Raw genomic sequence first — 128708 nt, 5'->3', positions numbered from 1 at the left:
AACCTTACAAGCAAAAATAGCCAAAACTATTTGACTTCTGCCTTCTTCCACTTCTCAAATCTCATGCAAGTGCACTTACTTGCTGGAGCCCCTGAAAGGAAACATTGTAGCTTTCCTGCATGTATTGCACAGGAAGGCACATAAACAGAGGGAATGGATGTTGTTTGCCGTCTGACCATATCCAGCCCAGCCAGCGTGGCTACAACACACAGAGGCAGAGGGAGATGGTAGTACCAAGGCAGGCTGGAGACCTTAGTGGAGCTGGTCAGCCATGTTTAGGATTTTTTTTTTTTTAAGAAGTAATGAGCCAGCTGGGCTGCACGGCATCAGGGAACAAGTTACAAAGGCAAAAGAAGGGCCCTTGGAGCTTAGAAGAAAGAGGCAAGGAAGCATCTGGGGAAAGGTTGCCCGCCCTTGAGCTTGATTTTGGATGTGTTGAATTTGTCTCCGTAGAGGTTGTCTAAGGAAAGAATAGGTGATTCAATGTGCACAGTCTTGAATTCTAAGGAGAGTTCTGGGCTTGAGAAATAAACATATGAGCCCTGTAGCCAGAGCTTTCACACTCCATCCACAACCCACATAAGATGTACACTTTACATTGCAGCCATCCAACATGTACACACACATGTGTATTTATATGCAAAAAACAAATCTATGACATATAACATTAACCCTGTGGGTAGTGCCCTGATATTTTTATTCTATTGCTTCATTGTTTTATAAATGCGTACATGACCCATTAAATGATTTTACAATATCCTGACGGGTCACGAGAGAAAACAGAGAGGAGAAAAATTACAGCAAATTGGATCGTACCTTAAGCAACTCTGTGAGAGTTTTTCCTGTTGGAAAAGTATATCATGACAAGTTAGTAAGGGACAGCCAGGAAGAGAGAAGGAAAACAAGAGTGTGGAGACATAAACTGAGGAGGAGAGTTGCAAGTGGCAGGGATTAACAAGTGTATTGAGTGCTGCAAGAGATAAAGTAAAATTGACTTTCAGAAATGTCAAGGAATTGAAGAGTACCTATTGGATTGAGTAACGTGGAGGTTACTGGTGGGAGCCTTTCAGAGCAGAATGATGGGGGCAGGAGACGGACTAAGGAAAAATAAACTTAAAATGCCAATCCAGCCCTGGCTGGTGTGGTTCAGTGGTTTAATGTCAGCCTGGTAATCAAAGGATCACCAGTTCTGTCCCCAGTCAGGGCACATGCCTGGGTTGCAGGCCAGGCCCCCCCCCCCAGTAGGGGGCGCTTGAGAGTGAAACACGATGTTTCTCTCCCTCCCTCCCTCCCCCTCTCTAAAATAAATAAAATCTTTTTTAAAAAAATGCCAATCCAACTCCTTCAGCAGGAGACTCCTGGGCTCCTTTGGGACTTGACACTCAGCCAGAATGCCCATTACTTCTCTTCATGTCACCTTAGGCGTGGCGCCGACGGGAGGAGTTCATTATGGTGGAGTGGTGCAAGAGGAAGCTGGAGATGAGCAGGGGTCTGATCATACCAAGTCGAAAGTGGAGTTCCGCGAAGAGGGTACCAGACATGCGCAAAGCCAATGGATACACACAGACCACTTGCTGGCTTGTCAGTGTGACTAAAAATTTGGAGAGGACAGGTTTCATCAAAATACACACAGTTATATTATAGAAAAGAATGGAAATTTTGCAGCATTTTAAAATACAGTGTGGAATAACATCTTTGGAAAGCAGTTTGTTTGACATTGACTTTTAACATTTAGAATTCACGTGTCCTTTAACATGCAGTCATTTATAGGAAATGAATCTCTACCTAAACTTGGACATGATCACAAATATGAATGTACCAGGATGAGTTCACTGAAGCCTTACTTGGGGCACCAAGGACTGGAAACAAGCTGATTGTCTATCAGTAGGGGACTGGTTAGACAGTCTATGGCACATCCAAATAGTAGAGCACTATGTGGCTGCCAAAGGAACGGTTCCGTATACGCTAATATGGAACAACCTCTAAGGCACATTTTAAAGTGAACAAAGCAAGATATGGTATGCTGTTTACATTTCAGTTTTACTTTTTCAGCTCTACTGAGGTGTAATTGACAAAATCATCAGATGTACATGTTTGATGTGATCTATGTATGTACCACAATTTTAAATGATGGAATAAATATATGTGCTTATTTATGTACAGAATGACTCTGGAAGGATATTACTGAAATTGGTAACTGTTGTAGCTTCTGAGAAGAACGAGATATTAGAGGTTTGGGATGGAAGGAAAACATTTTTTGGGGGGGGTGTTTTTATTTTGCTTTTGTTTTGACTATTTCATGTATTATCTCTGGCCAAAAACTAATAACAAAAATCAGTGCAAAACAGAAGACTTCAAAGAAGTTCCTGTAGACTCTGCAAAGGCAGGAGTCCATTTCCTGTATGTTGAAAAATAAGCAGCTTCAATGGGAAAATTCAACACTCTACAGCAACCAAATCTGGTCTCCCTGCTTCCAAGCTTGGTCTCCTTCAATGCAAAAAAAAAAAAAAAAAAAAAAAAGTCCTCAAAATGAAATTTGAGCTTAAAGACCTTCAAAGACTCTGTGTTCTCCCTGGGGCCCATAGGCCCTGCCTCCTCTGGGCCTCACCCCTCACCCTGGCTGGGCTGCTGCTAGACATTCCAGGAATTCACCCTCCCCGGACATGGTTAACCCTTCCCTTCCCCGCACTCAGCGCTGATTCCATTTCCTAGTTCTGCCTTCCCCGGCCTTCTAGACAGGACCCTCTCTCTTACATTCTCCTCTCCTTCCAACAGTTGCTGCCGGTACAGTGACACGTTTATTTACGCCATGGTTTGATTGATGCCGGCCTCTGTCTCTCAGTTTTGAGCTCCGAGGGGACAGGGACCATGGCTTTTTTGCTCTTGGCTATAGCTCCAGCCTTTAGCACTGTGCCTGGAACACAGTAACAGCCTGGTAAGTATTTATGGCATGAATGATCTAGAAACTTGGCTGAGGTTACAGTTCAGGACATGTGTATACTCGTCCCTATTTAACGATACCCTGAAGCACAACCATCACTGACTCTATACTGGAGAAGGACTTATCCCTTCATCTTTAAGAAGGTAATTCACTCCAGTCTTCTCACATTTGGTGAGGCCTGCCTTCTTTCTGCCTGGGAGGTCAGGCCCATGCTCCCTGTTTCTCTGAGGCGATCTCACTGAAACGTGGCCTGGCACGGAGGAGGGCACCAGGCTCCTGGATTCCCAATGTCTGGCTCCAACACTCCCTCACGCCCAGTCGGAGGAGCCCCTGCCCTGAGCCCCCACTGCCTCTCCTCAGGGGACAGGGTGAGGATTCTGTAGGCACTGGAGGAACTTCCTACCCACAGTCTTTGCCCTCCCTGTTTTTTTTTTCTTGTTTTGCTTTGTTTTGAATACTCACCGAGGGCATATTTTCATTGCTTTTAGAGAGACAGGAAGGGAGGGGGAGAGAGAGAGAGACAAAGACAGAGACAAAGAGAGACACATGGATCAGTTGCCTTCTGAACCCACCCCAGCTGGGAACCGAACCGCAACCTAGGAATGTGCCCTAACTGGGGATGGAACCGCGATGTTTTGGTTTATAGGACTGCCCTCCCTTTCTAGAACATTCTCTGAGCCCCCAGCATTCACTTCCAAAATATCCATAAGCTTTTTTACAGAGCCTTCCCAGGCCTCATCCCTGGGTCCCTCTCAGCTGAGGGCTAATTGCACTGTCTGGTGCACCTTTATAGACCTCAGGCTTAGGTCTCAGAGTAGCTCTTTGCAAGGCAGCTTGGATATGGCATCGGACATGGCACATCTCACGACAGAAGGGACAGCAGCTGGACAAAGGCTGGAGGCAGGATCCAGGGGGTAGCTCTTTCTGGGCCAACACATCTGGCCCAGAACTCTGAGGCTCTTGGAATTTTAATTTGAACCTGGCCTTCCAGTTGGTTGTGAAGGTAAGGAGAACAGAACAGATTTCATTTAACACACTACTGTAGATTGATGTATAACTTCTACGCAGAGGCATGCGATCTATGGGACTCCAGTTGTACTCTTGTCCTGGGCTGTACAAATGCCCGCTTGGTTGTGTCATTTCTTAGCTACGCAACCCTTCCAGGGCTGTTTCCTTACCAGAAAAATGGGTTTAATGGCATCTGCCTGACCAGCGCTGGTGAAAAAATGAAGTGAAACAATTCATGTAAAGGTTTGGCAGAGAGCCAGGCCCTCAGTAAACAGTAATTATCACTGCTATTTTTTCCTTTTTGCCCTCTGGCTACCATCTTCCATGCTTTTCTGTACGACACAGAAACCGGTCTCACCTGGAGGATTTCCACACAGTTCCTCCCTTCTTACCCACACCAGTAATGACAGATAACCTCCCTATTCTCTCCACCTAGTCAAATCCTACCCCTTCTTCAATCACGGTAATAGCTACTGGCGAGGGCAGTTTACTGTCTCGGTCATTGTATTAATAACTTGACATGTATTATCTCAGTTCAGTTCTGATACCAACTCAGAGAAGCAGGTGCTGTATCTTTCTCCCCAAACACACAGACCCTGGGATCCGGAGAGCTGAAGCGCTGGCGGCTGGTAAGTGGCAGAGCCAGCGGGATTGGGAACCCAGGCCGTCTTAGGGCAAAGTCAGGATTCTGTTTGCGGCTGCCTCCCTCCTCGCAGTGCGCTGACGACCCCTCTATCCTTCAAGCCCCCGTGGCCAAGACCGTCATACACTGTCAGTTCTTGGGGCCTGTCTGTGGACTTTCCGCCCAAGAGGGCGGGCACTTTGTCTCACGCCACGTTGCCCACATCCTGGATCCTCCCTCCCTCCCTCCTCTTCCTTTCTTTCTCCCTCCCGTGGAGTGCTCGGCTCCTACCCTGTGTCAGGCTTTGTGTTCGTTCACATGTGAATGTTAACAGTGCAGAAATTAGTGCAGGGTGGAATTACATGTCATTTTCCTCTTTCTTCTTTATGCCTTTTTAGTTGGTTGATTTTTTTCCCCAGTGACCTTGCAGGCCAGGTTCCTCGCACCCAGTTCAAACGTCGCTTGGCTAGGTTGGTCCGAAGAAGGCCCTGTCTCCTTAACTCCCAGCCCCCACACCTCCTCCAACGGCCCTCAAATCCAGGCCGCCCTGCCCCCTCCGGAAGGGGGAGTTGGGGGCGAATGCCGAAATCTGAGTGGTTCTTTCAAGCCTCCGTTGCCGTAGAAACGGGCTACATAGGCCTTGGCGGTCCATTACACCATCCTCCAGCGACACAGCCAATGGGCTCCGAGCTCCATCCTGGACTCCGAGCTCCATCCCAGGCACCCCCGCCCCACAGCTGCCCGGCAGCCCACCAATGGACAGGTCCCTTAGCTTAGAGCCCGCCCTCAGCCCAGGGACACTACTAATGAACTTCGACTCTCCTTTCCCTCTAGATTCAAAGTAGCAGCAGACTCGATTTTCAAGAAAGGAAAAAAAAAAAGGAATTCTCCAAATTAGAAGGAATTAACAGTAAGGCCTCTGACAGTTGTACCTTGAGTAATCTTTGGCTGGTATTTTATTTAAGGAGAACAAACTTCAAGTACACAAGATATGTCATTCACTACTGAATTGTAGGCAATGAAAATTTAGACAATGGGGTTGAAATCTCCTCGAAGTGGATTTCTTTCATTGCAGGTATTTTCATTTAATTTAAAATGACCAAGGAACTAGTCATCTTTCCTTGTTTGTATTTCCAATACAATACATGCAAATTAAAGGTGCTGAGTTGTTGCTGTTGAGTTCCTGAGACACTGACCTAAGTAACTGGTAGCTGATTTCTATCAGACGATTTAACTCCTGGATTCAAAACATATAAAAACTGTAGGATAAATTAATATTTCTCTTAATCCATTGAAGAAGTTCCATTTTGAAGTTCAGCTGTGTAATGGCTTTGATGCTCTAAAGTCTAGATAAACGAATTGTCTTTTTAAAACCTAGTGCCATTTTTTAAAAATGCACTTTATTTTCTAGAACATTTTTGATTTATAGAAACATTGAAAATGCAAAGTGTTTTTTCTCCCATCCATCCTGTTTCCTCCATCATTGGCATCTTATCTTTATATGGCACGTGTGTACAACCAGTAAACCAAAATTGATATTGTTATTAACTGAAGTTCATAGTTAATTCACATTTCCTTAGTTTTCACATAACGGCCTTTTTTCTACCCCAGGATCCCATCCAGATTCCACGTTGCATTTAGCTCCTGTCTCCTTAGGTCACTTGTGGCTGCGGCAGTTTCTCAGACATCAACAAGACTTCTCCCTGTTGGCATTGACGTTGATCGCTGAGCTGAGACACTGTTTGTCAGGTTTCTCCAGGGTAAAGTCACTCGTCTTCTACCCCTTTCCCTGCCATCCTCTTGGGAAGGAAGTGAAGGTAAGGCTTAGCCCACACTTAAGAAGTGGGGGGTTATGCCCCTCCCCCTCTGGGGTGGGGTTCCTACATAAATTATTTGGAATTTTTCTGCATTGAAGATTTGTCTCCTTACCTCTGTTTTTCTTTTAATTCAGTTATTTACTTATATCACTGTGGACTCATAGCTATTTATTTCATACTTCAGGTTGTAATCTAGTACTCAGTTGTGTTACTGAAATTGTTCCAGAGTTAGCCTTTGCGACTGACTTAGCTCCCGTGTCCCTTCCACATGCCCGCATCTTTGCCTTTCCTTTTAGTTGCTGTTCTTGAGCACCTCCTTACTTTCTGGAACTATGTGATGCCCCAGGCTCATCTTATAGATTCCCGGCTCCAGTCCTAGAATCAGCCATTTCTCAGAGGAACTCAGCCCTGATTGCCCCTATTGAGAATGATATTAGAAACCAAGCTCCGGGCACTGAGCGTGCTCATTTCTGGGGCATTTTTTCTTTGAAGCCCTCTCAACTAACAGGGCAAAGAAATATATGCATCTATACTAACCCGTGTTTATCGCATATCTATAAACATTTCTGTATGGAACCATCTGTATCTATATTAAGCTAAACATGAGTTCCTATTTACATTTCCGACTCTCATCCATTACCACATGAATCATTCCAGCCTCCTTCTCTCCTTACCTATAAATCCTTTCTCACTCTGACAGTGAGAAACCTGGCTCCCACCACCCACCACCCGTCCTCGATCGTTCAGCTCCAGCACACACGTACAGCAGCGTGGGCACTGCTCACCCACACCCCCGTGGGAAACTTCATCAACTAGAGTGTAGAACGTCAGTACACTTTCTTATGCTTGCAGTTTCATAGACTCCACTCATTTCTCAAGTTACTGAAGTCGGCACCCTTTTCCCCACCCACTTCAATGACATTGTTGCATACATTTGTATAGAATTGATTGTTTTGTCACATGCTACATTTTATCTTGGGATTCTCCAGAAGATGTTCTAAGTGATTTTCTAAAATTTCATGCATTAAGGTTCTTTGTGTTGTACAGTTCCATAGGTTTTGACAAATGTATAATGTACTGTATCCACTCCTGCAGGGTCATACAGAAAAGTTACGCTTCTCTGTTTCACCTATTCAGCCCTCTCCCCACCAAACCCCGACAACCACAGATCTTTATACTGTCTCTAGAGTTTTGCCTTTTAGCTTTTTTTTTTAATAGAAGACACAGAGTATTTTTGTTGTTGCTCTTGTTATAGCTACCACTCATTGAACCTTCCCCATGTCCCCTGTCCTGAACTATTAGGCTCTTCCAATGTTGCAGATGATGAAACTGAGGCAAATGAGATAAAATAACTCCCTAAAGACTCAACATCAAACAAAATTTGACTTATTATCCTGGGTCTGTGACTGGTTAAAGCCCCAGTATTTCCATGTTTGACTTCAGAGAATTATGGGAATCCACTGTAATTTAGCCAATAAGATGAGGATGACTTGGGACTTCCCAGTTCACCTAGGCAGTCTGTTTATTTCTGTTTTTCCAGCAGAATCATTAATAGTATCCCCTTTAATGATAAATTATACAGTCACCCCAAAGAGAAAAGCCTACTGAATTCAGAGTCAGCTGAGATAAGGACTGTATTCCAGGAGATGTAGAGATGGTCCCACGGGGTGTGATTTCAGAATCACCAGAGGAGACCCACTATCCAGATAAAATCCTCTCTCCCAACTAGTCACTCCCCTTCCTGCTCCCAATCTCGTTATTCCCCATTGCCACCAATTGTGCTGCTGCTGCTGCTGTTGAAAAGACTCTGACTCTGTCCCCTCCTCACTGTGACCATGCCCCCAGTTCTGATGTCTCCTCTCTGCCTTGCGCTTCTCTGAGATTCAAACTACATCTCATGGGTTGGCAGTGCAGCATTCCGTCGGGGTTTTTAATACTTTGGAATTTCACAGAGAAGTTAAAAAAATAATCTCCCCCAAAAGAGAACATATTTTAAAGTTTGGGAATGGGCAAAAAGATGACCAACTTTTTTATTTTGCAGGTAAAGACCAGAAAAACCTCCATCTTCTATATTCACACTGTCTATTAGAAATATTGGCTATAAAGGAAACTGGAAAAAAATACAATAAAAAAATGTTTTAAATATAAAGCAAGCTGTAAGTGAAATTTTAAATTTTCCAAAAGCCACATTTAAAAAGGTAAAAGAGAAACAAAAGAAAATAGTGAAATTAGTTTTAACATATTTTATTTAACCCAATATGTCCAAATAGTATAATCTGCACATGTAACCAATAGAAAAAACATTAATGTGGTATTTTACATTTTTATGCTGCCTTTGAAAGTTGTGAGAGTTTTGTGTAATACCTTTCAATTGGCATTAGCCATATTTAATGGTCAAGGGCCATGTGCCCAGTTCTATACTGTTATGCAGTAAAAGCAAGCGCCCGAAGTGCACACACATGATCATAATCTCTCAATTTTTTTAAAGATTTTATTTATTTATTTTTAGAGAGGGAAGGGAAAGAGAGAGAGAGAGAGAGAGAAACATCAATGTGCAGTTGCTGGGGGTTATGGCCTGCAACCCAGGCATGTACCTTGGCTGGGAATCGAACCTGTGACACTTTGGTTCGCAGCCCACGCTCAATCCACTGAGCTACTCCAGCCAGGGCCCTAATCTCTGAATTTTTTAAGAAGACATTTAGATGAATCACAAAATGACTTGCCTTGGCCAGGTGGCTCAGCTGACTGGAGTGTTGTACTATGCACCAGAAGATTGCAGGTTCAATTCCTGGTTGGGGAGCAGATGGGAGGCAACCAATCCATGTCTCTCCTCCTCTCGCTCTAAAATTAATAGAAACATACCTTCAGGTGAGGACTTTTTTTTTAAATGACTGACTTACCTTGCTCTTAATGTTCTCACTGTTGATTATGAATGTTCTTAAGGATCATGCCCGTTTTCAGACTGAGGCTTTGGAGCTGTACAGTTGGGGTTGGTGGAGTTGCTTGATGGTGCCTGGGACAGCCACGCCCATCTGAGTGGTTCCTTCCTCCCTTCATTGAACAGATCTTCAGTCTACCTTGTGCCAAACTCGGCTCGGTGTTGGGGTAAAAAGGTGAGGGTGGGAATCAGGTGGGTCCTCCAATCTCACGGAGCTTCTCCGCTGCCATGATGTACCAAGTAGGGCTGTGTCTGCAGAGAATTTAAGACAATAATAAAACTGACTGAGAGGCAATCTGCATTTTATTATCGCCATGTGCTCATAATTCTAAACCATGTCACTGATAAAATTCCACTCCCTAAAGATCAAGTTGAGTCTAACTTGAGTCTAAGTAATGTATTTGTAAGCTTCAAATCAGCATATTTTAATTCCTTATACACTGATAAACATTATGGTATACAAGGAAGTCAATTCAGAGCCCTCCCAGCTACACACTCAGCCCCCTCCACACGCCAAGCCAGACCCAGCCACACACATTAGTCTGAGAGTAAGTCCCTAACAGTCTGGAATTGTTCAAGCTCGTTTCCTGAGCACTTGTGTCTCCAGCCCCGTTGGCACAACATATGTCTGTGTTTAAACAATAGATGCAAGATAAACAACGATAGCACAGTGATGATGCAGCTGAAGAACCAGAACTTGAGTTGCTTCAATTCTCTCATTTCACGTGACCACTTAAAGCTTTTGCCCTGCAAACTTACACCAGTAAAACAAAGAGTAAACTATAAAGTGTGGTAACTGCAAATTTTATTATTCGGTAAAATTGTATTATTATTATTTAGTAAAATTGTTTTACAGATTCTTATGTTTAAAGTGCTTTGTTTTTAAATTGTAATGTAATTAATGTAGTTATTACAATGGACTGCTATAGTGGTATGTTTTTTTTCAAAGAAATGTATTAATGTAATTGAAAATCACTGATTCGATACTCTTTTCCTTTTTTGTATTGTACTATTTATTTTCACTGACAGTTACACATACAAAGTTCAATAAAAGAACATTTTCACTGTCTGCATTTCTTTTCTCACCATTATCATTAGTATTTCTTGTATTTCATGACTGTTATTGAAAATAATGTCATTTAGAGGAGGGCAGTATTTAAAAATGATCTGTCCCAAGTGACAAGTGAGCTAGGTAAGCCACGGGTGCAAGGAAGAAAAGAAATACGGAGTTGGGGGGGCTCTAAGGAGGCAGTTAGGTGAAAGTGTTAGCAAGGGCGGGAGAAGGGGTGTTATAACACCCTGTGTGGGGACTCAGCAGGCCTGATTGACTGGGAGCTGGCTCAAAACAGAGAAAGTGGGAGAGGAGGTTAAATAAGCGAGCAAGGGTCAGACCAAGCTTAACCTGGTGAGCCAGGTGTCTGTTGTTTATCTTGAGAGTAATGGCGAAACCACTGGAGAGTGCTAAGAAGGGAAGAGGCACAAGGATCTGTGCCTGAAAGACCCCATCACTCTGTCTTCAGGGAGGAGAGTGGAATGGAAGGGGACCCTGTAGCTGTAGGGACCATAAAGGATGCTGGGGAGGTGCCCAGATGAGAGATGATGGTGGCCTGGGCTGGTGGGGTAGTGGGGGTCAGCTGCTCTCCAAGAACCTCACTGCCTACCTACTGCAGTCCGGACCGAACAGCTCAACGGTGAGCCGACACTTGCACTCCTAGCGCCTGTAAGGCCTAGACCCTGGGGTTCCATCTGAAAGGACTTAGGGTAAGTAGTCTGTGGGTACTGGTAACTACCACATCTCAGTGCAGACTGGAGTTTGCAGTATTGTTCTCCGAAATTTTACTTCCTTCTTCAGGCTTCCCTAGGAATTTTAGTGCACTCATCATAGAGCACTGACTTGGACTCATTCAATTAATACTTATTGACCACCTACCGTATGCCAGGCAATCTGCTAGGGATAAAGCAGTAAACAAAGACAAACATCTCTGCCTCTTGAAGCTGACCTTCTAGTGTAGATGAGATGCTGAAAACCAAGTGAAGAAATAAAATAGCTGCAGATGTGGGAGGTACTACGAAGAAGACAGGGAAGGTGATGGAAGAGAATGCAACCAAAACAAAGACACCTGATGATACCAAACTCAGGACAGGAAATGGGTGCACAGGGTCGCTTGTATTTGTTGGTGGAAAAGTAAATTAGTACAACTTGGAAGTTTGGCATCACCTCATAAAAGTTAGCAATCACATGTCCTCAGATGCACACTCATGCCTTCCGTGAGGTACTTGGGAGACCTTCCTGCTCTGAGCACCAGGGACACATCTTGAGCAACAGTAACATTTTTCATAAGAGCAAAATCCTGGCAATGATCCCAATGTCCACGGACAGAACTGACGGGAAGGAAAAGTATGTATATCCCACAGAAGAAAATGAATGGTACTGCCCCACACAGGGGCAAGAATTCAGATGAATTTTAGCACTATAATGTTGAAAGAGAAAGTAAATACCAGAAAAATGTATACAGTATCATACCTTGATAAAGCTAAAGAAAATATATTTTTTATTTAGAGAAAATATTTTAAAAAGCAGAGCAGAGAAACTGAAATCCTCATACACTGCTGGTAGGAATGTAAAATGGTGCAGCAAATCCACAGAGACAGAAAGACTAATGGTCGCCTAGAGCTGAGGGTGAGAACAAAGGGGAGTAGTTTCTTTTGGGCATGATGAATATATTCTAAAAGTGGTTGCAGTGATGGCTGCACAACTCTGAATGTACCATTGATTTGTACACTTTAAATGGGTGAATAGTATGGTATGTGAATTCTATCTCAATAAAGCTTTTTTTTTTTAACACAAGGGAAGGTTCAGGATAGACATTACATCAGGTGTAGAAAGGCAAGGGATGGAAACCGAAAGTTCACAGGGAAGGTAGGTTATTATCAATTTTCCAGTTCTCATGTTAGGTTGCTGATTTCACTGGTTTTCCTTACTTATAAATGAATACATACAAACACAGAGTGAGCCTGTCACAGACAATGATGAAAACGTGTTACAGACGAGTAATTCTGTGCACCTGAGATGTGCAGGACCAGTCAAATCAGCAACAGAAGAGAGTGGACAAGGCAGCCTCTCGGGACAGTCCCCTCTCAGCTGAGGCTAGAATGAAGTGGGCCATCCATGTGAGGGTGGGGGTGAAGAGTTTTCCAGGCAGAGGAGACAGCGTGTACCAAGGCCATGAGATGGGCCCAAATCTTCTGTCTTTGAGGAACATCCGGGAGGCCAACATGTAAACAACAACAACAATAGCAGCAGCAGTTACAGGGCCAGAGTAAGACCTTTGAGAGGCCCTAAGCATTTAAAAGATGGCGGTGTCCATGCGATTTAAAGCAAAACAAATAATAGAAAAAGTAGGAGTGTTAGAAAAAATGTGAAAGCTTTTATTTTCCCCATGATTACTCTTTGATACCTTTACTAGACGTCAGGGATGTGTTTACATCCATTATCCCATTTAATTTGTGAAACAACCATATGAGAGAAAAACTGATTTTTCTCCATTTTAAGATGAGCAAAGCAGGCACCGGGATATGAATACAGTAATTCTGAACCCATCGAGCACTGAGACTACCAGGCTGCCATGGTGAATGTTTAAACTCGGGGATAGCATCTAGTGAGGCAGGGAAGGAAGCATTTGGTAGGGAACAGGACCTTCCCTTTCTGAAAGTCCTGTGCCTTTAAGAGTCATCCCCTCCCGCCCGCGATGCTCCAATTTCCCTCTAGGGCACCCAGAGCATCACCCCGCCCCCACCCTGCTACTGCGGAGCTTCACCTCATCCCATCCCCCACTCCCTACACCCTCCGGCTAGGCTCTCAGCCTCCACCCGCCGAGTGGAGGTAAGGTATACCGCCAGAGATAAGTTACGTCCGCCTCCGCCAGTGCCCACCCACTACGCCCCAGCAGAATGCCATTTTAAAGCCCCTAATTCCGACCCTTTCCAGCAACTGACTTCGAGGGACTAGGCCTCAGCGCCCCCTCTCATTGCCCAGGTCCTGGTCTCAGTGAAGGTGACTTCTCCTGGGGTTAGCACATAACCCGCAGTGCCCGTGCAGGTTCACACGTGGTGAGAAGGGAGCGCGCAGCCCCTCCCCACCATGAGCCTTGAGCGTGCGTCGCCGACACGCCCCTTGACCAGGCTCCGCCCCGCGCACGCCCGTCTCATCCCGGACGGGCGTCGCGCCCTAGTCCCGCAGCAGACCCGTTGCAGTAGGTGATGGGACCTGGTTATGGGGCATCTACACATTCTCGAATCTCGCCCTAGGACTGTGAAAAGCAGAACGTCCGTTTTGCTCAGGACTTGGTTGGTGGCGATATGTCCCGACCCCTTATGCGCTGATCAGGGAAGAGAGCCTAGGATTCGAGCCCGAGTCCATACGTCCTCGGTGTTTCGTACTTTGGTTGTGAGCGTAATATTCTCTTCTTTCTCAGAGAATTCTACTGGCGCCTCAAACGAGATACTAAATGAAAGAGCTCATTGGATCCAAAAGCATTATCGAGCCCCTGTGTGGATGGACCCTGTCTGTGTTAGGCAGGAACTACATCTGAGTCGATGAGTCGGTCCCCTTAATGAGCTTTCCTGAGCCTGGGTCCCCCAAATTCTTTTCTGGGACGGTCCAAAAAGACGCCCCGAAAGAGGAGGGGGACAGGTCTTACCTGACGGCAGGTGTCACCGAATAATCTAAAATTTCAAAGGCAATGCGGGGCGGGGACAAGCTTTCGGAACCAGATGGGAAGCAATATTGGTGCCCACCCCCCTCCAGTCCCCAACCTAAGAAAAGAAACCGATCTCATCCGACACCCCCAATCCCAGACGCGAAACCGCGCAGCCCCGCCCCGTCCCGGCAGTCAGCGATTGGGAGATGCAAATACCGGGTTCTCTGCCCAGCAACGGGTGACGCGCCACTCGAGCGCGAGGCGTGGCCCGGCCGCAGCCCAAGCGGGCACCTCGGTGTTTACTCGGGGCGGCCCCGCGCGCGCCGCAGCGGCCCGCAGACGGCGAGGGGGAGGGGTGGTGCGCGCGCCGGCGGGGCCGCGCGGGGAGAAAGACACTGGAAGGCAACCGGGCGGGGAGAGGCGCGCGCGGGCCGCGGCTGAGCAGGAGGCTACTAGGAGAGCCCGCGGGGGTCCGGGGGTGCGATTCCTCCGCCCCCGCAAAACAATGTGTAGCGTGCAGCGGGGCGCAACTTGCGGGAGGCGGCGGGGACGCGCCGAACCCGCCTGAGACCGAGCCGCTGACCTCCCCCCGCCGTCCGTTGGGCCCGAGCGCCTTGCTCCCCAGCTCTCGGGGGCCGGGCCGAGCTACGGGGCGGGGCCGCCCCTCCGTCGCTGCTGCCTCCTCCCCCACCCCCAGCCGCGGAGGATGCGGACGGCCCCCGGCGGCGTCTAGCGGCCCCGGGCCCAGGCGCGATGGTGCAGCAGCGGGGCACGCGGGCCAAGCGGGACGGCGGGCCGCCGCCCCCGGGGCCGGGGCCGGCCGAGGAGGGGGCGCGTGAGCCCGGCTGGTGCAAGACCCCGAGCGGCCACATTAAGAGACCGATGAACGCGTTCATGGTGTGGTCACAGCACGAACGGCGAAAGATCATGGACCAGTGGCCCGACATGCACAACGCCGAGATCTCCAAGCGCCTGGGCCGCCGCTGGCAGCTGCTGCAGGACTCGGAGAAGATCCCGTTCGTGCGGGAGGCGGAGCGGCTGCGCCTCAAGCACATGGCGGATTACCCGGACTACAAGTACCGGCCGCGCAAAAAGAGCAAGGGGGCGCCAGCCAAGGCGCGGCCCCGCCCCCCCGGCGGTGGCGGCGGCGGTGGCAGCCGGCTCAAGCCTGGGTCGCAGCTGCCTAGCCGCGGGGGCCGCCGAGCGGCAGGAGGGCCTTTGGGGGGCAGCGCGGCGGCTCCCGAGGACGACGATGAGGACGACGACGAGGAGCTGCTAGAAGTGCGCCTAGTCGAGACCCCCGGGCGGGAGCTGTGGAAGATGGTCCCGGCAGGGCGGGCTGCCCGGGGACCAGCGGAGCGCGCTCAGGGGCCGTCGGGCGAGGGAGCGGCTGTCACCACTGCCTCCCCTACTCCGTCGGAGGACGAGGAGCCTGAGGAAGAGGAGGAGGAGGCAGCAGCGGTGGAGGAAGGCGAAGAGGAGACGGTGGCGTCGGGAGAGGAGCCGCTGGGCTTTCTATCCAAACTGCCCCCGGGCCCAGCCGGCCTGGACTGCAGCGCCCTGGACCGCGACCCTGACCTGCAGCCTCCGTCAGGCACGTCGCACTTCGAGTTCCCGGACTACTGCACCCCAGAGGTTACCGAGATGATCGCGGGGGACTGGCGCCCGTCTAGCATCGCCGACCTGGTTTTCACCTACTGAGCCCACCGTCAGCGGGGCGCGCAAGCCCCCAAACCAGCTGTTTACATACAGGAATCAGGTATTGGGGCCCCTCGGAGGCCGAGGCTGGCACCCCATCTCCCACGCAGCCTCCCCCCTCCTAGACGTGCCCATCCCCCCTCGAATCCAGACATGCCCCTCCCCCGCAGACACACCCCAAGGCAGCCCAACCCCCACCCTTTCCCTGACATCCAAGCTCCTCCCTGTCCTGCCCCCTTCTGCACAGCCACCAGCAGCCAGCCCCCCTCCGGTACACCTCCCGTCCTTTCCTACAGACCTGTGCCCCTCCCCCACTATGCACTTGCCCCTCCTCGAGGCCGGAGGACACGCCCCTGCCCTTGCTCCGGAATCCCTCCGCCTTTGCCTAGCCCCCCTCCTCTCTCGTTTAAGGGGGCGCTGGGGCCCGGAGGCCCCGCGCACTCCTCCCAGGCCCCTCCCCCCCAAACGGGGGGAGGGGAGGGGCGCGCTTCTTTTACTCTGGGAACGCAGGGACCCGCCCCCTTTTTGCGCATGCTTAATGCTTCTTGGGAGGAGGGGGCTGGTCCCTCTGGCCAGCACTGGGCAGAAGTGGGGTGGGTACAGAGCTATCCTGAGAAATATTTTGATCCGGGAGCTGCGGCTTCCTTTCAACCCGACGGGGCGTCACTGCCTTAATGGGAGGAGCACTCAAAAGGGGGAGAAAGGGACTAACTAGCCGGTCCGGAAGGGTTGGTTTGGAACTTGAAAATGTCCCAAGTGGCGTAACCTCCTTTCACTTAATGGGGTCGCGCAGACCCACCGGTACCCCCCACACACACACACCAACTACCTGAATGCCTCTGCGGCCTATCTTGGTCCCCAGAAACCTCTCTTTCATTCCTCACCCTGGGAATTGGGGGTAGGGTCTTTCTCTGGAAATTCACCATGAGAGGAAGGGATGACCAAAAAACTCAGAACTGAGACACGTAACAGTGTGTTTGGGGGACAGTGTTCTGCCGCTTCCCCCCTCCCCCGGAAGTGCCCTGTCAGTTCAGGGCACACTCTCGAGCCTGGGCTCCTGAAGCCCACAACCTCTTCCTATCACTCAAGCCTCCCTGTGCCCCCAGTGATAGTATTCAGTGGGAGAAGCGGCGCACGTTGTTACTAGGGGCTTGAGACTGAAGCACGATAGCAGATGGAGTGTCAAGAAGAGCCTCATTTTTAAGAGCCTTGTTTTTGAGCAGCTGACTTGAGACCATCGATTGGACCAGTGAGACTGAAAGGCTGTCAGAGCAGTGGAGGTGTGCCCTGCGCCTATTTTTCCACGTGAAAAAATAGGGATAGCGATGTTGTAGGAGGAAGCTGTGTCCAGTTCGGGGTGCCTTAGGGACCCTGCCCCTGATGTTACCCCTCTAACTCCCAATTCCCCGCTCAGGCCCCGCCCCTCCGGCCTCCCCCACCCCCACCTCCCTTGCCCTCACTACCTGTATCTCACCGGCGTGTGTTCACCCCCCCGGGTGTGCACACACTCTCATTCACACACACAAATCTCAGGAACAAACGGTCCCAGAGTCCTCCGGGACCCCTGCCCAGGGTCTCTGCTGGCCTCTGCCCCACGCGTTCCCATCGCTGACAAAGCCACCAGCTGCCTCCTTTACGCTTGGTGCTCCGGCTCTGGGCCTTTCTTGCGCTCTTTCTCTCTCTCTCTCTTTCTCTTTCTCTCTCTTTTTTAAGTAAAACAACAACAAAAAGACAATGAAAAAAACCCCAGAAAACGTCATGTGAGTGAAGAGATGTCATTGTCTGTGGTCTTGAAGAACTAGTCTAGTAGCTGAGGGGAGGGATCCCTCCCATCTGGGGCACTGGCACCCACAGCAGGACTTCCGCCAGTCTGATGCCAGGACTGAATAAAGTGTATTTGCCCCTACCTCGCCCTGTGGTTCTACATGTCTGTGCCTTTCCTCAACCCTTCCCAAACAGTTTGCCAGGTTCAAGTCTCTTGATTTAGCGCTGTACAGGAAGAGCTGGGAATTCCAGGACGAGGCACCTGGCTCCTCCAGGCCTCTGCCTCCCTCTATCTCAGGACTCCCTGGTCTTCACTGAGGGTGCCAAGCTCATTCCTGCAGGGGCCAGGCAGGTAGCATAAATGAATGAGAGTCTGGGTGGACACTGGCTTCATGACCCACTTCAAGGTAGGGACAACTGCTCACCTCCTGCCAGTTGTGACCCTGTGGGATTGTCACCCACAGTGTCCAAGTGGCTAGGTTTTTTAAGAGAAAGTGGAATCTGGGTATTTCTGAACATCTCCATGTCAAAATGAAAGCTGACTTTTGAATCTTTGTGAACCAAATGAAATGTATAGGCATACCTGGGTGGGGGGGCGGTTTGACCCTTATCTTAATGAGAAGTGAAATGTAGGGTTGGGCCACATTGTCTGGGCTCCAAGCCTAGCTCCGTCCACCATTACCTGCATGACCTTGAGCAAGTTCACCCTGACTGCAATATGTGTAACATGGGAACTGATAGTACCTGCTGCTTAGGGGGAAATGAAGTTTGAGGTGAGAAGCATTTAACTTGGTGCTCCATGAACTGTCTTATTCCCTGGTCAAGAGGAGGAAACGGGGTCAGAGTGGTGGTGCAACTTGCAGGAAGACCTGCAAGCAGCCAAGGTCAGAGACAGATCGGCTCCAAATCTCCAACCGGTCTGTGTATTCCTTAAGGGCACTACCTCTCCCTGCTTGCAACTGCAGCTGGTGTAAGACTAGCTCAGGGCCTGGAGTGGTGGTGTTGGTCCCAGTGCCTGGCACATAACCGGCCCAAAATATATTTTTATTGAATGAGTAAAGAAAAGCACCGAATTACCATTCCTGCCCTTGAGATTCTCACCAGTGTGTTTTGGAAACCGAGACCAAGGCTTTTCAAAATCCTTTTGTTCCCCCGGGGCCCCCTCACCCTAGTTTTCACTCTACCAGAACTTGTGAATTATTCCTAAGGTTGGACAAAGCCATTTCCCCAATAAGAACCAAGGCCAAGTGTGCGGACCTCATCCAGAGAGGGTATTTGGGGACTGGGATGCCTACAGATGACTTAAAGGGGAACTAGAGCAAGTCTGGGAGGGCTGAGCTCATACAGAAAGGTGGCCTGGGGCAGTGTAGAAATTCCAGTGCCCGCTTCTCAGTCTCTTAATTGGAAGCAAGGCAACCAGAAAACAAAGAAGTCCTACAAGGATGGAGGAGGTGTGGCAGATGTGTGTGTCACCCAGAACCCCTCCTAGAAAGGACTTCCCCAGCTGTGGGAAGTAGGGTCAGCAGAGAGCCCCAGCTGTCGGCGCTCCGCCGGTCTGTCTGCCCCGGCTGCAGAGAGCCACTCAGCCAAGGCAGCTTGTGTCTGGTGTCAGAGCAGAATCGGGTGTGACTGCCTGGCCATCTCACTTCAGTGTGGGTCAGACACTGGCAGGCAGTACTTGCACCGCCCTCCCCCCATCCTCACCCGGGGCCCCTCCAGGGTGAGGGGGGCTTTGCCAGGCCTGTGCCACTGATTGACTTCCTATACCCAGTCCTGCCTCCCCCTCCCTTTTCTCTTCGTAGGTGTTTATCCCTAATAAATATTTTGCACCCCAAATTCAGTCTCTGTGTCTGCTTCTGGAGAACCCAGTCTGCAATGGAAGGTTCAGGTGCTGGACCAAGGGCGGGGCTCATGGCTCAGCAACCATAACCCGTAACTCGGCACCTCTGATTGCCGCCCCCCACCCCCAGGAGTTGCTTCTGAGGGGGTGTCAGGAGGAGCCTCTTCCATTCACCACCAACACTGCCCCAAACTGGAGGTTGTACCCTTCCCAGTAGACATCACAGACGCCAGCTTCATCCCCTGGGGCACTCCAGAGCCCTCTGCTGATGTCATTCTCCTTCGCAGCCCTTTTCCTGGTAAATCTTCAGAGCCAGCATCAGCCTGTTTGCCCTTCAGGATGAATCCCCAGGGTGGAGGCAGGGCAGAGACGGGGGAGGGTAGAGTGCCTGTCGGTTTACAGTGCTAGAGCGCTGGGGGACTTTGGGGGCAGGCCCTTCCCTCTCGCAGGCCTTCGTTTCCTTGTATGTAAAGTGGAGGAGGTGGAACAGGAATAGAAGAGACACCATTTACTATTTGGTTCCTTCCATTTCAGAAGGAAATGGATTCTGACCTGAGAAAGGTGGGGAGATCTGTTTGTGTGGACTCTGGGGACACCTAGTGGCCGAAAGTAGGAAGCAGTTGGGGCTGGGGTGGGGTGTGTCCCGCAGCATTCCTGCAGTCTGGCTTAGTCGTCAGGCAGGTCCCTTGCCTGGGTTATTTGAGCCATCTTGGTTCCAGGAATTTAAAGACGCTTCCACGCTAATGTGTTGATTATCTGTTGCTGCATAACAAATTGCCAGAAACTCAGCAGCTTAAAACAGCCTGTGTGTATTATTTCACAGGAGTCCAGGTGTGCCTTCGCTGGGCTCTCCGCTCCAGGTCTCACAAGGCTGCAGTCCAGGTGTTGGCTGGGCTGCATTCCTCTCTGGAGCCCAGCACCTGCTTCCCAATTCACACGGCGGTGGGCAGAATTCAGTTCCTGTGGTTAAGGACAGGGTTCCTGCCTTCTCCCTGACCGTCACCTGGTGCCATGCTTGGTTCCTCGGAGCCAGCTGCTCACGGTTTCTCTCTTCAGAGGCCATCTCACTGCGTGGCAGCTTATTTTGTCAAGGCCAGCAGGCGACTCTCAGCTTCCGGTCTTTTGACTCAAGCAAAGCTCTCTTTTAAAGGACGTGCTTGACTCAATCAGGTCCGCCCAGAAAAGTCTCCTTTTAGATTAACTAAAATTCAACTAATTTGGGACATGAGCCACACCTGAAAAATCCCTTCACCTTTGCCATATAATGTAACCGAATCACAGGAGTGCCATCCATTATGCTCACTGGTCTTGCTCACAGTGGAGAGGGCTTATGTCTGGCAGGCACGCCAGGAGGTGGTAATCTTGGAAGCAATGTTAGAAATTCTGCTTATCTGCCCTGGCTGGTGTGGCTCAGTGGATTGAGTGCCAGCCTTCCTGCGAACCAAAGGGTTGCAGTTTCAATTCCCAGTCAGGGCATATGCCTGGGTTGCAGGCCAGGTCCCCAGTAGGGGGCGCCTGAGAGACAACCACACATTGATGTTTCTCTCCCTCTCTTTCTCCCTCCACCTCTCTAAAAGTAAAATAAATACAATTAAAAAAAGAAGAATTCCACTCATCCTAACTATGGATTCTCAGGACTATAGCTCCATTCCAATATTGCCAGACTTGTATGCTAGCTGCCTTCTTGTCATGTCCACTGGGATATCTAATTGGTACCCCACACTTGGGGTGTCTAAAAATGAAGTCTTGTTTCCACAAAGCTCCCAAGCCTGCTCCCTTACCTCACCTACATCTTCCCTACCAGTAAAAGGCCAAAACCTCTCGTCATTTTGGCTCCTCTTTCTTCCACAGCTTCAGATTCCTTGGCTCTGCCTTCAAAATGTGTCCCGTGTTCTGTCACTTCTCACCTCTTTTGGGGCCACTCTGCTGGGCGTGGCCCCCATCATCTCTTGCCTGGATCCTGTACCAACCTCTTCACTAGACTCCTTTGTCCTTCGCCCTACTCACAGTCTTAAATTGCCTACACATCAGCTAGAGGGGTCTGGTTCATCTATAAATCAGACTGTGACTTCCACCCCCTGCTCAGAACTCTCCAGGGGTCTCCATCTCATTCAGACTCAAAGCCAAACAAAGGCTGAGGCTCACCTGGGTACCCATCTCCAACGGCTTTTCCTTTGCTTGCCATGCTCTAGCCATCTTGGCTTCCTTGCTGTTCCTCAAAGCTGCTAAGCACACAGCCACCTCAGGCCCTTTGCACATACTATTCACCCTGCTTGACATGCTCGTCTCCCAGATATTTACGCCCCCACGTCCCAGCTCCAATGTCACTGCCGCAGAAAGGCCTTCCCCAGCTATTTACATAAAGTATCACCACCACCCCCTTATACTATCTCCTTTGCTTTATTTTTACTTATGTGTTTTTATTTTTTTTTTAAGATTTTACTTACTTATTTTTAGAGAGAGGGGGAGGGAAGGAGAACAAGAAGGAGCGAAACATTGATGTGTGAGAGACACATCAATCAGTTTCCTCTTGCTCACCTCCAACTGGGGACCTGGCCCACAACCCAGGCGTGTGCCCTGACGGGGAATCAAACTGGTGACCCTTCTGTTTGTAGGCTGGCACCCAACCCTCTTAGCCACACCAGCCAGGGCTGTTTGATTTTTCTTAATAGTATTTGGCACATATAGTTTTTATTTTTATCTGTATTTCCAATGAATATGTAAGCTTCATGAGGAAGACTTCATACCTTAGGTTAATCAATGTCTCATTCACTCACCCATTCAACAGAAAAACCCTTATTTATTAAGGGTTTGCTAATGCCAGACTCTGGGCAGACAAAGGTGAAAAGGACGGACATGCTCCGTTCCCACTGAGTCCACAGATCTGAGAAGGAGAGAGATACATAAACAGGTAGAAACGCACTGATGGAGATGAGCAGCGGGGCTGGGAACACAGGGGAGGCACTCAGTCCAGGCTTGGGGCAGGGTGCCCTCCAGAAGGCGGTGATTTTAAGCTGTGAGACCTCAGCAGGTGGCTGTGGTTGTAGAACATGGCTTCCAGTTCTTTGACATTGCTTCCATAAATATCCTTCCCCTTGAATCTGGGCTGGCCTTTGTGATCCACTTGTAACGGATAGGATACAGCAGATTGACGCTGTGCGGTTCCAAGGTTAGGCCACGCTGAACCACCAGGGAAGAAGTCCAACAGCCCTAAGACCATCACGTGGTAAAGAGCTCAAAACACACGGAGAGACCACGGGTAGGTGCTCCGGCATGCAGGCACCTGCTGGGGCCAGGAGTGTAGGCAAAGGAGCCTCCAGGGAATTCCGGCCCCGCCATTCAAGTCACTCCAGTTCTCGCAGCGCCCTCCCAGCCGAGATCCGGCCCTCACGGAGCAGAGACAAGCCACCTCCTCTTGCCCTGTCTTAATTCCTGACCCGTAGTGTCTGTGAGCCTAATGAAATGGTGGTTATTCACACTTCTGAGTTGGAGGACAGCAATTTTAACTAGAACAACAGGACGGAGCTTTCAGACGCCAGTAAAGGCGAGCGGAAAGGCTCGGGAGGCTGACGTGGAGAGGGGTCGGCTGTGGCTGGAAGCGTGGTGGGCGAGAGGAGCAGACTAGCAAGGGTGCAAAGGGGCTTGGAGGCAGCTGGACTTTCTCCCAAGTCTCCACACTGCAGCCCACGGGGTCTTCTGGAAACAGCAGTCTGACCACTATGGAAAACCTCTCAGCGGCTCCGCACTATATCCACAATAAAGTCAAAGTTCTCGACCTCGCATTCAAGGCCTTTTGCAATGGGCTTCTTTACTGTTTTACACTCTTCTTCAGCTACCAGGTATGCCCTGGTACTGCCTCAGCCAAGCCAGGCCACTCTTGACAGTGGCCTCCCATGCCTTTTGTCTTTGTTCTCTTTGAGAAGTTGGAGCAACTTTGGGCTAATCTCAGGACCTTTTAATGCCTCAGTGTTCCCCTCTGTTCAGTGAGGTGGTTGGACTAGAGGTCAGTAAGAACACACCCCGCCTGGCATTGCAGGAGCCTATGAAAAGGTGGGAGAAAGGTGCTTATAGCCAAACCTGCCTGGCTGGCTTCTTCCAGGTTGCCTAGCAATAGATTCTAACCCTCTCCCCAATCCTCAGAGGTCTCTTAGCAACAGGATTTCCTGTTAAGTAAATGAATGTCAAGTTCTGCTTCTTCTATCTTAAAAAGCAATCTCCCACCAAGGATCTCTTTAGAGACCTGGATACCAACCCAGAATGGAAGGAGGACCGAGTTTGAAGTCACTGGAGGGTTTGCCGAGTGACTTAGAGAAGCTTCCCGGCCTCTCTGCTTGTAATGCAGATTACGGGTACCTGTCAGGCGCTCCTGAAGGCTTTCTCCCTTCTCACGTCTGTGTTTTATCTGACTGCTAAACTGATTCACTTTTTTATTGTATTTTTTTTTTCATCACCAGTAATCCCCCTTAAACTCCCACCGCCCGGCAATCACCACCACACGGTTGTCCATGCCCATGAGCCCTTTATCCTTTTTGCCAGATCCCCCTACCCCCCAACTCCCCGCCCCCCATAGCTGTCATCTGCTCTCTGTCTATGAGTCTGCCTCTCTTTTGCTTGTTAGTTCAATTTGTTCATTAGATTCCCCATATGAGTGAAATCATATGATATTTGTCTTCCTCTGGCTGGCTTATTTCACTTAGCATACTGTTCTCAAGGTCCATCCATGCTGCCGCAAAGGGTGAAAGTTTTCTTTTTTTACAACCACATAGTATTCCATCATGCGACTGTCCCATAGTTATTTTATCCACTCATCTACTGATGGACACTTGGGTTACTTTCCTATCTTGGCGATTGTAAATAACGCTGCAATGAATATAGAGGTGCTTCTGTTCTTTCAAATTAGTGTTTTGGGTTTCTTCGGATATATTCCCAGTAGTGGGATTTAGTCACTCTTTCAACAGATGTTTACTGAGTGCCTACTCTGAGCCGGGCAATGTCTTAAGGATTGGGAATTCTGCAGTGAGCAAAACAGACAGTCCCTGCCTTCATGAAGTTCACACTCTAGCGGATGGGAACACGCAATAAATCAACACTTAAATAGATATAACAATAATGACATGTGGTGATGGGGTTGAAGTGTGAGAAGGGGTCACTGTTTCAGATGGAGTGGTCGTATCAGTCAGAGTGGGCTAGAGAAGCAGAGGAGACAGAGCAGAAAAAATGGGGCTTCTCCCTTGCTCCTGCCAGTCTCCAGTCCTGCCTTTCCCTCTTGGCCGAGCTCAGCTGCATGCCAGCTGACAGTGGTGGCTGGGAAACGCAGCCTGGGCAGGGCCAGAGCGAGGGACGGACTGGAGGGCAACCAGACCCACAGCTGCCTGGGATTCTGGGGCGGCCCAAGCATTTTCCTTCTGCTTCCTGCCTGCAGACTTTGGGAACTCTGGGATGATCTCCTCCTCCTCCTCTTCCTGCTCCTTCTTCTAACACTTTGATACTTAACAAGAATTGTGGTAGATACACATAACATAAACTTTACCATCTTAACCACTTTTAGGTGTACGGATGAGTGGCATTAAGCAGTCCCATTGTTGAGCACCACCACCACCATCCATCTGCAGAACTCTGTTCATCTTACAGAACTGGAACACTACACCCATCAAATAACTCCTCCTTCCCCCTGCCCGCAGGCCCTGGCAAAAATCATTCTACTTTCTCTCTCTGATTTGACTACTCTAGGTACCTCATATAAGCAGAATTTACATTACTAGTCTTTTTGTGACTATCTTTTTGTGACTATCTTCACATAATACTCTCAGGGTACATCCATGTTATGGCATGTGTCAGAATTTCCTTCCTGCTCTGGCTTGTGTGGCTCAGTGGATTGAGTGCCTGTCTGCAAACCAAAGGATCGCCGGTTCGATTCCCAGGGTGGGCACATGCCTGGGTTGTAGCTGGGCCCCCGCTTGGGGACCATGCAAGAGGCAACCACACATTGATATTTCTCTACCTCCTTCCCTCCCTTTCCCTCTCTCTAAAAATATATAAATAAAATATTTTAAAAATAAAAAATGTAAAAATAAGAATTTTCTTTCTTTTTAAGGCTAAACAATATTTCACCATATGTGTATATTACATTTCGTTTATCCATTCATCCATAAATGGACACTTGGTCGCTTCCACATTAACCACTGTGAATAATGCTACTATAAACTTGGTGTACAAACACCTCTTCCAGATATCCTGCTTTTAGTTCTTTTAAGTGGAACTGCTGGATCATTTGGTAATCCTATTTTTTTATTTTTCAAGGAACTACCATAGTGTTTCCCATAGCAGCTACACCATTGTCTCACCAACATGATGCCAGGATTCCTACGTCTCCACATCCTCACCAACACTTGTTGTGTATTTTCTGTTACTGTCGTTTTTTACAGTGGCCGTGACAACAGGCGTAGGTACCTGGATCATTTTGTGATTCAAACCATCATGGGCTTTTTATCCCAGGTTCGTGATGTTTTTTTGGCAGCAGAGTTCCCTCAAAAATTTAGTCATCTTATCTCTTTGACTCCAGCCAGTGCCGTGCACCAAAACCACACCCCTAGTATGTTTCAGTGCATAGTGCTCAGGCTTGCGTTGTTTCTTTGCCTTCTTACCCCATGAGGTCTCTTCCGGTGATGGCAGCTCTCGGGAGTAACAGGTGGTGAAGCCACACCCTTAACACAATCTCGGCCCTGAATCATTTTACCCATCTGAGTGTATTTTCTATCCAATAGCTTTAAAAATCCAATCTCCTATTTTAATTGACTTTATTTAGCCTGAGGTACTTGAATCAATTGAGAAGTTTTTTCAATGAGTGTGAAGGCCATATTCTTAACCCAGAGACTCTCAACCATTTTCATCTCATGGCACACATAAACTAACTACTGAAATTTATGGCACACTGGAAAATATATTTTTGCCAATCTGATAAAAAAAAAGTAGGTGTAATTTTGATTCATTCACACTGGATGGCTATTGTTGTGTTGGCTGTTGTCAATTTTTATTTGACAATCTAAGGGAAAAAGAGGTCAGTGCACCCCACCTCCGCCCCACTAAATACTCAGGTATTGCATGTTTTAAAAATTCCTGCAGCGTGATGGTTGGAAACTGCTGCCTTAACCTAATCTTTGCCTTGGAACGTTTTAAGAATTTATTGGTTTTACTGTGCTCAGCACCTTTGAAAAGCTCATTTCTTTCTATCTGGGCTCAAGAAGCATTAGACTGTGCCACATCTGCGAGGACCTAAACTTCTGAACTCTATTTCCTTTTATTTCTGTTTGCAAACGAGACAGTTCCTCCGGAGTCCATCTCTCTCTTCAACATTTGGACAAAAGCTATCCAAGGTGCCTTTAGAGCCTGCTTCCCAAGTTACTGCAGTGAAGGTTTTACTGAACGTTTTCCCTTTGTATAACACGGATTGCCCGCCCTCTTTCCTGCTGTGCCAGCCACTAAGGTGTTGCCACCTATTTTAGTTTTGGTTACATAAGTAACCCAAAAAACCTACTTCTGGTACCAATTTCTTTGTGAGTCAAGATAGGCTGGATTGTGACCCAGTTAACACACGATGGGAAATATCAGTGGACTGGCACAGTAAAGGTTTATTTCTTTTCTTAGAAACATATTTTATTTATTTACTTTTAGAGAGAGGGAAAGGGAAGGAGAAAGAGAGGGAGAGAAACATCAATGTGGGGTTGCCTCTCACGCACCTCTGACTGGGGACCTGGCCCGCAACCCAGATATGTGTCCTGACTGGGAATCAAACCAGCGACCTTTTGGTTTGCAGGCCTGTGTTCAATCCACTGAGCCACACCAGCCAGGGCTAAAGGCTTATTTCTTATTGAAACATATTCCAGTGCTGTGACTCTCTGGAGCAGCTGTCCTCCCCTCACAGGGTCAGCAACCCAGCCCACTTCTGTTCACTGACACTACCGACTTCTCTGACCCGACCGTGCCAACACGCAGTCTCTGCAACAGTTGTGAGAGGAGAAAAGAAAACTGGAGGGTCACGCACCAGCTCTGAAATGCCCTAGCTTTTCTAAAACGTAGCCCCCAAATTATTTGACAATGCTTCTACAGAGAGTTGGGGGGGTATATTTTTGCCCCTTGAATCTGACCTCTGGGACCAACAGAATGGGGTAGAAGTGACACTGTGCCAGTTTGCAGACTCTGGCTTTAAGAACTGTACGGCTCTCATCTCCCCTTCCCTGGGATACTCGTCCTTGGGAACCAGCCACTGGGCTGCAAGGAAGCTCGATAAACTGTGGAGACCCACTCAGAGGAGGCCCCTGGCCCTCAGCCCCAGCTGAGAGCACAAGGCAGAAACGAACAAGTGCAGAGGCTCCAAGCCTTGAGGTAGGAGTTTGCCGGATGTGCTCAGCTCATCCTGGGAACACCATGGAGGCCAGCATAGCTGGAGAACAGTGAGGGAGGGAGTGAAAGAAGACGAGATGAGGAGGCAAGTAAGGTTCTGGGGGAGGTGCAATTATAGGCCATAGTAAGGACTAGTTGGAGCTATCTGTTGTTGCAAGATCATCTCACAATTTTGTAGCTTAAAACATCACTTTATTATGTCTCAAGATTCGGTGGGTTTACAGAATCACTGGCATGGTTCTTCTGCTCGTGTGACGTCATCTGAGGGCTCAAGTGGGCAGCAGCATCCAAGATGACTCACTCACATGTCCGACGCATGAGCGGGTCCTAGCCATGGGCTGGAAGTTTGGCTGCGGCCGTCAACTGGAGCACCTCCACGTGGTTTGGGCCCCTTCAGGATGGGGACTGGGGTCCAAGAGGGAGCAATCCACAGATGAGTGTTCCAGGAGGGGGAAGAGAATGCCAGTCCTCTTGAAAGCCTTGTCCAGAGCTGGCACAGCATCACTACTTTCACCACAGTCCATTGGTTAAAGCGGTTGCCAGCCAGTTCAGATTCCAGGGGAGGAGGAGCCAATTCCACCTCTGGAAGGGCAGGGGGACCAAGAGTCTGTGGCCATCTTTTTTTTTTATTTTGAGAGAGAGAGAAGATACCTTTAAAAAAAGATTTTATTTATTTATTTTTAGAGAGGGAAGGGAGAAAGAGAGAGAGAAACATCAATGTGTGGTTGCTGGGGGTCATGGCCTGCAACCCAGGCATGTACCCTGACTGGGAATCGAACCTCGACACTTTGGTTCACAGCCCGCACTCAGTCCACTGAGCTACGCCAGCCAGGGCTGAGTCTGTGGCCATCTTTAATCCACCACATCTTTTCCTTTTACCCCGAGTAAGTTAAGGTGTCATCAGGGGGCTCTGAGCAGGCGACTCACGCTTTAAAGGATCGCTGTGGCTGCAGTGTGGAGAAGAGACCGCTCAGGGCAGGTGAAAGCACTGAGTGAGTGAGTGGGGAGGGACGGGGGTCTGAGATGGCAGTCTGCGGGTCCAAAGCAGGGCCCTGACAGCGAGGCTTGTCCCCCTGACCCTGGACTGTCCAATATGGTGGCTACTAACTGCACTGGGCTGAACTTAAATTTAAAGTAATTAAAATTAAATACGATGTAGAGTTTAGGTTCTTACTCATACTGGCCACATTTCAAAGGCTTCAGAGCCAAACGTGGCCAGTGGCTCCTGTGGAGGCAGCACAGATGTAGAACATCCCCATCTTCGCAGAAACTCCTACTGGATGGCGCTGGCTTAGACCTTCTCATCTGTGACAAGCACTACATCTAAAACCTTGAACTACAGGGTCCCACACTGTGACCCCAGGCTCTCTTCCTTCCCATCCAGCTGTTTGTTTGTTTGTTTGTTTGTTTTGGACTTCCTTGAGCTCCTCAGTCTAGAATCCCTGCATCTTCTCTAGACCCATCTGCTCCTCTCCTGGGCTGCCTGGGCACCCTTCCTCCCTGAGCCAGGATCCTCCTGAGATTCACTGTGGGATTTGCTCTCTCCCCGGCTCTCTGCATCCCCATTACTTCCTCCTTCTGCACCCACCCCCACCCTGTCCAGGAGAACCTCACTCAACCCAGGAGCTGGGGTATCGGCGGTCTTCTTCATTCCCATTTCTCCTGACACTGCCGAAGAAAGCAACAGCCATGCGGGCCCTGTCTCCACAGATCATGGCCTCAGAGCCATCAGAGCCAGTTCAGAGTCCGCCACGTTGTGACTGAATGACCTCAGGCGAGTGATGCACCCTCCCCAAACCCAGGGTTGATCATCTGCAAAATTGGAATTATCACAGCTTCTATCTCTGGAGGTTATTTAAAAGATAAATTATCCAGGCACATATCCAGTTATTGAGTAAATACTCAATAACATTTATTGCTGCTGTCATCATTATTACCGATTGTTCTGGATCTTCTCCACCTTTTCTAAGAAAGTGTGGTAAGATATACATAACATAAACCTTATCATTAGTGAAATTAAGTTTATTCACAATGTTGGCCAACTAACACCACTATGTAGTTCTAGAATATTCTTATCACCCTAAAAAAGTACATTCGGGCAGGACTCCCCATTCTCTCCTGCCCCCAGCTGCTAGAACCACTCATCTGTTTTCTACCTCTACGGATTTTCTGACTGGATATTTCCTGTACATAACCACACCAAAATCACACCAAATGTGGCCTTTGTGTCTGCTTCACCGCCCTTTTCAGGCCTCCTGTTAAACTAAAACCTTTCTCTTTCTTTATAGATAATGGGTCTCGTTTCTCTCAAGAGCATTCCATTTATCAGGTGTCACGTCGCTCAACTTCCCACCCGTAAACTAACGTAACACGAACAGTAGTAACAACACGTTCCAGGTACTTTGCTAGGTGTCTTAGAGGAACATCTCATTTCAGTCTTTCTAACCCTCTGAGAGGCAACCACTAATACTACCTCTACTCCACAGTCAGGGCGACTGAGGCTCGGAGCAGCTGCATCACACAAGTAGCAAGCGGCAGAACCGAGATTCCAACCTGAATCTGTTTGACACCAGAGTTCAGCTCACAACCAGCACCCTCTGTCTCTTCCCTCCCCAGGATCCGGCTAGTTTGTTATGGAGCAGGGGACACTGGATTCTTCTGTACTCATTCAAGCCTATCCCATCTTCCCATGACTTTAACCTCACCCCTCCCCAACTCCTCCAGAGCCTCATCCATCCCCTCTCTGATATCATCAGAACCACAGCTGATTCAAATGGCAGTGTGCTGAAATCATCTAGTTGCTGCTTCATTCGCTTGTCTGATGACTGAACTAGGATGACTCAAAGGCCGAGTGCAGCTAAGACTGTGGTGCCTTCATGTGGGCCCTCCATGTGGCGTTGGCTTCCTCACCCCACAGCAGCCTCCCCGTAGACAGACTTCTTGCATGAAGCCTTGGGCCTCCAAGAACTGGAACTCCCTGGGAAGTGCACACCCTCCCATGTCTTATCCTTGGCAGTTGGGGCATAGTGCCCACCACACTCTAGTGGTTGAAGCAGCTGCCAGCTCACTCAAGACACACAGAGAGGGCACTCCAGAAGACAAGTGCTAAAGAACTTGCAGCTGTGTTTTACAGGATCACAGGTTGTCTCCAATGTGTTGCCATCTCTTTAGTTCATTTTGGCCCTTAACATCTCTTGAATCCATTTCTCTGCAAGCTCGCTGGGCAAGGCATCATCATCTGTGGACGGGAGTCTCCTTGCTGGTCTCTCTGCTGCCACTCTTGAGCTTTCTATCATGTTCCCCGAAGGGATCAGCAACCAGAGGGATCTTCTTATTCTTATTTTTTTAAATCCTCACCCAGGGATATATTTTTTATTGGTTTTTAGAGAGAGAGGAAGGAAGGGAGAGAGAGAAAGAGAGAAACATTGATTGGTTACCTCCCATACTTGCCCTGGCTGGGCATCAAACCTGCACCCAAGGTATGTACCCTGACCAGGAATTGAACCCACAACATTTTGGTGTACTGGACGACACTCCAACGCATTGAGCAAACCAGCCAGGGCCAGAGGGAGCTTTTGAGTGCAAATTAGATCACATCCCTGCCCTCTTTAGAACCTTTCCATGGATCTCCACTTCTCTTGGGTTGAAGTCCAAACTCATTATGAGGCCCTGAAGGATCTCACATAGCTTGTAGCCTCACATAGCTATAAGCCTCTCCACTCAAGGCTTATGGTTTGAGCTCCATCTCTCTCTCACCCATTCTCTCCCTCTCTCTCGGTTAAATGAGTAAGTAGTACATATAAAGCACTTAGACAAGCCTCTGCACATAGTGAGCATCACATAGGGTGGAGCAAAAGTAGGTTTATGAAACACAGAGCTTATTCTTTTTTTTAAGATTTTATTTATTTATTTTTAGAGAGGGAAGGGAGGGAGGGAGGGAGAGACAGACAGACAGACAGACAGAGACATCAATGTACGGTTGCTGGGGGTTATGGCCTACAACCCAGGAATGTACCCTGGCTGGGAATCGAACCTGGGACACTTTGGTTCCCAGCCCGCGCTCAATCCACTGAGCTACGCCACCCAGGGCTTATTCTTGTATTATTATTTATTAATTGTATTTTTCCATACAAGCATTTGTCAATGTACTTTTGCCCCATTCTGTATATTTGATATTATTATTAATCTGTGTTCGGAAAATATTTATTGAGCTGCCTACTCAATGCCAAGCCCTATGTGAGGCTCGGTATACAACGATGAACAAAGAGGATGTGCAGAGCTCATTCATCCCCATGTCCCAGCCCCTAGCAGGAAGGGGGGCAGAATGGATGGTCAAGACGTGAAGACATGTTTGTGCAGGGGCACCTGAGGAAGCCCAGAGAGGTGCACTGACTTCCCCAAGGCCACACAGCAAACGTGGGACAAAACCAAGGTTGTAGGCACCTGACAAGGACTCTCCAACGAGAGGGACCATAGGCACACATCGCCCAGGGTGGAACCAGGGGTAGGTTGGGAGAGACACCAAGGGAGCCTGTCTCATCCGCTCCTTCCTGAGGGAAGAAATCTTCTATTCCAACACCTCCACCCCAATCCCAACTCCCTTCTCAAGATGGGGGAGGGGGCTGATCCTTAGCAAGGGGTAGAGGCTCAAAGAGGAAAAAAGAATGGAGAGAGGATGGGGGATTCAATGAGAGGGTGGGGTCCTCAGTAAGAGATAAGGGCCCTTGTAGGGACTCAGTGAGATAGGTGAGGCTCAGTGATGGGTGGGGGCCCAGAGAGAAGGTGGGGATGAAGTCTATGAAGAGGGTGGGGGCTCAGGAGGAGATGGACATTTGTATACTGGGGTGAGGGCTCCATGAGGGGAATGAGACCTGGAGGGGGGCGCGGAGGGTACAGTGAGGAGATGAAGGCTCCCTGAGGGAAGGGTCTTCAGTGAGAGGGAGTGCTTCGAGATTCGGGTGAGGAGTTTGAGGGGGCTGCATGAGGCCTGTGGTCCAGGGAGGTTGTGGGGTCTGTGCGAGGGGCCTGGAGACTCAGACAGAGAACGGAACTCTGGAAGGGGACAGGGCTCGCGATCCTGCAGGGGTCCGCAATCTGCAGAGCTACTCCTTGGGGGGGCCCTTCCACTCCCGACTGCGGCGCAGGCGCGACCGAACCGGCTTTTGCTCTGCTCGCGCTCCTGCTCCCGCTCAGCTGAGACCGCAGGCGGAGAGGTGAGTTTAACCCCGCTCCACGCGCTGCCCGACCCCTGCCCGAACCCCCACCCCTGCCCGAATCCCCAGCTCAGGCTGCGTCCCGCCTCCCTCTGGCAGGACTGCAGCGCCCGAGCCCTGGGGTGCCTCGAGCTTTGGGAGGTGGGCTCTCGGTGAAGTGGCGAGGGGCGGCGATCGCACCAGCCATCGCCCCAGACATCCCTGGGATGATGGGCTGCGAGGAGGCTTCTCAGGACAAGACCGGCGCCCACCTCTCCACTAAAAAGCCATTACCCCACCCACCCCGACTTAGTTTACCTCTAGGGGAAAGGACGCAGTTACTGTCGACCAGAGAACCGAGGCTGGGTCAGAAACATTGGTGTGGTGGGGGGCAGGGGAGTTGGCCTGATTCCTCCGTCCTGGCCCCCAGGAGGGCGCCCCTTCTCCGGGCCTGGGCAGTGTAGGGCGCTGGAGTGGGCGGGTCTGGGGCTCAGGGAAGGAGAACTGATTGAGGCGGTGCAAAGAGGCGCGATTCCATCCGTCTCCAGGCCCTCGCGCCGGTCATCCTCCCGCGCGCCTTCCCCCGAGCGCCAGCTCGGCCGCAGTGCCCCCTCTCGGAAGCTGGGCCCCCTCCTCTTCCCGCTCGCTTCCCAACCAGCTCCTCCCCGCTCCCGCCTCTGGGCACCTCCCCAGTGTTCCCGCGGCAAGCCTCGTCCCGGGTACTCGCGCGGGGTCTTCAGCATCCTCTCCCTCCCTCCTCCCGACCGCCAGACGGCCTCCTAGCAACTGGAGAAGGGGAGGGGGAGGGGCCAGGCCGAGGGGGAGGCAGCGTCAAGGTCACCTTCCTTCTTCCTTGCCAGCAGGATTGAGTGATTATGTATATTTGGGGAAGGTCAGTGAGTTGCAGGGGAGGAGCTAACCCAGGCCAGCCATCCCCGAACCCTTTCCCTGCTGTCTTCCGTAGGGCCTTTAAGAAATGGTGTCTGCCCTAACTCCGGCTGTTCCGCCGGCCCCATTCATTTTCCTACCCCGCTCCACTGCTCCTCAGCCCGGGGCGGTCCCGCACTGGCCACGCCTCCTCGGAGCTCCGCCCCGCCCGCCTTCTCTAGCCCTCTGGTCCTTTTTCTCCTCCTTTGCTTTTAGTCTCGGCCTTTTCCCTGTCAATTTTCTCTCTTTCTTCCTTTTTCTCCTCTTTTTCGCCTGAATTGCAGGGGAGGGCTGTGAGGAGCTGTGCTTTATAGGCAGGTCTTAGCTACGGCACGCCTGTGACACACATGGATCGCGGGGGGGCTCCAAGAATCACCCCGACGAACACTGGCTGTGCGTGTGCCTGCATGTGCCTGCGTGTGTCTGTTCATGCATGTTTGTATGTGTTTGCTTCTCTGTGCTGTGCGTGTTTATCTGCATGTGTCTTTGTGCAGTGGAATATGTGTGGCTGTCTGGCGTGTCTCTCCGGGGCGTTTGTGTGTCTGTGTTGGTGTGTGTCTCAGTGGTGCGTGTGTGCCCATGTCCATCTGTGTATGTTTCTGTTTGTGTGTGGGGGGGAGTTGCTGGTGAGTCTCTCTCTGCAAGGGTTTGAGGGCCACATCTGATTGGGAGTGAGAGGGGGCTGGAAATTCATCTTCCCCTTCGGTGTAAACTCCTTTATTTTGTCTGAGGGCCATCACTGAGGTGGGAGGGGCAGGAGCCTAGTCCTCCCCCAGCACCGCCCCACTCCCCGGCTTTGATTCTAGTCCTACCTGTGTGTGGTTACACAAGTACCTTTCATTTCTGACATCTGTGGTTCCGTGCTTGAGGAGAGGGGACCTTAGATAGGCTTCTCTAGAAATCTAACGCCCTTGACCCTAAGGGCCCCTAATCCCAAGGGCTCCTGACTTTCACTTCCTGTGGAATCAAGATTCCCTGGGACTTGGAGGTTGTCACCTTTCCAGTGGCAGCCCTGGGAAAAGACCCTTTCGGGCCTTGCAGCTTGGGGAGCTCTGCCTGATTGGACAAGCATCAGCCAGGACAGTTACACTGAAGGGCAGGGAGATTTTCAGAGGAGATGGAGATGAGGACCTCTCACTCCAGACATGGGACTCGAAAAGTACAGGATAAAAATAATAATGAAGAAATTACCATCATAATAATCATCACAACAGCTACCATTGCTTTTGGCACCAGAAGACACAATAACTATACAAAGGAAGGTGTGATCATTAGCCCTGATTTACAGATGAGGAAACTGAGGCTTAAGGAGGTAGAAGCACTTGTCTAAGGCCACACGGTCAGGAAGTAGTGGGTCTGGGATTGCAGTCCAGACAGCAAGGCTCCAGAGCCCACCGTCCCAGCCACTGAGTGGCCTCCTGAGCAAACACACACCTTTACTGACATCTACGATTGCCAGGCACTGGGCGAAGCACTTCAGTGCACTGGCCCATTCACAGTACACCAGGGAAAGCCAGGCCAGGATTCCAGGAGGCCAGGCTGTGCCATGAGTGTGGGGTGTCTGAAACAGAAGTGGATGGCACACAAAGATTCAGGAGCCTGGAACGGTGTCCTTGGGCAGCTCTCACTGACCCTTCCCTCTGTTGGCTGAACCTTCCCTGCCCCGCAGGAATCCAAGATGCCAAGCTATGACCGTTCCTGTGGATGTAGCCGGGGCCCCAACGTGGAAGACGGCAAGTGGTATGGGGTCCGTTCCTATTTGCACCTCTTCTACGAGGACTGTGCAGGTACCGCCCTCAGCGATGACCCCGAGGGGCCTCCTGTTCTGTGTCCCCGTCGACCCTGGCCCTCACTGTGCTGGAAGGTAAGGCCGGAGGAGGAGCAACTCTGATGATTTCCTGTGGCTTCAAGGAAGAGGTGGACTCAGTGGAGAGAAAGAAATGGGATGGTGCAGCGGTTAGGAGTCTTGCACATTCAAGCAATAGAAAACACGACTCAGATGGGTTTACACAATGAAGGGAAAATATCGCTTATTTTACAGAAGAGGCCAGAGGTTGTGGGCTTTCGGGCAAGGTTTGAGTCAGCAGTTCAGACCCTCACACTGAGGACTCAAGATTTCTCTTAGTCTTCAGGCTTCCCACGGGGCTCCCTCCCTGCAGCCCCTGTTAGCTTTGGGTTCTTCCCACATGTTCCCCAGCCGGCTGCTGCTTTGCTGACCCTCAGTCTTCCACTCTGCACCACCCAAGGGAAACCCTGAAATATTTCCTTCAGAAAAGAAACATTGCTTTTTATTTCTGGAAGTCCTGGCAAGTATTGCATTGGCTCTGATTGGCTCATTGCCCAGCCCTGAACTAATTTCTGTGGCCAGGGGGATAGTTTATGCTGACTGGCAGGGATGGGGGTTCATCCCACTTAAACATTACTGTGCTTTCCAGTGACTTATTGGGGTACTGCTGTCAGGGCAGTGGAAGGTGCGAGAGAAACCATCGATGTTCACATCAGCCTGGGACAGTGGCCAGCTAGGGTGCACCGTGTGGGTAAAAGTGTGGAGGTGGCAGCGAGCCCAGTCCCTGCGGTGGGCATGGCTCTTTGATAAACTGTGCAGGGTGAGCCCGAAACCTCAGGCCAAGTGTGCAGAGGATGCCGGGAGAAGAAATGCTCTCGGTGCTCCCTGGGGTGATCAGGGAAGACTTCCAGGAGAAGGTCAATGAGTATTTGATTTTTTAAAGATTTTATTTATTTGTTTTTAGAGAGGGGAAGGGAGGGGCAGAGGAAGAGAAACATCAATGTGTGGTTGCCTCTCACGTACCCCCTACTGGGGACCTGGCCTGCAACCCAGGACTGTGCCCTGACTGGGAATCGCAACTGTGACCCTTTGGTTCACATCTGGTGCTCAGTCCATTGAGTACACCAGCCAGGGAGTATTTGACATTTTTAAAGCCAGGCCATGTGCTAGGCTCTTGGGGATACAGAATTGAAGAAGGTGTGGTTCCTGTCCTCCAGCAGCTCCTAACTGTGGTTCATTTAATTATTCTGCAAACATCCCCGAAGCTACTACTCTGTAGTAGCACAGTGCTAGGCATGGAACACACTTAGTGAGCCAAAATGGGCAGCCTCTGCTCTCATGGCTCTCTCAGCTCTCAGTCTGGTGGGCAGGCAGATGTCACTTACACAGTAACCAAACTACACACCCTAGTACACACCAAAGTGAGTGCACTGACTCACCTTGAAGAATGAATGGGCACAGCATTTGCATAGAGTATAAAGCAGGTGACTTAATCCAGTTCAGGGGTATCCTGGAAGGCTTCCCTGAGGAGGTGAGCTTTAAGGTGCAATCTCAGGGATGTGTAGGACTTAACCAGACAAAGAGATAGAGGGTAGATGGCACAAAGGGATAAGATAGGGCCCGAATAATGATGGAGGGGGGCTCAAGATTGGCAGGAGAAATCCCCTGCCAGGTGGGGGCTGGGAAGGAAATTAAACAAGAGGCCCCAAGGTTCCACGTAGAATCAGTGTGTGCCCATGTCAGTTAGCAGGTGTGTTCTGTGGTTCCCATCTCTTAAGGTGGATTAAGGGGTCACCTTTAAGTCCAGTTGGGACCCAAAGTGATCCCTTGGCCGAGGGGTTGACCCTGACCGCCTCTCAATCTGTCCGCCTCTCTCCAGATCAGCCTGTCCTCGGGTACCCTGCTTCTGCTGCTGGGTGTGGCAGCCCTGACCACAGGCTATGCGGTGCCCCCGAAGCTGGAGGGTATCGGAGAGGGCGAGTTCCTGGTGCTGGATCAGCGGGCAGCCGACTACAACCAGGCTCTAGGCACGTGCCGCCTGGCAGGCACAGCGCTCTGCGTGGCGGCCGGCGTCCTGCTGGCCATCTGCCTGTTCTGGGCCATGACCGGCTGGCTGAGCCAGGACAGCAAGGCAGAAGCCTTGGACACGGAAGCTGACAGCCACGTGGAGGTCTTCGGAGACGAGTCGGAGCAGCAGCTGTCTCCCATCTTCCGCGATGTCGGTGGCCAGGCTTGGTTCTCGCCGCCTGCCAGCCCCTTTGGGAAATCCTCTGTGCAGACCATCCAGCCCAAGTGGGACTCCTGAGCTGTCCACACGGCCAAAGGAGGCACCGGGCCCAGAGTCTGGACCCTTCCTCCTCCCACCACACCCCACCCTCCCATTGTCTCCTTAACTTCTCCCTGTCAGCAGGGACCCCCCTTTCTACGCTGCCAGAAGGCTCAACTCCAGGTCAGAAAGCCTGGAGCTCACATCCTCATGCCCATTCCCAGGGAATAGGGCCCCAGCCCGTTCCAGATGCCAATCTTCCCCAAGTCCACTCAAAACTTCCCAGCCACCCTCCTTCCCCAGTCCCTTCAGGGGCAGGAAGCGTCTCCCCCAACCTGTCCTTACCCTTTCCTCTCTGGGACCTTGGCCAAACCCCTACCCTTTCGAACCACATTCCTGCTTCTGTGTTATAAGGGGTTTGGACCAGATTCTTGAGTTCTATGACTTTCCTATTCTCCCTTGATGTAAGTGTTACCCTCTATAGGCAAAAATGGGTGGGGTGGCAGGGTCATTCTCTTCCCTTGACCCCCACCCTCTGTCAGCTGCACCAGGATGCCTCAGGACGAGTCAAAGATGCTCACTGGGCTTCCTGTCCAGGATGGCACAAAACCATTTAGCCCCTAGGGTATGTTTTCTTCATGCATTTTGCCATCTGGGCCCCTCTGTCCTCCCCATGCTGGGCTAGCACTAGCCCCAGTGCACAGATGAGGCGGCTGGCCGAGGCTGGCAGTCTGCAGGAACAGCGACTCACATCTGGTGACTCCTCCTGGGCCAGCTTTTAAAAAAAATTATTTTTATTTTTATTTATTGATTTGAGAGAGAGAGGAAAGGAGAGAATCATTGATTTGCTGTTCCACTTATTTATGCATTCATTGATTGATTCTTGTATGTGCCCTGATCACAGACAGAACCCACAACTCTGGCGTATTGGGACAAGGATCTAACGGTCCAACCAGCCAAGCTGCCCTCCCAGGGCTGGGCCAGCTCTTGTTCTGCAGCTGAAGCAGGGCCCTGCACCTTCCTGGCTTTCACAGGACCCGCAGGGGCTGAGGCCAGGCTTGGCCTAGGGAGACTAGCTGGAAGCCTGATGATCCCAAGTGGCTCAGAAAATACTTTGAGCATGTACTTAAATGGTCTCTATGAGCTAGGAAAGCAGACCTAGGATGGCTTTGTCCCTCCAAGTACCCCCATCCAGAAACAATCACCCACAGGTGACGCATGAGCCTCATCCTCTACCACTAGGGGGCGCTCCAAGATAGCGGAAAAGAGCTGTCCATGCCACACCCCTACTCCCGGGCTCAGTGTCTCCCCAGCCTTGAGGGGCTTCTTTGGGTGGGGCGGGCGGGTGTCCCTGGGTCCTCTCCCACCAGGCAGGCCCTACTGCCCTTGTGCCCCAGGGCACCTCCCCATTCCTCACCTCTTCCATCCCACCTTCCCATTCAATAAACAGCTGGGGTGGATACTGACTTTGCTTCTTTTCTTCCTGACCACTAGGGCATGGGGAGGGAGGACGGAGGCTGCCACCTGTGCTGGGCACTTAAATCCACTGTTTCTCATCTGCTCCTCACGAGAAAGGACATTATTATCTTCGTTTTACAGATGAGGTAACTAATGGTGAGAGAAATGAAACCACTCGCCTAGGCTTCCAGAGGGTAAATTGAAATGCCTGCCTGTTGGGAAAGAGATTTCTCAGCCATCTTGAGGACCCACCGCCCCACCAGCCCTGGGAGAGAGGGAGGGCAAGGACGGTTTACTTTAGGGAGGGAGCTGGAGCCGAAAATGGGATCTTCAGAAGCAAGAAGAACAGCTCATCCCTATTGGCACTTGCCGGGGGCCAGGCTCTGCTCAGTATTTTACAGGCCCCCAGGATGTGCTGCCCGCACCTCAGAGAAGGGCAGTGCCAGCCTCTGGGTTGCTCTCGGCAAAACCACGGAGCCACGTTTGCCTCCTCTCCTTCCTCAACAGCCTGAATCCTATCCATCAGCAAGTCCTGTCAACTCAGCCTTGGAAATGTGTCCTACACCCGACCGCTGCTCATACACGCACAGCCAGCCGCCAGGCCTGAGCGGCAGCCACCTCTCATCTGGACTATTGCATCAGCTCCTTCCTGGTCTCCCCGCTCTGGCCTCTCCTTCCCCCAAGTCAACTCTTGACAGAGCAGCCAGGCCACGCCCTCCTCTGTAAGTCAGGCCACGCCCTCCTCTGCTCAGTCCCAGCTCAGGGCCCCCACCTCACTCAGATTAAAAGCTCAAATCTCCCAGACTTCGAGCCTCCAGGACTGTGAGAGAATACGTTTTTGTTGCTTCATTTTAAGTCACGTTGTATGGGGTGCTCGGTACAGCCACCTTAACAAGCCGGCTGTGAAACTGGTGCAGCCTGCAAGAGAGGCGAGGCGGCGACCTCAAAATGGAAAACAAATATGTCCTTTGGTCCCTCCCTCCTGTGCGGCCAAATCTATAGGTTCCATTATACATACTGGAACTTGGGACACAGCAGGACTGTTTGTGACAGAAAACACTTGGGAACAACCTAAATGTTCGTTGATAGGGACTAGGCCGTAAATCACGGCACAGTTACACGTAGGAGAACTATGTAAAAGAATGAAAAAGCTCCTTGCGTACAGATCTACACTGGTTTACAAGTACATTGTCAGGTGAAAAGGGGCAAGGTGCAGAACCCTCTGAGCACTTAAACCGTCTGTCTAGAAAGATGTATGGGCCTTGCTAGTGCATGGGTAAAGTCTCTGTTGCCTTTGGCTGCCTTTGGGGAGGGGACAGGGGTGGGAGAGAGATCTGCACTCATTTTGGATTTTAAACCATGTCAGTGTGTTTTGTTTAAAAACATAATTAACTTTTTTAAAATTTTATTTTATTTTAATTGTTGTTCAAGTACAGTTTTCTGTCTTTTACTCCCATCCTGTCCCCCCAGCCCTCATAATTAACTTTTTAAAAATCATGTAATTGATTAAACACATTTAGTAAGTTGGGATGAAGGGGCTTTCCTTACAGAAGGATTTCAGTAAACAGACACAGAAGGATTGAGAGAAATAGAAAAATGCCCAGCGTACCACAGCAGTGATTGCTGCAGGGAAAATCCACCTGCGAAAGCTAAAAGGTGTGGGCGAAACTTGCAGGTGAAAGAGGGTATCTGCATAATCTCCCCTCCAAATACTCATGAATTTTTGTATTGACTTTAACCTGCGTCCACAAGTTCTTAGATGCTCCGCCCCCCAGATGGTGAGGTTTGGTTTGTCTCCTTGAGGGTGAGCTGTGCTCAGCATCTTACTCCCAGCAAACAGAAGGTGGAAGGGGAGAAGGAGATGCGCAGTGGAGCCACATGCCAGGCACTACCTGAACCAGCGGTGAAAGTCTGGCCGATATCACGGAGCCCTGAATGATGCGAGAAGTGTACTTCATTTGTGCGGTTCTCTCCCCACATCCATGCTTTGGCCTAACCATGGGAAGACCCCAAATTAAAGAATGCTACAAAACCCCACCAACACTCTTTATAAGCGTTAAGGTCACTAAAGACCAAAAACAGGCCGCAAAACTCACCGACCGAAGGAGAGAGCATCCAGGAGGGCATCTAGGAACTGTCTGGACTCTTTGCAACTCTTCTATACATCTAAAATGATTTCCAAAAGAAAGCTAAAAAAAAATAATACAGTTGTTCTGGCCAGGATGGAGTACCGGGAGTCAGTCTCACTCGAGCACCGGAAAGAACCGGAGAACGAACCACGAAGCCCGGGGATGAGAGGCGCCCTGCAATCACCCAGGCGACCTCCCTGAGTTCCCAGCCCATGACATAGATTTCAGTATTCCTCAATACACGATGAAGCATGTAGACAGAAAATCAGTACGGGTGGGGAAGGTCTGACCAGCACTGTCACCCAACTTGGCCTAACTGGCATGTAAAGGGCACTGTACCCAACAAGCACAGAATACAAAAGGCCCTGGGCCTCGGTGGCTCCTGGAGACCCAAGGGGCACGTGGGAGGACTAAAGGGACACAGAGCTCAGAGCTGCCCCGGGCACCCTCTGGGGCAGCTCAACAGTTGGAGAGCTTCCCCTACCTCAGGGGGGAGCTATTTTCCCTCCACCCTGCAGTCCCTCCCCTCTCTGAGGTGGGGAGACCTGGGAAAGGAGGAGGAGGAGAGGGGTGTCTACCTTTGTTCCATCTCTTCTGCCAGAGCCTGAGCGCCCACCCCCACTACCCAGAGGCTGCCCCTCCTTCCCACTGGGTCTTGCCCTTCCTCCCTCGCCCCTGCCGACCCAGCCGGCCAGACCCAGAGAAGCTCCTCCACCTCACCCCCAACTGGGCCAAAGAAGGGTGACCTGGAGCCATTGTCTGGCCCCTGAGGACACTGTGTCCGGGCTGGGAGCTGAGAGGCCCCACGGTGAGAAGGAGAAATACAGGGATATTCATGGGGGGCAGGGAGAGAGAGAGAGAGAGTCAGATGGGGGTGTCCAAGAGGCAGAGGATCTGCAACATTCACGGCCAAACTCTTCATCCCAAATCTCATGTCAGGCAGTCAGCCAGGGTCAAGTCACTCTGTGAGCCTGGGAAATTTTTTAACCAATCTGAGCCTCACTGTCTTCATCTCTAAAATGGGCCAACAAGGATACCAAAGTCTTGAGACTGTTTGAGGACCTAATGAGCTTAAAGTTGTGCCTGGCACAGAGAAGTGCCCGTGAAAGGCTAGCTGTTGTCAGGAAGGAGGAGAAATCCGAGGTTCAGGACGAGCAGGCGGCGCGCAGGGCACAACTGAAGATGACTCAGACTTGGCCCCGCCCTCCGGGGGCTTCCGGTCCAGTGGAAGGAACGGTCTGGCGGAGAGGCAATGGTGGTGGGACCGGGGAGCGCTGTGGTGGGAGGTCCTGTCATGCGTCACAGGGACAGACGCAGGGAGATTCAGAGCAATAAGCTCTGCAGTCTGTCCTGTACATGAACCGATTCTGGTAGTCTTTGCCACACACGGGTGGTTATCGTGATCTCCAGCTCAGAGTGGGAAAGTGAGCACAGAAGGTTGAAGTGTCCCGTCAAAGGTTGCACGGGTGAGATGTGAACCCAAACTATCCAGGTTCAGAACGCCCAGACCCCTGGCATCCATAGATACAGAGGCGATGCCAGTCCCCACAGACTCTACCAACTATCCAACCTGGTCAGCGGCGGGGTCGTACTCATAACCCCTCACGCAGGTTCACACGGACACAGGCAAGCACGTGCTTATGCACCCAGATAAACACCAGCTCCCGCCCGTGACAAGAGCTCAGTGAATCCTCCGGAAAGTTGCCCTACAGGTGTGCATTGTTGGGGAAAAAATTACCTGCCCAAACGACCTCACAGACACGTGTCCATATGTAAATCGGTGGACTCATATATGACTCCTGGAGTAAGCATGTTACATGTGTAGATGTGCACCAATGTGTGTTCATGTGTATGCCAACAGGCATGTACATGATGATGATGATGATGATGTATGTCTCCAGACATGCTGATACAGTGTGCATTTGCACTTACTATGCTATGGATTTTTTTTTAGCAGCTGCACCTACAAAGTATCTCTGATGTGTGAACAAAGAAAGATAAGGCTCAGAGAAGCGAAGCGGCTTGCCCAGGGTCACTGAGCCAGCGAACAGCAGGGCTGAAGCCCTGGTCCTGCGGTATCAGGAAGTGGAGTCTGTATCACTGTGCGGTCGTGCTCATGGGTGGACAGAGGTGCCACAGCTGGGATCCCACACTGACGTTTCCTGTGACCTTGGACACATGACATCCTCTTCTGGGCCACATTCTCACATGCCTGTTCACAGGTGTGCTTTGTGGGCGTGTGGTGATCAGGGGCTCTGGCCTCGCTCCAAGGCTGCCTGGCCTGGTGTCACCGAGGGCTGAGAGCTTCCTGTCCCACCCGCCAGGCCCCAGAGCACATGACTGGAAGCCAAGCCCTGGACATCAGGAGCCTGGCGATGAAAGAACTCAGGATTTCATCAGCACACGTGGTCAGAGCAGAGAGAAGAAGGGAGGAGAACAGGATGGCCACTGGGACGTGCACTTGGCAGGGCCCACAGGCCAGGTGTGACAGGGGAAGAGCTGCCAAGACTGGGCATCTAATGGGGCACTCCGCAGATGCACGATGCACGCTGGTTGGGTGGGGGCGGGGAGAGCGGGATGGATTGCAGCACTGCCCAATGCCGATCCGGGGGTGGAGGGACCGAGAGAGTGAGTGAAGGAAGGGTAAGACAGTAACCATGGTCCGCAGACCCTGAGTGCCTGCTCTCGGCTGGCCCCTGGCCGGGCTCTGTGGAAGCTCGGTGAGCAGGGTGGACACCGCCCTGCCTTTGCACAGCTGAGAGCTCAAGTGACCCCAGTCGGGCTGGGTGCAAAGTGACTCAGCCAGTGTGAGCAGGCGTCGACATGTCTGGGGCAGCAAGAGTGTGCAAGAGAGGTGTGTGTGTGTGCACGTGTCCCCGAACAGCCTGCTGTCTGCCAGTGTGTGTGTCCCCATGGCACAAGCATAGCCTCCTTCTTCCCCGCCCCAGGCCTCTACCTGCCCCGTCCTGCCCTGTGTTGGAGCTGCTGTTTCCGATCACAGGACGAAGGCCTCCTCAGCCCAGAATGTGGACCTCGGCAGAGGTACAGAGAAGTATAGAAGTTTGACCCCCAGCCCTGGCTGGTGTAGCTTAATGGATTGAACACAGGCCTGCAAACCAAAAGGTCACCAGTTCAATTCCCAGTCAGGGCACATGCCTGAGTTGCGGGCCAGGTCCCCAGTAGAGGGAGCGCAAGAGGCAACCACACATCGATGTTTCTCTCCCTTTCTCCCTCCTTTCCCCTTTCTAAAAATAAATAAATAAAATACTTTTTTTAAAAAAGTTTCACCCCCAGTGGTAGAGACCTCCCAGCAGAGAGAGCCCTGGTGCCCCTTGCCCAGGCCCCTCCACCCGGAGCCCCAGCCTTGGGAGGGAAGCAAACGGCCCAAAGGCACCTCCCTGGTGCCCGGGAGTGTGGGTGTGCCCAGGCATGTGCCCGCATTCCAAGCACCGGAAGTGCCCTAGGGAACTCCAGACAGATGTGTGAATGACACCGTGGCCACTGAGTCATCTCTCTGGGCACGGGTACTGTAAGTGTTTTGCAAACACATTGACCAGCTGGGCGACCTTAGGCATATCAGCCTCTCGGAGCCCCAGGTTCTAATCTAAAACATGGGGTGATAATACCCACTTCCAGGCTTGCTGTGAGAATAACTCAGTGCATCACGACGTCAGTAAGTCGTGGTTATTTTCCAGAGTCCGCATCTTCCCAGCTGTGCGGTCTCTACCTCAACCGCACCCGCTGCGTCTCCTAACCCTGTTTTCCCCAGGACACCTCCTCACACAGGGCTCAAGGAAGTGCTTGCTGTAAGACTTGCTGAGCAAAGTTTTCTTATAATGATAGCCACCAGCACTAATCGGCAGTAGTCTTGAGCTTTATGACATGTCAGACATTGTGCTGAGGACTGTCCATTCATTCATCCAGCAATCCATTGAACACTTGGTAGGTGCAAGGCTTCATGGTAGAAACGGACACAGCAACCCTGCCCTCAGGGTTCTGGCTTTCTCGTGGGGGCAGGAGGGACAGAGAAGAGCATTTTAGGACATAAATGAGATCATGTCAGACCTTGACAAGCGCTGTGAATAAAATAAGGCAGTTGTAGAATAGAGACGGACTGCAGAGGCTGGCGGTGGTGGGGACACGCCCTTCAGGGAGGGTCACCCGGGGGAGGTGACCTCTGACCTGAGGCTTAAAGGAGGAGGAGAAGCCGGGGAGGATGTTGGAGAAGCTCCAGGCAGATGGAACAGCCAGGGTCGAGGTGCTGGGGCAGGAAGAGTTTGGTGTGATCGAGGGTTAGAAAAAAGGGAGCGTGGCTGGAGCGGGGGGGACACGGTGAGCGTGGAAGGAGACGACTCATCCAGGCTGACAGGGGTCAGCCCCTTGCTTATCATCCCAACGTTGTGGCCCAGAGAGCTGCTGCTCACCGAGGGCAGGACTGGCCCAGCGTCTCACCACTGACCAGAGGCTGGGCAGGGGTTCAAATCCAGGTCTGCCCTGTCTCCAAAACCAGGCTTTTTTGTTTTCACTCCAGGCTGCTACAGAGACACACATCTGAGCGATACACACCAATGCAGGCACACCGGCACACACACGCTGCACGCTGGCCACAGGAAGGGGTGTGGGCTCGCCCTGCACGGAGTGCCAGACTAGCAGACAGCCTGAGATACTAACGCATTTCCTGGTGTCTTTAGAAGCCAAGTAGGAGGACTGGATGTCCCCTTAGCGCAAGCCGTCCAGAACCTCTGGGCCAGGGAAACTTTAAATGGCAGGAAGAGGGAAGTGGCTCCCTAAGGAAGGGGGTGGGACCCTGGAACGACCTGTGGGGGTGCAGCCCTGGTGGGTGAGGGCAGCGTGTGGGCACATCTGGGAGCGGAGGGCAAGCCAAGGCCAGCGGAACCAGAGGGAGGTGCGGCTGCTCTCTGGAGCCCAGCCCCTGTCACAAAGGCCACCTGGCCTCTTCTCGCCTCTGCTGAGTCACCTCCCGAGACGGGACATCCGCTGCCCACGGAGCCAGCCTGGGCAGGGCTGACCCGGGGAAGCTCCTCTTCCCCATTGGCCTTTGCGGCTGTAAAACACGAAAAGATTCATCTGTCAGAACAAGAGAATCACGTGGAAGCTGCATGCAGGCACTTTTTCTGAGTCAGACTGGCAAACATCAGAAACCCTCGATGACAGCACTCACACGCTCTGCCAGCAGGGGGTAGAGGGGCAGAACCTGGACGGAGTTTCTGGATGATAATCCAGAAACTTCCATCCAAAATGCAAACGCTCCAACTTTTGACTTAGAAATTCTGCTTCTAGGAAGTGAGCTCCGAGCTTCTCTCTACCGCTCAGGTATGAGCCCTGCAGCATTGTTTGGTACGGCAAAAGGCTGGAAACAATGGAATGTCCAAAGACAAGGAAAGATTTCAATAAACTAGGACATCCCCACAACGGAACACAACAAAGCTATTTTTAAAAATCAGGAAGGTCTTTCTGAACCGAAGAGCAATAATCCTGAAGGCAAACTGTTAAACCGGGAGAAGAAGGCAGCCCGGAGGACCGTGTGAGTGCTCCGTCTGGCGAGGCGAACGGGAGGCAAACGGGAGGGGAACGGCCGGGACCGCAACCGTGCTGCTTCGCCTTCACGGTCTCGCTGGCCACACGCAGCACCCACGTGCCAGTCCGGAGCCTCCCCAAGCTCTGTGCGGGCTCTAACCTCAGGGAGACTGTCCTCTCTCCTTGCCCTGACTCAGCACTGCCCTGGCTCAGCCCCCGTGGCCCGCTGACCCCCACCCTGCTGGGTCACAGTGCGGGGCTGGCCAGAGGACAGCCCCTTGGCCATCCTCAACCTGGGATGGGGTACAACAGCCAGAAGGGAGACCAGCGGGTGCTGAGCGCTTGCCGCACCTGCCCGCACGCAGCTCTCCTGTTTCTGAGTGTCTGTCTCTGCCCAGGCCTCAGCTACAGTTGGGGTTTATCTGGGGACTGAGGTCAAAGGTCATGAATTAGAGCAGCGAGGTTCAACCTTTGCCATCCCATGCACACATCAGCCAATGACTAAAACCCTACAGCACAACCAAAAAAGAAAAAGGTATAATTTTGATTCCTTCACACTGGGCGGCTATTGTTGTTTTGGCTGTTGTCATTTTTTAATTTGACGATCTCAGGGAAAAGAGGGCAGTGCCCCTGACTAAATAGTCAGGTATTGCATGTTTTAAAAATCCTTGCGGCGCCCCAGTGTGCCTGCGGTAGCACACCGGTTGAAAATCGCTGAAGTAGAGCAAGTGGGTCTGTGGTGGGGTTGTAACTCAGCCAGGAGCTGGCCTGGGCTTCAGGTCAGGGGTCAGCACGGGAAAGATGTGTGCCCATCGGTGCCAAGTTGGCGCTCAGTCTGGGGCCAGGGTCAGAACCGAGCCGTGGCTAGGGGCAGCGACCAAGGCTCAGTGAGCAGGCTGCACCCCAGATTTCAGGGCAGAGTCCTGTGGGAGTCCACAGTCAGGGAATAAGGCTCAGTCTGTGACCAGAGTCGAGGATCAGGGCTCAGCCATTGTCCAGGGCGCCGGCCTGGTCGCCTCTTTCTCCACGGAGGGACTGAGCGGCGGGTCAGCTCTGGACTCCTTGATGAGCACCTTCTAGCCCGAAGTTCCAACCCCCAGGGCGTATGAGCTGCACCCGCTCCAAACCCTTCCCTCCTCCCCTGGCCCTACCCAGGGCACACCCAGAGGACCAGGCCTGGGTCGGTGTTTCCTCCAAGTCCTAACAGTCCTCACTCTGGCACCTCAGGGGACCCCGGTGGGGATGAGGGCTATGGGGCAGGGCTCTGTGCCTGACCCAGGAGGACGCCTTGCACAAGCTGTTCTGATGCAACTGCCTGCTGGCTGAACACCTCCACACCCTGCTCCTACTCTCCACCCCACCCAGCAACCTCTGCTCCAGAAGAGAAGGCTGGGGAGTAGCCTGGACTCAACACACTTAACCCCTTTCCTTCCCTCCCCCCCAAAGGTTTCTGGACCCCCAGGAAGCACGCAGGCAGGAAGGAGGGGATCAGGTGACAGCAGTTCTTCAGCAATTCCAGTACTAGGAGGGGGTAGATCTCCTGCTCCCTCCTCCTCCTCCCAGCTGGAAGGTAACGAGAGAAGTGGGAGCCCTGGAAGTTGGGAGTGCCCTGCCCTGACACACACACAGCAGTGACTGTGTGGCTGAAGAAAGGGAGGGACTGGTGGCTGTGCAAGGTCACCCAACCACCAGAGGCAAGATCGGAACCAGAAATCAACTTGCACTCTCTAGCTCCAGGTTAGGGAGGGGACACCTTGCCCTTGAGGAGGGCATGGGACCTCCCCAGGAGCTTTCAGCCAACCTCACAGAGGCTCCTCAAACAGTGGACTGACAGGGGCTTTGAACTACCCTCACCCGGGTTCAAACCCCCCCGGTTTGCTGTGTGATCCTGGGCAGGTTACTTCTCTCTGACACCTGTTTGTCACTTGTGAAAACAAAGGGCATACATTCATTCTTGGCTCACAGGGTTGTGGTCAGGATTACATCAGAGAGCAGATGAAAGACACGGCCCAGGCCTGCCACCTGGGGGATGCTCAGAGCCCTGCGTCTCCCAGTCACCCTCAGCTCTCAAGGGGTGTGTGCTGGGGAGCTGGGGGAGAGGCAGGAAGCGAGGCTCTGTGGAAACAACAGTAGCCGTTTATCATCAAATGCTTACCACGTGCAGGGAACTTGTCTAACACTTTGCCTGTATTAACTCATTAACTGCCATTTGATCCAATAACAATGACCATAACAATAAGCAGTTCACTAACCTTATTGGGAGGATCCTGGTAGCAATTCCATCTTGCTCTGGGTCTCAGAGCAGCTTTGTCACCAAAAGCAGGTCCAGCTGCCTGGTGTTAGGAAAGCCCACAGTTGAAGTCACGAACAGCCTGGAGCTGGGATGCCTAAAGGTTGGAGTCTGTATTTTTGAAGTTAGTTCCTAGGATTCTTACACAAACACGTTGTATCCACAAGCCACAGATGCGTCAGTGTCAGCACTTAGAGAAACAACGTCAAAGAGTGGTGGGATGGGTTGCCATCTCCCATTGTTACCAACCCCCTATCAATGTTTCTTCCATTTCTATGGATGGTTAGAAGGTCGTGTTCCAAACATTTAAGAAAACTAGAACAATTCAGGATCGTAAGAGAAAAAAAATAAAAGTTTACAGATAATTAACTGAACTATAGTTTAATTTCCCCAATTGTATATAATAGATTTTATTGAAACATTATCTCTCCCCTAAAATCTCTCTCATTTTCATCAAAGAGCCAAATCAAGACCAATTCATTTACTGCCTTCCGTCCAGTTTCACTTTGGCCTATTTGCGTAAACACCACGGGAACAGCAATTGATCACACAGGTTTTGATAAATCTACTTGTCTGGAATGTCACAAAGAACCTTCAGACGGAGCTTTAATTAATCTCTCAGGGCAAAGAAGCCGAGCCACGCAGTTGCCATCAGGCTTTGCCTGAATACCTGTGGGTCTGGTGAATTCCTCAAGTTCCCGAGCTCCCCCAAATGTCTGAGGTTCTTCCTCGCCGTCTCCCCAGAAAGCAACCTTTGCTTGTTGGCTGCAAAGACTGCCATGAGCCATAAGAATAAGTAAGGTATCCAGCCATTTCTCCAAGGGGCTTTTTTTTTTTAGATTTTATTTATTTATTTTTAGAGAGGGAAGGGAGGGAGATAGAGAGAGAGAAACATCAATGTGCGGTTGCTGGGGGTTATGGCCTGCAACCCAGGCATGTACCCTGGCTGGGAATCGAACCTGGGACACTTTGGTTCCCAGCCTGCGCTCAATCCACTGAGCTACGCCAGCCAGGGCCAAGGGGCTTTTTTTTATAGGCTCCAAAGTCAATCTTTACTCCTTAAAGCTTCTTGCCGACACCCAGAGTCCAGGCTTGTCTCTTTCCGACATGCCATTCCAGACAAGGTCTTGGCTAATAAAACCACAACTGGAAACCAGAAAAAAAAACCAGATCCCATTGAATTCATGCAAACCAATATATTGCCATGAAATTAATAATACTCCTTAACTATTTCCACATTCTGGAGGGATCAAGTAGGGAGAAAAAATATAAATGCTTCAATATTGCTACAATAGACCAAATTGCTCTATGAAAACAAATGCATTTCCTTAATCAGCAATACTTCGAACAAAGTCTCAAGAAGGATGATTATCCTCAGTTCATTCAGTCCCACAATCAGTTCCCGTGTATCCTGATTGTCCGCCACCTTCTCTGTGAACCCAGCCGCAGTCCAGGGCCCTCCAGAGCCCCATCTATTTCAAAGGTCTAATCTGCAGATTTATCCTCAGAAACTCACATTTTACAATCAGCCGGCAGGTGTAACATTTCTGCAAATCCTTCAGAGTAAAACAATGACTGTATCTACATGACCAAAAAGATATTAAAAATGACATGGTTATAGATCAGATTACAATGCAACTGACAAAGGAATCTGCTTTTTTTTGTAATAACATTTTTAAGATAACACTAAAAATTATAAATGAAAGTGTATCAGAGTAATACATTAATTAATTTGTCCCCAGCTGTCAATTTTACCTGGGGTTTATTTGGGGAAGGAACAATTGGTTTTGGGAAATCAAAGAGAGTTTTTGGCTTTTTCACTTGTTATTAAAATTATCATTCTGCTTTATTATCTATCTGGGTGCTTTTCCTTTCCTTTCTCATTCCAAGCCTTCCTTGTTCCAGTTCCCTCCTTGAGAAACCCCTTCTCCAAAGTCTCTCCTTCCTGTATGTCCCTATCCTTTATCCTTTCTTGCCTTTTCCACTTCCTGGGTTCCTTCTCTTTTTGCCCCCTCCCTGTGCACAAGCCTTCCCCAACTCTCACAGACCCCCTGCGACTGACAGGAGCCCGCTGAGACGTACATGGACCCCGTCCGACTGGCGACACGGACCCTCTGCAACGTACACGGACCTTCTTAGTTTGTTTCTTCTTAACTCATTCGGAAGTAACCAACCCTCAATTCTATTTCTTTCAATATATATTGTTGTAACTTAAACTGTCTATTGCCAAAATCATATATTTTCCCAACTTAATTGGAATTTTCAATTTTTAGAAACCTTAATGTTAGTGACAACAAAAAGTAAGTAACTAGCATTCTTTAGACTGACAAATTTATGAACACATTTTGTAATTTTCAGAAATAGTGTTTTTCCCCCATTAGCAAATACATTTACATTTTTAAGAGGCATAGTAGGGACAACAAGAACTCTTTTGTAAACCCAGGCAAAAACAAACATATTTTATGTTAACAAGTTTAAAAGACATCAACCAAACTTACACTACTCGTTTGGATTCTTGGTGATTAGTGCCTTCCTTTAGTGTGCTCAAAGGTCAGCTGTTTGAGTACCATATTTTCACTGTGTATAATGCACACTTTTCGGACCAAATTTTTGAGGGAAAAATAAGGATGCACATTATACATGGGTAGTACTAATTCTGTACCTATACAAATATTTTTAATTCTTTTATCTGTGTTCATGCATTAAAAGTGTAATTCTAGAAAGCAATAATGATATCCATATGTTCAAAAAGAAATGCAAACATTTCTTTATAATACAAAAAAACCCAGGATCTAAATATAAATAAATAAATAAATAAATAATTGACTTAAAAATTAAAATAAAAGATTTTTTTCCTTGAAAGCTTGGACCCAAAATGTGGGTGCGCATTATACCTGGCAAAATACGGTATTTACTGACCTTGACAACTTTTAGGAGCCTGGAGAAGAGAGGGGAGAGATACCAGGCTTGAAGTGGCTTTAGCAGCTTAAGTTTAAAAATGCCCATTTTTCCCCCTTTTCTTTCTGAGTTTTACTGTCTGAGAGGGGAGAGAGATCGTTTCCACCCTTCAAGCCATTAATTGAAATCCTTTCTGAGTAGAATCCTTATGATGTAACAACATGGAAGCTTGCACATAACAAATTATATCCCATTTACCAGAACTTTGGCAAAACAGTTTGAGATCAGACCAAGGGTTCCCTTCAAAAGAGAAACCAAAACAAAATCTAAAGCAAAGACAAAGTTCAAACAAATGAGTTTTTCAAATGAAATCCTCTAAAAGGCGGGACTGGGACCAGGGTTAGAATCTTATCTCACACCAACCAGTATGGCCAACGACCCTGAGGAGGTGCCGATGGCACAAGTCCAGATGGCGGAGCCAGAAGGTTCCCGGTGTGTACAAAACAGCAAAGATCAAACCAAGTCCCTAAAAGACAAGAAAGCTAGCAAAAAACTGTAGCCAAAATTTTATTTCAGGCAGAGGGGAGAGACAGAGAGCCCTCAAACAGAAACAGGCTTCCTCCCATGAGGAAGTAACAGAAAAGCAAAACTAAGAGACCATTACAAAGCAGTTTGCAACAAGAAAAGCAAACGATAAATCCGGGACTGGGGAACTGGGATATTTTTTTCTTATCACTCAGCCACGCCTGCCACTGAGTGGCACCTGTTGATCCTGCAGAATTCCAAATGGGTCAAAGAACCCAAGTGGCGGGGCAGGGGCTTCTGGTTGTGCATACCAGGCACTGTACCCAGTTTGGGCTGTCAGTCCACAAGAACCGGTTTCCTTTCCCCAGCAAAGCACTGAAAGGCAGCTGATGCCTCACAAACAAGAACAGGAAGTTGCAGCCGCTGGCAAATTCCTGCAATCCCTGCCATGAGGTCAGCCTGCCACAAGCAGCTGAGACCCCCAGCCCAGGTCCTCCAGGCCTTACTGGGGTCCCCAGAGTTCCATCTGGAGTCACCAAAAACTGGAACTGAAAGCAGTTCCAGCTGCCTGCTGCTACAAAAGCCAACACTCAAGAGGCAGGTGCTGACGTAAAGGAAAGTGGTTTATTTTCAGGTGGCAGCAACCTGGAAGGCGGGGAACTCACATCTCAAAGCCTGTCTCTTGGAAGATGGGGGGCTCATGTCACAAAGCCCATCTCCGCCTCTCAGTGGAGGCAGACGTTTTTACTAGGAGGGAGAGGGGAACAGAATAAAAAGATCAAGGAAGGGGATTGAAAAGTTCTCTATGTGCGGATGAGCACAGTCCGTTCTGATGAGGCAGGTGATGGTCCGGTGTGCGTCATCCCGGTTTAGGTCATCCCAGCTTCGCGCCATCCTGGCTCCACAGTCAGGTCAGCTAGCCTCCCGCAGCTGGGGTGCCTGCAGGTTGGAGTCTGTATCATTTGAAGCTAGTTCCTAGGATTCTTACACAAACATGCTGTTCATCCACAAGCCACAGATTCGGTAGCGGCAGCACTTAGAGAAACAATGTCAAAGAATGGTGAGGTGGGTTACAATCTCCCATCGTTACAACTTTCCACTGTTACAGCTAAGTGACTTGCTCAGTGTCATACAACTGGTTCGGGCCAAGGAGGTGGCAAAAAGCAGTCGACAAAGACCCCCTGGGCCTTGAGCCAGACCAACTGGTTTCTAATCCCATTGCCCGCCTCACTCCTTGGGCCGGTGATGTCAGCTCTCTGAGCCCAGTTTCCTCATTTTCCCCCAGGGATGACAACAGCAGCTTGGTGGGGAGATTCGAGGATACACTGAGATGATGTAAGGGAAGCACCCGCACAGAGCCATACTCAATCCACGGGCACAAGAATGACGTTCTTTGCAAAGAAAACCCAGGCTCACAGGGCAGACGGCAAGATCACCCAGCAGGGCTGTGGCCGCCACTGGGCTACCTACGCCTGTGTGGATGCTGCCCCGACACTCGCCTGCCTGTCTTGCCCAGGGCCCAGCCTGAGCCAGATTCAGGTGACGAAGGATTTCTGCAAAGAAATACCCTGGGAGGCCCCAGAGAAGGAGGAGGTGCCCAGTCTCCTATTACGGGCTCCCCAAGAGGAGCAGAGGCTACAGCCGCAACTCTTGAATCACCCACCAGCTTTCCCAAATGCATTTATTCATTCAGGGTTTTTCTTCCAATCAACTCATTTAAAAAATGTATTGAAAATGGAATTTTTAAATTTTATTTTTTATTGTTGTTCAGTTACAGTTATCCCAATTTTCTCCCATTGCTCTCCCCCACCCCACCTACCCCTAAAATAGAAATTTTAAATTACTGGCCTCAAACGGAAAGTCACTATCATTTGTCATAAAGGGGAAGCAACCATAAAATTAAATACCAGGAAAACAAAACAACATTCTTAAGTTCTAATTAAATCCCATTTCTTGCTGACAGTTCTGATCTGAGCCCTGCTTTTTCCTCCTTAATAAATGAGGCATGCCCTGGCTGGCGTAGCTCAGTGGATTGAGCGCCGGCTGCAAACTAGGCATCGCAGGTTCGATTCCCAGTCAGGGCACATGCCTGGGTTGCAGGCCACGACCCCCAGCAACCGCACATTGATGTTTCTCTCTCTCTCTCTTTCTCCCTCCCTTCCCTCTCTAAAAATAAATAAATAAAATCTTTTAAAAAAATAAATAAATGAGGCGTTAAAGACACAGAAACTGCCCTGGCTGGTGTGGCTCAGTGGATTGAATACCAGTTTACGATCCAAAGGGTCGTGGGCTTGATTCCCAGTCAGGGCACGTGCCTGGGTTGCAGGCCATGTCCCTGGTTGGGGGCGTGCAAGAGGCAACAACAACACATTGATGTTTCTCTCCCTCTCTCTCTCTCCTTTCTGCTCTCTCTATAAACAAGCAAACAAACAAATAAATAAAGTAAGAAAAGACATAAAAACTGGCAAATGAGATTTCCTCCCCCTGTCAGTGGAGGAAGAGGAAGAAAATCGAAAGGAAATAGGAAAGGAAGGATGCACATCATATGATTCCATGATATGTAACGGTGTCCGGAGACCCTAAAACTTCCTGGCACCTACCGTTGCTGCACACGTCGTGTCTTGGAAAACGCTGACCTAGTCCGACTCTCTATTCCTGCCTCACACGCGAGAAAACTAAGGCCCCCAAAGAATGGGCGGTTTGCCCATGATCTCACAAGGTCGGCGACTTCAGCCAGACCTAGAATCCAACCAGAACTCTTTCCAAAGCACCTTTTCACTTCAGTGGGGAGAACTTAAAAAGATAAAAGTTTAAGGACACCAGTGGTGGCATTTCAGGCATTGGGCAGTCACTAGCCACACCTGAGTGGAAGGGAAGAAGGCAGAATAGACCGTACTGTAGCAGTCCCTGGGACCCTGGGACCCTCGGCCCCACGCCCTCCTGCATCACAGCCCTCCGACCTCCCGCCCCAGCAGAGGGGCAGAGCCTGGGCTCATCAGAGCTACAGCACCTAGGAGTGCAGCCCGCTTGGCTCAGACACAGGGGCAGAGGATGTTCTGGGCCTGGACAGAAGTGAATTTATGAAAGCAGAACGAACTCTCCAGGAAAGTGCACTTTTTTTACATTTAATTTCTTGGGGGGCGGTATTTTCTCACCTTTTAGCAAATGCTTATGTAGCAGTTACATTCCAGGTACTTCACAAATATTGAGTCATTTACTCCTCATGACAAACCAGTGAGGTAGGTACTATTACTGTTCCCACTTCAAATATGAGGAAACTGAAGCATGAAGAGCTTAATTCACTTACCCAAAATCTCAGCACTTGGAATTGGTAAACTCTGAACCCAGGAAATGTGGTTGGACTATAACGTGCAGTTGCCTCGATGCATTTAGTCCTCAGGATTTATGCAAAGAAGGTGTAATTAACTGCATTTTATGGATGCAGACATTGTGGCTCGGGGCTATTTGGCGTTTATGTTGCAGATCCAGCAGACTCTTGCTTTTCTGCTCTACGCCGCCGCGGTGCACGTCGGGAATTCTTCGTCTGGGGTCGTGCTTCTCAATCCAGCACGCGTGGCTACTGCACATTTAAAATGTAGCTAGTGTGACCGAGGCAATGAATTTTATGTTTTATTGCGTTTTCATTTTAAAACAGGTAAACTATTTTTTCCATTAAATGCAACTTAACCTAATCATTTGGGTAGGACAACCTTTCGCTTTAACCATTGACAGTTTAGCTTCCATGCTGATTTGCGTCCAAACTACATGTAAAATACATACCAGGTTTTGAAGATATTAGTATGAAAAAATTAGATGATCTCACTCATAACTTTTATCTGTTCAACTGATAATATGCTAGCTGTAAAGGATTAAATAGAATATATTATTAAAATTGATTGCACCAATTTCTTTTTATTCTTCTTCAGTGCATGACTAGAAAGTTTGAAACTACAGATGTGGCTCCTGTTACGGTGCCTTGGAACACGCTGGTCCAGAGAACTGGGATTTGACATCCTCAGCTGTGACCGGGGGACTCGGACTGGGGGCCAAGCCCAGAGTGCTCCAGAGAACGTGCCCACCAGTGTGCCGGGGGCTGCTGGTGTGCAAAGAAAGATGTGAAATGCCCCTTGCCTGTGTGGGCCGTGGGGTCGGGAGCCCCACCTTGAAATCCAAATCCACCTGCTACTACAAGCTGGGTGGTCTTGGGTGAATGCCTCACCTTGACTGTCTGTGGAATGGAGGTGACAGCCCCCATGTCACAGACAGTTCCTTCAGTGCCTCAGGGCCTTTGCACTTACTCTGTCTCCCCTCACACCTTTGCACTTGTCTTCCCTCTTCTTCCTTAAGAGCCTACTTTAAGCATCACCTTCCTGATGATTCCTATTGAAAATATCCACCCCCAGTCATGTTCGATAGAGAACAAATCTACCCTATTTTATTCAAGAAAATATATAACACTTATATTCTATTTTAAGTGGCCTTGGTTTATTGATTTTGTTTTCTTGATAATGGTTTGTCTCCCCACTGGTTTATAGAACCTGTGAGGACAAGGATAGGTCAGTCTTGTCACTGATGGGTCCCCTGCATTCACAAGATGACACAGTGTGAGACAAAGTTAGGAATGTGTGCATGAACCCAGCAGAGTGCGGGCCGCATAGCCTGGCTCAGAAGACAACCACGCCTGCCTTTCTTTGCCCCTTACAGCTGGGGGCTCTTCCAACCTGAACGTGTAGAAGAATTCATTCCCCGCCCCTCCCCCACAGCAGGGGAGTCTTCAAGGTTAAATGAGGTCCCAGAATCCCCTGCTGTGCCCTGAAGGCTCTGAGACACAGGTGAGCTAGTCCCTGGGGTTCTGCAAGCAGGGAAACAAAGATGACTCCCTCAGCCTCTCATTCAATCTCTGCCTGAGGAGGTTTTGTTTTTTGTTTGTTTTTTTGGGTTTTGACTCCAGTATATTTCAACATCAAGACCAAAAAAGGATTTTCACTGATAGGTGCTTGGGGTATGTGTGTGGCGGGGGGGCGGGGCTGCCCAGGGATGCTTCACCAAACAGCAAGTCCCCCTGCAGCCTGCTAGTCCCCGGGAGCAAGTTGTGTTACAGATGCTTTCCCCCCTCTGAGGCTCCATTGTGTCCACGTGTTTTGTTGAGCACCTACACTGTGCTACACCAGTCTAAGCACCTACACTGTGCTACACTAGTCTAAGCATTTCATGGGGATTAACTTAATTCAAACAACAACCCTATGAAGTAAGTTGTGGATTAACTTAAGTCAAGCAACAACCCTATGAAGTGAGTGCTGTACTATTTATAAGCCCATTTTATAGAGGAGGAAACTGAGGCAGGGTTTTCAGTAACTTTCTTGAGGTAGCACAGTGGGTCCGGGCAGAGGCGGGGTGCACTGGTAGGCAGACTGGTTGTAGGGTGCCTGCTCCTAACCAGTAGGCTGCACTGTGTCTGTCAAATGAATGCTGTGAAGCCCACCCGACTTCAGGCTTCCTCAGGGCACTACACTGGCCCTTTTGAGCCCAGAGTTAGCTCCTGTAAGTCTGTGGGTTTTGCCAAGTTTCTGGGCTGCTTTCCCATAGCTGAGCCTTGGGCGGCACCTTAGTAGAATGGGGATACTAGAACTTTCTGCCAGGTTCTCTAAAGGTTTAATAAAGCAATGGCGGAAAAGTGCTTTATAAACGGGAAGCACTCGGGACACTGTCCCGGTTTGCTCTGTATTTCCTCAGCACCATCTTGAGAATGAATGACGTTCTTCCCATTTCACAGATAGGGAAACTCAGGTTCCGAAAAGCAAAACGCTTTTTCCGAGATGACGGCGCGAGTCAGTGGCTGGTGTCTGCAACTCACACTGAGGTGCGGGGCGGGAGGGGAAGGGGTTGGAGAAGAGACACCCCTAGCGGGCGGGAGAGGCAGGTGGTGCCCGCGGCCCACGCTGGGACCGGACGGGAGGGCCGCGGCCGGGCGCGCGGGCGGGACCCAGGGGCGGAGCGCTGGGGATGGTGCAATCTCTCGCCCGAGCGCGTCAGGCGGCGGGTGGTTTACTCTGGTTTACATCACCCAGGCAGGAGCTGAACGGAGCCCGGCGTCCGGCGTCTCCGAGACACTTGCGGTGGAAGCGGCGGCGGCTCCGCACGCGTCTGGCTGTGGAGTGCAGAGGCCAGGGCTCCGACGGGCGCCGAGCTCAGCCGCAGCGGAGCGGGCCCCTGTCAAAGGCAAGGTACCGCGAGGAGCGCCGGGGCAGGCGGGCCGCCGCAGGTTAGACACACTCACCAACTTTTAACGAACCCGCCGTAGGGGGTGGGGGTGGCGACCTGGGCCTAAGTGTATCCGCTGCGTCCCAGGTGACGCGGCCCCGCACAGCTTGGGGTCGCCCGAGTGTGGTCAGCTCCAACTGGGGCGAGACTGAGCCCCCAGGTGTGGCAGCTGTGTCCCGGAGGCGGTGAGTCGAACACTGAGGTGTCCGAGTGTCACCCCGAGAAAGGTGTGCGGTTGTGTGTTTTGGGTGAGTATGAGGCGCGGGAGTCGTGCGGTTTGGTGCGGGGAGGTCTGTGTGTGAGGGACCGTGGAGGACGCTGGGCAACTGTGTATAAAGTCTGGCACTGTGGGGTGTGTCTGCAGGGGTCCGCGTGAGCCTGTGGGGTCTGGGTGGGGTATGTCTCGGAGGACACGGCTAGGGGACAGCTGGGCTGTCCCCGGGGCGGGGAACCGTGTAGGGCAGTGGGGATGCGGATGCTGCTCGAGAGGCGCAGAACCCCGGTGGGTGCCTGGCGCCCCCGCAGGTGTGCACCCAGCGGAGCGCCTACAGCCTTGCACGTTGCACTGTGCGCGCGCGCGAGCTTGTTAGGTTCCTGCAGACGGGGTGTGCTGTACTTACCGGCAGGGAGGGGGAGGCGAGGGCCAAGACCGCCCCTTCCCACAGCCTTGGGGCCCAGCGTCCTTCCCTTTGCCTCACCCCTCCGGACCCCCCCCCCCCCGCCCCCCAGCGCTCCTTTTGTCGCCGCAGAACGTGGTGTCCCGGGACAATCGGGAGCACGGCTTCCGCCCCCATGGGAGGAGCCTGGCTGTGAGAGGAGCCTGGGGCGCAGTAGATGGAGGGGTAGGCAAGGAGCGGGTATCGGACTTTGTGTAACCTTTTTTTGTATCAGTCGTGCAATCCTGAGTGTGATAGGTGTGAGCTCTTTGCGTGTGTACGCGCACTGTTGCCCATGGAGGGAGACCTGTGTGTCATTTAATGATGTGTGTGCCCTGCTCTTCTGTGGATGTGTGTCTGGACTGGCTGGATTGGAGCGAGTGTGTTTTTGAGGGGCATTGTACCCCTGTCTGCCTTATTGTGTGTGTTTGGGATGACTGGCCCTTATCCCCCCCCCCCACCCCCACCAGGGTGCCAGGGATCAGAGGCTGCCTCCATCCTACAGTGGTGCTCCCTCAGTGTGCCTGCCAAATCCCTTGTCCAGTGGGCCGGGGTATCCCAGGCCCCACCAGGCTTGGCAGGGATAGGGTCCAGGCGTCCTGACAACCGGGCTTGCTGATACAGCCCCAGACGAACCTCTCCAGGGTGTCCCTGCTTCACAGGGCACAAAGCGCCCACACAGCCAGGGATCATGTTGCTTGACTCAGAAACGCAGTGAGATAAACAGTGTCGTCCCAGCCTCATCCCTGGGGAGATTTCCGAGACTCCCGAGGGTAGCACTTAAGCCACCTTCAGCTATGAATAATAATAGCAGTAGTAGTAACAAAACAGTAGTGGTCATTTCCTGGTATCAGTCCAATAGCAGGGCCATGCTGCTTTACTTGTTTTAATTTCTTCACCACAAAAATCCCATGAGCTTCGCGTCCTGTGAAGGAACCGAGGCTCAGGAAGGCTGAAGACTTTGTCCAGGATTACCCAGCCAGGGTTAGATCCCGGGACTCTTTGACCACTGCCACCCCCATTGCATTCTTACCAAGACAGGACTGCAGCTTTCACCCAAGGGGAGGGGCTCACCCCGAAGGCAGTCCGTGCACTTGGGGGTAGCATGACTGGAGAGGTGGGCATCAGCCTGAAAATGGGCTGTGCGTGATGTTTCCCCATTAATCCTGCCTCCCACTGACCTTCGACTGTCCGAAGGTCTTTAATTGGGGTGAAGTCTCTGCCCCTCTAACTAAAACCTCATCCCTGGGCCTCTTTGTCCGTCATCTGGAGTCTGCATGGGTCCTAGAGAGCACCTTCTGCACTGGGAGGTCTTTGCCCGTTCCTCCATGCACCACTTAGCCCAGTGACACAGCTGCAAGGGCGTGGCCTCCTTCACCACCGAATGAATGCGGTCTCGGGGCCCTTCCGAGACCTCCCCTCCCACCTGATGACGAAACTGAGCCCACAGTGCCTGAGCATGGTGTGCGCCCTGGGAGTCTGGTGGCCCTCAGGCGATCATAGATAAAGTTCACAACTGAAAAAAAGAAATCCACCCACCTGTTTTGAGATGTTCAAGCAATAAATGAATGTAGAATCTTTATTTTTATTGAAATAAAAAATTTACTTGCCTCCTGACCAGATCCCTTCTCCTAGAGGTCTCCCAGGAGGCCAAGAGCTCCCGTGTGGCTGTTTTCCCTGAGTCCTGCCAGACCTTTCCCTGTACTATGGGAATATGGAGATGCATCATACTTAGCATACACTGCTGGTTTTTTTACCCACGCGAGATCATCTTAGGTGTCGTGTTCAGCGGCTCGCTTTGTCCACTTGATGATATAACCATTCCAGAGTGTATATTTGTGTGTACATACCTTATTCACTCAGCATCCTCCCCCACTCCTTCCATCCCTCCCTCCCCTGCCTAGGTGCTAGCTGCCCGCCCTGTAATACTCAACAGACACCACAAAGTCGTTCTTCCTTCCTCTCACCAACCACCAAGTCTGTCTTCCACTTCGCTCTTATTTCACTTACTAGTTCACTCTGGACGTGTTTTCAATGAGCAATATAGAGTTAACTCAATCTTTTAAATGGGTGTAGTTGTTCCACATATGGATAAAATAGAAGTTATGTAACCAGTCCCTTAGTGGTGGATGCTCAGAGTTTTTTTTTAATATATCTTATAGATTATGCTGTTACAGTATCCCACTTTTTTCTCCTCTTTATTCTCCTCTGCCTGGCACATCCCCTTCCACCACCATCCGCCCCTTAGTTCATGTCCATGGGTCACACATATAAGTTCTTCGGCTTCTCCATTTCCCATACTATTCTTAACCTCCCCCTGTCTATTTTGTACCTACCATTTATGCTTCTTATTCCCTGTACCTTTTCCCCCTCTCTCCCCACCCACTCGCCCACTGATAACCCTCTGTGTGATCTCCATTTCTGTGATTCTGTTCCTGTTCTAGTTGTTTGCTTAGTTTTTGTTTTGTTTTGTTTTTTAGGTTCAGTTGTTGATAGCTGTGAGTTTGTTGTCATTTTGCTGTTCATATTTTTGATCATCTTCTTTTTCTTAGATAAGTCCCTCTAACATTTCATATAATAAGGGCTGAGTGATGATGAGCTCCCTTTAACTTGGCCTTGTCTGGGAAGCGCTTTATCTGCCCTCCCATTCTAAATGATCATACATGGGCTGCAGTCATACCCTTGTACTTGTATCATTACATCAATATGTAGAGAGCTTCCTGGTCCTTTTTCAGAACTGTATAGTATTCTACTATATGGCTATACTGTGATGATTTAACCAGCCCCTTACTGCTGGACATTTAGGGGTATTTTCTGTTTTTTTTTTTTTTTCTCTTAGACACAAAGCTCTGATGAAGAGCATTTTGATTGGAGGATAGCTTGTGGACGCGGGACACGCAGGAGGGGTGTGTGCGGTGGTCAGTTGAACTCACTCTGCCAAATCACCCTCTGTCCAGGTCGTGCCAGTGTGCGCTCCCACAAGCAGAGGAAGACAGTGGCCACCAGACAGCCTCACTGTAGTGCCTTTCTCTCCCTCTTTCCAGATGCCAGACACCCCTCTGGCAGCTCCTATGAGTGCTCCCTCCAGGAAGAAGCAGTTAAAGCTGGACGATGACCTAGACATTGAATGTCCCACCCAGAAACAAGCTCAAAGTGGACCCCAGCCCAAGCTGTCCCCCTGCCCACTGCCACCGAGACCACCTCCTGCTGCGGGCCGTGCCCCTGCTGTGACCGCTGCCTCTCGGCTTGGGTACTATGTCCTCCAGGGGCCTGAGGAGGGCGGCCGGGCTTACTGGGCCCTGCACCGCCCCACAGGCACTGAATACACCTGCCAGGTACGTGCTTCGGGGGCCCCTCTCCGTCAGCATCACAGGGGGCCTGGAGAGAGCCTCGGCTGCAGGGGACCCTCAGGGCTGAGGAGCCCTTACGTTCACTTAGTCCTGTGTTTATTGGAGAAGCAGCCAGTGAGCCCCTAATTCTCTGTCAAGCCCCAGGCTGGGCTGAGACCAGAGAGGTAAACCAGATGGTCCCAGAGCTGGGGAATTCATAGCTTAGGCCCCCATAGTGTGATGCATGTTGTAGGGGTGGAGCTTCGGGACCACAAGAGCATAGGCGAGAAGCCTCTCGTGTACTCGAGGGGGTGTCCGAAAGACTGGGGATGCAGCCGGGGAGAGGTGGGAAAAGCGAGGGCCAGGCTGGGCAACAGCTGTGCAGAGAGGCCGAGAGGAGTGGGAACATGACGTTCCCGGTGGCTGCGTGGAGAAGGCGCGCAGTCAGGGTGGGAGATGGGGGCTGACAGCCACTGCGTGTGAGAGCTCTAGAAAAACCTCCCGCTGGGCTGTGGGAGCACTGAAGGTGTCTGCACAAGAGAAGATGAGCTATGGTGGACATCAGAACTCCTGGGACCCTAGAGGGCATTGGGCCTGCACTGTGGCCATTTTACAAATACAGAGACTGAGGTCAAGACAGCAGCAGGGTCATGCATGAATCCACATAACACTGGGCCTGGCCCTGGCTGGTGTGGCTCAATGGGTTGAGTGCTGGACTATGAAGCAAAGGGTTGCCAGTTCAATTCCCAGTCAGGGCACATGCCTGGCCTGGGGCCAGGTCCCCAGTAGGGGGCGCATGAGAGGCAACCACACATTGCTGTTTCCTTCTCTGTCTCCCTTCCCCTCTCTAAAAAGAAAATAATTCTTAAAAACAAAACAAAACATTGGCCTAGCTTTCTAGGATAAGATCCAGGGTTATTGGCTGAAATCAGGGACTGGGCAGGGCCAAGGACCCCTGAGGGTCAGGCCCACACAGAACATCGGCAGGTCACAGCCCGAAAGGACAGAGGTGAGAAAGTACGATGACAGGTATTTACTGAGCACCAGGTACTGCATTGATTGTTTTGTGTGCATAATATCTTCTAATCTTCACACGCTCTATGAGGTAGCTACTGTTACTGGGCCCATTTTATAGATGGAGGACACTGAGGCTCAAAGGGATGTGGTTACTTGCCACATCTCAGAGCCAGGAAGTGTCAGTGGACATTGGGCCCTGGCAGGCTGAGCCCCAAGCCACGTGCCCCACGCTGGGACAAGTAATTCAGACACAAGCAGGACAGGTTTGCTCTTAGAGGGCAGGCGTGTGGAAGACAGGAGAGGCCTGGGTACATGAGGGAGGGGCAGAAGGAAACCTGGCTCCCTTGGGAATGCAGAGAAGCCAAAGGGCTTAGGCCTCCAACTGGGAGCAGCAGCAGCTGGCTGCAGCTCCTGCTCTGGGGGTGCAGTGGACAGGGGGACACATCTGGACATGTGGTCCAGCCATCAGCTTCACCAGGGCTCTGGGTTGCCTGATGCAGGTCCCCGGTGCTCTGCCCCAGAAGCTCTAAGGAGCCCCTCAGGGTCCCCTTCCTGCAGGGTCACAGGTTCTTTGCTGTTCCTACTGGGGAGGGAGGCCCCTGCTGGGGGGAGGGACCGAATCAAGCTGGAGCTGGAAGCCGCACGCTTTCACATGGTCCCAGTTACTTAGAAACGTTTAGGGGAGTCTCCTGGGATGTGCTTGTCCCCTACACCAGCATGAACTGCAGGGGCTGACCTGTCGTTTCCACGTGTCTAGGGTTTTCTGGCCAGCATGTAGAAAGATAAACAACTGTCTTTGTAGATTGTCACCTAATTCATTAGTTGAACAGACCAGGGAGCACCAGCAAGCACCATGCTGTGGTTCAAAAATAGACAAAGGTCTGCTTTCATCAGGCTGACGTTCTGATGGGGGACGTGGACAATAGACAAGCGAATGAGCAGCATTTATGTCAGGTGACAGGAAGGGCTGTGGAGAGAGGGCTGGGAGCCAGGAGAGAGGAGGACCAGGAGGGTAGGGGCGCGGGTGATTTTAGCTAGGGAGGTCCGGGGAGACCACTTTGAGGAGGTGACATTTGAGCAGTGACTCGTGTGAACCAGGGAACCAGCCCTGTGGTTATCTTAGGGAAGAGCCTGCCTGTGTAGGGACGCAGGAAAGGCAAGTGCGAATGTCCACTTACCCTAACTTTCAAAAAAGTCTCCGTTTTTTTATTATTTCCTCCATGCCACTCACTGTTTTTTTTTTTAAGACATATGCTTACAGTTTTTCCTAATGGATCAAATATGTATATGCTTTATTTATTTTTATTTTCTGTGTAGCATAGCTAAAACAGCATGCAAAGGGTTTATGCCAGCTTAGCTGCTGACTAGCCACATGGCTCCTAATGGGCCACCTTCCTTCTCTGAACATCTGAGGCTCCCACCTGAGGTCCTAAGGCCCCAGCTCGGGGCTCCCAGCCCGTCAGCTCCTGACAAGCTGAGCCAACGCACCACGTGCCTCCCTTCCCTCCCCCACCCCATTTTGGCTTGCTGACCCGGGCCGCCACCTGGAAAGCATATCCCACGGACATTCCTGAATCATTCAGGTCACTTCCCCAGAGTCCCTTTTGAACCACAGGTTCTAAAATTGGTGCGCCCTTCCAAAATATTCTGTATTCCAGCCTCCTTCTCAATTTCTTTGCAGTGCTTACCAGAATAGTGCTGATTGTTTAGTGTGCATAAATATTTAGCCTTTGGGCCTGTTTACTGCCTCCCGTATTGGCCTGTGGGCACCAGGGGAGCAGGGACCTCAGCTGTCAGTCAGGTTAGACACCCAGTGGCTGTTGCAGGTAGGAATGAATGAAGGGTGGGCAGCGTGAATTCTAGAGAATGGAAGCTAGGATGATGATGGGGATGATGATGATGGGCATAAAGTTACTTCTGCCTCATCTGCTCTTTTGGATTTCCCTGCATACAGGGTTATTTTTGTTTGGGTTCCCCATTATTTTTCAACTATCTTAAGTTTAAGGCCATATAAGGCAGCAGTGAAGGGTACTTGATGGCCGTGAACCCTCCCAGCTTTGTCAGGGTTGAGTAGCTTGCCGCTGAGGCGCATGGCACAGGGTCTAGCACCCAGTAGTGGCTAAAGGGTTGGCTGGGACTGTTTCCAGGCCCAGCCTGGCTCCACGCGGTCCCCACCTGTGCTCACGACCATGCTCCACCCACAGGTGTACCCGGTCAGCGAGGCCCCGGTGGTGCTGGAGCCCTACTTGCGGCTGCCCCCTCATAGGCACGTGGCACGGCCGGCGGTGGTGCTGGAGGACACACACCACCTTTACATGTTTTTCCCGCGGCCCCACGGGGACCTGCACAGCCTGGTGCGCCGCGGCCGCCTGCCCGAGCCCGAGGCCGCTGGCCTCTTCCGCCAGATGGCCGCCGCCGTGGCCCACTGTCACCAGCACGGCCTAGTCCTGCGGGACCTCAAGCTGCATCGCTTCGTCTTCACTGACTGTGAGAGGTGAGCATGGCAACAGAGAACCCACCCGCAGACACACCCGGGAGATGGGTTGTGATGGGGAAACTGAAGCTCAGGAAGGCAAAGTAGCCCTCACAAAATGTGGGGAAGCCTGGACCGGTAGCCCTGCCTGGGTCCCAGGAAAAGGCTGACCGGGTCCTGTTGGAAGCCCCTTGGGGCGGAGCCCTGCCGTTGTGATGACAGCAACAGTGATGAAGGACACAGCTGCGCTGTCTGTCTCGGCCTGGGTCCTTACGAGACGAGGTAGATACTCTCATTGCCCCCACATGGCAGGCGAGGAAACCGAGGCCTAGAGAGGTCAGTAATGCCCAGGATCCCGCAGCTAAATGAATAGTAGAGCTGGGATCTGAACCCAGACGTGACTGCAGAGCCAGGGCCTGACGCCCTGTGAGCTTGAGAGGTGAGAGGCCTGGCTGGGTTGCTTGGTGACTGGGTGACCCAGGGTCTGTAGACCTCAGGTTCCCTATCGGTAGGAGAAAGGTCTGGACTGTCGAGATGTTTCCAGGATTTCAAGGTCACAGACAACAGCCAAAAATGCGCCTTGGGTTCCCCACACAGGAACCTTTTCCTGTAAAACTGAAAATGAGTGACTTTTGGAGTGGGGGACAGAAAGGGACCTGGAATCCTGTCCCCACCCGGACTGCTGGGACTATGCAGGACGGGCCACACGCACATCCATATAAACAACGCTGATTTCATGTCAAGGTTTTTTTCTGGGCCAGGCGGTAGGGGAGTGACTCCAGTGAACTTTTAAAAAACTTTTAATTTTCAAATACTTTTAGACTTACAGAAAAGTTGCAAAAAAACTGTCCAAAGAGTTCCCGTATTTCCTTCACCCAGCTTCCCCTAAGGTTAGTGCCTTACACGACCACAGCACAACTGCCACAACCAGGACGCTAACCTTGGCCTTGCGCTATTCGCTAAAGCACTGACTGGTTCAGATCTCACCCAGATCCCCACCCTGCATTCGCCGGTCACGTCTCTTTAGTGTCCTCCAGTTTGACTCGGGTCCACAGGCGTTTCTTGTCTGCCTTGACCTTGACACATTGGAAGAGCACCAGTCAGTCATTTTGTCGAATGCCCCTCAGTTAGGATTCCACTGATGGTTTTGTTATGTTAAGCTGAGGTTCTGTATTTTTGGCAAGAATATCCCAGAAGTGATGATGGCCCTTCTCGGTGCCTGGTCTCACGAAGCACTCGGTGGCGACGGGTGTTACTGCGGTGTCGGCCTCGATCATTAGTCACGGTGCGGTCTGCCCAGCGCCTCCATGTAAGGTTCCCAACCTTGACCCCAAGGTTAATGACATTAACCTTTGCCATTAATAAAGCCTTGAGTAATACCTTGTTGTCATTGGTAAGTACCTCGAGGTGTTTGGAGACCGCCGAGTGTGAATACACTGTTTCTCCTCAAACTCCCGCCCGCCGGTCTTAGCAGCCGCCTGTCTTCCCTGCGGCAGTTATTACAGCTGCGTTTGTCTAAGGGAGCTTTTCTATTTCCTTCTTTCCTTCTACATTTTATACTCGAAAAACTTGCCTTTAGTAAGATGTGAAATGTACAATTTAGAATGATTTTTAATCGAATGCACAACTTCAGATCATTTTGAGCCTTGGGTGAGCACAACACCCGCAGCCCCCCAGAGGGGAGAAAGTGCGGCTTCCTCCTCCCAAGGCAGTAGTTCGAGAAGCCGTGCTGGTAGAAGACGGGCGGTGGGGTTGGACAGACCTGGGTTCGAACCCCGGCTACACCAGTTCTCTGGCCTTGAGCCGTGGCTTCACCTGCCCGCACCTGACTTTCTGCATCTGTAAAGTGGGCGGCAGTGCTGACACGGACCCCCACTGCCTCCCCTTCCCTTGCTGTAATTCACAGCCTCCGTCACCATTCGTGACGTGCCAGCAAGCACTGGGGAAGCGGTGCCATAGCAGTAAAGTGAACAGCGGTGGGAGTAGAACGGGTATTAACAAGGCAACCGAGATGCTCCGTGGGCGGTGTGTGAAGCAGAAGCTGCAAACGGCGCGCCACACACTTTTATTTTGGTCCTAGATACGTGTTTATTCGTTTTCAATTAAAGTAGTTTGCCAGTGTTTCCAAAACGGGAACTCTTTTGTTAAAATATGATTTCTGGCTTCCCGTGGAGAAAAATGGGAATGTGGGGTCCCCTTGGGAACTACGTGAGCCATTGCTAGCGCTGGCTGTGATGGGTGGGAGCTGGCGTCGCCATCCCAGCCCCATGCCCTGTGGATGGACGAGGGTGTCTTTCTCACAGGTCGTACGGGTCGTACGAGGATGAAATGAGATGCTCCAGGTACCGAGCTCAGGGCTAGGTGCCCAGTGGACAGTTTGTAAATACTGACTGTGATGTTGGTAATGTCACCCTTTTTAGGCAGCGTTTGTGCTGAGATGTTTGGCCCAGTCCCACTTCCTATTTCTCTCTTTTTATTACCTTCCTGGACCCTAAGTTTGCATCTGTTTTGTAAGAAGTGTAATGCATGCCCTCAGCCCCCTTCCACCCCAGGGACTGTTGGGAAATGTGTTCCTTGCAAAGTCCTAGTTCAAATTTAATTGTTCTGTGACTTTGAGCAGTGGCTTAACTTCTCTGAGCCTTGTCTCTCTCATCTGTAAAATGGGCTCAGTCATCTAGCCACACAGGACTGGCTCAATTCTGCCAGATGGCTGCAGGCACTTGGGAAACGGGTAACATTCAGGGTGCTAGTGTGAGGTGGTGGCTTGACGGTTCCAGCAGGACCTGACCCCTCTGTCTCTCTCCCTGCTACATACAGGACGAAGCTAGTGCTGGAGAACCTGGAGGATGCCTGTGTGCTGACCGGGCCAGACGACTCCCTCTGGGACAAGCAGGCATGCCCGGCCTACGTGGGTCCTGAGATCCTCAGCTCACGGGCATCCTACTCAGGCAAGGCGGCGGACATCTGGAGCCTGGGTGTGGCGCTCTTCACTATGCTGGCTGGCCACTACCCCTTCCAGGACTCAGAGCCTATCCTGCTCTTCCGCAAGATCCTGCAGGGGAACTACTCCCTGCCTCAGGGCCTCTCGGCCCCGGCCCGCTGCCTGATCCACTGCCTCCTTCGACGGGAGCCAGCTGAGAGGCTCAGGGCCTCCGGCATCCTGCTGCACCCCTGGCTGCAGGAGAACCCGACCCCCTCAGTCCCGTCCCGAGCCCACCTCTGGGGGGCTGACCAGGTGGTCCCCAGAGGGCCAGGGCTGGAGGAAGTGGAGGTGGAGGAGGGAGAAAGGGCAATGGACCTATATGGCTAGGGCCACCCTGCCAGCCTCTCAGCTGTGAACTGTGGGCTGAGTCTGGGGCATCCCCAAGCTCTCTCCTACTGCTTTGAACTGAGACACACCCTGAAGTGCCTTCTAGGAGGGAGAAAAGAGGTGTGTGTGGAATGTGCTGTATGCACACACATGTGGTTCACACACCTGTGCACACGGACACATGCACTCGACAAGTCTTTCTTGGGGACCCCCTGTGTGCTCTGTTGTAGGTGCTGAGAACACGGCTGTGACCCAGAGACAAACCCCTGCTCGCAGAGCTGACAGTACTTTTCCATGCCCACAGGCCATTGTCTTGTGCTGGACTGGGTACACTCAGTGCAGGTGACGACACCCACTCGTGCTGGCACCGGCACCTCTGTCATGAGACAGTTCCTCTCACAAACAACCCAGCTGCCTTTGTATCTTGCACTTTTCAGAGGAGGGGAAGCATCGTGTGCCAAAGGCTCCAGGCCTCCCCCTTGCAACTTAGGGCTCCAGAACCCCAGCCATGCTGGGAATTCCGTGCCAGCAGCTGTGTCCTCTTGGTCACAGGATCCTCTGTCCGGGCCTGAGCCAAGGATTTGGGCTGGAAGATTGAGAGTGCAAATCGTGAGGTGGGTCCTCATCTGACTCGAGGAGTGGTTTGGAACGAGGGTCCAGACCTGCCTGCTGCAGCAGCCCCTGACCTGAGCAGGGGGACAGGTTCAGGTGGCGTCTGCCTCCTGGCCCCCTGGAAAGTGCTAAACCCAGTTCTGGGGATGCTTTTGGGGTCCAGGACCCCACATTAGTACAGGTTTTGTATACCATGACTACATTTTTACTTTGTGCCTAATAAAAGAGTTATGAAATACTTGTATTTCTCCCAGACATTTTTCCTATCCTGTCTTGTCAGTGTTCCCAGGCCAGCCCACGGCGAGTCCTCTGTGCTCCCTCTCCTTCTTCTGGAGGCAGTGGTGCCTCAACTGGGGTGACTTCTGGCTGCAAGTAACTGAAGCCCTGAGTCAAAGTAGCTTAAAAAAAAGGAGACGTATTTCACACAAAGCATGATTCAGCAGGTGGGGTGGGCTTCAGGGCTGGCCGATTCAGCTCTCAGAGCTGTCAGCAGGACCCTGGCTTCCCGGCCTCTTCCGTCTCCACTCTGTTGTCCCTGGTGTCTTAGAGACATCTGCGACCTGAGGAACAAGGGAGGTGGCACTGCAGTACTTGAGAAGTCAACACACTTGAACCCAGCTGCTTGGTGTCTGTGGGCCTCCGCCTACCCTCTTGCTCGCTGTGTGGCTAAGCCTGCCTGTCCCTTGAGGCTGGACCTGGAACCTCTTCTGACACTTGTCAGAGAAGGTCCCTGCACCATTGAAGCCCTCACCCTGCAGCCCTGCAGCAGCCCCCTGGGGTGCCAGCTGAAAGATGCAGATCCTTGGGCTCTGCCCAGACCTAGTGAGTTGGGCGCCCCAGGCTCTGCTCACTAACGAGCCTCCTAGCGATGCTGCTGAGCATCCTGTTTGAAGAACCTCTTTATTGGGAGAAATCCTGATTCCTTGGGGACTCAGCTCATTTCGGCCCTTTCTGTGCCTGTTTGACCCCAGCCCAGGTGTAAAACGCATGTAAACTATACCTGCCTGTGAGGCTAGGATGGGCCCACAGGTGTGGGAGGGCTTTACCAGAGGTCACTGTCTGAGCCACAGCCATCGTGCCAGCTTTATGGGGACAGACATGCAGCCCACATCCCCTTATCATTCTCTCCCCACTTCCCTGCCTTTGTGGTTCTTTAGAGCACTTAGCACCACCTGGCAGAACATTCTAGATCTGTTTGTCTGTGTTTCATACTATGTTTTGTTTACTGTCATGTCCCCAGCTCCTAGAATAGTGTCTGGAACACATAGCTGCTCAGCGAGTGTTTGTTGAATGACTGAACAAAAGCTGTTGCTCTCTAGATCCTACCTGCCTAGAGCAAAGCCAGGACGCTTATTAGGGGTGGTTCCTGTTTACTGTGAGCACACACCCACCATTCGCATGGTGTCCAGTGCTCTACATGCATTATCTCATTTGACGTGTGATAGTTAGCCCCAGTGGTCCTTGCCCCCTGTTATCTGTGCCCTTGTTAGTTCTCTCCCACCCAGAGTGGGGCTGAGCAGTGTAACTAATAGACAACTGCAAATGATGAAGCATGGCTTTTAATGCTAGGCCGTAAAAGATACTATAGCTCTTGCCTTGTTCCCCTGCATCAACTGTTCTGGGGAAAGCCAGCTGCCAGGTGGCTGGAACACTCTCGGAACCCTGTGGAGAGGTCCACGTGATCAGCGACTCAGGCGCCCTGCGATCACCAGCACCAACCAGCCATATAAGTGGCCTTTCTTGAAAGCCTCTCCTCCAGCTCCATCAAGCCTTTGACTGAAGCCCCAGCGAAAATCTTAACTACACCATCACGGGAGACTTTTAGTCAAGTGGCATAACCATTCCCGAACTCTTAACCCCTAGAAACTGTTGTTTGAAGCTACTCAGTTTCAGGGTAATTTGTTACTTATCAGTAACCAATAGCTGATGCAGAGTCTCACAGCATCCCCATAAGGGAGGGACCGTGATAGTCACCGTTGTATGGAGGGAAAACTGAGGCCCAGAGGCGGGGATGTCTTGTCCAGGGTGGCACAGAGTACACTGGGGACCAAACCCAGGTTCTAATGGTGGGAGTTTGCCCACCAGGATAAAGGATGTCCAAAGTGGCTGCCAGCTCTGCCCTCGAAGGGCTGAGGCAAAGACCAGAATACCAGAAAGTACGTATCTGCTCCAAATACAAATTTGTGCAGGTGACCTCAGGGCTTAAGGGGACACGACCACCACAAGCCAGCAGAATCAGCAGGAGAAACAAGGCAACAGGAGTGAAAAACAGCAGACGCAGACATCTAGAGTTTGGAGAGCAATATTATTGGACACAGATGATAAAATAAAAGTGTTTACTAATAGGGCTTACAAAAAGAACAAGCTTGAGCTCTGGCTGGTGTGGTTCAGTGGATTGAGCACAGGCTGTGAACCAAAGAGTCACCGGTTGGATTCAGAGCACATGCCTGGCTTGCAGGCCACGTCCCCAGTGGGGGCCACGTGAGAGCCAACCACGCATTGATGTTTCTCTCCCTATCTTTGTCATTCCCTTCCCTTCTCTCCTCCCTCACTCTCTAGAAATAAATAAATAAAATCTTTAAAAAAAATTGAAACTATGGCCAAAGTACAGGAATTACATATATCAAATGACCTAACAGACTTGAAAACCTAACTGAACTTATAAAATTGAAAAAAAAAACATTAACCAAAATTAATCCAGAAGATGAGTTAAACAGGAGATTAGATGTGGCTAAAGAGGACATTACTGAGATAGGAATCAGACATCAATCACAGATTCAAGAGACTCTATAAGTATTCACATGTAGACACATCATAGTGAAAATGCAAAAAATCAGAGACAAAGATAAAATCTTAAAAGCATTAAATGGGGAAAGCAGAGAGATTACTTTAGAAAGAACAGTAATACAACATGGATGCTATGTGAAAGAAGGCAGTCACAAAGAACCATGTACTGTAAGATGTAATTAATATAAAATGTCCAGAATAGGAAAATATGTAGAGACAAAAAGTGGATTCATGCTGGGGGCTAGAGAGTGGGAGACAAGGAGTGTCTGCTAATGGGTACAGGTTTGCTGCTGGGTTTTTTTAGGGGTGATAAAAATGTTCTAAAATTAACCCTGACTGGTGTGGCTCAGTGGATTGAGCGCCAGCCCGTGACCCGGAAGGTCGCTGGTTCAATTCCCAGTCAGGGCAGGTGCCTGGGTTGCCATCTGGATCCCTAGTTGGGGGCATGCGAGAGGCAACCACATGTTGATGTTTTTCTCCTCTTTCTCCCTTCCTTCCCCTCTCTCTGAAAATAAATACATAAAACCTAAAACAAAGTAAAATGCTTTAAAATAAATAAAAAACATTACATTATACACTTTAGGTAGGTGGATCTTACAGTTAATAAATTATATCGCAATAAAGCTGTTTTAAAAAAGAACAAGTCACACTGACAGGTGATGATGTCTCCACGGCAACCATGGAAGCTAAGAGACAATGAATGGAATGCTGCCATCTTCACCGTGCTGGAATGCCAGCTAGATTCTATACCCAGTAAAAATACTCACCCCTAGGGATTCTGAATCAGTTGCTCTGAGATGTGGCTTGGGCTTTAAGGTTTTTAAAAGCTCCCCCAGGGAAATCAAAAGTACAGCCCAGGTTGAGAACCTCTTTTAAGGGGTGCATTTCAGGCAAAAGGAAAGTGATACCAGATGAAAGTCTGAGATTCATTCATTGAATTAACATAGAATCGGTGAGCACCAGAAACACAGCAGGCAGCAAAACAGACAAAAGTCCCTGCCCCCTAGAAGAGGGAAACGGACCAAAAACAAGATAAATAAGTAAAATTTGCTGTTAGATAGTAATTCATGATTTGGGGGGAAATGAAGCCAGGAAGGGGGACTATGAAATGCTGGATGTAGATATGTATGTGAAATTTCAGATAGAGAGGACAGGGAAAACCTTTGGATAGAAACCAAAATAAAGGGAGAGAGCAAGCCATGAAGGTGTTTGGATTGTGGCAAATGCAAAGGCCCAGAGGTGGGCGTATAGTCTGCCTTGTTCTAGGACTCAGGCCATGGGGGCCGGAAGGGAGTGAGCCAGGGGACAGCAGTCAAAGAAGGAGAGGAGGCAGTTCACAAGCTTTTTACCAGACTTCTGAGTGAGATGGAAACTATGGGGAGTGTTTTGAGGAGTGACAGAGTCTGATTTACATTCTAGCAGGACCCTCTGGCAGCTGAATGGAAAATGGGGCTATAGGGGCCAAAAGGAGAAGCAAGAGCCCAAAGAGGAGGTTGTAAAACACCCGAGAAGAAATGATGAACAGCGGAATGGGGTGTGCGGGGGAGGGGGGGCGAGGTGACAGATTCTGAATCTATTCTGAAGGGGGACCCCTCAGGATCTGACGATCTATGGGATGAGGAGTGGGAGGAAAAGAAGGGACAGTTGTTTGGACGATGCCAAGAGCCTCCAGCGTGCCGCAGGCAAACGCAAACTTCATGAGCGGCCCAATGAACAGGTGGAGAGTGATCGCCGAGAGGAGGCAGAATCTGGCTGAGGGCGGCTTCCAGGGCCTGCCAGGCCTGAATTCAAACCCGACTCTGTGGCCTCGGGCAGTTCTTAAACTTAGTCTCCGTTTCCTCTTCGGCACATCCCGCTAAGGACCGGGTCTGCTCCCCCGCGTGCCGGGTGGTTCCGCCGAGCAGAGGCCCGCTCCGTCCAATCCGCGGCCCCGGCCGCTGCCCCGCCCCTGCCCCCCCCGCACCCCCCCCCCCTTACCCGACGGAAGTGCGGGCGGGGCCCCGCAGCAGAGAGAAGGTCGCGGAATCGGGAGTCCATTGGGGGTGGGTGAAGGCTGCTCGGGGCTGACAGATTGAGCGCCCGGGGCCGCTGTGGACTGGAGCAGGGCAGTGTGCGCCAGCAACCGCCTAGGGTGGCCGGGCGCCGGGGACAGGATGGGGTAGGGTGTCCCGGATCCTGTGACAATCTCCCGCCCCCACTTCCGGGGCCTCCACTTTCACTTTCTCTTCCGCCGAAACTGCTCCCCTCCTCCCGACTCACTGGGGCTGGAGGGCTGGGAGTTTGGCTGAAATCCTGGGCACCGGGGCGCTCCCAGCAGGGAGAAGTGGGGGCCCTGCCCGGGGCTTTCCAGCGTCCCGGCTGTGCGGTGTGGCCGCACCGCACCCTCCCCTCGCCCCGAGGCCTGTCCCAAGCCCTTTGCGGGCTTGGCTCGGAACCTCCTGCCTCCCAGGGTCCTGGCTTGTCCTCTATCCCAGGCCCAGGCCCCGGTCCTCGGGTAGTGTGATGCTACCCGACTGCTGCAGGGGACACCGAGGCACGAAGGAGGCTTGGGCCACGCTGGAGGCCACCGGCAGGGGCTGATTTGCTCCTGATCGCTCTCCCTTTGCCTGGTGACCTGGAGATAGCATTTCCCCGGAGCTAGAGCCCCTTCCTGGGGTGATGGGAGCAACCACGCCAGATGGACGAGAAGACCAAGAAAGGTGGGAACAGGCTGGATGCGACTGGGAAACTTCGGGTGGAAGGTTGACCCTGCCAGGACCCTGCCTCCCCTGCCAAGAAAGGCCTGGGAGAGGGGCTTTAGCCCTGGTCCCTCAGCCCACTTGCGCTTCAGTTTCCTCCCTGGGGGCCCAGTTACTATTGGAGCTGTCTGGTCATTCATTGCTGTGATGCCCATGAGGCCTCCGTGGGCCAGCGCTGGGCTGACATGGGAGCTCTCAGAGGACACAGGAAACTTCCCCAGGCTGGTGGGGGAGACAGACGTCACTGATCTGAATACTAAGGATCCTTGCCTCCCCTCTAGCCCCCTCCACCTTGTGTTGTAGAACGTAGTCACCACTCTGCTCAGAAACCCTCCTGTGCTTCTCTGTGTTCTTCCAACAAAGCCCAGAGCCCTTGGGTAGTCGGCAAGGCCCTGCTGGCTTGGCTGGCCTCAAGCCTTCCTCCATTCACCCCATTGCTTATTCTGCTGGAGCCCCACTGACTTTTTCTGATCCAATCCAACCACTTCTTGCTCAAGGCCTTTGCTCTTACCTGTCTGTCCACCTGGAACACTCTTCCTGACTGGGTCTTGAAAGATCCAGTTTCTCCTCTTTCAGGTCTCACTTCAATGCCACCTCCTCCTAGAAGCCTTCCCCGATTTCCTTGCCCTGTTTATTTTGTTACCAACATGCTTCACAGCCTGTTTTCTCTTATTACATTTGTCTGTCTTTTCACCAGGATGAAAGATCCTGTTTATGTAATTCAGCAATGAATTACACTGTCCCTTTCTGGGACAGTGGCTGGCACACAGTAGGAGCTTAGTAAATTCTCATCAGGTAAATGAATGGAAGTAAGGGGGACTTGGGGAGGAATATGAAGGAAAAACAGAACTAAATGAGCAGGCAGGGGGCCTGGGGAGTATCAGAGAAGGCTTCCCAGGATATGTAGGAGTTCACCAGGAAGACAGAAGCAGCAGCTTGTGCAAAGGATCACCTCCTGTCTTAGTCCTCATCCCCAGCTCCTGAAAAATAAACCATTTTAATTGGCTGTCCCTGTGTTGAATTTTAGCGGAGGAGATGGCCCTGAGACTTACCCGAGCAGTGGCTGGCGGGGACGAACAGGTGGCTATGCAGTGTGCCATCTGGCTGGCAGAGCAGCGCATGCCCGTGAGAGTGCAGCTGAAGCCGGAGGTCTCCCCAACACAGGACATCAGGTGAGGAGTGTGTGGCTGGCCCGGGGCACAGGGTGCGCTGAAGCCCAGCGGGCCAGAATGTACTCCTACCCATAGAACAGTTACTCGTGTTTTTCTCTTTTACAGAATTTATTTTATACCTATTATACCAAACAGCATTTTAAACATGGACATGGAAAACTCCCTGATAAGATAAAGACAAAGGTGTTTGTCTTACAAGAAATGAGATATACCATCACTTAAGTCTTCAGAAACTGTTTTACTTTAACTTTCATAATTTTTAAAAATTATTTATTTATTGAAATCCTCACCCAAGGATATGTTTATTGATTTGAGAGAGAGGGAGAAAGAGAAACATCGATGTGAGGGAGAAGCATCCATCAGTTGCCTCCTGCACGCTCCCTGACTAGGGATTGAACCTGCAACCTTTCTGGGAGTATGCAAGGATGCTTTGACCATCTTAGCCACTTGGTCAGGGCTAAATTTTTTATTTATTGAATGACTTTTTTAGAGAGAGAAAGAGAGAGAGAAACATTGATCTGTTGTTCTACTTATACATTCATTAGGTTGATTCTTGTATGTGTCCTAACGGGGGATTGAACCTGCACCTTGATGTATTGGGATGGTGCTCTAACCAAATGAGCTACCCGACCAGAGCTGACTTTCATAATATGACAATGCATTCATGAAACAATCTGCAGACAAGTAGTTTTAGCAAATTAGAGAACATTGTTAAGCAGACATGACAGTCCTAAATTGTTTATTAGGTAAGAATTTTTTTAAACTTCACTTATATTAGCAGTAATGGTGGAGCTGGAGCTGGAGAGTACTGCTCCTTCACCCAGCTGCACCGCGAGAACCACTGGTAGTGTGGGGGAACTCGTGGCCCTTTCCAAGGTCACGGCTCTTCCACCTGCAGGTGTTGGCCCTCGCCTCTCCCCGTGCTTGTGGACAGGTTGGGTGATCCACTGGGTGTCGGGATTCCTTCTGATAGCCTTGAGGAATGAATGGGTCAGTGAGAATAAACCAAAGAGTGTGTATGTGGGATCCTCACCGACCCAGCAAGGACTCAGGACCCTCGGAGCGCTGCTTAGAACAGTCACTCTGACTGGCAGGTTCTGGTGAGGGGAGACCTGCCTTCCAACCCCGGCTCTGGCACTAATCAACTGTGAGGTCGAGGGCAGGTCATTTCACTTCTCAGAGTTTCCGTTTCTGTCATTTGAAAAATGGGGCATAGTAGCTATCTTCTGGGGTTGTTAGGGGTGAATTAGGATGTTGGGTCTCCTATTACGGGAAAACACACAATCACGGTGGCCTAAACGAGTTTGATGGCAGGCAGTCCAGATGGGGAGGCTCTGCCCCCGCAGGCCTGAGTCTCATGCTTCTCCTGTCTTGTTGTTCTGTGGTTTGTGGCCCCCATTCCGAGGTTCACAGCTGTGTCCGAAACGGTCACTCCAGCTCCAGTCATCACATCAGCATCCTTACCAGCGGGAAGGAGGGAGGGGAGAAGGGCCACCCCTCCCACCCTTCTTTGAAGGGCACAGCTCAGAAAGTTACACACACTTCTTCCACATAATTCCCGCAGACCAGAACTTACTCTCCTAGCCTGGAGGGAGCGTGTGAACTATAGCCAGGGAGACAGCAGTGCACGTGATTCCTGGTCGGGGCATGTGCCCGGGTCACAGATTCCATCCCCACGGAGGGTGTGTACAGAAGGCAGCCAGTCAATGTTTCTCTCCATCTCTGTTTGTCTCCCTCCCCTTCCTGTCCCCTCTCCATGTGATATATACTATATATCATGTACATATTGATTTTATGTATGTGATACATATATATAACATGCCGCTGCACCACAGCTTCATTTATAGCCATTGTACTTGTTACTGTAATAACATAATGTAATTAGCTGTTACATCAGGCAATAAAGCGTGAGTGTCAGAAGAGAATTGTTTCTGTGAAAAATAAGTTGATGGCTTCGGAAAGACGACAGGGAGACGCGTTGCCAAAAAAACCCCTTACCACTCTAGGGTGAGGCAGTTGTAAGAAAAAATGGTACAAATCCACAAGAGTTCTGTAACGAGATGCTTTGAGAGCGTCTTTAATTTTTTGCTCCACCTTAAAGAAAAAACTGATACTGCAAAGCATGGACCATGTATGTGGTTCATCCAAAAATGAAAATCACGGGAAACTCCAGTGGCAGATTCACACTCGAAGAGCAGCCACTGGCCGTCCACCGGGAGATCGGCAGACGGCTGTGTGTGGTGACTTGTGAGGTGGAGTGAAGTGTTGGAGGTTCGTCTGTGGCTGTTTCTGCGATTCTCCGCTTCAATGAATTTGCTGATTAAACTGATCAGCATGACTGATGGCATTGGATACGAGAGCTCCAGCTATATTTTTTTGTCATTGGTGCTAAAGTTATAGCTTGTAGCTTCTGTTTTTTGTTTTTTTTTTTAAACTATAATTAAGGCTTCTATGCTTTGCTTCTAGATTGATTCTAAAAATCTAAACCCACTAAAATAGCATGTATAGTACTTGAATTTTGGAAATATTATTCATTGTAGGATAAGTAGTACAGTTGAAAATGTATGTACTTTTAAAAAAATACATAATCTTTTTTATATTTTTCCCATTACCATTTAGTCCCCTTCTGCCCCCTCCCCCTCAGCAATCACCACACTGTTGTCCATGTCCGTGAGTCCTTTTCCCTGTTTGTGCCATCCCTCCGCCCCCAACCTCCCCGCTCTGACTGGCTGTCGTCTGCTGTCCATCTATGAGTCTGCCTCTGTTTTCTTGGTTAGTTTGTTCATTAGATTCCACATATGAGTGAAATCATACAGTATTTGTCTTTCTCTGCCTGGCTTGTCTCACTTAGCATAATATCCTCCAGGTCCATCCATACTGTTGCAAAGGGTAAAGCTTTCTTCTTCTTCTTCTTCTTCTTCTTCTTTTTTTTTTTTTTTTTACCCAAGTAGCATTCCATTGTGTGAATGTCCCATAGTTGTTTCATCCACTCATGTGTTAATGGACACTCGGGCTGAAAATGTATGTACTCTTATGTTTCACGTTTTGATGGTGGAGGTCAGCCCTCTTAATTTCCTTTTAGTTCTCCTCCATTCTTCTGGATCATACTCAGCTATTTGTATTTCTTTTATTTCAAACACTTTTTAAAAAAGATTTTATTTATTTATTTATTATTAGAGAGGGGAAGGAAGAGAGAAAGCGAGGGAGAGAGTGAGGGAGAGAAACATCAATGTGCGGTTAGCTCTCGTGCACCCTCTGCTGGGAACCTGGCCCACAACCCAGGCAGTGCCCTACATTGGGAATTGAACCGGTGACCCTTTGTCCACAGGCCGGCACTCAATCCACTGAGCCACACCAGCCAGGGCTACTTCAAAACTTCATATGAGAAAGTAGATGGTAAACTTTTAAGTCTTTACATGTCTAAAAATTTCTGTTTCACTCTCACTTCATTGATAGTTGGCTAGATGTTAAAAATCATTATCCTGAAGCATTTTGAGAGTATTTTCTGGAATATTTTAAAGTAAATCTCAGATGTTATTTCATTCATGAATAATTTGATGTCTTTAAAAAAATAAGGACTCAAAAATAATCTCAACACCATTTTCACACCTAAAAAATTACTAATTCTTTTAACTCCCCCAATCTGTTTATATTCAACTTTCCCTAATTACCTCATTTCTGCTTTTTATACTTGTTTGTTCTGATCAGGAACCAAAGGAGATCTACACACAGTGCTTCTTATTATTGTCTAAGCCTTTGTTATTCTCCTCTATTTTTATGCCATTAATTTTTCTCTTTAAGAAAGCTGGTCTTTGACCTTTAGAATTTTTCCTACATTCTGCATTTATTAATTGCCTCTTCAGGGTGCCATCTACTCTCTCTCGCTTTCCCGGGGGACTTGTAGTTGGAGCTCAAGGCTGGGTTAATCGGGAGTCACTTGTCAGTTTCCAGGAGTTCTTCCTCATGTTCCGATTGCTTGATGTTCTCCCAAATCCCTCTGAAGGTACAAAGTGAACTTTACTGTTACTGCTGGGTATCCTAATTTATGCTTCGTCTGGGATCAGTCCTGGTTTTGCATCTCAGCTCTCCCCTTTAGGGTTTCGGTCTTCCAAAACCGTGTTGGGATCCTGGAGACAGTTGGTGTTGAAAGCCGCTTTCTCTGGAATGGGACTGTTTGGATTGAAATCGGCCTCTGACACTTACTAATTGCTTCCTTGGCAGAGTCAGCCAGCCTGCCTGTCACCAGTGTTTTTATCTGTAAGCTGGGGATGGACGCAGTGCTGCCTCAGGGGTTTGTGGAGAGGATTAAACGAGTTAATTACCTGTGGAGTGCCTTGTAGAGGCTTGGCATGCGGTAAAAAATAACCAGGGTGCCTGGCTAAGGAGCAAGGGAGAGAATGGTAGAAGAGGCTGGAGAGTGGTGAGGGGCCAGGTCCCGAGGCCTTTGCGTGCACGGGGAGTGCGGACTTTATCCCCAGAGCAGCGTGGGGCCGCTGGAGGGGCTTCAGCAGGGGGTTCTTATAAAGGAGGAAGCACCAGAGTGCGAGAATCCAGGAAAGAGACCCCTCACACTTCCTGGGGGCTCATGTGTGTGTGTGTGTGTGTTGCACAAGTGTACAAACGTGCCCATGCTGAGAGCTGGTTGCTGAGGTCGGACCTGCAGCCAGAGCCCTTGTTACCACCCCCGTTCTCCGCAGGCTGTGGGTGAGGGTGGAAGACGCTCAGATGCACACGGTCACCATCTGGCTCACAGTGCACCCTGACATGACAGTGGCTTCCCTCAAGGACATGGTGAGTGAGGGGACTGAAGGGAGAGGTCAGGGCGGAGGGAGGCTTCCCGTGGCGCTCTGACTGTACCTGGTTCCTCTCCCCTGCCCCCTCCCTCCATCCCCCGCCCCAGGTGTTCCTGGACTACGGCTTCCCAGCGGCCCTGCAGCAGTGGGTGATCGGGCAGCGGTTGGCCCGGGACCAGGAGACGCTCCACTCGCACGGGGTGCGGCGGAATGGCGACCGCGCCTACCTCTACCTGCTGTCGGCCCGCAACACCTCCCTCAGCCCCCAGGAGCTGCAGCGGGAGCGCCAGCTGCGGATGCTGGAAGGTGAGGCTCTGCTGCTGCTGCGTGAGGACGGGCCCTCCCGAGGTCCTGGGGCCAGACTGGAGGGTCTCACCCCTAGTGGGGGAGGGGGGCAAAGGACATGCCAGGAGGTAGTCATTTCGGGGCGTCTTGGGGACAGCGGTCTGGGGGGAGGGGCTGTGTTTAGTCCTGGCTCTGGCGTTGGTCAGCTCCGTGGCCTTAGGTGAGGCCCGTCCTGTCTTTGTGCGCTAGCTTTCTCAATCTGTGCATTAGAGAAGATGATAGTCACTAGTGTTGACGCTTTTTACTTCATATTTTAAAATAGTTCAAACCTACAGAAAAGTTACAAAATCATACACAGAACTGTATAACAAATCCCCGTGGACCCTGTGTGTGGGTTCCCCAGGTGTTAACATTTTACCCTTTTTGTTCTGCTTTATCCTTCTGTGGAGAGTGTTATTTATAAAGCTTATTTGTGTGCATGTAAGTAATGTTTTCCGGAACTGTTTTGGGAGGGTGGTGCAGACACGAAGGCCCTCTCCCGTAAATACTTGGGTGTGTGTTTCCTGCAAAAAGAAGGCCCGTTTTCGCACGTTGCCGCAGACAGCTGTCAGGCTGAGGAGACCGGCCCCGAGGCAGCGCTGTCACCGTGCTGTCCTTCGGAACAAGAGCCCTGCGTCCGGGCCCCCGTCCCCGTCCCCCCCCCCCCCCCCCCCCCCCGCCGTCCCCTCTAGTCTTCGCTGCCCTCGGTTTCCCCTGGACCCTCCTGCACTGGCGTTTCTAGTCCAGGCCGGTTCTTGGTTTTGGTCCCGTGTCTCCTCACAAATGGATCGGACCACCTGAGGAGTGCTGTCTGTCCTGGGAGCATCACCTCAGGGCACGGGAGGTCGGTTGTGAGGCAGGGTTTTGAGCCCTGAGGACACGGGAGCGTTTCTGGGTGGCGGACGGACTCTGACCCCTGTGGGCTCCAGGACACTCAGCCAGGTCTGGGCCCACCTGGTAGGACGAAGCTGGAGACCCTTCCCGGGAAACTGGAGAGGAGAAGAGGGGGCTCGGTGCAGGGTGCAGGGTTCCTGGCTGACCAGGGGGTGTGGACAAAGTGGGGTGTATGGGTCCTCCAGCCTCTCAACCGATCTTTCCAGATCTGGGCTTCAAGGACCTCACGCTGCAGTCCAGGGGCCCACTGGAGCTGGCACCCCCGAAGCCTGGGGCCCCCCAGGAGCCGGGTCAGGGGCAGCCCGACACCACTCCGGAGCCCCCACCGGTAAGCTGTGCGTCCCCTGCATCCCTGACTTAACGCTGCCCGAGACCCTCAGCGCACCGAGCTCACCAGCCCCTCGTCCCCAGGTGGGCTGGCAGTGCCCTGGCTGCACCTTCATCAACAAGCCCACGCGCCCTGGCTGCGAGATGTGCTGCCGGGCGCGGCCCGAGAACTACCAGGTGCCCCCCACGTACCAGCCCGACGCGGAGGAGCGAGCGCGGCTGGCCGGGGAGGAGGAGGCGCTGCGCCAGTACCAGCAGGTGGGCAGGGATGTCCCCAGAACCCGCAGACTGGGCCGGGAGGCGGTGGCCAGGAAGGGAGGCTCCTCCACACTGCTGCTTCTCCCCAGGTGTTGCCTTGTCCCCTCATAGATAAAGGGCAGGCAGTGACCCCTTCACTTCACTGCAACCCTCCCTTGCTTGCTGGCTGTTCCGCCCATCCAGACAAACATGTCCTGCCCCCTTGTGGGTTGTGGCTCCGCCCCCAGCTTTGACGTACACACCAATTGTGCATACAAGTGTACCTGATAGGGACCCCAGCACCCTGGCTGAGACCCTGACTGCGCCCCATCTGCCACTCCCTCGTCTGCCTGTGACCTAGCTCTGCTTCATTCAGCCTTGACCTCACCCTGGACCTTACTATTTCCAACTGCCCTGCCTCTCTGGCTGCAGCCCACCCCTGACTTCCTGTGACCCCAGGACCCGGTACCTCCCTGCTCCCTGGGAGGTCAACCCCCTCCTGGCCTACACCCTCTGGTCCCGCCCCCAGTCTCCCAGTCTTGGCCCAAGCGCTGGTTCCACAGAGACACCTGACCTTGAATGTTCCCCATTCAGGTCAGATGCCCTGTCCTCCACCTGCGTTCCCTTGGACCTGGTGCTGCCCTTGCCCACCCCCACCATGAACTCACTCCTGGTGCCATCTGCAACCTTGGCCTGGCCCGTCCTCCCTGCTGCCTTTCTCTGCTCCCTAACTTCATCACTTCCCCTTCCCGTACCCCTGACCTACTCAGTGCTCCACCTCCATCCCCTGGCCGGCCCCAGCCCCACCCAGCTTGGCAGAAATGTGAGCCCTGTTGCCTCTGACCCCCTTTCCTTACCACCAGCACCACCATCGCTCCTTTGCCCGGCTTGACCCCTGGTTGCAGCCCCAACTTGCTTCTGCCTGGCCCTCCTCCTGCCCTGGGTCCTACCCTTCCCAGTGGCCCTGGCTCATGCTCACTGGCTGGCCACCCCCACTGCTGCCCGAGTATCCTGTCTCTCAGCCTTGCCCGAATTCTGGGATCTGACTGACCCCCTAGTCCTGGCCACTTCCTGGTCTGACCTGCCCCGGCCCCGCCCCCTGTGCCCAGCGGAAGCAGCAGCAGCAGGAGGGGAACTACCTGCAGCACGTCCAGCTGGATCAGAGGAGCCTGGTGCTGAACACGGAGCCCGCCGAGTGCCCTGTGTGCTACTCGGCGCTGGCGCCCGGCGAGGCTGTGGTGCTGCGGGAGTGTCTGCATACCTTCTGCAGGTGCGGCCCCACCCCCAGCCAAGTGTCGTCCAGCCACCAATTAACCAGGGCAGAAAGGGGGTGGGTGCTCTGCTCACATCTCATTGGACACCCACAAGACCCTGCCGGGGAGGCATGTGAGGTACAGAGGCCACGCGGCTCAGGCATTCTGGCTCTAGCGCCTGCGCCCCTCACTCCTGACCCAGGCCCATGCAGGGGCATTGAGGCCCTGGCCGCCTGAGCCAACCTCTCACCCTGCGCCTGGTGGTGGGCAGCCTGCCCCCTTCCGAGCCTGCGCTCCTGGCCCATCCATCCCGGGCTGTGGAGGGCACATCCTGCTGTTTGGTGAGCAGCCCCTGGGTGCCAGGGACTGTGTTCCACCTGGGGATCCAGGAGGGACCAAAAAGTTCAGTTACTGCCTTCTGGGGTTGACGTTCCAGTGGGGACGCCAATTATTCATCCAATAACCACTGACATAATTGTGAATTGTGACAAATGGCTAGTACCAGTGGACTGTGGGGAAAGAGCGGGTCCCAGCCCCAGCAGGGCGGCAGGGAAGCCCTGGAGGCAGCTGGTGTGGGCGTGTGCCTGGCCGGTCTGGGACAACGAACGAGGGTTCGGTGTGGCTGCCGCAGAGGGGTGGACGGAGGCATTAGGGAGGCAAGTCAGGGGTGGGGGGGCTCTCGTGAGCACAGTTAGGGGCTCGGGCTTGTTCTCAGCCTGATGGGGTGGGAGTCACTGGGGAGGGACATGGGGACACAGGGAGCCCTGGAGGAGGCTGCTGCAGTCCTCCAGGAGGTCAAGGATGGACACCTGGACTGGAGCAGTGGGGTGGGCAGCAGTTGGGGCCACGGTGACAGGTTGGTGGGAGGGACAGGGAGAAAGAGAAGTGCTGAGGCGAAGCCTACCTGTCCCGATGGGTGAGGTTCAGGTGATCCTCACCTTTACTCTGTCCCCCACCCCCAGGGAGTGTCTGCAGGGCACCATCCGCAACAGCCAGGAGGCAGAGGTCGCCTGCCCCTTCATCGACAACACCTACTCGTGCTCGGGCAAGCTGCTGGAGAGGGAGATCCGGGCGGTAAGGCTGGCGCGCACGTGGCAGGGGCGCACCTGGTCCCGGGGAGCTGGGCCCTGAGCTGGCAGGCGGGAACTGGCTCGGGGTGCCGGTCTCAGGCAGCAGACACTTATCCGAGAGCCTTCTCTGGGTGGGATGCTGGGGACCCAAGCAGTGAACAGGACAGGAATGGGGGGAGATGGTGAGTCAAGAACCCTGCTTATGAAGAAGAGGCAGCCAAGCAGTTAACAGTGGCCCTGGGTGACCTCCAGTCAGATACTCAGCCTCTCAGTGCCTCCATCTTCTCCTGGTTAAAGTGAAAGTCAAGTTAGTTTCTGTTTCGAGAGTTGTGAAGGTTACAGTAGAGGGAATGTGCTAAGGATTTGGAGTGGTGTGCAACACAGGGTAAGCCCTTGTCAGTTAGCTTTTGCTGGGTAGCAGGTCACTCAGGCTTAGTGGCTTACAACAACCACCGTTTCTTTAGCTCATGAATCTGCAAGTTAGTAATTCAGTTGGGCTTATCTGGATGATTCTTCTGGTCCAGGCGGGGCCTGGCTGATCTCATCCGGGCTTAGCTGGTGGGTCAGCTGTCCTGGGCTGACATATGATGACCTTATCTGTGATGGCCAGGATGACTGTGTCTCTTCCCACTGAGGCCTCCCATCCTGGGGCAGGCTGGCCAGGCCGCTCATGTGCTGTGTCAGTTCCGAGGGCGGCCAGTGGGCGGCCCCAGGGCGAGAGTGCTTTCCAAGTTGGCACGTCTCCCTCTTGCTGCTGCTCCACTGGCTAAAGCAAGTCATGTGCTCAAGGCCAAATTCTGTGCGGAGGGGACCACCCGGGAGTGTGGAGTCGGGGAGACGTGAACAAACTGGGGCCATTCCTCCAGCAGTCTGTCACCGTGCCGCCTCCGTCTGTGTGTTTGCTGCTGTTCCTGTTACTGACGGTGTTACTGTCACGTTCCCTCCCTGATTGCTGGTGATCTCGAGCAGGTTTCTCCCTTCCCTGGTCTCCCTTCCCCAGTTGTAAAGTGGACTGTTTGGCTTGATTCATGGTTTTTATTATTTTTGAATATTTTTTATAAACATTCTTTATTTTTTTAAGATTTTATTTGTTTGTTTATAGAGAGAGGGAAGGTGGGGGAGAAAGGGAAAGAAACAGCAATGTGGCTGCCTCTCACGCACCCCCTACTGGGGACCTGGCTCACAACCCAGGCACGACGTGCCCTGACTGGGAATTGAACTGACGACCCTTTGGTTTGCAGGCTGGCTGGCATTCAGTCCACTGAGCCACACCAGCCAGGGCTGTTTTTTAAAGATTCTATTTATTTACTTTTAGAGAGAAGGCAAGGGAGGGAGAAAGAGAGGGAGAGAAACAGCAATGTGTGGTTGCCTCTCGAGCGCCCCCCACCGGGGGCCTGGCCCGCAACCCAGGCATGTGCCCTGACTGGGAATCGAGCCTGCGATGCTTTGGTTCTCAGCCCGAGCTCAATCCACTGAGCTATGCCAGCCAGGGTGTAGTAGCCATTTTTAAATGTGTGGTTCTGTGGTATTAAGTGTATCCACATTGTCAACAATAAAAATAAAGGACAAAACGTATATTCACATTATTGTTGTGCAGCCATCATCACCGTCTTCCTTTAGAACTTTTAATCCACCTTCTGAATGGAGTTTTAAAATACTGATGTGAAGAAAAGAATCTGGGGGCCGGATTGTCCTTTACGGGTTGGGGGCTTCCAGGAGGGTGTTCGGTGGCTGGGAGCGCCACCTGTCAGGTGTTCTGAACCCCGGAGACCAAGGCTGTGGTCTGTCGGCAGCTGCTGAGCCCCGAGGAGTACCAGCGGTTCCTGGACCTGGGCATCTCCATTGCCGAGAACCGTAGTGCCTTCAGCTACCACTGCAAGACCCTGGACTGCAAGGGCTGGTGCTTCTTCGAGGACGATGTCAATGAGTTCACCTGCCCCGTGTGTTTGCGCGTCAACTGCCTGGTCTGCAAGGTGCGGCTGGGGGCCCGCGCTGCCTGCTCACCCTAGTCCCACCAGGCGCTCCCTGCCCATCAGTGCTTGTTCCATGAAGGGCCTGGGTGTCATGACTTGGGGCTGCACATCATTGAGGGTCCCTGGCCTGGGCCCCAACCTGAGCCTAAGCCTTGGACCAAGCTCTGACCCTGGCCTGAGCCCTGACCCCACACTAAGCCCCAACCCCTGCCCTACTCTGATTGGCCTCAAACCCAGGCCTGTCCCTAGCTGCCTCCCCTCATCTCCGCAGTTGATGTTTGAGAGGCTGGTGAAGAGGAGGCAAGTCTGGGCCTGGGCGCCCCGAGCAGGCTCGGTCTCAGAGCCCTGGGCTTGCCTGAGGCCAAACCTAGCCAGAGGGGCCACGGCCTGGGTGAAGGGTGGTCTGGGGTTTCCATGCCCGTCGGGATGTGAAATAAATGGTATACATTATTATACATGCTGACCCCGACTTCACCTGCCTGGCCTTCGTGTCTTCTGTCAAATGGGGATGTGGCCCAGAAAGCGAGGTCCCGTCAGACACAGCACCTAGAGGCGCAGTGCGCGTGTGTGGGTGCCTGTTGTGTTCCCTGCCTCCCCAGATTCCTGCGGAACCTTCTCTCACCCGAGCCCCTCACTCGCTGCAGGCCATCCACGAGAAGATGAACTGTAAGGAGTACCAGGACGACCTGGCCCTGCGGGCTCAGAACGATGTGGCCGCCCGGCAGACGACGGAGATGCTGAGGGTGAGGCTGGAGCAGGGCTGAGGACCTGGGGGTTTGAGTTCTGGGAGCTGGCAGGGGGTGGGGGCTTCTCTGAAGGGCTGCAGTTCACAGGGCCCTGAGGCTCTGACCTCCCTGCTGGTGTCACTCCCATGTAGAGCTGGCACTTGGGATAGGTGCGCGGGTGGAGGGAGGAGGCCACAGAAACAAGGAGCCTAGGAGAGGGATGCCACAGCTCTGGGGGCGGGGTCTCCAGTTTCCCTCTGCAGCGGGGAGGATGCTGGGGAGGGTGGAGGCAGGGGCTGAGGCCGAGCAGCTGCCCGAAAGCCCGAGGTCAGCCCCCGCTCCGCCCCCTTCGCCCCAGTGCATGCTGCAGCAGGGGGAGGCCATGCACTGCCCGCAGTGCCGGATCGTGGTGCAGAAGAAGGACGGCTGTGACTGGATCCGCTGCACCGTCTGCCACACGGAGATCTGCTGGGTCACCAAGGGCCCGCGCTGGGGGCCGGGGGTGAGTCCTCGGGGAGCAGAGGCTCAGGACAGGTGGGGGGTGCGGGCCTTGCCCGAGGGTGAGGTTTGGCAAACTGCAGCCCAGGGGCCCATCCAACCCCGGGCCTGCGATTGTAAGCTTGTGAAGTAGGAATGTTTCTTACATTTCTTAAATGGTTGAAAAATATCAAAAGAATATTTTGTGATGTGAAAATTATATGAAATCTGGCCCTGGCCAGGTAGCTCGGTTGGTTAGAGCATCAGCTTGATATAACCAAGGTTGTGGGTTCGATCCCCGGTCAGGACACACACAAGAATCATCCACTGAGTGCATGAATAAGTAGAACAACAAATCGGTGTTTCTCTTGCTCCCGTTTCCTCTCCGTCTCTGAAAATCAGTAAATTAAGGAATAAAGTTGAAAACAAATGATACGGAATCTGAACGTCAGTGTCTACAGGAAGTGCTGGGGGAGCACAGGCGCGCTCCTTCCTTTGCGGGCGGTCTCTGGCTGCATTGGTGCTGCGAAGGCAGGGACGTGTGGCCTCCGAAGCCAGAAAGAACTGTCTGGCTCTTCACAGAAACAGGCTGTGCCCCTTGCCCCCGAGGACAGCGATGAAGGGCTCGGTCTGGAGTCAGGCGGCTCGGGTGCCTGGCTCTGGCACACGCGGGTGGTGTGGCCCCGGCTGTCCCTGCCTCCTCTGAGCATCAGTTTCTTCGTCTGTAAAATGGAGGCGACAGCTGGGCCTGTCTCACTCAGGCTGCTTGTCAGAGTCCAATGAAAAGGTGTGGGGAAGGTGCTCAGCAGGGCACCCATCTTCTCGTGCGGTGGCTGCCCAGGGGGTGTTCCCGGAGTTGGGGGCTATGGTGGTTACAGGCACGCAGGCACTGAGGCGGGGGCAGCAGAGGGGCCGGCCCTTACCAAATACAGTCCCTCAGCGCCTTTCCCTGCTGTGGGTCTGGGGTAGGCCGACGGCGGCCATGGAACTGGGGTGCATAGAAAGGCCTTCACAATGGCCCCTGTCAGGTCGCCGAGGCTGAGAGGGCCAGCTGAGAAGCAGGGGGACCTGCCTGAGTGCCAGCCTGGAGTGGAGTGTGCGCCGTGTTGGGGTGTGATGGAATAGTGGGGGGGGGGGCACTGTCTTCCCTGCGCTGACTTTCTCTTCCCCGTCCTCTAGGGCCCTGGAGACACCAGCGGGGGCTGCCGCTGCCGGGTGAATGGGATCCCCTGCCACCCCAGCTGTCAGAACTGCCACTGAGACGCAGGTGGCCCGTGCCCATGCCGACCCAGCCCCGTGTCCACAAGTTGCTGTGGGAGAGGGCAGGGTCTTTGGCTGTGATTTCTGGCTTGGGAGATGCCTTTGCACTTGGCTGAGACTGGGGTCCCGCAGAGGCCAAGACCCTGAGCTGCATGGGTGATGGCCTTGTTTGCTACGGTGTTGCAAGCGCCCTGCCTGAGCTGGCCGTTGTCCACAGCCGCCTCTGCCCCAGTGCCTTTGCCCTTCCCTGGGGCTTGCTGGCCAGACCTCTCACCTCTTCCTTGCGGCTCCCACTCTGCCTGACCCAGCCTGAAACACAGCCCTGGCCAGAGGCCTTGCGGGATGGAGCCTCCGAGAGCCCCGTGTGAGCCCACACACTCCCACCCCCCCTTCCGCCAAGTCTCCCACAACGGAGCACTCACACCTGCCACTTCCCGTCGGCCTTCTGGGGCCGTCCTTTCTCTGGCTTTGCTGTTGGAGGCCTGGGGCCCCTTGGAACTGCTGCTAATCCTCTTCGGAGCCCAGAGGGAGACCTGGCGGTTTCTGGAGCACAGCCCACCTGGCCCAGGTTCCGCTGCTCCCTCTTTGCCACTGGTGTAAGCTAATTAAAGTGGTTTTCCAGGAAGGGACGAGTGTGATGTCTGTGAGAGGACACGGACAGGGACTCTGCACACACGCAGGATCCCAGGCTCTCCAGGAGCTGCAGCAGGAAGTGTATGCACAAGCTGCGTGGCCCCTGTGCCCAGCTCGAGGCGGCAGGATGCTCCCCGGACGGGCGGGGTTTACAGAGTGCTGGGAGTCTGGAAGCAGTGCCTGCAGACCCGTGTGGACTTGAGGGCTGGGGAGGGGCTGAGCAGCAGATGCGCCTGGGCAGGAAAGGCTCGCTGCGCCCCCGGGCCACTCAGTGGCCATCCAGGGTTGGGGAATTACATCTCAGGATCAGGCGAAACTGCTGCTGTTGAGGGGTGGGGTTGTCCATCCTGATTTTACCATCTCAGGCAAGAGGTCACAGTGTCAGTCCAGCAGTAGTCATTGGTCCCTTTGCTGTGCTGGTCGGAGATTAGTAATGCAGTTCTGTGTGTCCGTTCTCAAGTTTTCGCTGCAGTCTCAGACACCCCCTCCCCCTGGTGAGACCCAGGTTGGTGTGTGCGCTGTGAATCATCACAAGGGTGGGGCGTGTCTCTGCCATTAAGGCCTGAACTCCAGGCTCCAGCAGTTGGGGCATGTGGTTTTGGGGGAATGGGCTCATTCTAGCCTCTGGAAACTCACTGCCACCCTGTCCTCAGATGCCACGACTAGAAAGAGGTGACCCCAGGCACCGTGAGCAGAGCTATCAGAGAACACGCGTGGCCGCTTGCCCTTCCAGTGCCGGCTCAGCAGCTGTCCAAGCTGAAGGGCAGCCTCCTATGTGGGAGTGACGCATGGTCTGGCAGAGCCACCAACTTGGAGGACGCAGAAGCATTAAGACCTGGATTGCAGGAGTGAGATGGGGCCCAGGTCGGGGCAGAATGCTTTCTCTTAGCGGCCCCTCCCTCCGCCTCTCCTGCCAGGGCCCATCTTGGCATCCTTCGGGGGCCTGGGCACGAGAGAAAAGCGAAAACCGTTCTCTTGGTTCAGAGGATGCACACTGGTGAGCCACGGGCAGGACCTAGCCTGCCTAGTATTGTTTTAGAAATACGAATTCGTGGCCATGATTTTTAAATTGAGAAACTATTAAAATCTACATGCCTAGCCTTTCTTCAAAAAGGTGAAGCTCAGTAACCCCAGGCTGCCATTTCCCCGTGGCAGGAACAGCTGAGCGTGTACAGTAGCTCCCTTCACCAGGGCGTCCTCCACCCTTGGGTTGACTCTGGTCTTTATCATCCCCAGCGCGCCTTGCGATGAGGTCTTTCCAGTGCCCTTGCGCCATTCTTTTCCTCATAAATATTAACAGCTATTAAGGAAGTACTTCTCTACCAATGGCTGTTCTTTTTTAAAGATTTTATTTCTAGAGAGGGGAAGGGAGGGAAAAAGGGAGAGAAACATCAGTGTGTGGTTGCCCTCGAGTGACCCCCCACCAGGGACCTGGCCCACAACCAAGGCATGTGCCCTGACCAGGGGTCAAACCGGTGACCCTTGGGTTCCCAGTCTGGGGCTCAATCCACTGAGCCACACCAGCCAGGGATACCTATGGCTGTTTCAAAAGTGAGGACAGGACAGGAAGAAGGCTTCATTGGCCGTCTTCCACTTGGCCCACTTCGTTCACCCCAACACAAACAGGGAGTTTGAGTGCTGCAGCCAAAGTGGAGGGCGCAGGGCGGCCCCAGGGTTCCAGCCTCCGGTGCCGCACTCAGCAGGCCAGTGGGTGAAGGATCAAAGTTAAGCAGGTTCACCCTGGCGGGGCAGCTCGGTTGGTTAGAGTGTTTTCACAATGCACCAAAATTGGGGGTTTGATCCCCAGTCAGGGCATGTACAAGAATCAGCCAATACACAAATAAGTAGAACAAATGGGTTTTTTCTCTCTCTCCCCTGCTCTTCCTCTCTCTGAAATCAATTACAAAAAAAAAGAAAAAAGATAGGCAGGCTCACAAGCGCTCTCTACTGCAGGGTCAAGGGGAGGTGCCACCCTCGCCCAAGGGGTCACCCCAGGCTGGGGCCCGGGATCTTGAGAACCCATCACCGGCCAGAGCAGACTTGAACCCACACCCCCTGGGCTTCGGACTCAAACCGCCTACCTGAAGCAGCAGCAGGAGGTCCCCCATGTACCTGAGGGATATAGCCAGTCCCCCAGAGCAGGAGGGGGAGTGGAGGCCCACTGCTCAGAGGAGCAGCTGCTGCTGGCGTGAGCAGGAAGCCGTGGCGGCCCCACAGCCTTGCCACTCACCAAGGGGCCTGGGCAGATTCCACCCATCTGTAAGTCAGTCGGGGGAGGGGGGGGGGGGGAGACTGCCAGGGCGGGGCCCCTGTGAAGACTCGAAAGGCAGCGGGAAGCGGGAGCCAGAGGAGAAAACAGGACGGGGGACGGCAGGGCCAGGAAAGAAGGTAAGGGCAGGCCGCGTCCTCTCTCGGCTGGATTTGGCAAAAGCCTTTGGCCTACTCCTCTGTCACCACGTAATCCCTGAATGAGTGTGGGCCGAAGCACAGGGTTGGCTAAAGGCATTTGCTGACTAATAAATGTTCACTGCAATGGAATCAAAACACTTGCATGACCTCACAGTTTGCAAAGCACTTTCCCAGACATTTCACTAAACCGTATGGGATGGTGCTGACCTGCAGAAGCTCAGACTGCCATGAAGTAACACACTTGCCACGATGCCACTAATAATCGTTCTAAAACCCATCTGGTCGTGGCCCGTCCTCCCCTCCTGAGCCGCCTGGGGCCCCGCTCCCTCCACGGTGCCCAGATGCCCAGAGCCGTCCCTGACCTGAACCCTAAGCTCCCTTCCGCTGACACTGCCTTCTCCGTCTCTGCACAAACCCCAAACTCCAGTCGTCCTGGGCTTTGTGGTCCACAAAACACCCACTCTTTATCCAGCTGTTATTTGTATACTACTTTCCCCTCAGCCTTGCATATCATGCGGTTTCCCGACACCACCTCTCTCATTCTCCGGCACCAGCTGCGTGCCCAGCAATTCCGTTCTCACACCACTTGGAGTTAACATCAGATCCCACAAGTCAAAGGGCTCAGCCTCACAAGACTGCCTCACTTCAGATGCCAGCCAGGTAGGGTTCCCGGCTACCCACGCTTCTACCTGGCCCACTTCAAGTTCAGAGGTTTCTACAACTCCCTCTCAGATTCAGTGATTTGTTAGTAGGGCTCTCAGAACTCAGGAAAACACTTGAGTTTGCAGATTCTGCAAGGTACGGGGAGAGGGCGCAGGTCTCCCAAGCCCTCCCTGGACACCCCTGCCCCCACCCCCGCCGGAGGCACTCCAAGTCCCTGAATGAAGAGTTTGTAGAGTCCCATCTCCAGCCTCCCCTCCCGTCCTTGGAGGTCCGTGGATCAGACTGAAATTTTCCTGCTTGGCCTTTCTGGTGACCGACCCCACTCTGAGGCTACCTGGGGGTCCCACTGTGTCACCCCATTAGCATGAACTCAGGTGGGATCAAAAGGGAATCATGAACAAAAGACACTCAGCAGGAAATTCCAAGAATTTTAGGGGAACTGGAGACAAAACATTGCTTATGCCATACATAACTTTCCTTCAGTGTCCCATTTCTCAAAATCCCCCTACTGAACCATCAACTCTTACAAAAGCGCCAGTGCCTGCCACCCAAACTCCCTTCAATGCAGCTCTGAGGCAGAGCTCCCAGACGCAGGGCGGTGTCCTGGCCAGCCCCGTGTTCTCCACTAGGCAGGTCGCAGAGCAGCGTGGGCAGCTGGCCTACGGTGGTGGAACAAGGTCAGGGAGCTGTGGTGCCAGCTCAGCCTTGGGCACCCTCCCCTCTCGGCCAGGGAAACGTTCAACATCCCAGACGACATGGATTCTTGCTCCCGTGACCGGCCCATCCATGGGGTGGAGGCAGCAGGCACTTGGCACCACTCGGGGCTCCTGCTACCCAACAGCTGGGAGTGTGAAGATGTTGGGAAAGGCTGGCAAGAAAAAGCTCTCAGAGCTCCTTTGTGGACAGAAATTCCACGTGGAGGCAGCGCGGCAGTCACACCAGGCTCTGGTCCAGGTCCAGACCCGAATGTCGGCCCTCAGGAATGGCATCCCCAGAACACGGTGAGAGCAATAGCCAAGATCACTCCTGGCTCACATCCCACACCCCTTGTGCTGCTTGACTGACTAGCAGCACCCAGCGGCTGCCAGCTGGGGTGTGTAGGTCATACTTCTCGCAGGTGAAATAGAAACAGGGCTGCAGACCCCTGGCTGGCGTAGCTCAGTGGATTGAGCGCGGGCTGGGAACCAAAGTGTCCCAGGTTCAATTCCCAGCCAGGGTACATTCCTGGGTTGCAGGCCATAACCCCCAGCAACCGCACATTGATGTTTCTCTCTCTCTCTCTCTCTCTCTCTCCCTCTCTCTCTCTCTCCCCCCACCTCCCTAAAAATAAATAAATAAAATCTTTAAAAAAAGAAAGAAAGAAAGAAAGAAACAGGGCTGCAGGTATTGTCCTGGCTCTCCGGGCAAGGCAAGGCAAGGCTGCCCGGGAGTCCGCAGACACGGTCGCAGGCCAGGGGCGGGAGGTGGGCGCACCAAGGCCAGGTGTCTGAGACCAGGTTCCACTCCAGACAAGTGGTGGGTGGAGAGAACGACAGGAGAGGAGATTAGTAACCACATATGGCTGTGTATTTCATATAGGGCTCTGTACAAAATATTTACACATATTCATTACAGAACAGTAAACCACCTGAAGGTAAAAAGATTGTTTTCTTCTCACCAATGGGGCGAATCCTGATGTCAGCAAAGCTATAAAACGGATGAACTTGCTCCTTCTTAGGTCACAACAGAAGCAAATGCCACCTGCTTCCCGGGCTCCGAAGGGCTGTGGCCTCAGGACCCTGGCCACGTGCCCCTCCTTCCCCGCCCCCCACCAACCCCTTCGATGTTGGTTCACACACAGCTCGGTGCCGTGGCAGGGAGTGGCAATGCTGCTGTCCGTGTGCGACTGGCTGAGGGAGAAGCCTGGGGACACCTGTCACGTCGTCAGCTCTGGACCCTGAAAGAACCACCTTTGTCACAACGTATCTGCCACTTCCCAGATGAACCCATCCACATCACACCCACCCCAGGTGGGACCCCCGCTGCAGACCCTTCACTGAGAGCTCGTCTTGTTGTAAAGTGCCGAGTGTGACTTAGTGCAGACGCCTCTCCTAACCTCCCTGGGCTTCCCCGCTGCCTGGCACGCTGAACGCCCTCCACCCGGCACACGGAGGGCACACGGGAAAGAAGTGAGGGTCTGGGTGTGGTGGGTGGAGTGCTTCTGGCACTTCCACATTGAAACACTTGTCAAGACGGAGCAGTGCCAGAGAGAGACCAGGAAAATGAAAGTACATGGCTGCTTCGTACTATACAGCCCCAATTCTTTGAAGAAGCAAAAGGCACTTTTTTTTTCAAGCCAGAATTAATCTCAAACAAATCTGGCTTCACTTACAGGAAAAGCTGTCCCAGAAGGACTGAATGACCCAATTTGTTCCCTGGGCCGGAAGGGCCCCCGGGCAGCGTGGTGCGGGGAACCGCCTGCGGCCGGCCCCGACCACACTCTTCAGGCTGCGGTCTGTCCCCTTCTGGGTGCTGAACGTTTCCACTGGCACTCCCAACCAGGAAGGAGAGACCAGCAGTTAGGAAGATAAGCCCCAAAACGAAGCCAAGGTAGTGAGTGGGTGCCTATTTGGGACCAGACGGGCGACCGGAAGCAAACAGCAAAGGCAGACACGAGTGGGCGCTCTGGAAGTGTGGAGCTGTTTACAAACAGCCACTCTGGCTGAAGTGAAACATTAAATAATTGAGTAACAACGAAACTGCAGGGTCTTTGAAGCTCATCCTTCCAATGAGAACTAATTTTTTCCAGGAACTATTATTTTTAAAGTGAGGGTGCTTTATGTGATGGGTGTTACATAATTCTAAAAATAGCAATCAAAGTGTCTTTTATATGCCTTGGCTGGTGTGGCTGAGTGGATTGAGCGCCCAGCTGCAAACCAAAGGGTCAAGGGTTCGATTCCCAGTCAGGGCACATGCCTAGGTTGCAGGCCAGGTCCCCAGTAGGGGGTGTGCGAGAGGCTACCACACATTGATGTTTCTCTCCCTGTCTTTCTTCTTCCCTTCCTCTCTCTCTAAAAATATATAAATAAAATATTTTAAAAAACTGTCTTATATAAGCAACTTCATGTGGCTTGTGGAAGAGAACAGGCAGAAAAAAAAGGGCAGGTAAAGCCAGTCTACGTCTGGGCCCTGGTATTCAACATCCCTTCTCACTTGATTGACAGTACCTGTGACCTCTAGGCTGAAAAGTGGCAGGCTTCACCCAGTAACCTAGTTCCCATGTGTCCCTTTGATTTCTGACCAGCTGACGGAGCGGCTCCTAAGACGGGTGGATCTTGTTCCCGGGCTGACCTGCTCTGCCCCTCGCCTTCGTGCCGCTGTCCGAGTTCTTTGGCAGTGGCTCCTTCCCTCTTCGTCCGGCCAGAACAGACAGGACAGGAGGAGCTTTGAGGCGGGCATTCAGTGTTCCATCTTACTACTAGGCAGCCAAAAGGGTCCCCAGTAACCAGGCCTAGTAGGTTCCAAAGGCAGTTGGGAGCTTAAAAAAACAAACAAACCACTTCCTCCAACACAAGAGGCGGCAGCGGAGAGCCCACTCGGAAGCCCACTGTGCGGGGAAGAGCTCTACACCGGGCCTGTGCCCAGGGTCGGGCAGGCTCTGTTCCTGGCCTCTGAGGCGAAGGCAAACCACGGACAGGCCGGGAAGGCTGGTAGGAATAGAAAACCCTTGACAGAAACCCTTTTAATAAAGGACATTCCACCCCTCCCCACCCTTCGGCAGAAGGGCGAGGCCTCGGAGTAACGCCGGAGGAAGCACCTTCCCCGGCCTCTAGGGGAACAGCTGCAGCTGGAACTTCGGGGCCCACTCCAGGGCGCTCTTCACCATGGCCAGCGCGGCCGCGCCGAGCGCCACCGTCAGCCCCATCACCGCCAGCTTCACAAAGCGGTTGGTCCTTGGTTTGGTCAGGACGTCCTTCGTTCTCTCCTCGGTCTGCAGAAGTCCCCGAAAGCGCTGCCGCAGCACCATGTCAGGCCTCTGCTGGGCTGACGCCAGCTCAAAGTCTTTGAAGGTAGAGGCTGCCGTTCTGCAGAGGAGGAGGAGAAGACAACAAGAAGGAAATAACATGAAAGAAGCAGAGAAGGAAAGGAAAACTAGATTAAATAGGCGGAAGGCAGGGCCGTCCACCGCTCAGAAAGCTCTTCATAAAGATCCATCGGAACTCCAGCAGGGATTCTGCTGGCACGAGTGCAGCTCTCTGGGCACACCCCCGCAGCCCTGCCCCACCGCACCCCCGCCCGTCACTCCTGCTCACTAACAAACACCCCCACTCAACCAGTGGCTTGGCCTCACTCACCTCTCCGCCTGCTGCTGGGCCGCTGCTTCCCGCGCGAGTTCAGACGGGGGAAACTGAACAAAGAGGTCTCCGGCTCTGCTGATCAGTGTCTCATAGGGCAGGTCCTGAGGGATCTGGGACAACAGGTGGTGGACGGAGGCCATGTCACAGTCACAGTCCAGGACTTCCTGCTCTCGATACAACACGATCTGTGGAGAGCGGGGCCTCGCGTCAGGGACCAGAACGTACAAGGCCTTGGCCACGTGCATTTCACTCTCCTTTGACATGAACTTAAACTGGTAACAGACAGGGCTCACCCCAAACGTTTGGCACAGTCTCCTATCCACTTAGGAAGTAATAACGTGCAAATCTGAGTGCTCTTCCTACTGGCTGACCCTTCCGGCTCGAGGCGGACTTCCACCCACTGATGTGAAAGACCGACCAATTAAATGAAGGAGATTCTTTTAGGAGGAAGAAGAGGAGAGAGACTACTGGAAGACTCCTGGAGCTCCAGCACAGAAAAAAATGGTTCAAAACAGTGGAAAGAATGGTCTTGCTCTCTCCGAAGAGCAGTGGAGAGCACCGATGGGTTCACACCTTCGCCGCCCGCCCCCCTCTCAGCCCCGACGAAGTAACACGCGTGTGTTACTGGCAGATGTAACATCTCTAATAACTGGGGTGCCCTTGCACCCCCTGGCCACCTCAGTTTCTGTCATAACACCACACCGGAGCTGGCTGTTTGTACTTGCTCCTGGAGATGTCAACAGGAACACACAGTTCACAATGCGGGCGAGAGTTTTAAAGGTTCGGAGGAATCAAGCAATAAACAAGTCTATTTGTCTTTGTTTAACCAGCACTTCCCAAACTCGTTTTCCCACAGAGCGTATCTTTCTGTGACGCTCCCCATCACTGCCGCACAGAGTGGCGCCCAGGGAACCCGAGCCTGGGAAGTCTCGCAATCACCAGGTTTCCACTGAGGGAGAACGATCGAGCTGCCGGCGCGGGGCCGGTACCTACCACCGCGGCGAAGTAAATGGGCATCAGGGGGTGGCAGGCCAGGAAGAAGTCGTATAACCGCACGACGTGCCGGAAGTCAGACAGCACGTGCCCAAACCAGGTGATGAGCCAGCTGAGGGCAAAGATGGTCCCCACCTCGGCACTAGGAACGAGGGAATCCAGATGTTAGGTTCCCCGCTGAGTCATCCCTTCCCTTTTTCTGGGCCTCCTTTGTCCTCAGTGCTATGAGAAGAAAACAACTGGGAAATATGCTTTCTGGAAAATTCAGCCACCTAGGAGTTCAGCATTTTTTCCTCACAAAATACGAAGTCCTTAAAATGGATCTACCGTCGTGCCATTAACGCTACAATAGGATCCTGGGTCCCTTATTTCACTGGGTGATCTCCTAATGGCCAACAAATGCCTACTACAAGAAAATGAAGGATCCATTTACAGAAAATGATGTCATGGTTTTCCTTCTGAGAAAGTCTTACCCTATTGGGGGCAAAGATACATATTCTCAGGCTTGAAAACACAACTCTATTAATTTTTTAGTTAACATGAGAGGAGAAGCATCTTAAGGCACAGCTATTTTTAAAAAGATTTTATTTAGTTACTTTTTAGAGAGAGGGAAAAGGAAGGAGCAAGAGAAGGAGAGAAATATTGATGTGCAAGAGAAACATCAATCAGTTGCCTCTCGCACACTCCCAACTGGGGACCTGGCCCACAACCCAGGCATGTGCCCTGACTGGGAATTGAACTGGCGACCTTTCAGTTTGTAGGCTGGCACTAAGTCCACTGAGCCACACCAGCCAGGGAAGACATAGCTGTTATCAAAAAAATTAAAAAGACAGGCATTGGCCAAAGAGACATTTCTAACTCAAATAAGAAGAAAAAAATCATATGAGATTTGTAAAGAAATTATTTCTCCTCCTTGGTACTTGGTAAATAATGCCACCCACAGAGGGCCTTGTCTTTCTTGTCTCTGCATCCTGCAGGACTCTGTATTTCTCCTGCGGCAATAATCTTGAAGTCCACATTGGCACACTTACCTCGTCCATCTCTGCCCACTAGACGTAACCTCCTCAAGGGCACGGTTGTCACATGTCTTGTAGCCCCAAAAGAGCACAGCACTCAAAAAGTGCTCTGAGACTCTGTACAGAACTGAATTCTTCAGGGAACTGGTGGCGGGAAAGGGCAACTCAAAAGAACCCGACAGTGACCCATGCAAGATGATGACGGGCTAGATGTGTGAGGAAGGAACAAAGGCGACGGAAGGCAGGAGGCATGTGTATACACAGACACATACGTACCTCTGCATGAAGTCGTGGAGTTCGGGGTTCACCCGGTCGATGATGGGCATCAGATAGTTTAGTATGTGTTTGGTGTTGTCCATTGTCCGGTCCATGAAGTCCCTAGAGGGAGACAGTTCCATCAGCCTGGTCAGCCCCAACACTTAGATCGGGGTGGGGGCAGGTGGGGCTCAAACCCCTGAAAACACCGATGAGGAAATGGGCTGAGGAGTTACCCCCAGGGGCACTTGGGGAGGGATGCCTGCCTCTTCTGTCCCTCTGCGCCGGTACCTGAGGTGGTGAGTAGATAATTTTTCTACCAGCGACGTTGCCAGCCTCTCTCCTACAACCAGCAGAAACGTGACCACGATGTCATGGTAGCCCTGGTAGTAATGCAGCTGAGGGTTGCTCTCCAAGATGAAGAGGATGATGTCGATCAGTTCTTCCTGGAGCCCTTCTCTCTGTTCTTCCGGCATGCCTGGGGGTGGGGGGAGGGGATGCACTTGAACATGGCAAGCAGCCTAGTGACACAGAGGTTAGGAAAACAGCAATAGGTTTTCAGAGAAAGGGCTTTTAAAATTTATTTATTTATTTTTAGAGAGAGGGGAAAGGAGGGAGAAAAAGAAGGAGAGAAGCACTGATCAGGTACCTCTCATACACACCCTGACTGGGGACTGAACCCCCAACCCAGGCATGTGCCCTGACCAGGATTTGAACCAGTGATCTTTCACTTTGTGGGGTGATGTCCAACCAACTGAGCCACAATGGTCAGGGCTCAGAGAAAGTTTGCATCTTAGTGACACATATCAGGGTCCATACACATGAAGGAATTAAGTGGCATACAGAAGAGAGCCACCAACTAGTGACCTTACAGCGGGAGAACCCAGACACCTCGGCCAAGTCGCCATAGCAGCGGGGCCACGGGTGGCAGCGGGGCCACGGGTGGCAGCGGGGCTAGGGGTGGCATGTGCCTCCTGATGCGACGCACCGAAAAGAACTCTGCATCACACCTGCGGTGCTCCCATCAAGAATGTATAAACCTAAGTCTAATATTGAGAAAATACCCAACAAATTCTCATTGAGGGAAATTGTATAAAGTAATTGGCCTGTCATGAAATACAAAGGAACTATTCCAGGTTAAGGAAGGCTAGGGACGTGGTGCCTGAATGGGAACTGCATGGATTTGTGTTTCCTCCTCCTGTGAAGGCCGCTCCTGGGGGAGATGGTGGGATCTGAGTGAAATGTGCAGACTAGACAGTAGTGTGTTTTAATGTTGTTACTGATTTTCATAAGGACACTGTCATGATATAAGAGCCTTGTTTTTTTAGGAAATATACTCTGAAATATTTAGGAACAAAGGGGCACAGCCTGTAATTTATTCTCAAACAATGCAGAAAAAAATTTATGTGTATGCACATGGAGGAGAGAAAGCAAATACAGTAAGATATTAACATATAAGAAAATCTGGGTAAAAGGTATGGGGGGAATTCTTTGTCCTATTTTTGTAACTTTTCTGTAGGTATGAAATCATACAAAATAAAAACAAATTAACTGCACGTTCCCCTCTAAACTGAACTAAACATCACAGGAGACGTGGTCCCCTGGGGGCAGAGACACGGTTGGAGAGGAGGAGCCGTCCTGGGCACTCGTTCTGCGCAGGCAGCGGGCCTGGTGGTGGGCGGTGCGGCCCCTCGGATCACCCGCTTTTAGTGTCCAAGTGCCAGATCCCGGCCGTTCGAACCTCATTAGAAGAACGGCACACGGCACAGCTTGCCTGCACCATTAGCCTTTTCAGTTAAAAACAGGTCCTGGGAGAGAAGCAGCTAAGGTAAGGGCCCAGATTAAACTGAACGGCGGGTTTAAAATGAGAGCAAAGTTCATCTCTTGCCCATATTTACCCTCCTGCTTCTCAAAAGGGCACACTCTAAAAGATAAAATTAAAAAAGAAAGCGAAGTAAATCCAGTAGAAGGGTAGGTGAGGTCAAAAAGCAGTAACAGAAAACATTAGACTCTGCTTGAAGTTCAGGATGAGAGAGTGGTCAGCTGAGCTCAGAGGAACGTGAAAGCAAAAACAACACTAAACCACATGGAAAGTTTGGCCTACAGAAAGAATATCATAGACGGATGTTACGTAAATAAAAGAGGAATAAAGGGTTCAGAGGGAAAATGTGGGGGGGAGGTGAAGAAAGGCATCTGTACTAGGTGGTCTATTCCACAGCAGCAGAATAGGGAGACCCTGCCTCACCCCACCTATGCCCCAGTCTGAACCTCTTTCAGAAGCATTTTCTCACAAGCTACTGGCCTCGGCTCATGCTGTCGACTTTCCTAAAACCTCTCAAAGGTCCACAAACCCCACTTAAGCAGCCACTAGCCTCAGCGTGCCCTGTACCTCTTGCTAAGCGGCTTCCAGCATTAGTGGTAGCGGCCTCCAAGTCCAGTGCTGGCAGCTAGCAACTGCACATCACTGTGTAGCTGCTACCCAGTGACCCCAAGCTGGGCACAGGCAGTGGCTGACCTGGGGCTGCACAAGAGCCCCTCCCTAGAGGCCCCAGAGCCAATATGCCCAGCAGCCAGTGGCCAGCTTCAGACCACAAATGATCATCACCCAATTAGCTACGCAAATGACACACCCAAAGGGTGGACTCGGCAGGCACCAGAGCCCCACTGAATTGAATCCTGCGGGGGCGGGGGGGGCAGCCCCTGCACCACAGGGTGTCTACGACAGTCACAGACAGTTCTCACCAGTCGGCCTGGGGCTCTGTCCCACCCACCGATGTGCCAACAGCAGTCAAGGCTCAACTATCACAGAGGGGCACACACCACCTCTACAAGGGACTTCCCGGGAGCACTGAGCTCAGGTGACCAGGGAGTCCACACCTTGGGCCCCAAAGAACACCTACTATATAGGGTCACTCTCCAAGACTGGGAGACGTAGCAGATCTTCCAAAACACACAAAAACAAACACAGAGAGGCAGCCTAAATGAGGAAACAGCCCTGACCGGTGTGGCTGAGCTGGTTGGGCATTGCTCCACAGAATGAAAGGTCGCCAGTTCAACTCCCAGTGAGAACACATGCTGGGATGCAGGCTCAGTCCGCAGTCAACCAATGAGAAGCAGCTAATCAGTTTCTCTCACACATCAATGTATCTCTCCTTCTCTCCCCCTCTCTCTAAGAATAAATGAATAAAATCTTAAAAAAAAAAAGACAGGATGAAAAAAACAAAATGAAACAAAGAAATGTCCTAAGTTAAAGAATAGGACAAAACTCCAGAAAAAAAGAAAAAACTAAACGAAATAAAGACAAACAACCTACCAGATACACAGTGTTTCCAGTTTCCAAAACCCTGGTTATAAGGATGCTCAATGAACTTAGGGAAAGAATAGATGAACTCAGTGAGAACTTCAAGAAAGAGATAAAAGAACGTAAGAAAGAACCTGTCAGAAATGAAGAATATAATAACTGAAATGAAAACTACATTAGATGGAATCAACAGCAGATGAGATGAAGCAGAGAATCCAATCAGTGATTTAAAAAACAAGCAGAAAACACAAAAGGAGAACAGCAAAAATTTTAAAACCTTTTTTCAAATTAATTAATTAATTTATTTTTAGAGAGAGGGGAAGGGACGGAGAAACAGAGGGAGAGAAACATCGATGTGTGGTTGCCTCTCATGTGGCCCCCACTGGGGACCTCGCCCGCAACCCAGGCACGTGCCCTGACTGGGAATTGAACCACCAATTCTTTGATTTGCAGCTCACCCTCAATCCACTGAGCTATACCAGCCAGGGCTAAAAAATTTTTTTAATGAGGATAATTTAAGGGAACTCTGGGGCAACATCAAAAATAACAATATTCACATCATAGGGGCACCAGAAAGACAAGAGAAAGAGCAAGGGATTAAGAACCTATTTATAAGAAATAACGACAAAAAACTTCCCTGACCTGGTGATGAAAATAAACATGCGAATCCAGGAAGTACAGAGAGTTCTAAATAAAATGAAGCCTAACAGGCCCACACCACAACACATCATAATTAAAATGCCAAAGATCAAAGACAAAGACAGAACATGAAAAGTAGCAAGGAAAAAAAAGCGGTTAGTTACCTACACGGGCACTCTCATAAGACAGCTGATTTCTCAGCAAAACTTTGCAAGCCAGAAGGGACTGGCACAAAATATTCCAAGTGATGAAAATCAAGAAGCTACAACCAAGACTTCTCTACTCCACAAGGCTATCATTTAGAACTGAAGATATAAAGAGCTTCTCAGACAAGAAAAAGCTAAAGGAGTTCATCACCACCAAACCGGTATTACAAGAGATGTTAAAGGAACTTCTTTAAGAAGAGGAAGAAAAAAAGACCCCAAAACATGAATAATGACAATAACTACATACCTACCATTTATCAATAAGTATACACCTGTGTCTTTTGGTGGATTAAATGTTTCAATCAAAAGACAGAGTGCCCTGGCCGGTGTGGCTCAGGTGGTTGAAGCATAAACCAAAAGGTGAAGGGTTCAGTTCTCAGTCAGGGCACTTAAGAGAGGCAACTGACTGATGTTTCTCTCTTATATTGATGTTTCTCCCCACCCCACTTTTTCTAAAATCAATAAGCATGTCCTCAGGTGAGGATTAAAAAAAAATGACATAGGGTGGCTGAATGGAAAAGAAAATAAGAACCAACAAAACCCACTTCAGATCAAAGACAGAGACTGAAAGTAAAGGGATGGAAAAAGATATTTCGTGCAAATGGAAAGGATAGAAAACTAGCGTAGCAATATTTGTATCAGGTAACAAGAGACAATGAAGGACATTTCATACAAAACAGCCAAGATACAGACGCAATCTGACTGCCCGTCAGTGGATGACTGGGGAAAGAACATGGGGGACACACACACAACGGGGCGGGTAGTCCTTGGCCGTAAAAAGAATGAAATCCTACCATTTGCAACAACATGGATTATGCTGTATAGGGTAATATAGTGAGTAAAATAAGTCAAATAGAGAAAGACAAACGCTGTATGATTTCATTTATATGTGGAATCCAAAAAACAAAATAAATGAACTGAAACAGAAGCAAACTCCTAGATACGAGAATGAGCTGGTGGCTGCCAGACAGAGGAGTGTCGGGGGGCTGAGTGGCAATGGTGAAGGGATTAGGAAGTACGAAGTGGTGGTTACTGAACAGTCGCAGGGACGGGAAGCGCAGCACAGGGAATACTATAGCCAATAATACTGTAGTAACTACAGAAGTCGCCAGGTGGGTACGAGACTTATTGGGGAAATCACTTCATAAGTCAAATAAATGTCTCACAACTATGCTGTATACCCGAAACTAATATCATATTGAATATCAACTATAATGGAAAAAGAAAACATTTTCTAAAAAAAAAAACAGCAAAAAATAAATGTCACTATAGATTTCTGTTTGTGTTGTTAATAAAAAAAACCCATAGCATTTCTTGTCATCTGGTAATGACATAAGGGTAATCAACATGACATGAATGTTTAAGAACTCTGCTCCCAACAAAGAACGCCTAGAAAACACACACTGTACTGCTTCAGGTTCTCACTTCACTAGTCACTTCCAGGGGAGACACTTTGGAGCAGAGTACTATTACCTCCTTTCAGCACGTTCTGACCTGGTTGTTTTCTTGACTCTGTTTTAGAGTGAATCTCTTCTGCATCATCTAATATGAGGTTCATGCACTCATCAAAACCAATGACACAGCCCTCTATCCACACATTCACTTGCTCAGAAAGCCACTCCTGAATCCGAGATCTGTTTTGTAGGGACCTGAAGATGAGGTTAATGGGCTGCACCATCGCCTTCCGCACTTTTGGGCCCTGGCCACAGTACACCATGGCGGAAGCTGACGAAGTCCACACTAAGCCATGTGCTACCTCAAAAAGCTACTTCTGGAATATGTAGATTTTTTTAAAGTTTATCTTCAACACAGAGGCCTAAGTTAAAGTTACTAAAAAAACAAATAAAAACCAAAGCAGCAGGATAGGAAAAGGGGATTGGACCATGGGTGTATGTTTTCATTAAAACCAAGTTGCATACATACAAATATTGAATCATTATGTTGTACACCTGAAACTAATATAATGCTGTATGTCAATTATACCTCAATAAAAATAAGTAAATAAAAAAATTAAAATAAAAAACCAAGGTGGCAGGCCACTGGCTATCCAAAAACCACTAAACCTCTCCAGAAGGCAAAGCTGTGGGTAGGAATAAAGGCCCTTTAAAATACAAAACCCACCCTGGCTGGTGTGGCTCAGTGGATTGAGTGCCAGCCTGTGAACCAAAGGGTTGCTGGCTCAATTCCTCATCAGGGCACATGCCTGGGTTGCAGGCCAGGTCCCCAGTGGGGGATGCGCAAGAGGCAACCACACACTGATGTTTCTCTCCTTTTTTTCCTTCCCTTCCCCTCTGTCTAAAAGTAAATAAGTAAAATATTTTTTTTTAAAAATCCAAGCCAAATCATGGGTTCAGCAGATTGAAGCAACGGGTTTACAGAGGCGATGTTCAGCCTTTTTCATCTCATGGCACACACAAAGTAATTGCTAAAATTCTGTGGCACACCAAAAACTATTTTAGATTTTTTGCTGATCTGACAAAAAATAGGTATACTTTTGACTCATTCACACCAGATGGCTACTGTTGTACTGGCTGTTTATTTTTCCAATTTGACAATCTAAAGGAAAAGAGGTCAGTGCCCCTGACTAAATAGTCAGGTATTGTGTGTTTAAAATTTTTTTATCCCCCATGGACATGGGCTTCATTTGGGGACTGCTGGGGAAAGAGAGGGAGGAGCTAGCACTAGTGGATATATGGAGGGAATGGCTTCTCAACTTGCTTTTTATTTTTTAATTAACTAATTTTTAGAGAGAAGGGATGAGAAGAAGAAAGAGAGGGAGAGAATCACCAATGTGTGGTTGTCTCTTATGCCCCCTACTGGAGGCCTGGCCCACAACCCAGGCATGTACCCTGACGGAGAATCGAACCGGGGACCCTTTGGTTTGCAGGCCGGCACACAATCCACTGAGTCACACCAGCCAGGGTTCAACTTGCCTTTTAACTTAGTGCATGTTGCCTGGAGGTGGAGATGAGTGAGAATAGCTGTAGACGTGCGAGAAGAGACAAAAAGAAGGTCATGGAATGGACACTTTCCTTAGGGAAGGACACCAGGACCAGGATATGGGGACTTGAGTGGCGGGGGAAGAAAGGCACCCTTCCTACACTGAGACTCAACCAAGGTCATTGCTTGATACCAGCTTCCCCAGCTGCTTTTCCCCCATTCTAGCTCCCGGCCCAGATGTCTGCCCTGCCGGCTCCCTCAACCTCCCGTGGAGAGGAGGGGAATGTAGACATGGAGAATGGTGGAACCTCCTCCTCTGGGTCCCCGGCCTAGAACTGCTCACTCATCCTGCCCTGAAGTCCCAGCCAGAGCCAGGAGGTCAGGAAGCCAGGGTGCAGGCAGGAAAACAACTGTGCCCTCCGCCACCCCTCCTGACACTCTGCCCCTCCCTGGCTCCTCACATGAGCCTGCAACTCTCGGCTCAATCCTTGTGTATCTCGCCTTCGTCCTGTCCCCCTGGTCTGGCTGTCCTGCCAGCTGAGTGGATCACTGCAGTCCCCAGTGTGAGTCGGTACAGCGCAGCTACCTACGGCCATGAACCCCGGAGGTCACTGTGGCCACATGGAAGACATCCCTGACACTGCGCTCAGAGGGCCAGGAACATCACTCCACACAGGACATGCCCCCCACCTGCCTGGCCAGCAGTGCCCTGCTCATGCGTAACAGGCATGAGCCGCTGCCTGAACAGCTCCCTCGGTGTGGCCAGGTCGGCCTGCATGTCCCGTTTACAGTCAAGCAGCACAACCTTGGCACTGGGGCAAAACTCCTGAGTCTCTCCTTGCCACTTCTAGAAAACACTGTCCAGTGTTTCCGGCCTGCTAATGTCAAAGCCGATGAGCACAGTGTCTGAGTCAGGACAGGCCAGAGCCAGCACTGTCATGGTTAAGAGGAACCTGAGGTGTCCCACAAGAGCTCAGCGTGGCACTTGTCTACCTCACAGCTCTCGGTGGGGACATAACTCCAGGAGCAGGCATCCTTGGCGAACACCACCACCGCCCCGCGGTTCCTGCTACGCGCCGCCCCTGCCTTCCCTGCACACCCCGCTGCCAGGACTCGCTGGCTGCCCATGCTGGCATCTCAGGGACCACACTGAGATGCTCTGCCCCCTCTGCCCCTTAAAAATTCTTGCAGCACATCAGGTGCAAATCACATTGCTGGTTTAGAGGGTCTTGTTCCCTTTAGCAATTCTCTCTTTATGTCCCTAAAGGCAGAGTTGCCAATGGAAGAGAAATGGGTCATAAAAATGTGGTTTGTTGCCCAATTTCCTTCACTGTGAAAATGCAGACACCAGTCATTCTTCTCATTCTTCCTGGAATGGGGAGGCAGTTTTAGAAACAGACTTCGAACATGAGGGAACGGCCTCCCTTCCAGCCCAAGGAATTCAACATATGTATATGCAAGATATTACTACTTATAAACCCGATCAGAAGAGGTATCACTAGTTCTTGTCAGTATCTGCTTCCTAACCAATCTGCTCCTTAAAGCCAGACGGAGGCTCTAGTAATTCCTATTCTCTTCCGCGGCTCCAGAAGTGGGGAAACAAACCTCTGTTTCCATTCACCACCTCGAGGCCAAGAGAAATGACTTTTGGCTCAGGCTCCCAGTGGGGGTCTGAGTGTGACAGAGGAACTGAAAGGTGACTCGGCGGACCGGGAGCACATGTTGGGTCCCGCTGTGTGCTGGGATGGAAGCTCCCGGGACAGGTGCCAATGTGACAAGGTAAGTGCAACTGGGACAGAGAGCTTCTCACCAGGAGGAAAGCGCCGCAACGACCGCCGGACGTCCAGAAGCACTTGCTGGTAGTCCTTGCTCTCTCGTAGGCTTTTCCCTATTGGAGGAAAAGGAACACGTCACCATAGGAACGTCAGAGAAGCCAGATCAGGAGTGAAACATTCTGGTTTTAGCCCAAAGCCAAGGAGGACACACTCCTGCATTTTCCTAAAGAGAATATGACTCGAAATACAATGTTTGGAGAGGAATCCTGAGTTTAGCTACAAACATGTTCGATGCAAGTCGTGCCAACCAGAAGAGGAGGGGTCACAACATCCAGGAGGGTCACAGAGTCAGGTGGACACAGCAGCAGAGGAGAAGTCAAGAGGCCAGGGGCACCCTGTGGCATCACTGGGTAACTGCTCTGAATTTCAAAGTCCACATCTGTGAAGTGGTAGTATTTCCACCCTGGCCAGTGTGGCTCAGTTGGTTGAGTCATACCTCAACCCCAGCTGAGTGCTGTATAACAAGTCCACATCTCCTTCACAAACCAAAATCAAAAGCTACCAGAAGAAACTGTGCAAAACACCCCCACGTGGACTCCAGCTTACAAAGTCGGGGGACCTGGAACCTGGTAGAAGAACATCATCTCAGGATTCAGAGTGTAAACATGACACTGCCCTCTCCTTCCAACAAAAAGCTGGCTGCTCTAAGGCAGTCAGTTTCAAAAATAATAACAAATGGTAACTTAATACCCACTCAGCTGCCCTACGACACTGTGACCTTCCACGGGCGGAGGCTGTTGCAACCATCTCCAGCACCTGGCACACAACAGGAACACAACCAGGATCTACCAAATAAGTGAAAGCATCCCCGGCAGCTGGGCTTTGCTACCCATGGCAGAAAAGCAGTAAATGTCTGTGGAGTGAACGGGTGGCGTCTGCAGTACTTTCGTCCGTATTCTGTGCCCTATTCCAAGGAACTCCTTCTACTCCATGGCCCTTGTGGGTTTGTTAAGTAACAGCTTTTCACAGGATTATAGACTTTTAGAATTCAAAACAATCATAGTATTTTCCAATAAAAAATCTTTTATGTTTTTTAAAGATATTCTTTTTCCCCACAGCCTAATGTTTCTCACAATGTCGTCCACCTACATCAGAATTAGGTGGAGTGCTTGTTGAAACGCAGACTCCTCTGAGTGAACACAGACTGCAGTGCACATTTTTAATGAACTCCCCTACCTAGCCACCTAGCCAGTAATAGCTCCCTACATAACTACCTAAGAAAAGCTCGTTCCACTTTTGAATAAACCTTTACTTCTTAGTCTGGACTTATATTCAGAGCTGACCCAATCACATTCTGCAGCACTTCAGATCTACTCATCTCCTTCTAGTGTGACATCAGCACAAACACCAGAGATCCCGGAATTCTTTGCCCCTTGCCTCCCAAGTAAGCTCCCCACACAGCACCCCCTTACTGGATATAGGAGGTGGGTCGCTGGTGCTGACGTTGAGGAGCTTGGGCCACACTTCCCGCCTGATCTCGTCAGTCAGGAGCCCCCCTTCGCTGATGGCCATGCGTCTGAGGGCAGCCACGTCAGTGGGATCGCTGTTCAGAGCCTGGTATATCTCTGCCACTTTCTTTTTCCTTTTCCCATTAAAGGCTGCAGAAACAAGCAAACGATAAGTGGGGGTGGGGGTGCATCAGGCACATATCCAGCATGTGTACATTTTCTTCAGGGCTCAATATCCTAATTTGGTCTGAGGTATAGGTAGGTATATTTAAAGCCAACCTATTTAATTAGCACAATTAGATATTTAATTAGCACGTAATGTACAAAACAGGAAGGAAATATACCATGTAAGTAACCAGCAAGGAATTATAATGATAATAAATGCTCACTAAACTTAGACATATCTAACAGTTACTGTTATGTTTTCCTAACAGAATGCCTCTTCTTTCTTAGTATGAAGCTTTAGAGCATATATCTCTTTCTCATATAATTTTTTCCTGTGGTTTAGAGAGGAAAAATGTAAAATGTACGCCACCAAAATGCAACACTACATTTTTAAACAAAACCACAAGAGTTTCCAGTTACTGGTAAAACATCAGAGTCCTAGAAACACTTCCAATCAGAGGGCAAAAGCGTGTGCTCACTGGAGCTCTCGAGCGTGGGTGGTGAGAGGGCATGACGTCGCACCCAGAGCGAGAGCCGCGCTGATCACCGCGATCAGGAAGAGACGTTTTAAGCTTCTCACATCCTTATGTGAGTGTTTGTTATTTATACACAGGCATTTTACTGTGTTTAGAATACTCTTTAGAAAACCAGTCAAGAATTTGTGGTTGATGTTTGTCCTATTACAATTTTTTCTATTTAAAATAATGGAGTAACAGGTTCTTAAGAGTTTCATGCAGAATAGCTAAGTTTAGGAATGGCAAACACAAGGAAAGTTAAACAGGGCACCATAAAAGGGTGTCACAAAGGGGTGCACTGCAGTTGCCAGAAAAAGGACTGTGCAGACACCGAGAGCTCAGGGAGTGTTGTGGGTCAGGCCGGGCCGAGAAGCTGAAAGAGGAAAAGGAGGGTGTCAAGAGGCTGGGGAGAGAGAGCAGGAAAGACGCCGGGAGACAGGACACACAGGCCCTTTCACTTAACAGCAGGTGGACCCATTAAAAACATGTATGTAGCACGTACTCAGTGTAAGGCACTGGAGACACGTATGGTGGACGGCAACATTAGAAGGCAGGCTTTACAGAAGACAAATATCGAAAGGTACATTAGGTTTAGAAGGGACACTAAGCGGCTTTCCTCAATAACTTCGTATTCCACGCAACAATCCACAAACTGTTTCCATGACAAAACTGCGTGTTATTAACACAAATGAAACTTGGCACTGATGGTCCTGGTTACCTGCCTATGACAGCTGTGACATGCAGGTCAGCTGGTCTGGAGCCATGTGCAACCGCAGGTGCAGACAGGAAAATAACACAGGTGACTTTGAACCTAAGAAGACCTGTTTTCCCAGCTACACTGTTTTCCCCTCGGTAACCAAGTACAGTGACCATCTCTTTCCGTTTGTCTGAGAGGCTCCTGGTTCACGCCTGTAATCCTGGCATAACTGTTCATTGCACACCCCTCCTGCGACCTGTACTTTCAAAAATGTCCCAGCTTGGATGCTAAATTACATGGTTACTCTATCTAGAAATCATAAAAATTAAGTCCCAATTTTCTGTCAGTGCAACACCTAATTAGTTAAATGTTTGTTTACAAGGTGCGTCAAGCTCTTGGCTTCAGTGCGTCCATCCATATGTCCACCCATCTGTCCATCCATCTATCTGTCCATCTATCCACTTGTCCATTAGTCTACCCGTTGATTTATCAATCCATCCTTTAATGAACATCTACTCATAGTAAGCACTGTACATGGGCAAAAAGATTAATTTGAGCCCTGACTAGTGTGGCTCAGTTGGTTGGGTGTCATTCCGCAAAGTGAAAGGTCACCGGTTCGATTCCTGGTCAGGGCATGTGCCTGGGTTGCAGGTTGGGTCCCGACAGCGGCGCCTACAAGAGGCAACCAATTGATGTTTCTTTCCCTCTCTTTCTCCCTCCCTTTCTCTCGCTCTTAAAAAGAAAAATAGAAAAGATTAATGTGACTCCCTCCTAGCCTTGGAGAGGCTCACAGAAGGGATGGACACAAACAATTATTACACATGATATAACGGAATCCTGAAGAATTATGTAACTCCAGACAAAAGAATGACTGCTTCTCATGCAACCTGGAAAGGCTCCACCAAGAATATGCTCTGGTACCTTCTTAAAGAAAGCTCTGCACACGGATGAGTGGTTGAAGCGAGAGCATTCCAGGGAGATGAGAGAGTGTGCCGAAGACCTTGTCACAGGAAAATAACATCATGTCCCCAAAACACAGAGATAATTCTGTGAAGCTGAGGTGTTAGGTGGAGGGAGAGAGGGCAGAGTTGAAGGACTGCAGTGAATGTAGCTTATGGGAGAGTCTGGGCTTTGCTCTACAGCCAAGCAAAGACAGGGAGGGCGGTCACCCGGGTCACAGGGCCCCACTCTGGAAGAGAAGGCTGTGAGTTTTCAAAGAGGGATTGCAGACATGCAGGATTGCAGTGCAGACTTTGTATGGAACAGACTGAGACCAGATAGCAGCAGGAATTGAATTAATTTCCAATGACAAATATAAAGTACCAGATAGCCTGTAATTTTTTTTCTCAGAGTTTCCTTGTATTTTCTACATGCCACAAATTAAGAACCCTTACATAGTAAAATGAATACTGCTTGAGGCAAGCAGATGTTTAGAAATCCTGTTAATCTACCTCAGAGTGTGGAAAAATTTCCTCCATTTCTTTAGACGTATATCCACCCTGCCCCTCTTCCTAAGTAAGCTGTTTAGCAATCTGGGGGAAAGGGAAACCGTGGCTTGTATCTTGGAGAAAGGAACACTGCTTGCCATCAGCTGGATTTCCATTACATTTTGGTAAATAATCTGCCGGAGTTTTTACCAATTCTGAACCCAAACCACAGCTCCAGTGCTCAGTTCTCTTAACACTCTGTTCTAACTCTATTCTTAGTCCTGCATTTCAAAATTTACTACTATCTTCTGGTTTTCAGTGCCCTGTGGGGATGCAATGTACACAGAACAGAATAAAAAAATGAGCTTAGTTACTGTTCCTTTGGAAACACCGGCCTGTGATAAACGGCATCGCCTTCCCCACACTGACATCCCAGTGCAACCCTGAACAGGGTCCTGGGCTGCCCAACAGCGGGCTGTGTCCTGAGAAGGTGCTGTCGGGCAGTTTCGCTGCTATGCGAGTATCACCGAGTGCACTTACACAAATCTGGGTGGTACGGCCCACTGTGCACCTAGACCTCGTTGTGATACCACCTTCATATACGTGGTCCATCACCGACCCAAACGCTGTGTGGCACAGGACTACAGATTTGTAGATTCTTTGGCCTTTTTCTGAAGCTCCTGGTACTTCCCAGGGTGGGATGCTGCTGGAATGTGAATTTTAGCTGCTGTCTGTTCGAGCCCTAATATCACCTTCATCAATCCCACTTTCGATGAAGTTGTTAATGGCCGAGGAGGAAGGCGCTCCTTAAGTGTGCCCCCCCATACAGAAATATTTATTACACCTAATATATAAGCTCTCACTGTGACATAAAAAGGGAGAAGAAAACAGAAAACTCAAGTGAGCTAGAGATACATAAATTACAGGGTGGTAAGGTCAACTGCTAGATTACACAGTGAGGAAGAAAATGTTAGTAAAGTCTCAACTGAAACTAATTCACACATATCTTCTTCACCTCAGAGAAAAATCACAGAGCTACTTCTGGGATACTCAGGAAAATATTACAATTCATGCTTACTTCCTATTTTAAGATAAATTTTGTAGATGGATTGGGGGTGGGACACGCACTTCCGGCCGTGAGAACGTTGTATCCTGGCGGGGGGTGGGGGGGGCCCACGTGTCCTCGGGACGTAGCGTGTCCACGACCTCAGTCTCCCTGAATCATTTCTCCCCCAGTTTCCTTTGGCCCCACTTATGAAAGAGATGTATCACATGTCCCAAAGTTGACACCTTCCAAATTCTTTGCAGCAAGAGGTCTTGGCTACCATAACCACGACGGAATGATTACCCTACAGCTGGCTACACAACGTAAGACACTGCTATAAATAAATCCCCGGTGCCTGAAAAGCGATTCATTCAACACAGAGAAAAAATGATACAGGCACTACTTGGCTGGCTCTCCATTAAAACAATCACTTATTTTAATAAGGGGCACTGAAGCAGCAGTTCTTAACAGTTCAGATAAAGATGACGGAGCCTGGTGCTGTCTCAAAGCCTTCCCAACCCCGGCTACAGAACCCAGGGGGAGATTTCTGCCTCCTCAGAGAAACATGCATCTCCAACAGCACATGGTTTGGGAAACTACATATACATACACATAAACATATGTGTGTGTGTGTGTGTGTCTGTATATATATATATATATATATGACAATGACTAAAGATGAACACTAGCTATGCTTCCTCTAAAAGTTTTTCCATATCAGCAAAATACATATTAATGGCTTATAGTAGGTAAAAGATCTACATGTGAGTACACTGTAATGGAATCTTATGCGAGAGTACCAAATTCCATACTTATTCGGTTTAAGCTTGCATATCAAGAAAGCTTTGCGGTCTTTAAACAAGTCAGACTCAAACTGAGCAGTGCTAGCCTTCTTCAAAACACTGGGAGAGGCCAAGAGGCGCACAGAGAGAGAGAGAGAGAGAGAGAGACATCCCCTCAGACACCACCCTATCCCACCCCTTGAACTCCAGATGTTGACACTGAAAGTTAACTTAAAATTTTAGGCTTGAGCCCTGGCCAGGTGGCTCAGTTGGTTGGAGTGTGGTTCAGCACACCAAAAGGTCATGGGTTCAATTCCTGGTCAGGGCACAGGCCTAGGTTGCAGGTTTGATCCCCAGTCGGAGCACACAGGAGAGGCAATCAATCAATGTTCCTCTCTCACATGGATGATTCTCTCTCTGCCCCCCTTCCTCTCTCTAAAATCAATAAGCATATCCTTGAGTAAGGACTAAAAAAATCTTAGTGCTTGAACTTAATATCTGTACCAGAGAAAGACAGTAGGAGAGTACAGCCTTACCTTTTTCTGAGTAAGGTTCCCATTAAAAAAAAAGTAAGACAAAGTAGCTTCTGTTTTTGAAGGTCCTATTTAGTTTCAACTAACTGTACCAGACTTAGCACAGATTCATTACTTGAAACATACAGACAAGCGTGTATTAAGAATGACGGCTTTACCCTAACAATGCAAAAAAATATTCTGGAGAGTAAACCGATTCAATCATGAACTCTACACAGGAGAACTGCTAGAGTTAGTAACTTTGTTAATTCTCCAAAAATACTCTAAGTTCCTCCTATTCATCCAGAGAAGTAAAATCAAGGAAACCAGGACATCAAGTCGGCACAGCTGTGCTACCCCGGGTCACCAGACCCGCACCGCTGGGGCACTCACGGACTATCAGGCCATGAAGAAAGAGGTCATCCAGACACCAGCAAAGGGCCACAAAACCAGAGGGCCAGGGGAAGTAGTATGCGTGAGCTCCACTTCCACCCAGGACTAGCAGAGCAGAAAGGGGGGACAACAGAAAATGAGCCCCGAGAAACAGATCTGATATCAAGTGCTTCATCAGAATATGTGGGTTGAACATGTCGACTGGTTCTACAACATCATGGACACGGCCGATGAGAGGACAGAAGAGTGGGAGAGCTGCTTCAGTCTTCTTAGAGGGGACAGAGATGATTTTACTTGGTACAGAGTAAACATGAAAAGTTTTAACTGTCATGTCTTGTATGTAAAACATATGTGAAAACAGCACACAACAAAACCATGATTTCACAGAAATAATTGTATGAAACAATCATTAAACGATATCAAAATAGAACATTGCTTTTTACACAATTAAATAACATTAAACTAGATGGAACAGAATTGAGACATAAAGCAGATTAGTGTCTGCCAGGAGCTGTGGAGACTGGGGAGTGCGGAGTGATGGGCTTCCTTTTCGGAATATTAATGTTCTGAAATTAGGGCTGACGATTGCACAGCCCTGTGAAAGTGCTGAGAACCACTGAACCGTACACTTTTAAAGGGCCGGATTTTATGGTAATTATGAAAAGAAATAGGTGGCCAGGCACACCACGCAAATCAAGCCGGCGACAGATGAATGAAGTTTGGGAACCTGCCTCACAACTAGGGAGGCGGCACCAGGAGTCTGCGGACGTGGCCGGACGGTGTCAGGACGGCGGTGAAGCTTGGCCTCAGTTCTCCCAGACCAGATTCTCCCTTTCAGACGCGATGAGGAAAGGCGCTGCGTCCCCGCCCCTTCCCACCGGGGACCTGGTTCTGCCACCACGGTTCCTCTGGTCTCATCAGCGTCCGTGGATCCCCCGCTTCTAGGCTCTGTTTCTCTTCAGCCCGTTCCTCTCCCGCCGTCCTGACCCCTGCCCGCGGCCCTGGGTGCACCCTACGCGGCCCGTCGGGAGTCCCGTGCTCCTCCGACAGCTGTCCCCGGCCCAGGGTCGCCCCTGTCGCTCAGGCGGCCCTCGCAGGCCACTCCTCGACGCCCCGGCCGGATTCCGTACCTGCCGTCTCCGCGCCTCTGTCCGGGAGACTGGAGGTGGGGCTGTCGCCCTGCGGACTCTGGGAAGTCATGTCCCGGGGGCCCGGGCCCCGGCCCGAGCCCCGGCTGGTGGTGAAGCCGAGAGGAGACGCGGCCGCCGGCGCGTCAGCCAGAGCCCGCACCGCCCCGCAGGATCGGCTGGGCGGCCGGCTGCGCGCAGGCGCGTAGGCATCTTCGCCACGCCGGCACGTGACCGTTCGCTACGCTGGAGCAGGCGGGGCTCCCTAAACCGGAGACAGGGAACCGAGAAAGATATGAGAGAAGGGAGGGAGGGAGAGAGGGAGAGAAACCTCAATGCGTGGTTGCCTCTGGCGCGCCCCCTACTGGGGACCGGGCCCACAACTGAGGCCAGTGCCCTGACGGGGAATCGAGGCGGGGACCCTTTGGTTCGCAGGCAGACACTCAATCCACTGAGCTCCACTAGCCAGGGCGCGCCAGAACGAGTGTGTTATGGACCAGATTTTGTCATTTCTTATTTATAACTTGCCACTTTTCTTATTTGTAAAGGATGCTGATTAATAAATAAGTTCTGAAGTCAGAGTTATTGGGAAAGTGCTTAGAATACTATTAAACAATTAAAGCTAGTGTTTTGTTTACCAAGGATTTTACCTTCTGCCTCACCTCCCCACTGGTACTCCTTTCATACTTAGCTACTTCAGGGTTTTCTCAGAACCATTGTGTATGGTTCTGCAGGTTCACTGCACAACGCCGGGAGACGCTGATCACACAGATGATTATGTGATCAGCGCCCCTTAGAGCTATACAAAACTTGCCACTCATTCAAAATGAGCATCTGCCTTACCAGGTTTTTGACCACCTTCTCATCTCTAATGACACTCCTTTCTCTCCAAATGGCCACCCATTCCCTTGGTCACACCCTTATTGTTGTGGCCAGACAACAATACCCCCTCAGGCTCCCATGATTCTGGGTGCTGGTTGAGCCCTACGGGAACAGTTCTTTATTCTCCCAGACCCCCAGCCCACTTGGCTGCTAGTGGCCCCTCTTGGTGTCCCACCCATCTTGTTCAATTCAAGTTCCATGGCCTATCTATCATTAAACGGCAAGTCCTTTGTAAAAAGGTGCTCTGGGTAGCTTTCAGGAGCAGGAAAGATTACTTTGAGGTTAATTTGATTTTTAAAACTAATGTTCAATTTATTAAAATTGGAAATCCCCAAATAGAGTTTTCTTAATTTCAGCAGGCAAATTTTACAATTCCATTCATAAATCTAGTAAATTTTAACAACCACTTCTTTGGTCCCATCAATAAATTTGGTTAATTAAAAGTTCCATTGAAGACTTGAAATTGTATTTATAAGTTTAATCATTCACTTTCCTCTTTTCAGTGTCACAATTTTCTAACAATGCCTTTTCTACCCTTATGTAATTCTTATAAATAAGATAAATTAAACTTATAACTATGTTGAGTCATGAGCTCATTTAAATGTGTCAATACAAATTTAAAAAGCCTTCAACTTAAAACCACAAGTCAAATCTATTATCCAAATACACATTTGTAATCAGTACCACAAGGGTCTATTAGAATTCCCCAAATTATCTTAAATATTATAAGAATGTCAAACATTACATTTACATAGATTGCTTAATGCAAAAACAGTAGCGTGGTGGGTTTAAAACATTTCTAGTCTTTATTCTCAACAGTAGTTGAGGTTAAAAGATGCTCATTGCTCTGAAGGGTTGCCGTCCCAGTTTGGGAGTAATAGACTCAAGGAATTTGGGGTATTTACTCCGTTACTGTGCTGGCAGGTGGATTCTTGCCTGCGGCAGTGATGGGACAGGGACCTGCTCCCCTCCCTACCATCACAGCTCTAGGGCTAAACTGTGAGCTGTTACTGTGAGATTGGGCCAGCGCTCATCCTCTGTAAGACCAGGGAGTGGCTGCCTCTCAAGGAAAAGAGAGCCGGTCAAGCTACTACCGCCAAGTGCTCAGCAAGATGAACAAGGCGTCACATGGAGAAAACCAGTTCTTCTCCCAGGCTGATACTACATCTTCTGGGCAGTACATTGATTCGCTGTGATTCTCCGCAGGGGCTCTTTGTCGGCATGATCAGGAATGCCAGTCTTTTTGCCTCATAATTCCTCACGCCCACTCTCTTCGAAAGGAGCTCTAGGTGGCCGAAGAGAATTTTTTAAAAGCCTTCCTAGGTCAATAGAAACAAGCCTAGGTTTCAAGCATTACGATGGCCATGCCCTTCCGCTGTTGGTTGAGTTTGGAGCCTGTAGTTGAGCCAGAGCCTGCTGGGCTGGTCTGCCAGGGGGCCCAGGACACCAAGAAGTGTAAGTTTCTTGGAAGACCCCCCAAACACAGACATGTATATTACTGAGCTCATTGATTTGCTCAACAAATATTCATGGACCTTAACCGGCCAGTGCTAGGACCCAGCATAACAAAGCTTTATTTCCTGTTCTCCCGGACAGCTCAGGTTGGTAGAGAGATGGACTCTTCAACTTAGAAAAGTCCTAGAAAAGGAGAAAGAAGCTTGGAGGGTTGCAGAAGCCCAAACCACACACAGAAGTAGGAGGGTGATGGAGAAACATTTCCTGGGGTAGGGATTTCTAAGCTTATATAGAGGGATGAGTAGCGTGAGTCAGTTGGTATAGGGAAGAGCATTGTAGGCTGAGAAAACAGCACGGCACTGTCGTCTAGCGAGGAGAAAGCAAATCAGTCTAGAGACTGTGAGTGCTTTAGCGTTCTTTCAGCGCCATGTGAAAGAGAAAGCGGACTTCGACACTAGTGAGCACAGAGAAGCGTGCAGGGGCAGGTCAGGAGTTTGGGCTGGATGGGGTCAGCAGGGTGGAATTAAAGAATTATAGCACTGAACGTGGCCTTTGATGCCATCTAGATTAATCCTCATTTCCAGCATAAGCATCGCCTCTACTGATCCACACAAAAAATGTTTATGGAGCACCGAACCTGGGCCCAGCTGTGAGCTGGGATGTAGTGACAGGTGTGGAACTGCTCAGCTTCTAAGGGAGGAGATAAGTAAGGCCAAGTGAACAGTAAGACAGGGGACAACCCGTAAGTCTAAAAGAACATGGAAAATCCCAGAAACCCAGAGATTCAGGGGCGTTAAGTCCCTGTGTTAGGTGGAATTCTAAGATGGTCCCCAAGATTCCCACTCCATAGTGTAACAAGCCTGCATAATCCCTTCCCCGTGAGTGTGGGCAGCACTTGCGAATATGACGGGATTTCACTCTTGTGATTAGGTGATATTAGAAGATAAACATGAAGGAATCCCGCAGATATAATGAAGGTCCCTAATCAGGTGACTTTGCAGTCACAAGGGAGCTTGACGTGGGTAGACCTCATCAGGTGAGTCCTTTAAAAGAAAAAAGGTGCAGGTCGCCCTGGCTGATGTGGCTCAGTGGATTGAGTGCTGCACTGTGAACCAAAGGTTTGTCAGTTTGATTCCTAGTCAGGGCACGTGCTTGGGTTGCAGGCCAGGTCCCCATTACGGGGAGCTACAGAGGCAACCACATGTTGACGTTTCTTTCCTCTTTCTCCCTCCCTTCCTCTCTCTAAAAACAAACAAAAACAAACAAACAAACAAACAAAAAGAGAAGGTGCAGGCCTTCTCTGTAGGAGACATCTACAGCGGCATTCTCCTGTTGGCCTCCAAGAAGTGGACTTCCCCGTGGAGAAGGCCACACGGCAGGGAACAGTGGCGGTCTGTAGGAGTGGAGGGTCTCAGTCCTACAGCGAAAGGAACCGAATTTGGCCAGCAACAAGCTTGGACGAAGGCATGGAGCCTCAGGCGAGATCACCGACAACCTGAGTGGCAATTAACTGACAACCTGACTTCAGCCTGGTGAGGCCCTGAGTAAAGGAGCTGGCTGACCCACACTTGGGTGCCTGCACCACAAAAACTGAGATAATTACATTTGTGGTGTTTCGTCACACAGTGAGTGGCTGAAAGTCTCACCCCACAAAAATCTCCGGCAAGGGTTTATCAGCTCACGTTGCTGAAGTTCTCACTCCCCTGCGTCCCCCGTCTCCATCTCTCAGCTGCCCACCTCTTCCTGTTGACTGAACTACAACCCCACAGAGGCCTTGGGATCATAACGTGACCCTGACAGCATCTGACTCTGTGAAAGACCTTGAACTCTTAGTCCCGGCATTTCCAAAGGAAGTGTTGACGTCTCACTGGCTGACTTGGTCACCGGCCTAGGCCTGAGCCAGTCACAGCAGTTGTCCTGCGCGATTGGTTGGGCCTGAGTCTGATGCCCCACCCCTGAGCAGGGGCGGAGCTCTGGCCAACACCCTGGGGCTGAAGGCGGGAAAGAAGCGAAAGACATTGATTTTAATGATGACCCTCAGATTTACAACTCCCATCTTTAATTAATCAGTTTGTTTGCCTTCAGATACCCTGCTTCGGGTGTAGTAAGTCTGAAGACCTTGCAACAGTGGATTCCCATGTCCTTCCTTCTGTTCATCATGCTATTGTCATACTTTTATTTTCTTCTTAAATCCCTTCTTTTCCCCATCACCTCCCGCTGCCCACCCCGCCCCACACTTGCAGACAACCACTGTACATTTCGTGGCTATCATTTGCCTTTTCCACAACCTTGTAGGGATGGAATCATACAGTGTGCAGTCTGTTGGGTCTGGCTTTCAGTCAGCAAAATTATTGTAAGACTAATTCATTTTATTGCATGTATCCAATTTATTTTTTAAAATTCTTTTCTTTTAATCCTCATGCAAGGATATGTTTAATAATTTTAAAGAGAGGACTGGAGAAATAAAAACATTGATGTGAGAAACATTGATCTGTAGCCTCTCATCCATGCCCTGACTGGGTATAACACCCGAAACCTAGGTATGTGTCCTGACAGGGAATCAAACCCACAACCTTTTGGATAATCCAGCCAGGGTTATTTCTTTTTATTGCCCAGTATTTCATCATATGGTTATATAATTCATTTATTCATATTCTATAAATACACAATTCATTGCTCATACTTTTGCTTTACACCTGGGGTTAGCAGAAGATGACCCATTTGCTAGCAAAAGCCAGCCCAATACTTGATTTCATATGGCCTTTTACAATTTTAAATGACGGGGGGGGGTGGGAAATCAAAAGATTAGTGGCACATAAAAGTGACATGAAATTTAAATGTCAAATAAAACATAAAGTTTTATGGAAACACAGCCACGCTCATCTGCCTGTCGTCGAAGACTGCGTTCACGCCACAGCAGCAGAGGGCTGCAGTGGAATCACGACACAGGAAACCCAGAGCATTTGCTCCTTTACACAAAGTCTGCTGACCTCCTACTTTAGACTTATTTTTTAAAATAATTAAAAATCCCATTTATTTCTTTCACTTACTCCACTTCCAGTATTTTGATCTGTTGTTCCACTTATTTATGCCTTCACTGGTTGATTCTTGTATGTGCCCTGACTGGGGACTGAACCCAAAACCTTGGTGGATCGGGACAATGCTCCCACCAACTGAGCTTCCTGTCAGGGCCACTTCCAGTATTCTTAATTTTGTGGTGTGGATCTAACTTTCTGTCTGGCATTATATTCCTTATGCCTGAAGAACTTCCTTTAGTATTTCTCGTAGGTCTTCTGGCAATGTATTTCCTCAGTTTTTTTTTTTTGTCTGAGAAAGGCTTTACTTCTCCTTTATTTTTGAAAGATATTTTCACTGAGTATGGGATGCTGGGTTGATGGTTTTTTTTTCTTTCGGCACTAAAGTCACACTGCATTGTCTTCTAGTTCGCGAGGTTTCTGGTAATTTTTCGTTTCCTTTGTATGTAATGTGCCACTTTGTCCCCTGACCTGCTGGTAAGACCTTGTTTTAGCATTTTGAATGTGACATGCCTAGTTTTGTGTGTACATTCCTTCAGCCTGGTGTTCTTTGAGTTTCTTGGACCTATGGTGTGTCTGTCAGTTTTGTAAGATCCCCAACCTTTATTTCTTCAAATACTTTCTTTTTGTGTGGGATTTGGCCTCTTGTGCTCCAGCAGTCCACGACCAGAAGGGCGTGCCTGGGGTAGCTGCTGCCCTCTCAGCATGGGGCCCGGGAGGAGCCACCACCTGGGGCAAACCCAAGTCCCGTCAGCACAGTTGCCCCACCCCACCAACCCTCAACCTGGGGCAGAGCTGATTGGTTGAACCCAGTTCAGATCCGTTGACCTAGAGATATGTATCCTGCAGGAAGATAAAAAAATTTATTTCAAGGACCAGAGAGCAAAAGCAAGTGAAAAAGAAAAATGTTAATATTGTTTTCTTCTGACCTTTTTTCCTGGAAAAAGCCTTTTCAAGTGCCGGGGGTTGTTTCAGTTTCTACCCTGAAAGCCCCCGAGGCTGTCTGCGGTCTCCCTGGGGCATTCAAACCTGGCCCCTAAAGCCCATCTGCACCCAAGCCTGGTGTCGTGGGGCCACCGTGACTCCAATATCCACTTACCTTCCAAAGGAAGACCTCTGGGCCTTCCTTTCTGCTGCCTGGGGATTTCCAGTTCGTTTGAAATTGGTGGTTTATTTGAAGGTAAACGATGTCACCTTCATCAGCATCCTCACGTATTTGGAACAGGCAGTGGGTGCCTGCATGAGTTAGCTGTCTACCACTTTGGGCAACCTGTTCTTTTTCCTGGGAAACTTTTTTTTAAACAGTTGAAATGATTCGATATATACACTTTTGTTTCCTCTTGTATTTGAAAAGAACACGTTTCCCCATGGGCTTGTGTCTCATCTCCCCCCCCCTCCCACCCCCGAGTATTTAGCACAGGACTGGGCTCATGGACACCAACAGATACTTGTCGAAGGGCATCTCACATAAAACATGAACTCTGGAGAGTCCCGTCAAGAAGGGGAGTGCCTAAGGAACCCTGGGTTGAGGAAGCAGCTGAGTGGGTGAATGGGGAACATAATGAGGTACACACATTAGGAGATGGGGAGACCTGTTGTTACAGGATGCAGCCAAGAGAGGGGGGACCCCAAATAGGGATTTGAAATGGGGTCCAGAACTCAATGTGTTCAGGACATATTAGGATGTCCTCCCCGCCGCCCCTCCAACAGGTGTGGGTTGGGGGAAGGGACACATGGAGCAGGGCCATTGAGAGCTGTTTCAAATAGCAACAGCCTTGCAGCTAACCTCTGGTGTGGTCATTTAACATATGTATAACCTTTAACTGGTTACATCGGTATGTTAAATAGCTGTGGCCATGCTCTGAGCCAGGGGAATGGAAGTAACTTCCCCTCAAGATGTAACTGGGGGGCAGGTCCCTGAGTTAAAGCGCTTGCATGGGAGCTTGGAGAAGATTGGCTCCATGACATGGGGCCATGCCTGCGCAGACTCATGATGGCAGCCCAGTAAAGCTGGAAGGATGTGAGACTGTTGACAAGTGTAGCCGAGTGTAGGAGGAGTCAGAAGTGGGGCTGCAGAGGAAGATTGGCGCGGGGATCCCAGATGCGGCAGCCATTGGAGAGAACCACGCGGCTTTGGCAGAGTGGAGACTCCCTCAGGCCTGTGAGAGAATCACCATGCGGATTTAGCAGAAAATTGCCACTCAGCTTTGGCAGAGTAGAGATCCCCCGCCTCGCAGAAGTTGAGGAAGGAGAACCATGTGGTTTTGGCAGAGTAGAGATCCCCCGCCTCGCAGAAGTTGAGGAAGGAGAACCATGTGGTTTTGGCTGAGTGGAGCCATTGTGCAGAAAGGACCATGTGGCTGGGGCAGTGGAGTGAGAACCTCGTGGCTTTGCCAGAGTGGGGACCCCTGCAGCTTTAGAAGGGGGAACCACCACCCAGCTTTAGCAGAGATCCTGGTGACACAGCTGAGGGTGCTGGGAACCGAGGGAGGCCTCCCAACCGAGGATCACTGGGAAGAACCGGGAGCTGCCTGAGCCACGGACTTCTATTTCTTTTCCTGAGATAAGGTAACCCAGACTGGGCAATGGGGGAGGGAAGGACTGTGTGTACTTGTGGGTGTTTTAAGGGACTTTGGGATTTTGATGAAGACATTAGGTCACTATTTTAAGTCTGTATAGCATTAAATAAACATTTCCTTTCCTTTTCACGAATCTCTGGCATTGAGAGACATCTTTCCTCTGGCGGCGGACATAATGAACCTGGGGTGTTTCTTTCGGGTGATAGTGTATCATCCCTTGGCCCCCTGTTGTTCTGTAACACTGGCTACCGGGATTTCCTCATAGGAAGTTCATGGCGCAGTTCACAGAACCGGTTAACACACAGAAGCAAGGTTCCGCCTTTCCATATGAGCCTACAAATATTTGACTCTGACTCACAAGGTGGGATCAGGAAACTACTTACCAGCTGCTGTTGCTTTCTTTTTCTCATTGGAGGAGCCAGGAAAACGCTGCCAAAGCAGGTGACGCAAGAGTGAAGCTGACTCAGAAATACCCAACCCCCTTAGGAACTTCACCAAGACACAGACCAGCCATCCAATAAACCGCCATCTGGAGGTGCCTGGGGGACACCTTCTTACATTTAAGGTCAGTTAGAATCCTTGGTGATTATGGCTACAGAGAGGCAAATCCAGATTGTAATTTGCTACACTGCAAGAGTATTTGGCTTTTAGTAGACAAATTAAAAATTTAGAGGAGACAGAGTGGTAGAATCCTAGAGGGAAATCTTCAGAGGGTGGGAACAGGGTAATGGAAATGAGAAACTTGACTTGCACTTGTTGAAAACCTGTTATAATGAATGCGATGTTTTCTTCTAGAAGATACTTTACCGCCATCTACTGTAAAATTGTAGACAGAAACACACAAATGTATCGTGTCCCTACAGACGCAGCAACTTCTGCACATAATCTGCACTACACAAAAACCCAGAGTACTACCACACATTTAATTTAACTCTGTCAGACACTGTGCCGAGCCCTTCTAAAACATGCTATCTAATCTGAACAAATCCTGCAAAACAGGTGTTCACACCCCCAATTCTATGAAGGAAACATGAGGACGCCCAGGGCAGGGAGGAGGAGGGTATGATCAGGAGGACAAGCGGGGCCTCATCTGGATTGCTCATGTAGATGTACCTGGGGTGGTAGGTTCACGGGGTGTTATAGCTTCTTTATAACTTGGTGCACATCTAAAATGATTTACAGTAATAATTGAAGTCACTGAGGATTCAGGTTAAGTAACTGATCCAAAACTACACAGCCAGACAGGACTTGGATTAGAACCAGGTGGTTCTACTCCAACCTGCAGTTCTACTAGGTTGCTTCTCCCAAGTGGTTAAATTTAGCACAGAATCGTTAAGGCCCTAAAATCCAGAAAGGACTTGTTTCCACCAGGACTATAGAAACAAACTATCTGTGACACCGTTTCTGTTCCACTTGGAAAATAGTCTGAATTTCATATTATTATAGATAAGTGATGGAAGGCAGAGATATTTTAGCATCTTTGCCCACTAAATTGGTGAGGATCATTGTTTAGCCCTCAGTCTCTTGTAATTCCATCAGGGGCTCATTCAACAAACATCTTATCATGTTAATTCAGTCTGGGGCTTGTGGCTTATCATGACAGTTGCAAGACTAAGGGCAAATTTCTTCTGATCTTCAGATGCTCTTTATGCAACAGTACTTGTATTAACTTATCGTGCAGTGGGGAGGTGGAAGTAGAAATAGAGAATGAAATGACCATTTATTGAGCATCTATTTTGAGCCTGGTGTGGTGCTAAGCAATGTCCTTGTGCTATTCCACTCATTCCTCTTCAACCCTGAGGAATCCTGGCATACTTTAAAGCAAAAGTTTTCTATAATGATGCACAGATTAGTTAAGACATACGAGGTCATCAGGGAGGTTAAAAAAAAAAAGATTTTATTTATTTATTTCCAGGGAGAGGGGAAGGGAAACAGAGAGGGAGAGAAACATCAGCTGGTTGCCTCACAGCCCCCCTACTGGGGACCTGGGCCTGCAACCCAGGCATGTGCGCCCTGACTGGGAATCGAACTGGCGACACTTTGGTTGGCAGGCCAGCAGCACTCAATCCACTGAGCTATACCAGTCAGGGAGTCATCAGGATTTTATATGCACGTGGGAGACAGACAACAAATAAATCAACAAATTAATACCCCAAAAGTTCAGTGTTAAGCAAAAAGGGCAATGGGGTAGTGGTAGTGATGGCAGTGGGAGAAGGAAGGGACTTTAGACAGGATAGAACATCAGCTAAGATCAAGTGGTTTAAAAAAATGTTTTATTTATTTTTAGAGAGACGGGAAGGGAGGGAGGGAGAGAAACATCAAAGCAAGACAAACATCAATCAGTTGCCTGGAGGGAGGACCAAACCCACCACCCAGGCACGTGCCCTGATTGGGAACCGGACCGGCAACCTTTCTGTTTGGGGAACAATGCCCAGCCGACTCAGCTACAATTGTCAGGGCTAAGATCAAGGGTTCTAGAACCATCTTGAGGAGGAAACTGGGGACTACTTTACTTAAAAGCATTTTGGCTTACTTTTCCCTCAAGGTAGGCTCCTGGGAAGACAGCCTCGCTAGCATGCAGATCACTAACGATCAGCCAGCGGTCCCTAAAGCTTAGTTCACAAGGGAGGAGGAATTTATCTGGCAGGAGGTAGGCGAAGACTAATAATAAAACTACTCAAACCCAACTCTAAGGAGAGCATCTGGTGGTGGAAATCTTTAGACAGTGATGACAAAACTAGATTTTTCAAGAGACGCTCAGTCAGTTTTAATTATAACCACACTTGGCAACAGGTGAAACAAAATGAAATGTAAAGACTGAAAGGAAACTGAAATTCCCAAGTATGTCAACCACTAAACCAATCTCCAATTTCTCTGGTACTTTTAGGGCTATAATTATACCATAGTCTGAAAACTTGTTTTTATAAAATACATTCCTGTCTCTAACCATGTCATCTTCCTGTATTTTTCATGTATAAGATAGGAATTAATAGT

The 128708-nt window shown here is 50.7% G+C and overlaps 6 protein-coding genes across 8 annotated transcripts; 4 read left to right on the top strand and 2 right to left on the bottom strand.

Moving 5' to 3' along the window:
• The first annotated feature begins 14331 nt into the window (after nucleotides 1–14331).
• SOX12 (SRY-box transcription factor 12) lies at nucleotides 14332–19324 on the top strand. The gene has a single exon (XM_036009675.1). The coding sequence runs from the start codon at nucleotides 14780–14782 to the stop codon at nucleotides 15725–15727; it is 948 nt and encodes a 315-aa protein (XP_035865568.1). The 5' UTR covers nucleotides 14332–14779; the 3' UTR covers nucleotides 15728–19324.
• Nucleotides 19325–31933: 12609 nt separating this feature from the next.
• Nucleotides 31934–39365, top strand: NRSN2 (neurensin 2). The gene is made up of 3 exons (XM_028524739.2): nucleotides 31934–32941; nucleotides 35517–35711; nucleotides 37513–39365. Exons 2-3 carry the CDS (start codon nucleotides 35526–35528, stop codon nucleotides 37936–37938), a joined length of 612 nt encoding a protein of 203 aa, XP_028380540.1. The 5' UTR covers nucleotides 31934–32941; nucleotides 35517–35525; the 3' UTR covers nucleotides 37939–39365.
• A 19367-nt stretch (nucleotides 39366–58732) lies between these two features.
• TRIB3 (tribbles pseudokinase 3) lies at nucleotides 58733–70639 on the top strand. 3 transcript variants are annotated; one of them, XM_036009673.1, is made up of 4 exons: nucleotides 58733–58961; nucleotides 62699–62989; nucleotides 66205–66494; nucleotides 69291–70639. In XM_036009673.1, exons 2-4 carry the CDS (start codon nucleotides 62699–62701, stop codon nucleotides 69781–69783), a joined length of 1074 nt encoding a protein of 357 aa, XP_035865566.1. In that variant the 5' UTR covers nucleotides 58733–58961; the 3' UTR covers nucleotides 69784–70639. The 3 variants fall into 3 exon arrangements, with proteins under 3 accessions (XP_035865566.1, XP_028380445.1, XP_035865567.1); XM_028524644.2 differs by having other exon boundaries at nucleotides 58785–58999; XM_036009674.1 differs by lacking the exon at nucleotides 58733–58961 and adding an exon at nucleotides 59053–59246.
• Nucleotides 70640–75162: 4523 nt separating this feature from the next.
• Nucleotides 75163–91052, top strand: RBCK1 (RANBP2-type and C3HC4-type zinc finger containing 1). Its single transcript, XM_028524817.2, has 12 exons — nucleotides 75163–75881; nucleotides 76948–77092; nucleotides 81790–81883; nucleotides 81993–82191; nucleotides 83310–83431; nucleotides 83515–83688; nucleotides 84777–84937; nucleotides 85883–85994; nucleotides 87784–87963; nucleotides 88608–88706; nucleotides 89047–89190; nucleotides 90345–91052. Exons 1-12 carry the CDS (start codon nucleotides 75860–75862, stop codon nucleotides 90423–90425), a joined length of 1533 nt encoding a protein of 510 aa, XP_028380618.1. The 5' UTR covers nucleotides 75163–75859; the 3' UTR covers nucleotides 90426–91052.
• Nucleotides 91053–96876: 5824 nt separating this feature from the next.
• Nucleotides 96877–117999, bottom strand: TBC1D20 (TBC1 domain family member 20). The gene is made up of 8 exons (XM_028524842.2): nucleotides 117767–117999; nucleotides 111065–111250; nucleotides 109628–109705; nucleotides 101023–101209; nucleotides 100753–100854; nucleotides 99461–99602; nucleotides 98465–98652; nucleotides 96877–98194 (listed from the first exon to the last, which is right to left on the bottom strand). The coding sequence occupies exons 1-8, from the start codon at nucleotides 117834–117836 to the stop codon at nucleotides 97939–97941; spliced, it is 1209 nt and encodes a 402-aa protein (XP_028380643.1). The 5' UTR covers nucleotides 117837–117999; the 3' UTR covers nucleotides 96877–97938.
• On the bottom strand, nucleotides 105860–107020 carry LOC118496810 (small nuclear ribonucleoprotein E-like). The gene has a single exon (XM_036009671.1). The coding sequence runs from the start codon at nucleotides 106592–106594 to the stop codon at nucleotides 106307–106309; it is 288 nt and encodes a 95-aa protein (XP_035865564.1). The 5' UTR covers nucleotides 106595–107020; the 3' UTR covers nucleotides 105860–106306.
• Nucleotides 118000–128708: the final 10709 nt, after the last annotated feature.

Source organism: Phyllostomus discolor, chromosome 9, assembly GCF_004126475.2.
Source record: "Phyllostomus discolor isolate MPI-MPIP mPhyDis1 chromosome 9, mPhyDis1.pri.v3, whole genome shotgun sequence".
Lineage (NCBI taxonomy): Eukaryota > Metazoa > Chordata > Mammalia > Chiroptera > Phyllostomidae > Phyllostomus > Phyllostomus discolor.
This window is presented reverse-complemented; position numbering and strand designations above follow the sequence as displayed.

What these genes read in the sequence shown, in the direction of transcription:
- SOX12 (XM_036009675.1), top strand. Translation starts at nt 14,780, where the DNA reads ATGGTGCAGCAGCGGGGCACGCGGGCCAAGCGGGACGGCGGGCCGCCG.
- NRSN2 (XM_028524739.2), top strand. Translation starts at nt 35,526, where the DNA reads ATGCCAAGCTATGACCGTTCCTGTGGATGTAGCCGGGGCCCCAACGTG. An exon ending in GGCCCTCACTGTGCTGGAAG is followed by an intron (nt 35,712 to 37,512) that starts GTAAGGCCGGAG and finishes GCCTCTCTCCAG; the next exon opens with ATCAGCCTGTCCTCGGGTAC.
- TRIB3 (XM_036009673.1), top strand. Translation starts at nt 62,699, where the DNA reads ATGCCAGACACCCCTCTGGCAGCTCCTATGAGTGCTCCCTCCAGGAAG. An exon ending in GCACTGAATACACCTGCCAG is followed by an intron (nt 62,990 to 66,204) that starts GTACGTGCTTCG and finishes CTCCACCCACAG; the next exon opens with GTGTACCCGGTCAGCGAGGC. An exon ending in GTCTTCACTGACTGTGAGAG is followed by an intron (nt 66,495 to 69,290) that starts GTGAGCATGGCA and finishes TGCTACATACAG; the next exon opens with GACGAAGCTAGTGCTGGAGA.
- RBCK1 (XM_028524817.2), top strand. Translation starts at nt 75,860, where the DNA reads ATGGACGAGAAGACCAAGAAAG. An exon ending in CCACTCCGGAGCCCCCACCG is followed by an intron (nt 83,432 to 83,514) that starts GTAAGCTGTGCG and finishes CCTCGTCCCCAG; the next exon opens with GTGGGCTGGCAGTGCCCTGG. An exon ending in TCAACTGCCTGGTCTGCAAG is followed by an intron (nt 87,964 to 88,607) that starts GTGCGGCTGGGG and finishes CACTCGCTGCAG; the next exon opens with GCCATCCACGAGAAGATGAA.
- LOC118496810 (XM_036009671.1), bottom strand. Translation starts at nt 106,594, where the DNA reads ATGGTGTACTGTGGCCAGGGCCCAAAAGTGCGGAAGGCGATGGTGCAG.
- TBC1D20 (XM_028524842.2), bottom strand. Translation starts at nt 117,836, where the DNA reads ATGACTTCCCAGAGTCCGCAGGGCGACAGCCCCACCTCCAGTCTCCCG. An exon ending in CAGAGGCGCGGAGACGGCAG is followed by an intron (nt 111,251 to 117,766) that starts GTACGGAATCCG and finishes TTGTTTCTGCAG; the next exon opens with CCTTTAATGGGAAAAGGAAA. An exon ending in CCATTTACTTCGCCGCGGTG is followed by an intron (nt 98,653 to 99,460) that starts GTAGGTACCGGC and finishes CGCTCTCCACAG; the next exon opens with ATCGTGTTGTATCGAGAGCA.